The sequence below is a fragment of the Pseudorasbora parva genome, chromosome 4 (assembly GCF_024679245.1).
Source record: "Pseudorasbora parva isolate DD20220531a chromosome 4, ASM2467924v1, whole genome shotgun sequence".
Lineage (NCBI taxonomy): Eukaryota > Metazoa > Chordata > Actinopteri > Cypriniformes > Gobionidae > Pseudorasbora > Pseudorasbora parva.
In genome coordinates this window covers 34,350,810-34,494,988 of record NC_090175.1, presented here as the reverse complement: position 1 = coordinate 34,494,988, position 144,179 = coordinate 34,350,810, and the positions used below count along the sequence as shown (strand labels likewise).

The 144,179-nt window shown below is 38.6% G+C and overlaps 5 protein-coding genes across 5 annotated transcripts; 3 read left to right on the top strand and 2 right to left on the bottom strand.

The window, feature by feature from the left end:
* Positions 1-3,277: 3,277 nt before the first annotated feature.
* Positions 3,278-4,555, bottom strand: LOC137074035 (uncharacterized). The gene has a single exon (XM_067442733.1). The coding sequence runs from the start codon at positions 4,401-4,403 to the stop codon at positions 3,543-3,545; it is 861 nt and encodes a 286-aa protein (XP_067298834.1). The 5' UTR covers positions 4,404-4,555; the 3' UTR covers positions 3,278-3,542.
* Positions 4,556-34,069: 29,514 nt separating this feature from the next.
* LOC137074034 (uncharacterized) lies at positions 34,070-38,952 on the top strand. The gene is made up of 2 exons (XM_067442732.1): positions 34,070-35,596; positions 38,895-38,952. Exons 1-2 carry the CDS (start codon positions 34,481-34,483, stop codon positions 38,895-38,897), a joined length of 1,119 nt encoding a protein of 372 aa, XP_067298833.1. The 5' UTR covers positions 34,070-34,480; the 3' UTR covers positions 38,898-38,952.
* Positions 38,953-45,527: 6,575 nt separating this feature from the next.
* Positions 45,528-106,988, top strand: LOC137073277 (paraspeckle component 1). Its single transcript, XM_067441600.1, has 9 exons — positions 45,528-46,073; positions 63,303-63,604; positions 63,699-63,794; positions 63,912-64,108; positions 72,400-72,484; positions 86,129-86,234; positions 96,951-97,008; positions 100,721-100,860; positions 106,344-106,988. Exons 1-9 carry the CDS (start codon positions 45,720-45,722, stop codon positions 106,566-106,568), a joined length of 1,563 nt encoding a protein of 520 aa, XP_067297701.1. The 5' UTR covers positions 45,528-45,719; the 3' UTR covers positions 106,569-106,988.
* A 6,656-nt stretch (positions 106,989-113,644) lies between these two features.
* On the top strand, positions 113,645-119,179 carry LOC137074033 (endothelin receptor type B-like). The gene is given in 8 exon segments (XM_067442731.1): positions 113,645-114,077; positions 115,682-115,794; positions 115,884-116,088; positions 116,193-116,342; positions 116,567-116,700; positions 116,904-117,012; positions 118,598-118,693; positions 118,695-119,179. Coding segments are annotated over 8 exon segments (1,266 nt in total). The 5' UTR covers positions 113,645-113,666; the 3' UTR covers positions 118,743-119,179.
* An 8,363-nt stretch (positions 119,180-127,542) lies between these two features.
* LOC137073796 (BEN domain-containing protein 6-like) lies at positions 127,543-134,837 on the bottom strand. The gene is made up of 7 exons (XM_067442500.1): positions 134,616-134,837; positions 134,322-134,468; positions 133,990-134,085; positions 133,635-133,779; positions 133,064-133,206; positions 132,379-132,595; positions 127,543-127,595 (listed from the first exon to the last, which is right to left on the bottom strand). The coding sequence occupies exons 2-7, from the start codon at positions 134,340-134,342 to the stop codon at positions 127,543-127,545; spliced, it is 675 nt and encodes a 224-aa protein (XP_067298601.1). The 5' UTR covers positions 134,343-134,468; positions 134,616-134,837.
* Between the last annotated feature and the right edge of the window lie 9,342 nt (positions 134,838-144,179).

The window sequence follows — 144,179 nt, the reverse complement described above, 5'->3', positions numbered from 1 at the left end:
GAGTAATAGATCTGGTTCTGAGAGGGGTTACAAAATCAAATATAATAGGAAAGTGGTCCGAGATGGAAGTATGGCATATCCTACTGAGGGACACAGGCAGACCATGGGAGATAATGAGGTCCAGAGTGTGTCCTAAGTGATGTGTGGGACCATTAACTGATTGTATTAAATTAAAAGAGTCAAGAAGGCTTAGAAACTCCCTTGCCATTGGGTTAGATGGGCAGCATACATGAATGTTAAAATCACCACAAATCAATAGATCGTCATAATTCGGCATGAGCTCAGCTAGGAGCTCAGAAAATTCTTGAATAAAAGCCTTATTAAATTGTGGTGGACGATAGACAACTGCACATAGAACAGGAGACCCTATCTCAATAAGAAATAGTTGCAGCTCAAAACTACTGAAGTTATTTGATGGAATTATGCAACAGTTATATGTGTGCCTGAATACAGAGGCCAGACCACCACCGCGGCCAGATGCTCGCGGTGTGCTGAGGAAGAAATAGCCGGGAGGGAGGAGCTCAGTGAAAGCACTGTTGTCACCTGGTTTGAGCCAGGTCTCAGTCAGCAGAAGAAAATCCAGATCGTTTGTGGAGATGAAGTCGTTCAGAATAAAAGTCTTATTTGTGAGTGATCAGGCGTTTAGACATGATGGAGTATAATGTGTTAAGAGCTCGCTTAAGTACCGGGGAGCTAAACTATTTAGTGCTTTGTAAGTAATAAGCAAGATTTTAAAATGTATGCGATGTTTAATAGGGAGCCAGTGCAGTGTTGACAGAACTGGACTAATATGATCATACTTCCTGGTTCTAGTAAGAACTCTAGCTGCTGCATTTTGGACTAGCTGTAGTTTCTTTATTAAGCGAGCAGGGCAACCACCCAGTAGAGCATTACAATAATCTAGCCTTGAGCTCATGAACGCATGTACTAACTGTTCAGCATTTTGCATTGAAAGCATGTGCCGTAATTTAGATATATTTTTAAGATGATAGAATGCGGTTTTCCAGATGCTAGAAACGTGGCTTTCAAATGAAAGATTGGTATCAAAGAGCACACCCAGGTTCCTCACTGACGACGAGGGCTTGACAGAGCAGTCATCAAGTGTTAGACAGTATTCTCGGTTACTACTTGTGGAGCTTTTCTGTCCAATAATTAAAAAATCAGTTTTATCTGAATTAAGTTGCAGGAAATTCATCCAATTTTTTATATCAGCTATGCATTCCGTTAATCTTGTGAATTGGTAGGTTTCGTCAGGTCGTGAGGAAATATAGAGCTGAGTATCGTCAGCATAACAATGAAAACTAACGCCATGCTTCCTAATGATATCTCCCAGTGGTAGCATATACAGGGTGAAAAGCAACGGTCCTAACACTGAGCCTTGCGGTACCCCATACTGAACTTGTGATCGGTGTGACATCTCTTCATTTACTGCTACAAACTGATAACGGTCAGATAAGTACGATTTAAACCATGCCAAAGCAGTTCCACTAACGCCAACATAATTTTCGATTCTATTCAGAAGAACATTGTGATCGATAGTATCAAATGCAGCGCTAAGATCGAGTAACACTAATAGAGAGATACAACCACGATCAGATGATAAGAGTAAATCATTTGTAACTCTAATTAGAGCAGTCTCAGTACTATGATACGGTCTAAATCCTGACCGGATCTGGAAATCCTCACATATACCATTTCTTTCTAAAAAGGAATTGTGAAGACACAGCCTTTTCTAGTATTTTTGATAGAAACGGTAGATTTGAGATTGGCCTGTAATTGATTAATTCTTTAGGATCAAGTTGCGTTTTTTTAATAAGTGGCTTAATTATAGCCAACTTAAAAGTTTTCGGTACATATCCTAATGTCAAAGATGAATGAATGATATTAAGCAGGGGATCTATGACCTCTGGAAGTATCTCTTTTAATAGCCTAGTCGGTATAGGGTCAAGCATACATGTTGTTGATTTTGATGATTTTACAAGTTTAGCCAATTCTTCTCCTCCTATAGTAGTGAATGAGTGTAATTTTTCCTCAGTGACACTACAATGCTCTGTCTGAAGTGATACTGTAATAGACGGCTGCATGGTTATAATTTTATTCCTAATATTATCAATCTTACTAGTAAAGAAGTTCATAAAGTCATTACTGCTGTGTTGTTTACAAACATCAGAAGCTGAAGCTTTATTTTTTGATAATTTAGCCACTGTATCGAATAAATACTTAGGGTTGTGTTTGTTTTCTTCTAAAAGAGTTGAGAAATAAGCAGATCTAGCAGTTTTTATGGCCTTTCTATATGCCATCATGCTCTCTTTCCGCAAATTGCGAAAAACCTCCAGTTTTGTTTTCTTCCAGCTGCGCTCCATTTTTCTGGCTGCTGTTTTAAGGGCCCGAGTGTGCTTGTTGTACCACGGCGTTGGATTATTTGCTTTAATCTTCTTTAAGCGCCGGGGAGCAACTATGTCTAAAGTGCTAGTAAAGAGAGAGCCAATAGTTTCTGTTGCAGCATCATGTTCCTCTTGGCTATCTGTAATGCTGAGGAGATGGAACTGATGAGGAAGATTATGTACAAAGCAATCTTTAGTCACAGCGGTTATCGTCCTGCCATATTTGAAGCGAGGGGATGGCTTTGCAGCCTTAGGTAAATTAAGTATACATGATATTAGGTAATGATCTGAGATGTCATCGCTCTGCTGCAGAATTTTAACAGTATCAACATTTATTCCATGTGACATTATTTGATCTAAAGTATGATTAAGGCGATGAGTGGGTCCCGATACATGTTGTCTAACTCCAATAGAGTTTAGAATGTCTCTAAATGCCAATCCCAATGCGTCTTTTTCATTGTCTACGTGGATATTAAAATCCCCAACAATTAGTACTTTATCTACAGCTAATACTAACTCCGATACAAAACCAGCAAATTCTTTGATAAAGTCTGTATTGTGCCCTGGTGGCCTGTATACAGTAGCCAACACAAATGTCAGACGGGATTTATCATTTACACTACACAGCGTTACATAAAGCACCAAAACTTCAAAATAATTATTTGAAACTAGACTTCTGAGTAATACTGAAAATATTATTATAAATTACAGCAACACCTCCCCCTTTACCTTTCAGACGTGGCTCATGTTTGTAACAATAATCTCGGGGGTGCACTCATTTAAAGTAATGTAATCGTCAGGTTTTAGCCAGGTTTCTGTCAAACACAGCACATCTAAGTTATGATCTATAATCATATCATTGACAACAAGCGTTTTTGGTGAAAGGGATCGAATATTCAGCAACCCAAGCTTTATCAATTGTTCATCCGTATTATATCTGTTGTTTATTTGTTGGACATCAATTATATTTTTACTGTTGAATGGTTTTGATGGTTTTTTGTATTTACTAATTCGGGGAACAGACACAGTCTCTATATGATAATATCTAGGTGAAAGAGTCTCTATGTGCTGGGATTTAGCTGACTTTGGTGACGTGAGACAGCTAGCAGACGGTTGGTTTAGCCAGTTTGTCTGCTTCCTGACCTGGGCCCCAGTGAGTCAAGGTTTAGCTTTAAGACTATGTGCCAAATTACTAGAGAGAAGAGCAGCACCAGCCCAGGAGGGATGAATGCTGTCTATCTTCAACAGGTCAGGTCTGCCCCAAAAACTTTTCCAATTGTCTATGAAACCTATGTTATTTTGCAGACACCACTTAGACAACCTGCCATTGAGTGATGATAATCTGCTAACTATTTCATCACTCCTTTTCGCAGGGAGAGGACCAGAGAAAAATACGGCCTTTGACATCGTACTTGCGTGTTTACACACCTCTTTAATGTTAATTTTGGTGATCTCCAACTGGCGAAGTCGAACATCATTAGTGCCAACGTGAATAATAATCTTAGAGAATTTACGATTAGCTCTAGCCAGCATTTTTAAATTTGCTTTGATGTCAGGCGCTCTGGCTCCCGGTAAACATATGACTATGGTGGCTGGTGTCTCTATTTTCACGTTCCGTGTTATAGAATCGCCAATAACTAGGGCACTTTCAACAGGATCCTCAGTGGGTGCGTCACTGAGTGGGGAGAACCTGTTTGATGTTCTAATCGGAACGGAAGAGTGGTTTTTTGATCCGCGACTATGCTTTCTCATCGTCACCCAGCCCTGCTGCGCGGGCTCAGCCGGAACCAAACAATGAGTGTTCACTAAGCTAGTCGCATCCAAAGCAGTATCTAAAGCTGTTACATTCTCACTACTCTCACATAAAGCTTGGATGCGTGTCTCTAAATCTGAAATCTTCTCCGTCAGCCTGATTAATTCCTGACATTTATCACATGTGAAGCCCTGTTTGCCAACGGAGATAGATATGCTAAACATGTAGCATGCAGTGCAAGTGACAATGACAGGAGAAGAAGACATGGCTTACCGTATTTGTTGATGAATCCAAAACTTACCACAGTTGTCTGATGGAGTCTTTTTAATAATCCAACTCACCACAGTTGTCTAAAGAACTCAGAAAACAGGAGACCCGGATGCTGGGATGGAAAGCTACCAGGCTAGCGAAAAGCTAACGTGTGGTAGTGATTTAGATTAAAAGCTATTAATGTCCAGCAGTGTCACTGAGAAAAAAAAAATACATTCATTCACTGCTATAGTGAATGAATGTATTTTCTACAGTGCTTGTAATGTCCAGTAGTGTCACTGAGGAAAAAATACATTCATTCACTGGTATAGGAGAAGTATTGGCTTCTTGTTAAATCATTAAAATCAACAACATGTATGCTTGACCCTATACCAACTTGGCTAGAGATACTTCCAGAGGTCAAAGATCCTCTGCTTAATTTCATTAATTCATCATTGACACTAGTCAATGTACTAAGAACTTTTAAGTTGGCTATAATTAAACCACTTATTAAAAAAACTCAACTTGATCCTAAAGAATTAGTCAATTACATGGCAATCTCAAATCTACCGTTTCTATCAAAAATTACCAGTCAGGATTTAGACTGTATCATAGTACTGAGGATGCTCTCATCAGAGTTACAAATGATTTACTCTTATCATCTTATTGTGGTTGTATCTCTCTATTAGTGTTACTCAATATTATCAATCACAACATTCTTTTGAATTGATTTGAAAATTATGTTGGCATTAATGGAATTGCATTGGGATGGTTTAAAGGTCCCGTTCTCCGCGATTCCATCTTTCAAACATTAGTTAGTGTGAAATGTTGCTGTTAGAGTATAAATAATACTTGTAAAATTATAAATGCCAAGCGAGATATTTTATTTAACAGAAGTTCCCTGTCAAAGCCTACAGCGAACGGCCGGTTTGGACTATACCCCTGCACTTCCTTGCAGGAATGAAGTCACTAGAACCGTTTGTTGAAACCAAGAATGGAGGACGCCAGGTTCATATTTTTGTGCGTCTTTGGAAAATGTTATTTTAACACTATAACGATTTCAGTCATTTCCCGGTCCCAGAAATTCATAGAATCACTGGCAAACATAGCAGCACAACATGAAAGAATATTGTTTATAATCACATTCAAAATAAAGGCATAATGAAGACAATAAAGGCTGCTTAAAGACTAAAATGGCAATAGTTTTCAGCTACCTGATCCTATTGTATAGCTACTTTTACCACACTATCTAGATAGTCAGCTTGCTCACTATTCTGGAATGATGGTCAACTAGGGAATGATGGTCAAAATGCGAGTTTCGATGTGTTTAAAATACACAATATGCTTCAAATGATTATTAATTTATGTAAATATGTACTACTTTAACGACAAGACAATTAAATTGTTGTGAAAAAAAAGAATAAAACACCTGTCACAGCAGAAATTCATCTCCCATCTGCCATTTTTAACGGTTATGCCACGTCCATCTCGGGAACTTGGGTATCAAAATTATTTCCGAACTTCCCAGTGGTAAACACGACATCAGAGGGCGTTCATGTGCAATTTTTACCTCAAAAACTCGAGAAGAAGAAATATTCATATTCTTGTGTAATCGACACGCCATCCTCAATAAACCCATCTCTAGCATGATACCCAGACATTTCGAATATTATGATCTAATATGATTTCTGACCTGTAAGGTTGCCAGAATAATAATAATACACTGTTTGTTAATTGGCCAGAGGAGAACTGGCACCCCGACTGAGCCTGGTTTCTCCCAAGGTTTATTTTTCTCCACCAGGCCCTGGTGGAGTTTTGATTCCTTGCCACTGTCATCTTTGGCTTGGCTTGCTCAGTTGGGGACAAGTTATTCAACTAAATATCTAAATAAAATTAATTAATTAGGTCTTATTTAATTATATACACTATAATACTGATCTGCCAACATTGTCGCTATATGATAAATTAAAATAAGCTGATAACTTTTCTCCTGTAAAGCCAAATCAAATTTTATTGCATTATTTTATTTTAAATCAGCTTATTTGAATTTATTGAAATAACCAGTTTTCCCCGTTTACATGCAAACCAGTAAACGGACAACGCAAGTAAACCGCGTTTACATGACTATTTATAAACCGGGTTATTTCCTTGTAGTGCCGTCAAAAATAATAATGTCCGTATATCTGACTATGAGTTTTTCAAATGTTACGTCAGTGTGATGTTAAATAAAGCGTGCACCGTGTCAGCGGGAGATTTACAGCTCATATTATCCCTTATGCAGTTATGCAGCGTTCTGACTGAACCTCTTCTACTTCTGCTGCATGAGAAAAAATAACACCTCTTTACAATTGTCTGGGTCTTAAACGAGTCTGCGTTTGTGATATATGTCCTTATTTCATGCAAAATGCTAGCTCGCTCGGTCTGGATGTGTTTAAATCTGCTGTAAGTTTGCGTTTTTGTTACCTATCACACATGCGCACTTCAATAAGCCGACAGAAAGCAGGTTAATGCGTTTATATGCAGTGCGAAATCGAGGTAAGAGGCAAAAACCTATCTGTTCCGACCGGTTTATTCTTACGCTGTTTATGACATTACTCCGATAAAAGAAAACGGGTTACCGCGTTTACATGACCATGTTCATTGTCGGCTTATTGGGCATAATCAGCTTAAGAACGTGCATGTAAACGCACCCACTGATTTATTTATAGAAATTTTGTAGAACGAGGTATCATGTTACCATTTTCAAATCAAATTTTGAAATTAGACTGTTGTCATATTAAATTTTTAAATATTAGGCCAAGTCTAAATAATTAAACTAGTATATTTTCAGCTAAGTGGCATCCTCATTCTTACATGTATGCATCTCGAGAGATTGCAGGATCCAAGCGAAAATTATGTTTTATAAACAGTTAAAGGGCTACTTCATCAATTAGCATATGGCTTTGTATCAGTAGAAACCCTGTAGTATAATCAAATGATTACAACACGCGTTGTGAATGTATGCCGCGAATGTGGTCGCGATTTCCTCAGCTCTCATCACGAGAGCTCATTAGCTCATTTATGAAGTTAAATGTAATCGTTATATTAAATAAAAAATAAAAAAATGAGTTAATACAATGAAAAAAATGTGAGATTTGACAACCTTTATTAAAATATTATTAAAAGATTTTGTAAGCATATTAGGTTATTGTGTGTGTTTTATTTCTGATGACGCAGTGCAACATAACAAATAATTAATTAATAATAATTCATTACATTTATATAGCGCTTTTCTAGACACCCAAAGCGCTTAATAGTGCTATTTTCATGATTTATTAAAAAATTTAAAAATGTGGTTCAGATACAATAATATTTTGAGTTTCTATTTATTAAACAAATTACCTTTATTGTATCAACTAAAAATTTGAATTTCAATAAACTAAAAATTTTAAGGCAACCAGGTTCCTTACTTTTTTAAGATAAACCAACAAAAACCAACAATTTTTTTTACAGTGTAACAGTCACAAAGTGCAAGATGAGATGTGTAAGTTAGCTAAACTAAAATACAGCAAAAACAGTATTATTGAGTAATATTTTTACAATGTAATTTTTTTAATACATTTAAAAATATATACTTTATTCCATTGATCAAAGCTGAATTTATCCTCATTACTCCAGTCTCAAGAGACACATAATTCTCCAGAAATCATTCTAAAATGAGGATTTGATGATCAACAAACATTTATGATTATTTAATGAATAGAAAGTTCTGTCACTTGAACAATTTAATGCATCCATGCTGAATTAATTATGTATTATTTTTTTATATTATGTTAAGTTTATATTCATCAAATAATCCTAAAAAAAATGTTTTACACAACTGCTTTAAACAATAATAATAATCATTAATGCTTCTTGAGCAGTGAATCCTCATATGAGAATGATTAGTGAATGATCATGTGACACTGAAGACTGGAGTAATGATAATAAATTCAGCTTTGATCACAGGAATAAATTACACTTGACTTTACTATATATTTACATAGAGAAGTTATTTTACATTTGAATAATATTGCATAATATTACAGCTTTTTTTTTTTTTTTTTTTTTTTTGTATTTTAATAACATAAATGCAGCATTGGTGAGCAGAAGAGACTTCTTTAAAAACAGTTTAAAAAATCATACCGTACTCAAACTTTTGTTTGAGTAGTGTATATATAATTAAATGGCTGACAACAATTTTGGATCGCTATAGGTTGGCCTGTATGTTTGGGTACGATGGGGGCCAAGCTCTTTCATAGGGCCCAAAACTGCTAGCTACCCCCCTGGGCAGGTTGCACTCACAACAGAAGACAAAACACGAGGAGCAAGAATGTCCGAATCCCAACACAAATCTGAAACCCAACTAGATCGAAGTGCTGGGATCCGTATACCATGCCCCACACATTATATTCACAGAAAACTCACAAGGACAATGCTGTGCAATCACACAAGACAAACAATACTGGATTGTCAGGGCTGTGTCACATAACCCAAAAAAAAACTAGACCAAAGTGACAGAACCCTGACACCTTCAGACAGTGCAGCAAATATATTTATATTATTTTACTCTATTCGAACATTTGTGTAATTTTTTTATTTATTTACCGGTATTAAATATTAATTTTTGGCATTTTATCATTAATTAAAATCTATAAATCAAACATGAAGAAAAGGTTCAGCACGCAAGGCTACCTATCTCCTCAATTGTGTACAGTGTCTTTGGGCGGATTGCTGAGGCGGATTGGGGAAACATCAATTAGGATTGTTTTTGATTTTTTCTTAGTGACTTAAAGGAACTGTATAAAAGAAATGTATTTCAATTAATCATAAAATGCCCTGATATGTCACTAGATATTAATAATTCATGTTATTTTCAAATACTTATATCACTGGCAACAGTAGTCTGGCCAGGATATTGTCATTTAAAAGCTGTTGTTGCAGCCCTCAACTGATGTTGATGTTTTGGCCTGAAGCTCCACTTTCCACCTATTGCGAATTCAGTAGTGATTCGGCATCCGGGGAGGGGGGTACACCGCTCTGCAGTCATTTGAAAGTGATTGCAGTACCAGTTTTGGCCACAATCTTAAACTATTCCTGACATTTCACAGATTTAGGAGCTGACTTTAGCGCTACAATGCTTTGTGAAATACTCAAATAGCCAATAGCAGATAAAATTGTTGTTGTTGTTGTTGTTTTCTGGTATGGACCATTGATTTGCCTATATCTTGTGTGCACAAAGTCCAAACTTCTCAAAACTTTGTATAGCCTATACATTGAGAACAAGTCATGTTTGCCTAAAACATTCTTAGTTTTATGGATTTGATGCTCAGAGGTTAACAGCACATTCTTAACTCCATATTAAATTAAAGAGGAATGTTATAATATGTCCCCTAGAGGGAGCCACAGGATAAGGCAGGTTTGTATGAAAATAAATGCATGGATCTATAGTTCCTTTATACTGACAGTATAGTTGTACATAATTAGTGTGCATAGAAATCAAACAGTGTTGAAATGCAAGCAAAAAGTTAGAAGGCTACACATCTTAGAAATACATTATAAAAATGAAAAAGACATTGAGACAAATGCTTGAGATAGGTTCAGTAAAGCTGAGTTGCAAATTGCTTTCATTTGAAATTAAATATATTTTAAGTTATATTAGCCTATTCATTTGAAATTTTCTTGTGACATTATGACATGTGATTTATCTACATTTAAATTCAGATAATTTGTTCAGATAATTTACATGGGAAGAGCACATTCAGTTAACCTATAGGCTATTATAGATAGCCTATATTTAGCAGGCTTACCTCTGTTCCATTATAGTTTTCCAGCATCCCTCCACCACCCCATCTTCTCTCTTCTAACCATTATATCCCAACCTGGTATGGGGGAGTAGGCTACTCTGGGTTCGGGCCAAATTCCGAGCTTGAAACCCTCCCTTCAGACAGCACGCCAGATATACATAACCTTTACTCTATAATTGTATGCAAGTGTGAACTTGTAAAGTGTTGATTATGAGTCTACACATACACCACACATATTATGATTGCATTCCTTATGACAGTAAACATTTGTATTCAGATTTATTAAATTGAAATGGATTTCTCCATGGCAATGATTGCAGAACATCCCAGCAGATGGCAGTATGCACATAGTATGTGAACCACAATCAAATAAAAGATACAAGAACAAGATGCATGTGCGTTTCCGCACGTTTCTTTTACTGAGTGCTTCCCTATGGTGCTTCCCCATAGACTAGACCATAGACAGTAAAAGAAATGGACAGAGTGTTCCCATAGACGTCAACGGCAGAAAATGAGGTCAACTACAGGCACTCACTCCCTGATGGCTGAGCGCACTGCGTAGGCTCAGACTGAGCTTGACGACGTAGATGTGACGAAAGCAACCTGTCTGACAGTTGTAAGTCTTCTAGTAGTTGTGGAAAGTGAAATCTGAATCACGTTGTTTAAATATTTTCTCCTGTTGCTTTTGGCTCACTATGGGCTTCTCCCCATTCTTCTCCCTTGACTTTATCGGACTTTATGTCTTCACATCCCCCCGACTGTCTCATAGACAGTAAAAGATTGCTTCCTGTCTATACGGTGATTTCTCAACTGTGCGACAGAGTCGCGTTGGTTATGACGCAATCGTTAGCCTATTTTTACAAAAACAGCTTCTACGGGGCGATAGTGTAAGATACAAGGTAATGGAGCCTTTTATGCATTGTCGTATTCCTTTATAAATAAGCAATGGACAAATGGAGTCTTTAAATACCTCAGATGTAAAGTTATTCACTGTCAAAGTGACTCAAAAATGAATGGGAGTCAATGGGATGCAACAGCAGGTGATGGCTTGGTTAGCAATGGCCGCCCCTATGGGTGGAACGCTTTCTGAGTGCTAGATTACCCCCTTGGTTTGAAACTGTGTCTCATTTCGTGAAGTTTCGAAGGCTGAGTCCTCCGGAGGACACGTCCTGTGTAGGGTGCAGTATACGGAGTGTCCTCAATCAGAATTAAACGAGACGTCCTTCGTAGGACACACAGGCAGGAAGTTGCTATGCCAACACGTTCAGCCTCGTTGCACTCTCACGGCAGTTATATGAAAGTAAATTATTTATAACTTGAAAATGACCGCAATGTACTGTTCTAAATGTTTAAAATGCACTAAACAGTTTTAATCCTGTTTACCAAAACGATCTGTTTGAGGAAATAGAGCTTAAAAAAAAAAAAAAAGCTTGAACTACTTAATTTAAACACCACACCTACGCTTGCATGTATGGTGGTGGTGCCATTTTTTCATATAATATAAAAAAATATGACGGTTGTTAACGACAACGCAAAGAACAGTGGGTTTTCTCCACTGATAATAGCAGTTGTAGATTATGGCAGTATGGTGTATAGTTCTGCACCTAAAACACAACTGGTAAAGATCAAGGCAATTCAATCACAAGCTATGCGAATATGTTGTGGAGCAATAAGATCATCTCCGATAACAGCAGTACAAGTAGAGATGGGAGAAATGCCTCAGGAAATCAGATGGCTCAAATTAATGATGAGATATTGGATTAATATAAAGGGACACTTAGATAGTCATCCAGTTAAGAAAGTTTTGAAGGAATGCTGGGAATATGAGTATAAAAAGCTAGCAAGCTTTGGATGGACTGCAAATGAGGAAGCACAGAATATGGGAATTAGTGACATCAATATTGCTCCTTCTGTGGCAACTTCAGCAATTCCTCCTTGGTGTTTTCCTATGCCAATAGTTGACATGCAGCCATATAAAGAAAAACATAAAAAAAAGAAATATGGTAACTAATATAGCGGTGCAGCAATACATTGAACAATCATATTATAGCATATTATCAGGTCCCTCCGGACCAGGACCAGCAGACTAAAGAACAGTTTTTTTTCCAAAAGCTGTCTCTTTGCTGAACTCTAACCCTCGTTGACCCAACTCCCCTCATATATGGCTAACTCTCCTCTCCCCCCTCACATCTGCCTTTACTTCGTTTGCACTACTGGACTGCTCATTTGCACTACAGACTGTTTAATACAGCAACATCTGTTTACTTAAGCATCTTGCACTACTCCACCTTAACTTGAATATGCTCATTTGCACTTAATCATACATGGCTACACTGCTCATCTTAATCTAACTTATTGTACACATTGATTCTATGATCACATTCATAGTACATATTCACCTGTATAATCTGTTTATAGTAATAGTTATCTTTATATTATATTTATATAGAAAATATTAACCTGTATATTCTGTTTATAGCAATAATCATCTCTATTTATATCAGTACATAACCATGTCCTGCACTTATTCAACCACCGCCCTGGTCGGAGCAACTTGGGATGGATCCGGAACTCACAGAGAAGGCTGTTACATATGTACGCCAAAGTGAGCTGGTAAAAAAGCAGCAAGAGCTAAAATCTCATTTCAAATGTGACTTTTCAACAAATGTAGACAATGTTCATTCACAGAAAAAAACTTACAATACAGGCTAACAATCTCAGAAAAGTACATTCCATGCAAAAGGTGTGGTTAAATTCAATCTCACCGAAAATTCAGTGCCCAGCAAGACAAGCATACTGCGACCTTTATAAGAAAAAGGGTCATTATGCAAAAGTTTGCAGATCCAGAGGAGTAAGTGGAGTAAACATGACATGCATGAACAAGGGAGTGATATAGCATTCTTATGTACTATCAGTACAGAGCAGAATGATGCCCCCTGGCTGATAAAACTAAAAGTGAATGATTTTGAGGTGCTGTTTAAAGTAAATCCTTTTTTAAAAAAAATTCTCTCTCCACTCTCTTTTCCTGTCACTTTCTCCGTATTCTCTCGTCTTGTCTGTCCCCAGACGTGTGAGACGCGGAGACTTCCCTAGAATGAAAAACTGAATTAACCATTGCATAGTTGAATAACAAGAGTTCAGTACATGGACATCACATACAGTGAGTCTCAAATACCATTGTTTCTTCCTTCATATGTAAATCTTGTTTGTGAAAAGCACCATGGAAAAACCGGCGATTGCGATTCTCAACAAAACACCAACTGTGATGCAATCGCTGGGATCATTAATATGTACCCCAACATTTGCATATTCCAGCCAATGCTGTGCATTATATATGCAGTAAAATAATTTGTAAAAAATAAACAAAATTATTTGCGCGCATGACGCATGGAACTTCAAAAGGCGAATATCTGCACAGTGTAGCCGCTGACAAATGTATGCTGCATTTCTGCTGCTCTATAAAGTGATGAACGGCACTTTGACTCCGAATTTTGTTTTATACAATCGTGTGAAATGGGAACATTACAGGTTCTGCAGTGAATATAGCTGAAAATAACCGTGAGAATTTAAAAACATGACGAGGTAAAGTGGAAAACAGCAATACACACAACTACAAACATAACACTTTAGCACAACCACAATTAACTTGCAGCGACTAACAGTGAAGAAATAAGGTGTTTTGGAAGAAACTTATTTATTAAAAATTTTGTAATTATTACTTACATTAATATTGCGGAATATAAATCACTTTTATAGCTAGAGGCTGTTTTCGTATTTTCTACATGTATTTACAATATTTTTATTAGCCGACAAATTCATATATTTTAAAGGTCCTGTTCTTCGCGATTCCATCTTTCAAACTTTAGTTAGTGTGTAATGTTGCTGTTAGAGCATAAATAATACCTGTCAAATTTAACAGGGATGTAATGACGTCACTAGAACAGTTTGTTGACTAACCCTCTGCCCACAAGAACAGGCAAAATAGGGGGCGTGGTTTTGTTCCTCTCCCACGTGGAGAAGAGTGCATGGGACAGCGCTTGCATCTCCCCGTTATGATAAGAGGCAGGACCTTTCCGGGCAAAGTGCGCTAAGCTGCTATCCAATCACAACACGGGAAGCACTGGCCTAATCAGAACTCCTTACGTATTTCTGAAGGAGGGACTTTATAGAACAAGGAAATCATCAGGCCGTTTTAGGACGGAGGAAACAGCGGTGTACAGATAAGTAAATTGTGTGAAAAATACTGTTTTTTTACACGCAAAACATGAACTCATGTTATATTGCACACTATAACCATAATCAAAGCTTCGAAAACACGTGAAGAACGGGACCTTTAAAACCCATATACCCATGGTAATGAGGAGCATGGTTTTACCTGTGACCATGCTCTTACAGTTAAATGAAACTGGCCTTTAGTTAAAATGTCATTATATTTCAATACAACAGCTTTAAAGCATGGATCCCACAAATTAAAAAGACAAAGATTTTTTTCTCTTTAAATGTTGTATGAACTTTTTAATAGATCTAATGACATTTAACTAAATTTTATTTTAATGAGAACCTCATGAAAGATACATATCATTGTCTTACATAAATTAGGTATTTACTCTTGAAAAATATGATTGTTTTTAAAGGGGTAGTTCAACCCATAAATGTGACCATTTCCTCACCCTAATGTCATTTCAAACCTAAATGAATTTATTTCTGTGTAACATAAAAAATAAAAATAAAAGATTTAAGTCTGTTTTTTGTCCATACAATATTCAATGGTAGCCTAACTAAAATGGCTTGGTTGCCAAAATTCTTCAAAATATATTTTGTGTTTCAGGGAATAGAGAAAGACATACAGGTTTTGAAAAATTACTTAACTGCTTTTAAAATTACTTTTAAATTTACTTAACTGCATCCTAGCTGAAAATCAGTGCTTTACTGTCAAGTGCTTTTTTGTGTGACAAAAGTGCAATATTAAGTTTTTTTTCTGCATTTGCAGTAAATTTGATATTATTCATTATTATTTCTCCTTGTACTAGTTTTATTTATTTGGTTGAATTTAAGACCCTAACCCTCAAAACTTATGGGCTGGTTGCGCTGGGTTTGCCAGGGCCAAATCTTAGCCCCAGTCCAGCCCTGGCTCTGACAACCTTTCATATCTCAGTCCAACCACTAATCTGTTGCGAATCATTCCACTGTATAAATCTCCATAGCCACAATGCTCAGCTAGGCAATGCAGTGATGTGATAAAATTATCGGCAGACTCTCTGGTTTCTTGCTGTCTCATTAAACTTTGGATGTTCAAATATTCATTCAGGTGCTCCACAACAATGTGGTACTCACTGAGCTGGTCTGGAATGAGACGCAATGATGTGAGGATTTCCTCTTCATTGTATACACAAGTGCATTTACTTGGTTCTCTTCTGGCTGTAACTCAAGTCCAGATGCAAATCTAAATCTTTCAAATCTTTTACTCCACTTTGGCCATTCTTATTGTCTTGAGAAGTCAAACTTTTGCGGTGGCAGTACCGGAAACCGATCCATTTTCGCTCACACAGCTCTCTCTCCTGCACATGTCACGCAATCTCTTTTCTCTGATTATTCACATCAAATAGCTTGAATTATTTTCATCACTCTGGGCAAAAGGACTGTCTCTCCCCTCCTACACCCTGCTCGTGCACACTTCTGACACCATGTTGCGTTAAGATGGTCCATATCTATATTTTTATGCTGAAGCAAGACAGCTCAGACAGACGTCAACAAACACTTTTTATCCCCCCAGCTCCCCACCAGGGGGCGGTATTTTAAGGTCCCATGGCTGGATTTTTTTTAAATTATTATATTAATGTTTCCTGATGTGTACTTATATTGTTAGTATTGTTTTTAAATAAAAAAAAATGTCATCATTTAGAAATAAGAGGCATTTTTTCAATACTGTTATTAGCCCTATGTCTTCAATGCTCTGTTTCAAGGGATGTTTCTGGTGTGAACTTCAGTGAAAACACCCACTGTTGTGATTGGCTGAAATCTTTGCATTTGAAATGCAGCACTGCCAGTGAGTCCAGATAGAGAGAGACGGCGCTGTGGAAATATTGCAGAGAAAGTGTTATTGTACTGAGTTGTTGAGAGTGCTGTGCATGCGTGAATTTATTTAGTTTGAATCTGAGAGCTCTGAATAAACATGAGTGAACTTTGCAACGTTATTTCTCTCACAAAATGCTTTCACCACCACAACTAACAACAAACACAACATCGTCATGAATACAGTAAGAGCTTCTGTTGTGCAGCTTAACGTCAGTTTGGACAAATGTGCACTGCAGATATGTGTGCTTGACAAATCTGAACATTATAACGAGTTTTCTTTGATCGCTCTATGTTGTTTAATAATTTAAATAAAAGATCTGTTTCAAGCTACAAACAAAGTTGATTGTTTTAGTCACTGGCTTGATTCAATGATGCATCAAGACGGCCAGCAGCGGGACTGACAGTATTAAACGATTTAGAAAGAAAGTCTGTGAACTTGAATGATTAGCTACACATCAGAAATCACTGATCACAGATCAGGCATTAATGAACACTGTTACTCACTGTTTGTGGCGGTACTGTCGAATCCATTTGGTAAAGCCGGTGATGCTGACATCACAACTGATGAACTGAATCCATTTTCTACTAATTCTCTGGGCGATCAAAGCAGAGGTAGGGGCAGAAACCTTTTCTGGTATGACGTCATAACATGAGAATTCAAGATCGGCTGGTCTGGGCTCTCATTTTCTCAAAAGCAGAGAAAGACTAGACTAGACTTTATACTGATCAAAATTTCTAGCCACTTGGGGACAATATTCAGGCTAGGGGAACTCATATTAATGTTGAAAAAACTCATCAAATTAAAAATTCATGCCATGGGACCTTTAACTATATCACTACAGAATATGTTGGCATAGTGATGTGATACTTCCTGCCTGTGTGTCCTACAAAGGACTTCTAGTTAAATTCTGATTGAGGACACTCCGGATACTGCATCCTATACGGGATGTGTCCTCCCAGGACGCAGCCTTCGAAATTAAATTAAATGAGTCACAACTGATATATCCTCGTTCCCTTTAATGTCACTTCAAAGCATCATCAATTAATGAATGATGACTCTGCACCGCTGGATTTAGTCGGGATTCTTGAACATTAGAGATAACTATTTATATTGTAAGCTTCAACCTCCACAAAATACCATGTTTGTCCATATTTTGTTTAATATTACATTTTATTATTAACAATCAATTATTTCCAATTATGAACTGCTGTTTATTTGTTGTAAAGTATTAGTTTATTTGTTTCTTTCATTTTCTTGTACTTTAATATAATTCTGCAACTGTCAGTTGTTGTTATTTGACATGCATTTGTGTCTTGTACATGTAAACAATAATAATAATATAATAGGCTTGTTTGAGATGTGCCTCGCCTGAAATGAAGGCGAGACTAGGCGGCTGCAGTGAAGGGAGGAGTGAAAAAAGTGCAGGCAAGACAGACAGTTCTCTCTCACAGTGTATCACACACCGGCAAGATCAGTTGCGGATATCACGGGATTCACACTTGTGCACTGTGTTGCTGCCGGATGTAATTTATGTTGCTTTTATATGAAAATAAATATTATGAACAAGACACCCAAAGTTTTTTGTTATTTCCATTCGAAAGACGTGTTAATAAATAATGTTTTACTTTAATTACATACATGTCTCGTCATGTCAAGCCCTCATCATCTGTCGAGCCCACGTCATCAGTGAGGAACCTGGGTGTACTCTTTGATACCAATCTTTAATTTAAAAACCACATTTCTAGCATCTGTAAAACTGCATTTACCATCTTAAAATATATATCTAAACTACAGCACATGCTTTCGATGCAAAATGGTGAACAGTTAGTACATGCGTTCATGAGCTCAAGGCTAGATTATTGTAATGCTCTACTGGGTGGTTGTCCTGCTCGCTTAATAAACAAACGCCAAATAGTCCAAAACGCAGCAGCTCGAGTTCTTAGAACCAGAAAGTGTGATCATATTAGCCCAGTTCTGTCAACACTGCACTGGCTCCCTATTAAACGTTGCATACATTTTAAAATCTTGCTTATTACTTACAAAGCACTAAATGGTTTAGCTCCCCAGTACTTAAGCGAGCTCTTAACACATTATACTCCATCACGTCTATTGCAGTTTCAAAACTCTGGCCAGTTGATAATACCTAGAATATCTAAATCAACTGCAGGCGGTCGATCCTTTTCCTATTTAGCACCTAAACTCTGAAATTGTCTTCCTAGCATTGTTTGGGAAGCAGACACACTCTGTCAGTTTAAATCTAGACTAAAAACACATCTCTTTACCATGGCATACATGTAGAACTTTTTTAACTTTCATTATTCAAATCAATTGACTGATTGTTAGGCTGCATTAACTAGGTCAGCCAGAACCGGGAACACTTCCCATAACACGTGATGTACTCGATACATCATAAAAAGAGTGGCATCCACACTAATGTTAAGTGGTAACCGAGGTTTATCCTGAGGTTTACTGCAGCTTGCCGGATCCAGGCCGTGTCCGGATCAGATGGTGGACCTGCATCTGGACATAACCAGCGTATCCTGGCGTGTCTGCTGAGACCGTGTCATTGGTGTCTCCTCTGAATTTGCCTCACCGGCATGCCATCCTTAATAACCCGTCTCCGGAGCAATAATTCCGATCTTTCAAGTATTCATAATCTTGTGAAATCGACGCATCATCCTAAATAAACCTGTCTCTAGAGCGACACCATGAAATTTTAAATATTCCGATCTAATATGATTTCTGACCTGTAAGGTCGCCAGAATAATAATCATACACTGTTAGTTAATAGGCCAGAGGAGAACTGGCACCCCAACTGAGCCTGGTTTCTCCCAAGGTTTATTTTTCTCCATCATGCCCTGATGGAGTTTTGGTTCCTTGCCACTGTCACATTTGGCTTGACTTGCTCAGTTGGGGACAGTACAATTATGATCCAGGTTATTCAACTAAATATACAAATAAAATGAATTAATTAGGTCTTATTTAATTCTATAAACTATATTACTGATCTGCCAACATTGTTGATCTATGATAAATTAAAGTAAGCTGATAACACTTTTCTCCAGAACGACTACAGCCAAATCAAATTTTGTTGCAATATTGTATATTGAATATGGCGTACAGGGAAGTACACAGGGCTCGACTTACAGGTAGACGTGTGGATGAGTCCACAGGGCTTTTAGCTCTTTTGTGTTCAGGTGGCTGGAGAAGACGTACGGGCAAGGAGACAAGGCTCTTAGCTTTTCACGGTGGACATACAATGGGAGATTCAGCACTTTAACTATTTACATACGGCAAGGGGGCAGGTAAGAACACCGGGCTGTGGCTCTTCAGCTTACAAGCAAACATACAGACCAGGAGCTGGTAACAGCAAGAGGAGACACGGAGATATGCAGGCCAAGATGGTGGCTTTTAACTTTCTGCTTACTGGTGGAGGGAGGCAAGTACATCCAATCTCCATCTCCTCAAACAGCTGAGCGGGGTGTCAGAGCATGAATGGGCATCTGGAAACACTCAACAATAGAATGGTTATACATGAGGGTAACCAGAGAATTCCCCAGCAGCAGTAGGTAAATACAAACACTACCTTTCTTGACACCAGGCACAGTAATCAAAGCCAGCTCTTACTTCCACAGCCACAGCGCCACCACCAGACAATAAGGAAGGTAGAACAGTCCCCCAGTAATGGACATGTGTTGAAGGGCTGTCCAACACCAGCACTTGGCTCTTCTCCGGCAGGGCTCTTTCCTCGGCCTAGAACACGATCACTGACCAACACTAGCAAAAGTACTGCACTGCAATTTTCCTGGGCTTTTGGTAAGAGGTCAGTGCTAATATGGGTGGTAATATACAAACAAGGAAATGTCCGAAAGTGTCGGACTGCTCCTTTAACTATCCATGCTTCTCTTCCAAGTAACTTCTCTTTCTTTCTTTTTCTTTCTTTTTCTTTCTTTCTTTCTTTCTTTCTTTCTTTCTTTCTTTCTTTCTTTCTTTCTTTCTTTCTTTCTTTCTTTCTTTCTTTCTTTCCCAGCCAACTGTGTGAGCCTACTAATACAATTCAATCAGTACTGCCTTGATGAAGGTGTTCTCCGGATTCATAGGCAGTACAGGGAGGACATCACAGCATTAGGCCATGTAAGACAGCCAGGTGATGACAACCGGGAATTCAGATATGCTGCTTACAGGCATTTCATCTTCTGGCAGCATGGATCTCTAGGGCAGGGTAATATAAGAGTGATCCCTAGTTGCTGTGTGTGTAAGATAAGGGATAAGTTCCCTGACCCTTAGGGACAGTACACCGGTTTCAACCCTGGAATTTAAATCATTTACCTAAAATTTGTTATTGTAAATAGTTATTTATTGGTGTTCTTGTATTGAATTGTTTAAATTAAATTTATTTTTCCACCTTTCATATTGTAACCTGATAAAAAATAAACATTTATTTATAATTGATAAGACATTGTTTATGCTGTCTTTCTTATACATTACATAAATTCATAAACTTATGAAAAAAAATTGTGCTGTAGCAATTTTTCCATTATGAAAAAAAATTGAGAGTGCCATGGTCAATAATGTTATTTGAAATATCTTTATTATTTACAGTACTTATCATTAATGCTATTTACCAACAAACCATACTTTTTTCATGCTGATTTTGAAGTAACAAAATATGCAGCAATAGGGATCATTCAAAATTTGCAGCCTTCTGGAAAGCTGATCCTATGGAAGAAATGTCATTTGAAATGCACACTATTGTAATAATCAGAACACATTGTTAATCCACCTCCACTGAATTACAGACAAAGATAATAAGGTTCAAATTTATGGCATGCACATGTGCATCACATACCAAGACCTCCGCTGACTTGTGTCTGCATCAGCTCTGATATGGGTGGTGGAGGTACAGGGGGAACGACACCACATGTTCTTGGGTCATTGGGCCGAAGGCTCCTCCTTCGAGGCATCCTATCTCCACTGGTGAGTCTCTGGTTTAGAATTTTCGCCTGCAGTTCCAATATGTATATATATTTGTCTATATGCGTGTGTGTCTTACCTAAAACGCAGGTATTTGTGGACATCATTCTGCCAACGCTTGTTGAAAACGATGTCCACTAACGCTTTGTGTGACTTGAAACCTCTCTGTATCCACTGCTTCCCAAGCCCTTCACCCAGATCGCCGTGTTGGCAACTTCATTCCCATGTGTTCATTCCCAAAGCAAAAATTAACCTCTTAAACTTACAGCAGCATTTTTTTTAGCCAGCTTCTTGGCACCGTGCCACATGTCCAGACTGTGATGAATCCCAAGGTCCTTGTATCGGCCTTTGTCTGGGTCTGTGGAGTTGGAAATAATTACATTTCCAAACATCTCTTTTTGCACTATTTGTATTCATACATTTTATCAGAGTAGAACTTAATCATAAGGGCTCCAATCTGTATATGAGCATCTGTGCAGATCTCCACCAGCTTTAGCTTTCTGGAAAGCTTGTCCACAGTCTGGATAAATGCCTCCTTCTCCATGATGTTGGAGTTCCACGATGTCTGCCACTTATCTATTGTAGCTACATGAATTATCTCCTTAGTGTCCAGCTCCATCGTGGTGTAGCTGCGGAACTGGGCACAATGCCCTGGTGAATCATTTCTGCCATCCCCTGTAAAACACATGCATATTTTTTAATAAGTTATTATAATAAAATGTGTAATTGCTGCAAATAATTTGTACATGTGCCATGTACAATTTTACAATAAAAACCTAGCACCACGATGTCTTTCCCTTGAAGGCGACAGATGGACTCGGAATTCCTTTCTTCCCAGTATCCCTTTACTGCGTCAACACAGTACGTGTTCTGGATTGTGAAAAATGTGTTTTGGTTCACCATGCCCATGTTCATGAATTTAAAAAAGAGTGAAACCTTCCCATAGTTATTTCCAGACAACAAAATGTTGGTTGAAAGAAGGAAATCCCCAGCTTGCATCCCAAACTTCATTACAGGCTGGGAATTCCATTTCCACAGGCTATGTCCGTTTGAACAAATCTAAAATTAGAGAAGATTGATAAATGGATTTGAAATATGCAACACTGGTTGTAACAAGAAATTTGCATTGGTATTATGTTGTTACTTCAAAGACCTCTGGCAGCTTCATTATTGAGAGAAGCTGCCTCAAGCAGGTCTCATACAACACTGCTGCTCGGCCACTGATGATGTCATTTACACATTGGACCCTCAAAGGGTCTGGGGAATTGGGCAACTCAAGATTAGGCAAGGGCTCGTCAGTAGGGTCTTCATGGGCAGAAAGGTTATGCACAGTTTCATCAAGCCCAATGACAGGAAGATAGTCAATAGACTGTGCTGTCTTTAATGATCCACCCATTCTGTGGAGACAGAACACACAGCCGCAATATAAAAATGTATTCAAAAACACAACAAAAAATACATCAAAGTAACAACAGATACACACCGTATAGATATTGGTGGAAGATACTCTTCATCCGAGCTGCCATTCCTCTTGCCATCATCTCTTTGATGTAATGCCAATCTTTCATCTATCCAGTCAATTCTGTAAGAAATAAAATATTGAGTAAACAATAACTTCCACACAATACAAAATACTAAGATGTCTATAGGGTTATAATACTTACACACTGTTCATTGGGTCATTGAACTCTTTTTCGTCCACATCCTGGTCACCAATGCTCATATCATGTAGACTGTGTTTAAAATTATATTAATATTTATATCATAAAAACATACAATAGACACGTGTAAGGTTAAGTTATAGACATGAGCATTGATGAGTTACCTATGTTGAAGGCTTGCTATTTCAGGGGCTTCTGCAATTGTACAAAGATACTCATCCCTGAAATGAATAACCAGAGTGTTCCACAACACAATAGACATTTTTAGATAAAAGCATAAACACCATTTTATAAAATTATTTAAATATATATATACTGTATATATATATACATATATATATATATATATATATATATATATATATATATATATATATATATATATATACACACACACACACACACACACACACACATTTTAACTTATCAAACAATAATATCACATAGAATACACAGCATATTTTTCATACAGTTAGTTACCTGTCTGTCCCACTAGAAATGCTGGATACTGGAGCAGTTAGTACTTGAGAGGGTTTTCCCTTCATTGGAGTTTATGTGACTGCTCTCAGTTCTCTCTCATAGCTGGACAAACAAGAGCAGTACATTTTAGAATGGCAGACAAAACCACAAACAATAAACTGAATTCCTTTTTATGAAAATGAAGAACATATGTATTTTTGGAACATTTCTTCCTTCATCTCCTAAGCAGTATATAATTTACCTATAATTCAATGAAAACAGTTCTGTCTCTATTTTATTATTATAACTGATAATTTCTTATGATTATTCTCAATGTGCTGGTCTACCCTTACTCTATTCTTAGGTCTAATGACCTACCAGTGCCCAATTCATTGTCAGGGTTCTGCCCTGGCAGCTCTGTCTGTTTTGTCTTTGTTTAATGTTTCTATGTTTGTGTTGTGTCTTAGTACATGGATCTGTCTCACTTTGTGTCTGTCATGTGTTCCTCTTGTCCTGCCTCCTTGTTTGCTGTTACCACACCCCCTTGTTTAGTCTGGTCCAGTCCTTGTTTCTCTAATTGTGCTCACCTGTTCCTCATGTGCTCTGGTCCCTTTATATTGTGCTACCTTCCCTCATGTCTTTGCTGGTTCGTTGTGTATGTTTGTGAGCGTTTGCTTGTGCGTACATGTCTCTAGCTCCTTGTCTAGCCTATTCTAGCCTATTCTAGCCTATTCTAGCCTATTCTAGCCTATTCTAGTTTTTAGTGTCTCCTGTTTTTCTAGCTTTGAATTTATTTTCAGTTTTTTCTTTGTTCCTTCTTTGTTTTTCTTTGTTTTTTTAGTCTAGTGAAGTTTCTGTCTTTATTTTGCTCGTTTTCTCCAGGTTTTATGTTGGTATTTTTCTCTAGCCTTATTGTTTAGTTTTCTTGTTTTTGATATCTTACCTTTTTATTTTATGTTTCCTGTTTTCCACTTTTATTTACAGTTCAGTCTTTTTATAGAGTTTGGTTTTGTTTTATTTTTCCTTGTTTTCTAGCTCCAGTAATTAAGTTTGTTTCATTTAGTCTTAGTTCTTAGTTTGTCTGTTGTTTCTTGTTGTCTTATCGTGTGTTTGCCCTGTGTTGTTTTCTGTCTTAAGTTTTTCCCTGGCCGCTGTCTCCACTGCCTGTCAGCCAAGAAGGGAGCTGATTCTGTGAGACCATCAAGCCTCTGGTTCCTGCCTGGATTGGTCCACCTTCGCCCTGCCTGGTGTTGCCTCACAAGCTGTCGTCTAGTTCATTGGCTGCCTGGACTGGTCTCAGTGGTCATCCTCCCCTGCCTGTCGTCGTGGTGTCTGTCCACTGCCCTGGTGTTTGGACTGTCACTCATCCACTACCCTCTTGTGTCTTGTTGATCTGTCTTATTAATAAACTGCCCTTGTTGTTCACTCTGCATCTGGGTCCTCCACTTCCTGATCCCTGATGTGTCAATTGATGCCTCCTCTGAATTTGCCTCAGCGGCACATCATCCTCAATTAACCCGTCTCCGGCACAATAACTCCGATCTTTCAAGTATTAATATTCTTGTGTAATCGACGCACCATCCTAAATGAACCTGTCTCTTGCGTGATACCCAAAATTGAATCTAATATGATTTATGACCTGCAAGGTTGCCAGAGTAATAATTATACACTGTTTAATAATAGAAGTTTCACAAACTAATTTCGGGAGAAGCACGCACAAACAATTAAATCTAATTAAACACAGGTGGAGCAGGCTCAGATAATTAACCCAATTGGAACACAAGAGGAGCACATTAAACTAATCAGTTAATCAATGATAGGAGGTGTATATAGACAGCCGATTTACCTTCCTGTCATTGACAGTTTCTCAGCATTGTAGTTTTGACCGTCTGCTATGATGTCTGAACTCCAAGATTCTCCTATCAGTGATACCAGCTCTCCCTGGGACTCTCCACTGCAATCTGCCAGGCCCAGGCCCACTCCTCCGCCGCCGGACATTGCACCTGAATCCCAGGCTTCCCAGCATGGTCGCCGGCCTACTCGACTAACCCCACGCTCACCAAGACGTCGAGGCCAGCCCTCGCCTCCACCAGCGAGAAGGCCAACTTCCTCCCCGGCGTCTTCTTACAGCTCGGCTGTTCCGACAATCCCAGCCATCGGGAAGTGGACGGTGGCAGGCCTAAGGCAAGCGCTGGCAAGCTCCGAAGTGCAGTTTTCGCGGAAGCTAACGAAAGCTGAACTGTACAACCTCTATGTCAGCTTGCAGCCAGTCAGCCGCTCCAAAAAATCAACTCCCGCTCCCAAAACAGCCACCAGGCATAACCGAGCACGCAGGGCTCCGGAATCGCCTCCCTCGACACCTTCTCCTCGCCGCACAAGATCCAACTTGATTCAAACGACGAGCCACAACAACAGGCCATCAGCAAGCCTAGGACGTGCCCCAGACTTCACGGCAGCAAGGCCCCACCCCCTTCCAAACGAGGGCCTACCTCACACCGTGGCTTCTCCCGCTGCAGCGGCACTGGTTGCTGGGTCCACCGGCCCACCTCCAGCCTCTCATTTTGTTCCTCCTACAGCTACTAACCCTTTCTTGCAGTGGCCTCCAGCTCCCTATGCAGAAGCTAGCACGAGCTCGCTAGCAGCCCAAGCGCAAGGTTACCATCAGTCCAAACAACCTTTCGCTAACTCTTCTTCTTCCTTCCAGTGGCCTACAGCACCAGCAAACACAATACCGCCCCTACCGACAGCGCAAGCATATAATCCCCAAATGCATTCTTCTCTTCCTCATGCTCTCAATAACTTTTCTCTCCAAGCTCCAGAAACAGTCCAGGCTCTTCAGTCTTGTAACCCCCTTCTGCAGACTAAATCCTCATTCTCTCTCCTCACAGCAACTCAGATGCCTATCCCAGCAAACGCTGTTGCCTCGGAGCCGCCTCCAGTAGCTCAAAACATCCGGGCACAGATTCTGGCAGGTGCGGATGTTGACTTATCTTCCCTTCTCTCCATGTTTCCCGTGTCAAACACCAGCCGTCAATTGGATTGCGGGGATTTTTCAGTCACTCTAAAAAACCCCAACCCACACTCTTCCCGCTTACTTTCTTTCCCTGAATTTTCAATTGCTTTTTCCCGTTTCACAGACATTATTTGCTCAGTTTTCCCCCACAGGCGCCGCGAGCTGAATGATTATCTTGCAATAATAGCGGAGCTCGCGCTGTCCTTCGGGGGAAGTCATTTTTATACCTATCACAAACTTTTTTCAGCGAAGTGTGCCGTCCGGCTAGCACAGTGGAATCAGTGCACCTACTGGGGCGCTCTTGACACGGATCTCCATAGCAGGGTGTTCCTAGGCTGCAGGAATATCTCGTGCGCAGTTTGCAGGTCAGTGGCACATTCCACAACGTCATGCCCCCAGATTAACCCCCCCCCCCCCGCCCAGATACAACACAAACGAAATCAACCAGTTATGTGCCACGACCTGCAACCACCTCAGCGAATCAAGATTCCAAAAGAAATCCACCTCGTTTCGCAGATAATCAAAAATGCAACTATTTTAACATAGGGAAATGCCTCAGACACCATTGCAGATACCTGCACATCTGCAATTTCTGTGGTGGAGCACATGCTCGACATGTATGCCCAGTGTACAAATCCATCAATAAAAAATCAAAACAGTACTTATCGACTCCTGTGAAAATTTCTCGCCTCGCCGTTGAATTAGAGCACCACCCGGACGCCAATTTCAGAAATTATTTACTGACCGGGCTTGAACATGGCTTCATACCCGGCACCGAAAGCCCGCTTTCCCAGAACTTGATTCGTAAAAATCTACAATCTGCTCTCGCCGAAACCGAAGTCGTAGATGACTTGATTAAAAAAGAAGTCGACTCAGGATTCATGATTGGTCCTTTCGATGTCCCTCCTTTCGAAATTTTTCGTATTAGCCCCATTGGAGTGGCCACGAGAAAATTTTCGGGTAAAAAACGCCTCATAATCGATCTCTCAGCTCCGCATAATTCTCAGTTTCCTAGCATAAACAGCTTGATCTCTCTTGACGAATTTTCTCTCAAATACCACGACATAGAGCACGCGATCGAATCAATTAAAACCGCAGGACGAGGTGCTTGGCTCGCAAAAATCGACATCACTTCTGCTTTCAAAGTGATGCCCATTCATCCAGACTTCTGGCATCTATTTGGGGTTCGTTGGCATAAAAAATTGTATTTCGCGGTACGGCTAACATTTGGATGCAAAAGCAGCCCCAAGATTTTTGACATGCTATCAGAAGCCATCTGTTGGATCCTGTCGAACAATTATGGCATCCCTCACCTCATCCACCTGCTAGATGATTTTCTCATTATCTCACCACCCGACGCAATCCCAGACGCTCACATTCTCACCGTTCAAAAAGTTTTTTCCGAACTCGGAATCCCCATCGCGCAGGAAAAAACCATGGGTCCTGCCACTTGCATCGAGTTTCTTGGCATTAATTTAGATTCCGTAAATTTCCAAGCTTCACTACCAAAAGAACAAATCGATAGGATAATTCTCGTCTCGTCAAGTTTTTTAGAAAACTCCCACAGTTCCAAACGTGAATTCCTATCACTGCTAGGTCATCTAAACTTCGCAATGCGCATCATTCCGCAAGGCCGCCCTTTCATCTCGCATCTCCTCTCACTTGCATCTTCGGTTCACGCGCTGGAGGACCAAATTCAAATAAACACGGCTTGTCGCGACGAACTTGCTATGGATAACATTCCTAAACCAATGGAACGGCCTGTCTTTTTTCTATAACAATCTCGTTTCTTCCCCTGTTGACATCCAACTTTTCACAGATGCAGCCCCTTCAATCGGCTTTGGGGGATTTCATCAAGGACGCTGGTTTGCGTCTCCATGGCCACCGCAGCTGCAGGATATGCTGCAGTCCTCAGCACTGTACGAGCTCTACCCTCTCGTAGTCGCAGCTTTCCTGTGGGGGAAAGAATGGACGGCTCGTAGCATATTAGTGCATTGTGACAACGAAGCAACAGTCCAGTGCATTAATAAAGGCCGCTCTCATTCACCTGCTCTTATGCCTTTTCTAAGACGTCTCACCTGGATCTCAGCTTGCGATCAATTTATCATTACTGCAAAACATGTCCCAGGGACTGAAAACTTGATTGCTGACTCTCTGTCTCGTTTTTTGTTTCAGAAATTCAGGACATTGGCTCCAGAAGGGGATCTTTTCCCAACTCCAGTTCCTCATTATTCAGAACTGATATTTCCATAAACCACCCATTAAAACCCCTTCTCGATGCATCACTCAACAGTATCCTTCAAGCAGTTTCCCCCAGAACAATCCAACCCTATGTGACAGCTTGGAGATGTTTCAAGTCGTTCCACTCCTCATATACCCCACCCCACCATCTCAGACCAATTCAACCATTCCAAACTGTCCTCGCATACCTCCAAATGAGGAAGTTTCAGGCCAAATCTCTTTCTGAACCTCTTTTCATAGACGCCTCTAACAAACCCATTACACGCTTCTGGTTCCAAAAACAACTCAAATCTGTTCTCCAGCTATCAGGCACTTCAGCGCAAAACTTCTCAAGCCACTCCTTCCGCATAGGGGCAGCAAAAACAGCAGCGCAAAAAGGCCTCTCCCAGCAGCAGATCCAAGCTCTCAGCAGATGGTCTTCTCAAGCTTTCCAAAGCTACATCAGGACCGACCGGTATCACATCAAGAGAGCTCACCAAACCCTCATAAATTAACAACCCTCATTGCAAGAGAGAGAAAAAAAAAATTAAATAAATAAAAAAACCTTTATATTCTCTTTTTCCATCCAGCGAAGCTCACCCATCCAATACAGCGAGTTCAATCTCCTGTCGAATTTGCAAGAGCTCTCCGGGACCATATTTTTTTCCCCTCCTCCTTCGTCTGGTGAGGCTCACTCATCCGGCGCCCTAAGCTTGCTCTCCCGTCGGATGCTGTGAAACCCTCTAGGCCAGCACTCTTCCCTCTCTTTTTCTGACCGGTAAAGGATTCCCTTTCCGATGCCTTGAGAATTGTTCTCCCATCGGATGCCGCGAGGGCCCTCGAGGTTGCTGTCAATCCTTTTTTCATTTTCCATCCAGCGAGGCTCGCTCGTCCGATACAGTGAGTCTTGATCTCCCTTTGGACACCACAGAGCTCTCCAGACCTATACCTATCCCTTTTCTTTTCATCGTCCAGCGATGCTTACCCGATACCGTGAGTATTGATCTCCTTTCGGATGCTTGCAAAACCTCTCCTGGACGATCATTTAAGCTTTACCTTCCACCCTGCTGCCAGCGAAGCTTACCCATCAGATAAAGCGAGTATTGACCTCCCATCAGATGTTCGGCAAGAGCTTCCTGGCCGGGTGTTCCACCGTACCGTTGGCCGTTAGGACCCACTCACCCACTCCTCTCTTCCTGGCAGATGCTGGGTGGGCCCCCTCTGTCAGTCGTTTCTTTTAATTGCGTCGTCCCGTCTTTCGGTCGGTAGGACTCACCCACCTGACATCACGAGTATTGATCTCCTCTCAGATGAGGGCTGAGCCTTCCCGATCGGCCGTCCCAAACAGCGCGCCCCCTGTCCACCAGCCGGGACGCTCCCGGCTGAGCTGGACGGACTAAATCATGTGCTCCCCTTTCCGACCGGTAGGGGTTTTTTTCCATCTGATACAGTGAGCATTGGCCTCCCATCTGATGTTGAAGAAAAAAAAAAAAAAAAAAAAAAAAAAAAGCCTTATCAGTCGGTCACCCTAAATTCTGACCGCTCCATTTACCAGCCAGTAGGGCCCGTCCCGCCAGGCGCTGTGAACGTCCGCCAGAGGCAACACGGGTCCTCTCGGCCTCAGCTAATTCCAAATCACCCCCGCTTCTCGGTCATTGGCTGGTTGGGTTCTTCCATCCGATACAGTGAGCATTGGCCTCCCATTGGATGTTGAAAGAGCCCTTCCGGCCCGGCATACAAATCATCTTGCTTCCCAGTTACTGGCTGGTAGGGTTTTTCCATCTGATACAGTGAGCATTGGCCTCCCATCGGATGTTGAAAGAGCCCTCCCGGCCAGGCGTTTAAAAACCATCCTGCTTCTCAGCGATCGGCTGGTAGGGTTTTTCCATCTGATACAGTGAGCATTGGCCTCCCATCGGATGTTGAAAGAGCCTTCCCAGCCAGGCGTTCAAAACCATCTATCTTCCCAGTTACTGGCCGGTAGAGTTTTTCCATCGGATACAGTGAGCATTGGCCTCCCATCGGATGTTGAAAGAGCCCTCCCGGCCAGGTGTTCTAAACTAAGAATGCTTCCAAATTTTCAGCCAGTAGGCTGGTCCACCGATGCCATGAGCGGCTCCCATCAAAGCAACACGGGCCCTCCTAGCTAGGTAATCAGACAGCCCACCATTTCTATGCGTATTTGGGGGGTCTCGGTGGCTGTCCTTGTCTCTTTGCTTTTGGGGGGATACTCTGGGTTCGGGCAAATTCTCCGAGCCCGGAGCCCTCCCCGGACAGCACGCCAAATACGCATAATCTTTACTCTATTTAATTGATGTAAGTGTGAACTCGTGAATTGAAGTTTCACAAACTAATTTCGGGAGAAGCACGCGCAAACAATTAAATCTAATTAAACACAGGTGGAGCAGGCTCAGATAATTAACCCAATTGGAACACAAGAGGAGCACATTAAACTAATCAGTTAATCAATGATAGGCGGTGTATATAGACAGCCGATTTACCTTCCTGTCATTGACAGTTTCTCAGCATCCCACCACCACCCCTTCTCCGCACTTACTTAAATCAACTGCTATAAATATCAAATAAATCACAATTGGAATCTACTTCTAAACTATCCATGTCGGGAGGGGGGGATACTCTGGGTTCGGGCAAATTCTCCGAGCCCGGAGCCCTCCCCGGACAGCACGCCAAATACGCATAATCTTTACTCTATTTAATTGATGTAAGTGTGAACTCGTGAATAGGCCAGAAGAGAACTGGCACCCTGACTGAGTCTGGTTTCTCCCAAGGTTTATTTTTCTCCATTATGCCCTGATGGAGTTTTGGTTCCTTGCCACTGTCGCCTTTGGCTTGGCTTGCTCAGTTGGGGACACTAAAATTATGATCCAAGTTATTCAACTAAATATACAAATAAAATTTATTAATTTGGTCATATTTAATTCTATAAACTATTCAAATTAAACTAGCCAAATCAAATTTTGTTGCAATGTTGTCCTGTTTAACACTGTGAAGCTTCTTTGAAACAATCGTCATTTGAAAAGTGCTATATAAATAAAGTTGATTGATTGATTGATTGATATAGCCTACAAATTATAATGCAATTAAAATATTAATCTCATGTTATCCGTCATAGAACACGGATTTATGTTACAAGGTAAACAATACTTTTTCATCATTGACGCGAGGAAATCTATCCTAGACGTTGTTCTAGTGTTATGCACAGCACACCATGATATAATTAGCCAAGCAACAATAAAACTTCCAATATACACAAATAGGCTGGAGTAATATTACCTGTCGAGAAGAAAGCAGGCAACGTCGGCATCCTTTTTAAAATCATTGCTCCTCATGAGCTCTTTCCATCTTGGAAAGGCCACTCCAATATTTATTTTTGTCTTGTTGATTTGCCTGTTGCGTTGCCGTCTTAATTCTCTTTTCCGCTTCCTTGGTGACTCTGGCAAATATCCTCGAGAATAAGAGTGATCATCCATCATCATATAGCAGCCTTTTAGCTAAGAATAAACTAAAAAAGTTACACAGTGTAGCTTAAAGATCAAACTGACAATATGCTTTCACAAGACATTATTCAGCCATCTCATTCTCCTTGAGCAGCTCTTATTGTGCTGATGCCTAAAAAAGATGGAGGTCAGCGATTTTGTGTCTATTATCGACGATTAAATGCTGTGAGTGAAAGTGATGCATTCCCTCTCCCTACTGTGGGTGAAATCTTGGAGTCACTTGCTGGAGCCAGTGTGTTTAGTACTCTTGATCTTAACAGTGGGTACTGGCAAGTGGCAATGGACCCAGACAGTATTGCTATGAATTCAAGGTTTTACCTTTTGGTTTAAAGAATGCCCCAGCCACATTTCAAAAGCTCATGAATAGGGTGTTGGCTGAATGTTTAGGACAGTGTTGTTTGGTTTATCTAGATGACATAGTCATTTATTCATCAAATTTCAGTCAGCATATACAAGATCTCCAAAAGGTTTGAGGTGTTTGCAAAAGGCACGATTAACTCTGAAATGTAATTTCTGTTAAGCCACTTGGTGACCAGCGAAAAGGTTAAAGCAGATCCTGCTGAAACAGAGGCAATCCAGAACGTCCCTGTATCAAGAAATCTAAAAGAACTTCAGCGGTTCTTGAGTATAAGTGGATCATATGTTGCTAATTTTTCAGCTATTGCCGAACCCTTAAATGCCTTGAAACAAAAAGGAGTCTGTTTCCAGTGGTAAACTGATGGTCAGGCTGCTTTTGAGAATTTGAAAATACACCTTTCTTCTTCACCAACACTGGGACACCTTAACCATGCTTGCACATCTATAGTTTATACAGATACTAGTTCAACAGGTTTGGGTGCCATTCTTGGTCAATGACCGTCTACGTTTGGTACGACTGAATAAGTACTAGCAAATGCAAGCCGTACACTTACTAGTGCAGGAAGGAATTATTCTACCACAGAGAGAGAGTTGCGTTGTGACTGATCATGCATCTTTCCTTTGGGTGTTTAATACTACCAAGGCAAACTCTAGTCTGATTCGTTGGGCTTTGAAATGACAAGAGTTTAAATTTACTCTTTAATACCACAAAGGAAAGCTTAACAGTTCTCCTGATGGTTTGTCCCGTACTAGTAGCCCTGACTCTACCCCAATAATCGCGGCTTATACCAAGCAAACCCCAGATAGTCTGGTCCTGCAGTCTCCTCTCTCTGATGAGGATATCTGGACAGCACAGCAGCAAGATGTAGAGGTCCGAAGAGTATATCAGAGTGTAATTGATAACATGCAGAGTCCTGATGATTCTGGTTCTGGATTTGTTATTCTAGAGGACAAGGTTTACTGGAAGGTGATTCATCCTTCCAAGGCAACCTAATTCCAAGTGTATGTCCCACAGATCCTTCGCCAGACTATGCTGGAAGCATATCATTCCAACCCATTAAGTGAGCATTTTGGCCGTTATAAGACACAAAAAAGGTTAATGCATGTTGCCTTTTGGCCAAATATGTGGAAAGATGTTTCAGAGTTTGTTAAAAATTGTGTCAGTTGTCAACAGTATAAGCCTGAGTGTCGTAAACCAGCGGGCCTGTTACAGCAGACTGAAGCACATGAACCATGGGAATTGCTCGGCATGGATCTTATGGGTCATTGCCTCGTAGTACACAAGGTAACACCCAGTTAATGGTGGTAGTAGATTATTATCGCCATTGGGTGCAGTTGTTTCCGCTTTGAAAAGCTACTGCTGTGACAATTGCACAGATGCTGAGGAAGGAAATATTGACGCAGTGAGGTGTTCCAAATTTTTTGTTGTCGGACAGAGGTCCTCAATTTACTTCTGAAATTTAGCAGGAGCTGTGTAGCAGGTGGGGAGTGGTAGCCTGACAAGCCAGACCCACATCAAGATGTTTGGTCTGGAAACTCACCATAGACAGGGCTCAATCCGAGGGGCGGGTGTGGCAAGGGGGGCGTGGTTCAGCGAGGTCTGCAGCGGGAGAGAGGGCCGCGGGACGAGCGGTAAGTGAGTGGGTTGGACGCAGATTAATAACACCTGTCTCTTGTTCCAGTAATGAGCGCGGAGATGGGATAAAACACCAGCGGAACCAGAGACCAGGGAGAGAGCGAGTCAGGACGGTTGATGCCCAACACAAACAGAGACTGAGTTACCGGAAGCCGGAAGTGCCGACCCGGAAGTGATCGCTATTGTTTGAGTCTGAGAGAAGCCACACTGTGGAGTGTGTTTGACGTTATTGAGTTACAAAATAAAAGTGCATCAACCGTCTAGCCGACCCCCCGTGTCCTCTTCCTTCCTCCTATTAACGAACTTTGCTACACTGGTGCCGAAACCCGGGAGGAAGTAGGACAGCGCCGCCGCCATGCAGACGCCCTCCGCCACGCCATTTGCGGACATTATCACATCCCTCGCGGGCCTCCATCAGGACCAACATCAAACCATGCTGGACCTTCGGGCAGACCAGGAGCGCCGCTTCGAGGCCATTGTCCGAGGCCAGCAAGAGGACCGCGAGAAGTTCCGGAGCTGGATCGACCGGGAGGTTCGCACCGAAGCCGCCGGGCTCGCCAGCGCACCGGTCCACGTGCCCCTGCACAAAATGGGGCCACAGGATGACCCGGAGGCATTTATTGACCTCTTCCAAAAGGCCGCGGAAGCCTGCGGGTGGCCCCGGGCACAGTGGCCGGTGCGCCTGATACCACTACTGACAGGAGAGGCCCAGGCGGCTGCACAACAGCTACCGGTGGCGAACCTCCTGGAGTACGAGGACCTAAAGAAGGCAATCCTCCAGCGGGTCGGCCGCTCCCCGGAGCAACACCGACAGAGATTCCGCTCCCTGGAGTGGGGGGAGGCCGGCCGACCCTTCGCGATGGCCCAACAGCTCCGGGACTCATGCCGCAGATGGCTCCTGGCCGGCAGAAGCGACGTGGACCACATCGTCGATCTGGTGGTACTGGAGCAGTTCATCGCTCGGCTCCCAAGGAAAACTGCCGAGTGGGTCCAGTGCCACCGGCCCACGTCGCTGGAGACGGCCATCCACCTGGCGGAGGACCACCTGGTGGCGTGCCCGGGGGTCGGCGCACCCCTTTTAACCTCTCGCTCTCTCTCTCCCCCCTCTGTGTCTCCCTCTCCTCCTATCCCTCTCCCTAGGTCCCGTCCTCCGGGCCCTCCTCGGATTCCCCCCAGAGGCCGGGGTGGGATGGGCCCTGGACCGCTCGGGAGTTCGCGGGCTCCGCCCAGGGGGGCGGGGCTGCTGGGGATGGGGGGTGCTAATGGCTCTGGTTCCGCGCCCTCCCCGCGCTCATTTTCCAACCCACTCCCCGCCGCAGGGGTGGCGGGTAAGCCTGGGCTGGCCTGCTGGCGGTGCGGTGATCCGGATCATTTTGTGGACCGATGTCCGAGGATGGACATCGGGACAATGATCCGGATCCCGGACGTCCAGCGGACCACCCCCGATCAAGCAGGAGAGTACCAAATTCCTGTAAGTATCAAGGGGGGTACATATCAGGCCTTGGTGGATTCAGGATGTAACCAAACCTCGATCCATCAAAGCCTGATGCAGCCTGGGGCATTGGATACAAGCCGCATGGTTAAGGTGCGGTGTGTGCACGGGGATGTGGTGGAATATCCGGTTGTCCCAGTCACGATACAGTTTAGGGGGGAAAAGCATAGTGTTGAGGTGGCGGTTAGTCCCCACCTCCGGCATCCGCTAATTCTGGGGACGAATTGGCCCGCCTTTTCGGCATTATTGGGGTCGTTATGCGCGGATGCCGCTTGGGAAAACAAGGCTAGGAACGGGGCGGTGCGAGTGCAGGTTGGCGAGACTGATACGGGACCCTTGGGAACAGCTTCAGAGGAACCGAGCGGGGTCGAGAGACTGATTCTCTCGGACCGCGATGACTTCCCTCTGGAGCAGTCTCAAGATGAGACACTAAAACATGCATTTCAGCAGGTCCGCTCTATCGACGGTCAGTCTCTCCAACCCGCATTGCCCGTCACGCATCCTTATTTTGCCATAATTAAGGATCGGTTGTATCGAGTGACCCAAGACACTCAGACAAAAGTGGATACAACCCAGTTATTAGTACCAAAGAGCCGCCGGGAAATGCTTTTCCAGGCGGCTCACTCGAACCCGATGGCGGGCCACCTGGGGCAGGCGGCCACGCTGAATCGCTTAATGACCCGATTTTTTTGGCCAGGCATTCATGACAATGTGCGCAGGTGGTGCGCGTCTTGCCCTGAATGTCAGTGGGTGAATCCACTGGCCGCCCCAAAAGCGCCATTGCGCCCCCTTCCATTAATGCAGGTCCCCTTCGAGAGAATTGCGATGGACCTCATCGGGCCATTAGAGCGATCCGCACGCGGACATCGTTTTGCGTTAGTCATCGTGGACTACGCAACACGATATCCGGAGGCAGTGGCTCTCCGCAACATCTCCGCGAAGAGTGTTGCGGACGCACTGTTTCGTCTGATCTCCCGAGTGGGGATTCCGAAAGAAATCCTCACTGATCAAGGCACGGCGTTTATGTCACGCACGATGAGCGAACTCTACGGATTATTGGGCATTAAATCCATTCGAACAAGCGTCTATCACCCACAAACGGACGGCTTGGTCGAACGATTTAATCGCACTCTTAAATCCATGATCCGTAAGTTCGTACAGGAAGACGCCAAAAATTGGGATCGGTGGTTAGAACCCCTCTTATTTGCCGTGCGGGAGGTTCCACAAGCCTCCACGGGGTTTTCCCCCTTCGAGCTTCTCTACGGACGACAGCCACGGGGGGTGTTGGACGTCCTACGAGAAACTTGGGAGGAGGGACCTTCTTTGGCCAAAAACGAAATTCAGTACGTCATGGACTTGCGAACAAAACTCCACACCTTGGGGCGGCTATCTAGGGAGAATTTGTTGCAAGCCCAGGACCGCCAGAGCCGGTCATATAACAGGGGTACAAAACTGCGCAAATTCACACCGGGAGAGAAAGTGCTCGTTCTACTCCCTACGTCGAGCTCAAAATTAATGTCAAAGTGGCAGGGGCCGTTTGAGGTCGCACGACAGATAGGAGAGCTCGATTATGAAGTGATACGATCCGATAGGAACGGGGCACGTCAAATATACCACCTCAACCTGCTAAAAAAATGGAATGAGGTGGAATCAGTGTTGTTGGCAACGGTGATCGGGGGAGAGGATGATCTCGGGCCAGAGGCGAGCATTAAAGCGCAATCAGTCGCGCTGGCCCCTGGGGGAGATCACCTCTCACCGTTACAACTCACTGATTTATCAAAATTGCAGGCGGAGTTCGCTGACGTGTTCTCGCCCCTACCGGGACGTACCGACTTGATTCAGCACCATATCGAGACCATATTCGCAGCCGGCCGTATCGCTTGCCTGAACACAAGAAAAAAGTAGTTCAGGAAGAATTAGGCGCAATGCTCGACATGGGAGTAATCGAGGAGTCCAACAGTGACTGGGCGAGCCCGATAGTTTTGGTCCCCAAAACAGACGGCTCGGTCAGGTTCTGTGTGGACTACCGCAAGGTGAACGCTGTGTCGAAATTCGACGCGTATCCAATGCCGCGGGTTGACGAGTTGCTTGATCGGTTAGGCACGGCTCGATTTTATTCGACACTGGACTTAACAAAGGGCTATTGGCAGATCCCCTTGTCTCCATTGTCCAAAGAAAAAACAGCTTTCACCACGCCGTTTGGATTACACCAATTTGTCACGCTTCCTTTCGGCTTGTTCGGGGCGCCCGCAACCTTCCAGCGACTCATGGATAGGATTTTGCGCCCCCATGCTGCATATGCTGCTGCGTACCTGGATGACATAGTGATTTATAGTCACGATTGGCAGCGGCATATGCAGCATGTGAGGGCGGTCCTGAGGTCGCTGAGGGGAGCGGGGCTCATGGCCAACCCAAAGAAGTGTGCGATTGGGCGGGTGGAAGTAAGGTATCTGGGCTTCCACTTGGGTCATGGGCAGGTGCGTCCCCAAATTGATAAGACTGCCGCAATTGCAACCTGTCCGAGGCCCAAGACCAAAAAGGAGGTAAGACAGTTTTTGGGGCTGGCGGGATATTATAGACGGTTTATACCAAATTATTCGGACCTCACCAGCCCTTTGACTGATCTTACTAGAAAGGGGCTACCAGATACGGTCCAGTGGACGGAGCCGTGTCAACAGGCTTTTACCCAAGTGAAGGCTGCTCTATGTGGCGGGCCGCTTTTACACTCCCCTGACTTTTCTCTCCCTTTCTTGTTGCAGACTGACGCGTCGGACAGGGGGCTGGGCGCAGTCCTGGCCCAGGAGGTGGAGGGGGGAGAGCGGCCGGTGCTGTACATTAGCCGTAAGCTCTCTAAGAGGGAAGCTAAGTACAGCACCATAGAGAAGGAGTGTTTGGCCATCAGATGGGCCGTTCTCACCCTCCGCTATTACCTCCTGGGGCGGGAGTTCACTCTCTGTTCGGACCACGCTCCTCTCCAATGGCTCCACCGCATGAAGGATACCAACGCGCGGATCACCCGTTGGTATCTAGCTCTGCAGCCGTTTAAGTTCAAGGTGGTCCACAGGCCGGGTGCTCAGATGGCTGTGGCCGATTTCCTCTCCAGAAATGGGGGGGGGGGGGCTGCAGGCCGGACGGCTCCCCGGCCTGAGTCGGGCGGTGGGGGTATGTGGCAAGGGGGGCGTGGTTCAGCGAGGTCTGCAGCGGGAGAGAGGGCCGCGGGACGAGCGGTAAGTGAGTGGGTTGGACGCAGATTAATAACACCTGTCTCTTGTTCCAGTAATGAGCGCGGAGATGGGATAAAACACCAGCGGAACCAGAGACCAGGGAGAGAGCGAGTCAGGACGGTTGATGCCCAACACAAACAGAGACTGAGTTACCGGAAGCCGGAAGTGCAGACCCGGAAGTGATCGCTATTGTTTGAGTCTGAGAGAAGCCACACTGTGGAGTGTGTTTGACGTTATTGAGTTACAAAATAAAAGTGCATCAACCGTCTAGCCGACCCCCCGTGTCCTCTTCCTTCCTCCTATTAACGAACTTTGCTACAGCGGGATAAACGGTTGTCTTTCAAACTCCCTCTGGACGCGTTAGGATAGCGCTACACCAAGCAGAGCAATGAAGGTGAAACAGAGCTTGTTGATAGATTAAACATTCACCGTATCCGGTCAGCTAAACTCCGAACAAATCTTCCCTTTTTAAGAATGACTTCAGTGCCGTTCTTTGTTCTTTTCTCAGAGAAAAGCTTCCAAGTCTTCCAGAGTCGCGGTCAAAGCTGATTCGAAAGACCGCCGCCATTCGCCAGTTTCTGTGTTTACTAGAAGCACGCAAACGCAACTCGGCCGTCGTCATTATGGCCCCGCCCACCGACTCTATACACGACGTGATTGGCCCGTCCAGATTGTGAGGAATACAGCTCAGAAGGGTATTGAGAGTTCCTAGATGACACTTGTGGGCAGATTAAATTTGCTGCCGCTAGGGTGCGTCTAGATTTCTAGGCTAGGGGAGTGGTGCAAAAATTGACAACAGCATACCATCCCCAAACCAACTTCACAGAACGGGTAAATCTGACCGTTAAGGGGATGATAGCATCTTACATGTTTGGTGAACATAATCATTGGGATCATTATTTGAGTTGAGGTATGCAGTATTAATTCTGCTGTTCAGGAGAGTACTGGATACTCCCCAGCAGAATTAGTCTTGCAAATAAGGTTGAAAGGACCTTTTGAACGTGTTCTAGAACCACACCAGACCAGTCTCAGGGTTCTTAAAGATTAGCAGGAGATGGTAAAAAAGCAACTTGTCTCGAGCTAAGGAGAAACAGAAATGTTTATATGATGCCGGTCGTAGGAATGTGACTTACTCCAGGAAGGATAGGGTTTGGATGAAAGCACATCCCCTTTCCAAGGCCTCTCAACAATTTACTGCCAAATTTGCAGCAAAATGTATTGGGCCTTATCGAATTGTAGAAAAATTAAGTCCAGTAAATTATCGGGTTGTGGGTGAGGATAATGGAGAGGACTTGCGAACAGTTCATGTATGCAATTTGAAATTTGCCTTTCCCGCTGCTGCAGTTTGATCGTAAGGAACGGGAGAAAGTTTCAATTTTTTTTACTGAGGAGTCAGATGATGAGGATTTTCTAGGGTTTTAATATTGATGAAATGATGTCCTGGATTGATTAGTACTCCGTATTGTAAGGCTAAATGATTTATAAATTACTGAAATCTAAATGTTGAATGTAGGAACTAGTGTTTTATGCTGTTGTTGCTGCAGGGTGTCATGGATTGATATTTCCCTGTTGATGAGCATATATTCATAATGTTGCAGTATATTAGGGGATCTTTCTCCACGGGGGATGTGTGTGACAGTCGTCAATGATTGGTATTTTCCTATTTTGTGCTGTGGGTGGTGCTGTTTAGCATATATACCGGAAACCAGGTAGGAAGTTATTTAAGGAAGTGTGATGCGTCTCTCGCTGTCTCTCTCTCGCGCTCTCTAGCCGTTGTTGTCAGATGCGGGTTATATTATATTGTTGTGAGTATTGTTGTTGTAGGCCGCGTTGCATTGAAGTGTTGATGTTACATATAGTGCTGCAGTTGTTTTCCTGTTCTAATGCTTACAATTCATATTTTGAGCAATTGTACGTTTCCCTCAATGAATTTCGTAAAGCGTTGGCGAGTCTGTTTGGAGAGTGTTTTGAGTGTAAATGGAGCGTTGAGAGAGAGAGAGCTTTTTCTAATCCGGTTGTATAGATGCTAATTCAGGGTATTATATGTAACTTTAGTATGTTTTTTTAGCTAGGGTGGGGGGTTTTCATTTGGTGTTTATTTTGGTGCTCGAGTTCCCAAATTTATTTTATAAATATTGTGTTATATAATGGTTTCAGGCCCAGTAGCAATGGGTCACATGATAAAAATGATTTTTTTTTTTTTTTTTTTTTTTTTGAACTTTGGATCCAGATGATTTCTGATTTTTTTTCATGCCCATTTTCTTCTTATGTGACTGTATTTTGATTAATTTCTTTGTTACTGCATACAATTTATTGTATTGCATGTAATTATCTGATTTATTTGATTTATTGTTAGGTAACTAAAAGGTAAATGTTCTTGGGTTTGAATAGTTTATTTATAATTTTTTTTCTTTCTTTTGAGTTGAATATGATGTACTGAAAATATGACTGAAATTGAAATTTGAATAGAAAACTTTTTTGAATCCACTTTCTTGAGGTTTCTGGTTTTATTTGATTCGTATAGTATAATTCATAAGGTTATATTTGGTGTTTCTAATGATGTAGTTAATGAAATAATTGTGGTGGTTTTTACCCCTGGCGCCCGAATCCAACCTTTTAAAGCCCAATTCAGTCACAGAGTTTTAAAATCAAACATGTAAAAAAAGAACCATACATCAAGGTTGTTAAAATCAATAAGTATAAGCTGTGTTGTCAGTAAGTCGTTTCCTATCGTGCTTTTGGTCAGCACAGTCGTTAGAGAGCAACTGCTGCATTATCCTCCGTAAATTCACCTTGCCATCGTGAAAGATTTTTGACACACGTCAGCATGACATCAGAGCAAATCAACCATACTTGGACACATTTCTAACCAGCATGCATCTTGTAGTGATCGCGGTTATCGGTTCTGTGCAGATTTTGCTCACCTAAAACAAGCCTAATGAATAAACTGTGGCACGATGTGAAGGGGGAGAAGAATTAATGCGTGCATGACGTTTACTCAATAAAACACTTCCGCAAAGGATACACACTGGCCCTGTGTCCCAATTTGCATACTATTCATACTAAATAGTACTCGAAAATAGAATTAGCATGTCTCAAATCGTAGTTTGTTGAAAAAAGTATTCCAAAAATACCCGGATGGTTTACTATTTCTGGTCAGAATTCGAAGTGCGGATCGATGCACACTCTAACGGCTGATGTTAGCCACAAGCCATTGCGAGTTGGACGAGGATTCGACTAGAACTACAAATGTGGATAAAAAGCGTTCAAAAACTACAAACATGATGGATGTGCAAGTCCGACGGTTAAGCAGAGAGGTTTAGATAAAGGGGTTTGAGTGATCAACTATCAGTATTCAACCTGACAAAAATATATTTATTCAGTGTTGTTCACATTATATTTCACCTGCAGCAGCATTATGAACTTTTGTAATGACACGTTTGGCCATTAACTTTTAAATGCATCATTATATTTAAACTGCAAACACCAGGAGAGTCTCTGCATTAAAGACCCACAAAGGGCACATCAACAAGCATTCATTCTCCTTCCCCTTCACATCGTGCCACAGTTTATTCATTATTATTATTATGTTTACATGTACAAGACACAAATGTTTGTCAAATAACAACAACTGACAGTTGCAGAATTATATCAAAGCACAAGAAAATGAAAAAAACTAATAGAAACTAATACTATACAACGGATAAAAAGCAGTTAATAACTGGAATTCATTGTTAATAATAACTGGTAATATTCATTAAAATATGGACAAATGTGGTATTTTGTGGAGGTTGAAGCTTACAATATAAATAGTTATCTCTGATGTTCAAGAATCCTGACTAAATCCAGCGGTGCATTAATTGACGACGCTTTGAAGTGACGTTAAAGGGAGCGAGGATATATCATTTCACTTGATTCAATTCCTCCGTCCTCACATCTTTTCCTCACGTCCTTCCCTCGCATCCTGAAGGGGTGGGGCTAAAGTGTGAGGAAAGGAAGCTAGGAAAGGAAACGAGGATGCACAAATAAGAATTGGGAAGCAGTAAGTGTATCCTCACTTACAACTCAGGAAGCCTCCTCATTCCTCGAGCCTCCTCGCAGTGCAATTAGAGAATTGAGCGGTCCTACAAGATGGCCGAGCTCCATCGGTTTCTGGGTCATAGGATGGAGGTCGGAGGAAACGAGGAGGGATATTGAGAAGCACAGTGCATTGAGAAGCACAGTGCAAATAAATTCTTATTTGTGCATCCTCATTTCCACTTCCTTTCCTTGCGCCTAGCTCCACCCCTTCAGGATGCGAGCGAAGAACTCAAGGAAAAGACACGAGGACGGAGGAATTGAATCAAGTGAAATTATATATCCTCACTCCCTAAAACGTCACATCAAAGTGGCGTCAATTAATGATGATTCTGCACTGCTGGATTTAGTCTGGATTCTTGAACATTAGAGATTTATATTGTAAGCCTCAGCCTCCACAAATTACCACATTTGTCCATATTTTAATTAATATTACCCGTTATTATTAACACTGAATTCAAGGTAATAACTGCTTTTTATTGGTTGCATAGTATTAGTTTCTATTTGTTTCTCTATTTGTTCCTTTCATTTTCTTGTGCTTTGATATAATTCTGAAACTGTTAGGTGTTGTTATTTTGACAACCATTTGTGTCTTTTACATGTAAACATAATAATCCATCCATCCATCCATCTTCTTCCGCTTATCCGGGCCGCAGGGGCAACAGTCTAAGCAGAGATGCCCAGACTTCCCTCTCCCTAGCCACTTCCTCCAGGGGAACCCCGAGGCATTCCCAGGCCAGCCGGGAGACACAATCCCTCCCCGGGGCCTCCTCCCGGAGGGACGTTCCCAGAACACCTCCCTGGGAAGGCGTCCAGGAGGCATCCGAAATAGATGCCCGAGACACTTTAGATGGCTCCTCTTGATGTTGAGCCCCTGTACTTTGAGTCCCTCCCAATTGACCGAGCTTCTTACCCTATCTCTAAGGGAGTGCTCATTCAGGCTGAGCCCGACCCACGGGGAAAGGCCCGACCACCAGGCACTCGCATACGAGCCCCAACCCCGGGCCTGACTCCAGGGTGGCGCACCGGCTGTGCCATGCCGTGTGACGTTTCGGTACGACGTTTCATATAGACCCATGAGTGCGAATTTTAGCAGGCAACCTTGCCAAAATAACACATTTTACCCCCCAAACACCCTTTTTTCCCCGGAGAACCCCCCGGGAAGCTATTGTTTAGTGCTAGTAGTTGGCAGGTTTTGTTGTAAAAACTTGGCAACCCTGTCTGCACGTGCGCTGGAATACACAATCTTTACTGGTGTTTTAAAAAAAAATAATAATCTAATAATACACAGAGTACTTACCCAACATGATCATCATTTTTGAGAGAAATTGTGAAGATGAATGCATATACAAACAAGCTCTCCGTTTAGGATTCAAACAAATATAATCCAAGCCCCTTTGATGACGTGCATGATTACGTTACTGTTTATCATCTGTCCATCATCGTCTAAAGCCCGTCCTGGTGATTTCAATGGTCCGAACAGTTCCTGTTCGGAGATAATTACTCCTCTATGGATCAAGGCCAGACCGAACTGCCCGACCTAAACATTTTGTGGGCGGGGCTAAGTTCAGCTGGCAACCAGGCCTACCAGGGGCATATAGCCCTGGACAACATAGCTCCTAGGATCATTCAGTTACTCAAACCCTCCACCACGATAAGGTGACATTTCTAGGAGGAGTAAACATAATAATAACAATAATAACAAATAAACTGTTGCACGATGTGAAGGGGGAGGATAATGAATGCTTGTGTCACGTTTAGTATATAAAACACTTCTGCAAAGTATACACCTGTGTATCCTCGCTCATGACTTCTTAGGAAGCCTCCTTTGATCCTCGCCTCCTCGTGGTGAAATTAGAGAATAGAGATGTCATACAATATTGCTGAGCTCCATCGGTTTCCGGTCATAGGATGGGGGACGGAGGAGCAAGGAAACGAGGAGGGATATTGAGAAGCACCCCCACTGTCTATGGTACGTCCCTATCATGGAGGTCCATTCACATACTTATGCACTACTCTATGACGTAGTGTGTTCACACTGAAAATTCCAACAACAACAACAACAAAAAAAGCACAAGTGCACTTTAAATACCAGGATGAGGCACTAAATGAACAGAAAAAAAAAGTGTGGAAAACAATTCAAGATGTTTTATATTTAGTCCAAGAGCTTTCTGTCTCTCCATTGAAAATATACTGTATATTGTCCCATGTCCAGAAAGATCAGAAAGGTAATAAAAACATTATCAAAGTAGTCCATATGATATGTGACATTTTCAATAGAGAGACAGAAAGCTCTTGGACTAATTTAAAAAAAGAGTAAAGTTCATACACTACACGGTTGAGTAGACTAAATAGTTCATCAGTGCATCATTTGGGACACAGCTGATGTGTTTGAAATCCGTGACAATTTCAAATACAAACTATAGCTAAATTAAAAATGCAGTTTATACTAGGAGATATAAAAAAAAAATTTTTTGGAAATGAATGTTATACTTTTATTTTTTCAGTATCTTAAAGCAACTACTTTGTGGGAGGTTATATGAAAAAAGGAGGAAAGTCATTTCGATCCACACTCCATGCCAGTCGGGGGCGATACTACACCGTTTCGTTGTTTGTCAACCGCCAATAAAATCAAAAGAAGAAGATGCGGCGTTGGAATCGTGTTCTTTTAAGTTCAGTTGAGTGGATGTTATCCTAATAGTAATAAATAGACCGTAATCCAAAGTGTATATTTCGAATATAAAGAAAGAAACTAAAAAGCGAGTCAGTGTTGTATTAGTCATAGTTAAGGCTGCAGCGCAATGGCAAACCGTAACCTAAAACAGGTGAATATTCAAAACAATGCTACATCCCCGCACCCGCAGAATGTGAAGCGCAGCGCGGAATCTCCACCAGATCCCAGCGAAAAGATGGAGGCAGCTGCTCCATCACCGCGGGACTCTAGTCCTGCAAACACTGCGCCCCAGGAGATGGCTCTAGACCTCAAGAACTTCAGGAGACCTGGGGAGAAAACATTTACTCAGCGGTGCAGACTCTTTGTTGGTAATCTCCCATCAGATATGACGGAGGACGATTTCAAGAAGCTTTTCTCCAAATATGGCGAGGCAAATGAGGTTTTCATCAACAGAGATCGAGGATTCGGCTTCATACGACTGGTGAGACTCTGCTCTACAAATCATAACGTTATGGGTGAAAAAGCTTTTTTTCTGGGCCCGTATTTATCAAGCTTCCCAAAGTGCCAAGCTGATAATTCATGACATACTCCTACTTTTAAACTGAAGTATAAAAGCAAGTTATAAAATGTCTTAAATCTAATAATCTCTTTTACTTACCCAGTTATTTAAGACAGCCCAATGGGTTTCTCAAGTGGTTAGGAGGAGTTGCCAGCAGGGGCTTGTGATGGCACTGAAGGGACAGGCGTGCGCGAAAATCTTTCAGAAGAGGGAAAATGTTTTTAAAATGTTTGTCGACGAGCAGTTATCAAACGTTTATCGTTTGGACAGATCAGGCATCGTCTTTGTCAGCGCTTCTTCTTCAAGCCAGTTCGGTTTTCTTTTAGAATCCATGGTGGCTGATTATATCATAAAATCTTGGCAGGTCAGTTAACAGCACACATGTTGTAATTAAGACATGGTGGAAAACGTTTTTATCTATTTACAATGTGTTTGTCAAATGTGTGTTGAATGTAAACTCCTCTTAGGAATTTTACAATTCAGTGTGAATCTTATCTAAGAATGTTCTTAAATCAGGAAATCTGTTCAGTGATTGGTCCACGCCATCATCCAAAATTCTGTTTGTGGCACATCTCTAAGACTGACACTTAGGGTGCATCCGAAACCTGGAAAATGCTGACTTTGGAGGACACATTTGAGGCATTAAGCCCTCTAATGTTTGCACCACTTCCTGTCTCCTGAGATACCTTCATCTGATTCATTTTTGAAAGCAGCATACATGTATCCTTCGCTGCCTTTAAGGTCACAATCCTGTGCTTTCCATTCAGTGACAATTGAACTGGGAAAATAAGATGGTGTCCAAAAGTTGCATTTGCTGGTCAGTTTGTGTTAAATGTATGTTTTTTTTTTAACCAATATTTTCCAATTCTAATGTCATTTCTAGAGATACAAATTTAATATAATGTAACTAATGTAGTAATTCAATTAAGGGTGCTCCGATCAGGATTTTTGGAGCCGATCACAGGAAGCATATCTGCAGATCCGATCCCCGATACAATCTATTTTAATCCTTCTTTTTATCATATAGAATTATTTATAGGAAATTTTACAGACATTCATTCAGGGAATTGATTATTTCTGAAAATGGGGAAAATTCTCCCTTATAGGTGATTGTTATATAAATGTATATACTTTAATACATTAAATAAAGAATCAAATGAAATGTAAATTAATAGGCTATTGGTCTTCCCTGAATAAATTAGAGTAATCCTTACAAAAGTTGCAAAAGCTAGTCATTACAACAACAAAAAAGTTAGTCCTTACAAAGTTGCAAAAGTTAGCCAGTCAAGAGCATTAAGGTTAATCAACCTTAACCGTCTACTTAAGACAATTAGATAACTGCCATATCGTGCTGACCAATCGTAGCACGTTCTCACTCAAACCAATCACGTTTTGGCCTGTGCCACTGAAAAACAGTTACGACCACTGATCTATATAAATCTATGTATCTATTTATGGGGTTCAGTCACGTGACTTTTTTGCTGCGGCCGCCATCTTTAGGACCTTTGGGTAGCGTAGCCGGTTACGCCCCTGTCTCGCAGACCGCAGACAGACCCATCTGATTGAGATGTACTTAATAATTACATTATTACATTATTATGTAGGCTATATCTATGATCGGAAAGATTTCAAAATAAATTTGTCTGCCCCATGGACAATTTCCAAAATAGCACATCTCACCACTGACGAAACGTCAATAGCAACGGTATTTAGATACTTAAAGAAAATAGATACTTGTCTTTAGGATTAGATCCTTATTTACTGCCAAACGAACTGCTGACACCCAGTGGTGGAGCCCTGGGTGCCACCCCAAAATTTAGATCGCTATTTCCATTTCACTCACATCCTATTGAAAGCAGCATGTAGGCCTATTGACGTGCGGTAGCACGGCACATTTTTCATGCAGCCTACTATAACCTTTGAATATTAGCCTTAGAGAATAACATTAACAAACATGATTAATCAACAAAATTTGTGTTAAAACGTTGTTAATGACTTCACCGTAGGTTGGAGTAAAGTCTGTGTTTATGGAAGGTTTAGTAGCCTAGTTTTTGCTTTTTTGTTGTTGCAGATTTACAGCAACACATCGATGCCACTTCTTTCATTCTTGAAGAAAAAACGTTTTGCCTATGGTGATTAGATTTACTGTTTACTGCGCGGCATATGGCGCTTCATCAATAGCGGAAACACAGGAAACCTGGCTTGCACTTGAATGAGTAAAATAATCATAAAGGTATGCCAAAAATATAATAGTAAACACAGTCGTATAACGACTACCGAATGTAAGCTGTGGCATGTCTATTGTATGTTAATCACAGAACAAAAGTGAAACTTAATTCTGTTCTCACTTGGCTGATCTGTTCATTTGTATTTGATTTGGCAAAATAGAAGTTGTATGTAATTTTGACATGATACATAATAAAACGAATAATAAATTACATTTTGATTTTTGAAAATCTCTAGGTTAACATTAATGCAAATTATTACTAATTGCAATGTACATAAAACATAGTTGTCGGTTTTTAAATATTGCACCTGTCAGTAGCCTACATAACGAAATATTCTTTGCCGTGAATATTGCCGATGATGTCTTTGTGGTCTCATTTTAGTACTTTATTATTATAAATGATTGTTAAAAGTTAGCAGAAAAAGAGCAAAGTATTTCTGACAACGCTCAGGTTTATTTTGGTTATTGTAAAACGTTAATCCATGTTTTATTTTATTTGCTGTTGTCACAGCCCACAGCACAGCAGATAGACGCATGTTGCAATTCAGTCCTACAAATGGCGGCCGCGCCACTGTGTGACGTCACATGAAATCTAAGAATATAAATCTATATAACTATATAGATCAGTGGTTAGGACACTTCATACACTTCCATAGGAACCGAGGAATGCAAAGCATGTGTCACGGAGCGACCAATAATTCCAGCATTAAACACCATTCATTTCAGTGTAGGCTTTCTCAAGTGCACTCACTGGAAAATTGATTAAATTAATGCATATTTTGAGATTTTATGGCATTATTGGCCTCTCAGAAATATTGACAGAAAATGTATTTTATGAAGCACATTAGAGTTGATGTATATATTGTTATATAATAGATCGCCAGACTCTAACTGCAGTTAGATGACATGAGCACTATAATAAAACTATTATATCCAAATGCTATCTGTCATTTTAACAGTTTTTAGATTCTCTTAGATCTTTCTGTCAAATGCGTTTATTTAAGGAATAACGTATCTAGCGCCTGAATGTAAAGAGTTGAATAAATTGGTTGTCGTTTTTTTTAACCACCATTTAAAACTCCTTTCTTGGGTAAATTATATATATTCTAGCATCATTCCTTTATATTCACCTGTTGTTTATGCTTCGAGTATCAAAATAACATTAGGACGACAACATTGAAAATAAAAATAAAACACTATGCCAGTAGATGGCGGAAGAGGAACACTTATTGGCTCATTGGCCTTTTTTTCTATTTTGAATGAATTTTTATATTGAATCAAATTTATACCACTAAAATAAAAAAATTAAATGTTACTTTTTTTGTACTGGAATTAGGGCTGCACGATTTGGTGAAAATATATAATTGCGATTATTCTGGGTAAAATTGCGATTGCGATTTAAAATGCGATTATTGTTGTTATTTTTTTTTTACAAATGAAAAGTGTGTGTATATAACATTTTGTGTTTATATATTAATGTGACTAATAATAATTATTATGATTATTATTACTGCTAAAAATATTTATTATAAAATATTACAAAAATATAATTTTTGCTGATTGATATAGACTTCATCACTGTATAGAGTACTATAAAATAACGCATCGTGTGCCTCACTCGAGCCCCTTTCACACTGTGATTCCGGCAAATACACGGATAATGCGACCCGGCATTTGTTCCCGGGTCGCTAGATTTGGTCCATTCACACTGCCAGGTGGTGTGGAGTAGCTATGTGAGCGGAGTGGAGTGGAAGCGGAGCGGCGAGATTTTGAATGGAGATGGAGTGAGGATCTTATTTTTTAAAAGTCGGAGCGTTGTGGTTTTTACTCGCTCCGAGAGCGCTCCACTACTGCTCCATCACGAATACAATTCAGGCCGGCACATAGGGCCTAATAACTACATTTCAAAAAAATCAAGCCCGACCCTGCAGACCCCGAGAGACCGGCCCTGCCCGGCACATTAACTGTGAACGAGCCTGTAATGACTAATGAGCGGAGCGCCAGTGTGATCAGCTCAATAATCTGCAGGTACGCGACTACGCGCTCATGAACCCGCCGGTAAAATTGTTTGTTTAAATCCAGCTCAGACATGACATAAATCTGTAGCTTACTATACTTGTTGTAGCCATTATACAATGTTTTTTTTCTTTCATATTTATGTTTAAATATTATAATATTATTTTTTGAATTTCATCTGATTTTGATATAAGTGCAAAGATGCGAGTGGGTCAGAAATGATTTTGGTGGTTATACAGGGAGTGCAGAATTATTAGGCAAATGAGTATTTTGACCACATCATCCTCGTTATGCATGTTGTCTTACTCCAAGCTGTATAGGCTGGAAAGCCTACTACCAATTAAGCATATTAGGTGATGTGCATCTCTGTAATGAGAAGGGGTGTGGTCTAATGACATCAACACCCTATATCAGGTGTGCATAATTATTAGGCAACTTCCTTTCCTTTGGCAAAATGGCTCAAAAGAAGGACTTGACAGGCTCAGAAAAGTCAAAAATAATGAGATATATTGCAGAGGGATGCAGCAGTCTTAAAATAGCCAAGCTTCTGAAGCGTGATCATCGAACAATCAAGCGTTTCATTCAAAATAGTCAACAGGGTCGCAAGAAGCGTGTGGAAAAACCAAGGCGCAAAATAACTGCCCGTGAACTGAGAAAAGTCAAGCGTGCAGCTGCCAAGATGCCACTTGCCACCAGTTTGGCCATATTTCAGAGCTGCAACATCACTGGAGTGCCCAAAAGCACAAGGTGTGCAATACTCAGAGACATGGCCAAGGTAAGAAAGGCAGAAAGTCGACCACCACTGAACAAGACACACAAGCTGAAACGTCAAGACTGGGCCAAGAAATATCTCAAGACTGATTTTTCTAAGGTTTTATGGACTGATGAAATGAGTGAGTCTTGATGGGCCAGATGGATGGGCCCGTGGCTGGATTGGTACAGCAGAGAGCGCCAGTCCGACTCAGACGCCAGCAAGGTTGAGGTGGAGTACTGGTTTGGGCTGGTATTATCAAAGATGAGCTTGTGGGGCCTTTTCGGGTTGAAGATGGAGTCAAGCTCAACTCTCAGTCCTAATGCCAGTTTCTGGAAGACACCTTCTTTAAGCAGTGGTACAGGAAGAAGTCTGCATCCTTCAAGAAAAACATGATTTTCATGCAGGACAATGCTCCATCACACGCGTCCAAGTACTCCACAGCGTGGCTGGCAAGAAATATTTAAAGGGCAAGAAAAATAAATAATTGAAATGGGTATAAATTTGTTTTTTGTTAAGTTGCCTAATAATTATGCACAGTAATAGTCACCTGCACACACAGCTAGCCCCCTAAAATAGCTAAAACTAAAACTTCCAAAAATATTCATCTTTGATATTAATGAGTTTTTTGTGTTCATTGAGAACATGGTTGTTGTTCAATAATAAAATTAATCCTCAAAAATACAACTTGCCTAATAATTCTGAACTCCCTGTATTTATTTTAATATTAAGTTTTGTTTTGTAAAAAGCCTTTCTTTCGTTTTGTACAAATTTTCTCTTAATTTTAATAAAGGTTTCTTTGGCCAATTGCATGTATTTAATTAATAAAAAGCAAATAAGTAGACGGTCGCGGAAGCGATCGCTTTCATCATGAATTGAAGCGTGTCTCAAATAAACTGAAACTCAGCAGGCTTGTCCACAGACATGAGAAATATTTAGCCTAATATGTGTAGAAACGAAAAGATTTAAATAAGCATAGTGCAGTGTTCAGAACTCACACGGTAAACAACAAGCAAAGGCTTTGTAATGATACAGATGATCACGCCATGGGCATGAGCGGGATGTTAAAGTTTAAGGGATTTTTTTTTAACCTTCTAAATACTGAATATGATCGCCTGAAAGCACATTTGAAACAGGTAGCACTTATTCACACACGTAATCGTTCTCTCTAATGCATTCAAAAACATCTTGTAGTGTTTGCTTACAGTTATCAGTACTGTAGTTACAATATAGTTATTTTATTATATGATTTTGAATGAGCAGACATCTGTATTGATCCGTAGATAAAATTTATAGAACATGAAGGGGAAATTGTCGCCGTTCCAATCCACTCACATACTCTCGCAAGACTCGCACCGGGGCGGGGCTTGGCATCACGATAGTGTTTCTCCTTCGTGATGTATGTCAGCCATCACGATGGACGATGATATCGTCCATCGGCACAACCCTTGTGTGTCTGCGTGCGTGCGTGCGTGCGTGTACTTTGTTTTCAAGGTTTTATTGAATGCATTGCTCCTGTATATTCTTTTACTTTGAAATTTTGTTAGAGCAATAAACATATTGCAATGTTAAGGAATTAGTATTTCCTTCAGAAAATTAAATCAACATGTATAAATTGCTATTAGGCAATTATTGGGGAGAGAATCGATAATCGAATCGTACAGGAAAAAATAATAGTTCGATTAATCGATGCATCGAAAAAATAATCGCTAGATTAATCGTTTAAAAAATAATCGTTTATCCCAGCCCTTGTATGTACACTATGCTGTCCATGTCAAGAAAGGTCATTAAAGGGGGGGTGAAAGGCTCAGTTTCAGTCAATCTCATGTCAATCTTGAGTACCTATAGAGTAGTATTGCATCCTTCATATCTCCGAAAAGTCTTTAGTTTTATTATATTTATAAAAGAAATACGGGCTGTACCGAGTCTTTCCGGAAAAAAACGAGCACCTGGAGGCGTATTGTGTGGGCGGAGCTAAAGAATGACGAGCGCGCAAAGCAATGAAAGGAGAAGCCCATCGCTATCGAGCTCAGCTAATAGATATATGATGCATAATCATTCGAAGGCTGAAATAAATTGAACAGGAGAAACAGCAGCAGCAGGACGTCCGTCTCTGTGGTATGTACTGTATTTAGTGGCCTGTCAACATTTGTGTGTGTTTACTCGCAGTTTATGATGACATGATTCGGTTTATGGACTATTGTATGTGACTAAACCTTAGCAGTAGCAAGCAAAACGGTTTTTCACGTCAGACTACTGTAACGTTATACAAACAATGGAGTCCGTTAGCGCATTTGAATGACGAAGCACGCGATCGTGTCGTTTACTGATGTTTACTCACGCGACAACAGCATAGACATTTGAAGCAGTTTTACTCACCGGCTGCTTCCAAAGCAGGACCAAACCTTTATCGCTGGGACTGCTCCGTCAAAAACACACTTCTTTGGTATGATTTAGTGAAGTCATGACAGCAGTGACTTGCTGTGCTGAAACGTTGAAGTCGCTTGATGTCACAGATAGGAATAAAGTGGAGCGCGGCGGGAGTGTATGGGCGTGCAGTTCCTCTATTTGACATCAGTTGGTTAATTAGAATTTCTTGAAGCATCACATTTTGGTCCAAAAATAACAAAAACTACGACTGTATTCAGCATTATCTGCTCTTCCTTGTTTGTTTTCAATCCTCAAATAAAGATTGTAAACGGTTATGAAGCAGCAAATTGATTCATGATTCGGATCACCAATGTGATGTAATTTCAGCAGTTTGACACACAATCCGAATCAGGATCAGGAAGAGAAGACAATGCTAAATAAACTTTTTGTGATTTTTGGACCAAAATGTATTTTCGATGCTTCAAGAGATTCTAATTAACTAACCGATGTCACATATGGACTACTTTGATGTTTTTAATACCTTTCTGGACATGGACAGTATAGTGTGCATTCACTTTCATAAAGGAACAGAAAAGCTCTCGGACTAAATGTTCCGAAGATGAACGGAGGTCTTACGGCTGTGAAACGTTATTAGAGTGAGTCATTATTGACATAATTTTCATTTTTGGGTGAACTAACCCTTTAATGTCATTCAAATGAAGAAAAGGAAAAAAAACTACTCTTGACTAAATAAATAACTTTTGAAACTTTAATAAGGCTGTTTAATTTATGCAGTGAAGATTATCCAGTGTTGTTTTACATTGACTACTTATCCAATGTCTCTACCTGAAAACTTTTAATTGTTTTAAATTTAGATAGTTAGGCTTGTAGTTTTAGCTGTGGATTTGAAATGGGAATTTTCACTGGTAATTAAAATTTTGGGGCCAGATTTACCAAACAGGGCAAAATAGCGTTAGAAAACAATTCCAAAAAAGTGCAGATGAAAGTGGAATGTTCACCGCATGATGATCTGACGATGCGCAAATTAAAGAACAGATGCAGCTGTATAATTTCCATAATGACCAACGCAATCTACCAGGAGCAGCGCAAATTAACGTCTGTTTTATTTTAAAGGACAACTCCGGCAAATTTTTAAGTTTATCTTGATCGTTATATCTTTGTAAGTACAGTCTATAGAAGAAAAAAAACGAACCGGATTGGTGCTTGCAACACGGATTTATTACAGTTAATGCCCAGAGCCCCCACTCAGCTAAAACGGCAGCTTTGGGGGCATAAACTTTAAGGGTGTCTTTGTGCCTCTTAACAGACACAAAATGCATTTAAAATGTCAGTTCAACATGAACAGGTCCCTTACATGACAACGAGATGCGTTTAGCCACTTAGGCATTGTTTAAATTCACCTGTTTTAGGGGGCTAGCTGTGTCTCGTGCTGAAGTCCCGTGGGAACTCCGTTGTAGCCAGTAAAATAGTCCAGTTGGGAAAAGCATTGTGTGTATAAAGAGGCTCTGCTCATCGGCTTGTCGGTTCTCAGTATTGAACGTGTCCGAGAGAAACGGTTTTCGATTATGTACTGCTGATCCAAGGACTGCTGCTCGTTCAGTTACTCGCGCAAGCTCTGTATCAGCTGCTCGTGAGTTCCTCAGATTTCTCAGCAAAATATGACTCAGTTCAGTAAACGGTTGGAGTTACAACATACTTCAAGACTAGGGCTGCACGATTTGGGGAAAATATATAATTGCGATTATTCTGGGTAAAATTGCGATTGCGATTTAAAATGCGATTATTGTTATTAATATTTTTTACAAATGAAAAGTGTGTGTATATAACATTTTGTGTTTTTATATTGATGTGACTAATAATAATTATGATTATTACTACTGCTAAAAATATTTAAAAAAAATAAGAAATATTACCATTACAATAACATTTTCATAATTACAAATAAAAAATAGTATGTCCGAATAAATATAACAATATAATAATAATACTAATTATTAGTATTATTTGTGTAATATTTTACAGAAAACTTATTTTACAAAAAAAAACTGCTGGGTTACCTAATATGCAGACAGCCTATGACTAAAATACATTAGAAAGGTCTAAGCCTAAGGAGAAATAAAAATAAGATGTATATATAAAAATGCCCAAACTGAATGAAATTGTAATCGTTTTGAGATGGATGGGATGGGATAAACCTTTTCATGAATCGATCAAATGAAACATTTTACCATGTAAACGACCTGACTGAATTACTTTTGAGTGTGCGTCATTATATGACGTACACAGCGCGCACTCTTCCGTGCTCACATGCACCAAGCAAGTTGACAAGAGAGGAAAGTACCTTTTTCTGAGGGATAAACTTTTTCTTTTGTAAGAAGTTATGAAGATAATGTTGGCATAATGACACTGTCCCTAAACCTACGCATATAAGCACACATTCAACTACTTCAACTGCGCCTGACATTAGAATTAATTTTTTCTGAGATGATTATTACACTTTAAAACAAATAAATAGCTTTATAAAACCGTATAAGTCCTGTTGGCCGTTGAGAGTTGCTATGGCATCCGTAAACACATACCAGCTGCTGGAGAGGACGTCGTCGACATCTGATGCGGTAACGTTAGACAAACTGAAAGCTGTGACGATTGCATAGTGCCACTTCATATCGATTAAGTTGATAACCTGCTGTTTCAAACATTAAGTTAACCATTTTTTTTCCCCATACAGGCTGTGGCCTGAGTTCTGTTTATGACTGTCAGACTGTTAATGCATTTGTGATTGAATCTCTGTTACGGCGGTGTTGTTTTTTTGTTTTTTTCATAGATATTCGAATATATTGCTTGATATTTGATATCCGTTCAAATTTTTTAGAAAAATCACAGCCCTGATGGTAATATAAGAATATCCTCTAAGTTTCAGAGCTAAAAACTTCCTGGTTAATCAAAGAAAAGCTTTTATAGGCACCAGGCTCAGCAAACTGTCCTGTGCTTCATACTTACGTCACTGCGTGACGAAACACACCTCTACAGAATGTCTAATCCAGTAGCCCCGCCCACCGACTTATTGAGCTGTTCAGTCAATCACAAGCCAGCAGCAATAAACATGTGAAAGAAGATAGCAAGCAAGACATTGTGGAAGAACACAGACGCTGCATAAGCTTCCTTCGGATCATAATATTAGGAATGTATGATGCTTGCGTGGGGAAGACCGTAGTATTCACTTCATTTCACTGTGGAATCATTTGTAAACACATCTCCGGTCGATGCTGGATTTGGATCACACTTATGGAAGTAAAATGTGTTTTTATATGTAATAGTATTGCATTGTTATAGATCGTTTTGCTTATGTGTACAGTCCCTGACAAAAGTCTTGTCGCTTATCTATTTTCTAGAAATACCTGATATTAACCGGACTTTTAATTAATTAATTGGTGTTAGAAATAGCTCATATGAAAAGCTAAAACCCTCCCAAATGATGTTTAATGCACTGAAATAAATAATGTTCACAGAAAAAAATATTTATCATTTAATCAAGACGGAAAGGTCAAATTTTGGCAAGACAAAAGTTTTGTCGCCTATACAGAAATTGAACAAATTTAGAGCAAATACAAAAATATGTCAGCAAATTAAGTTGTGGTGCTGTGAGATCCAAATGTAATATCTTGTATGACTTCCATGAGCTTGAAGGACTGCATCCATGCGGTTTGGCAAGGATTCATACAATTTATTGATGAAGTCATCAGGAATAGCTAAGAAAGCAGTCTTGCATGCCTCCCAGAGTTCATCAATATTCTTTGGTTTCGTCTTCCATGCGTCCTCTTTCATCCTACCCCACATATGCTCAATGATGTTCATGTCTGGTGACTGGGCTGGCCAATTCTGGAGCATCTTGATCTTCTTCGCCTTGAGGAACTTTGATGTGGAGATGGAAGTATGCGATGGAGCACCGCCCTGCTGCAGAATTTGGCCTCTTTTATGGTTGGGAATATAAGAGGTAGCTAAGATTTCTTGATATTTTAGACTATTGATGTTGCCTTCCACCCTGCAGATCTCTCGCACACCCCCATACTGGATGTAACCCCAGACCATGATTTTTCCGCCACCAAACTTCACTGTTTTCTGGGTGAATCTCGGATCCATTCTGGCTCCAGTAGGTCTCCTGCAATATTTGCAGCGACTGTGGTGTAATTCAACAGAAGATAACTGAAAAATCCACCTTCTGCTACTTTTCCAGCGTCCATCCTTTTAGCAGGCTGTGGGCCGTGGCAAATGCCACACGGTTTTTCAATTGGCTTTTGTTTAGTCCTGGCTTCTGGGCACTGATTCGACCATGGAGGCCATTTCGAGACAGAATCCGACAAACTGTTCTGGTTGACACAGGGACTTCAGGTGACCAGGTCTCGTGGAGCTCTGCTGCAGTGGAAAATGGGCTGGCCTTGGATTTTCGAGCCAACAAACGGTCCTCTCGAGCAGTTGTCTTGCGGGGTCTGCCTGACCTGGGCTTGTCAAAAACGTCTCCAGTCTCTTCAAATCTTTTTTTTATCCTCTGTACTTGACGCTGAGACACATTGAAGGTGTCTACCACATCAGCAGTGGATCTGGTCTTCAGCCTCTTGATAATCAAAACTTTAGTCTCTGGGTGAATCTTAGGCATGTTTGCAGAGGTCTAGTTGCAGTTGATGTGCAGGTCTAGCGTACAGGGGTTCTTTTTATACACACTTAAGACCTAATTAAGCCATTATTAGTCACAGGTGAAGCTCATATGACAAGGTGACACAAGGTGGCTTTCAAAAAGTATTCTAATATTCACAGCTTGGTAAAGTTTAGTTTTTCACTGAAACATTATCACAAAAGCTGGTGGGATTAAAATGAGCCATTTCTTGTAAAAAAAATCTTGATTAGAAATATATTTCAGCGGCACTTTAGGTCAATTTGTACACAAGCGACAAGACTTTTGTCAGGGACTGTACATGTCTAACAGAGCATACATTTAGCACGCTGGACTCGTATGGGCCAGGGCTCTCAAAGCTTGGCAGGCTGAAGAATCTCATTATATTCCGTTCTTGTTTTGCTATTCTCTCTCGAGTTGACATCAATAGGACGGCGCACATGCCGACCGTGTGTGTGTGCACGCGGTTTGCGCTTATATCGTCCGATCTTGCGGGTTATGTGTAATATAAAAATAATAGTCTAATCAATCAGACTATTCGACCAATCGGGTCGATGAGAAATAAATCATTGTGTTTGTTTGATAAAGAAGTTTACAAGCCCTTTGATCGAGAGAATCATTCTGCTTGCCACTTCTCTCTCAATCTCTCCTCTCTCATGTGAACTGAACTGACAGGGGAGCTTAAGCTCATTAAATATGCAAATCTTATCCAATCCTAGGCGTGGGCGTTTACTTCCAAGTCTCCAGTGCGTCACGCCCATCAAAACCCAGCGTTTTGGAGAAAGAGCCTCAAAACCAGTGTAGAAAATAGTCTATTACTTATTAGTTATGATGTTTTTGAATATAAAAAACACACGAACATCTTTAGTTGACCTCAGATAACAGTATAAAAAAATTAAAAAAGCCAGTTCATGACAGCTTTAATATTCACACAAATATAGTTCAGGCAAGGCGTACAATTGTCTTCACTGCATATATTTATAACATAAAACAAATATAAAACACAACCCTGCCTCTTTTGGTTTAGCTACATAAAAATAAAACATTATATGTGGTGTACGCAATATGCATTTATGATTATCTTCACTTTAATAAAATTAAATATGACAAACCACAACCCAGTCTCTTTTTGCTAAATGTCCATTTTGATGATCAAATGAAAACAATTAAACTTCACTCAGGACCAATCTTTGGTCCAATGGGAAATCTTTGGTCCCATGACCAAAGATTGCCCATTAGATACACAAGACGAATGATATCTTAAATTATATAGGAAAGGCTACTCTCGGTGTGGTTAACGAGCGCTGAGTGCCCGCTGTCACACAGATTTCACAACTCCGAAAACGGCAGATCAAAAGTTAAAATAGGCGCTCGCTTTATAAATAAACCAAAGATTTGAGCTTTAAACAAGTACATTCTCGCCTGAAAAAGTCTTAACTACATTTCGTGACACAAAAATAGTAATATTTGTACATTAGGTTTTCTCATCCACTATTAGCGCTTGTTTGTTGGTGCGAGAAGCATTCTGGGATTCTGCAAGCCCTCCTCTCGATGCATCCTTAAAAAATGGGACAGATCAAGGACACATCCAGGCATTTGAACTACTTGACTAGATGTGAACTTTGAATTGGAACAGTACTTGGGCAGTACTGATGGCGATTCACAAGTCCATGCGAACACAAGTACAGACAAGAATGTGTATTAACGGGGTGGTTGCATGCGATTTCACTTTTTTAACTTTAGTTAGTGTGTAATGTTGCTGCTTGAGCATAAACAACACTGCCACGTGAACACGCAACAAAGTGGGTAAGGCTATGTTGCAGTCATTACGGAAGAGAGAGAGCTGTTGCAGTAGGCTAGAGCGTTGCAGACATACCATGGAAACAGTTATTTTCATCCCAAGTCCACGACTCGGACTTGTTCGGCCTTCCTCGGGACGCTGGACTTCAGGAACAATGGTTAAAATTTGTGTTTAATTCAGTTCCTGCTGATTACAATGTAAATTTAGCCAGCTGTGTACATTTCATGGAAGATAGCTTCAATAATCTTCACGAGTTCAATATTGGATTTGCTCAAAAGCTCATACTAAAAGATGAAGCAGTTCCCACTTTAAAGGCAAAAGCTGTTGTTTATGGGCCTAAACCTGTACGTATTTTAAATGTGTAACATTAGTTTCTGTGTGTGTTTTGGTTGCATCAAGACCACACGGTTTGGCTACGCTAGGCAGTTAACTAAATTGTTTCATATTTCTCCAACAAACGGCTACAAACACCAACGAACTTATATGTAATCACAACCGCGAACATTGTTTATTTATTTATTTACTTTTGACTTTTCTGTTTTAGTGTACAAAGTTTGTTGTGTTTGACCACATGCTAGTTTAGCTACAGTCATGCAAAACAAGTTTGTGTTTCATTTAGCCAGTGCAGTAAACTAGTGGAGGCATAGTTAGGTTTTGTAACCGGCTCATAATTTTTTATTTTCTGCTAAACATATTTGGTTATATTCATTCTACAATAACAAAAATTGGTATGGCAATATTGATGCCATTATTTACACTGCAGATGTGACATCCGTGGTGTTTTTTGGGCAGTACTGATGGCATTTTCAGACAACCTGTGCTTGGCACTTCAGCCAATAAAAATACATGAAACTACATTTGGCCATTTAATCAATCTAAGACCAATGTGTTTTTCAGAGGGATTGGCTTCATAGAAGCAGGAAGCAAACAAGCCTTTCAAAGGACAGTGGAGACAGCGGTAAAATTATTTTCGAATAAAATCTGAGAAAAATACGCCGTAAAAAGAAAGAAAAAAAGAAGTATTAAGACATGTTATACTGCGTCCCATAAAAACAACCAAGCCTTAAAAAACACCACGGAACCACCCTTTTAAGAAATGGCTATTCTTTTTTGGGTGGTAAATAATGCCGCAAATATCAGTAAATTGACAAGTACAAACCTTGGTAAATCACATTGCATGATTTTTTAAAAATACTCTCCTACCATAAATTTTGCATCTGACCGAGAAACTCCTACAAATGCATATGCAATAAGGTCAGTTGCACAAATAGCCCACGCCTTTTCAGCACTTCATGAGTAGCTTTCTATGTTTGTGTTTGTGCAGAATTATGTTTTCTCCTATTTTCACTGTGTGTCTTTAATAAATCCTGACTGTTGATTTTGAATGCAAAAGGAGTGTTTGGGCTGGCGTCATCTTTTAGTAAATATGGCCCTAACGCCCGTTTCACACATTCTCCGTCTGCAGTGCGTGTGCGTTGCGTATTTTTTTCAGTACCCATGTTAACGGATGACAGCTTTCACACTGCACGCGGATGCTGTCCGTCAGTCCGTTCCAGGAGCATTGCGTCTGCAGCAGTGCACGGATCGTTTTCGTACCGAGTCTATTTTTTGCTGCGCTGCGTTGCTGCATTAAAGTGACAGAACATTGTTCGCATTAAAATAAGCATGCACTGACGCGAAAATCTAGTAATTTCACCACAGGTGCAAATCATTTAAAATATACTCTTGTTTCAAAGTCAACACATGGCTTTTTTTCTCAAGTAAAGCAACAAAACGACACCTTACCTGGCATTTAGGTAAAAAATAATGTGCCATAACGGATAGCACTCATACTTTCTTGGAGGTGAAAAGCAAAGTTCTTTTTGACCTGCAGGATTTCTTTTCAAAGGGTGTAAAAACGAAAGAAAAGACGAGAGTCGGCTGTTTTTGAATAGGCTATTGTAAGTTTCTAATTTAAAATGTTTGTGATTTAGGCTATAACCTGTGTTTAAATGTTTTGCCACTTGTGTGAGCTAAATCTAAACTATATAAATATGAATAAATTAATTTAATAAAATGTTGTTTAAATGTAGTAGGCTACGTAACCTGACTTCTATTTAAGAGTAAACAAAGAGAATTGGAATTCTGACGAGGCATGTTCAGTAAAAGCTTTTGGATTTTAAATAAAAAATTATGAATCAATGCTGTGTTTGTGGTGTGCAACAGCGGATCAGTTGCGGACTGCAAACGCAGCATATGTGAAAGGACTACAGGGTGTGGGGCTCCTGCAATGCACACGCAACGCAACACGCGCCGCACACGCACTGCAGACGGAGTATGTGTGAAACGGGCGTAAGACCGCGTGCCCACCAAATCACTTTTATCCCCCTGAAAACACTAGGAGCTTTGCTGAAAACTATTGGCTGCGAGTGATTGGGAGTGTTTTGGCAGCATGTTTTTTTTTTCTTCCGGTTGGGATTCATTGCTTGCTATGATGCGGAATATCTGCAATAGTGTTTACCAGTATCTCATTTCACAGATAGTTTGTTTCTTTATATTGATTCTTTATAAAAGGGTTGATACAGTGTAAAGATTTCGCTCTGGCTCTTGTTTTAAATTTTAAAAAATCCTGCCATTGGGCTTGTTTTCATCTGTTGACTTTGTACAAGTAGAATGGGGCGCCTGGTCAGTGTTGTATTTGTCCCACCCCTCCTCAACTGTGATTGGATGGCTGGGTAAAAAGTGACCGTGATGAGTGCTGCGTTTTACTCAAAGTTGAACATTCTTCAACTCTTGGTGACTGGTGACCAAAAACTCTTAGCACTTGAGCATGAAATAGATGCTCAGCACCTCGTTATGCTCATGTTGTTAAAAAAACATGGCGCTTCCATTGAAAACAATTGGATACGCCAGCCAGCCGTGTGAAAGAATAAAAAACACTTTAGTGGATACACGGCCTAAGTTTCATAACTGGCTGTTTTTGCAGCCCCCCTCATAAGGAATCCTGAACCCCCATAATTATTTGATAATGTAGAATGGATATATCAGTATTAAATACAACCCATAGGTATAATTAAACTTGTTTTTTTATGTTTTTGTTTTTTATCAATACATTTATAATATCTAAAAAATGTATATTGTTTTGAGAATACTATCTCTCAACCAAAGCACAATAAATGGGGTTGCTATTTATAAATATCTAAATAAAAAGTAAGCAAAGAGAGATTTATGTTTGTGTTTGCTCACAGTGTATGTAAACAGTTTTCTTGTAACATTCGTTGACCATATTTTCAATTGTCACTTTTTTGATTATTCAGGAGACAAGAACACTTGCAGAGATTGCTAAGGCTGAGCTGGACGGCACTGTGCTGGGAAACAGGCCCATCCGGATTCGTTTTGCCACACATGGGGCTGCACTCACAGTACGAAACCTCTCACCAGTGGTGTCCAATGAGCTTCTGGAACAGGCTTTCTCACAGTTCGGCCCAGTTGAGCGGGCAGTAGTGGTGGTTGATGACCGAGGCCGACCCACAGGCAAAGGGATTGTGGAGTTTGCCAATAAACCTGCTGCCCGAAAAGCCTTGGACCGCTGTGCAGATGGAGCCCTTTTGCTTACAATGTAATACATTTTCATTTTCACAGTATGATCCGTATTTATCAGTGATAAGAGATAAAAGAGTTTTGACATGGATCTTTTCTTTTTTGTCTTTTAGGTCCCCTCGTCCAGTCATTCTTGAGCCAACAGAACAGTTTGATGATGAAGATGGTCTACCAGAAAAACTGTTGCAAAAATCAGCACAATATCACAAGTATGTCCTCATAAATTGAGATTAATTGTATTCCATTTGCATGTAAGTATATCTAAAGAAAAAATAATAATTTGCCTCATTGTAGTTTTAAATTAACTACAAGAATCTTCAATACAGGGAACGGGAGCATCAGCCACGCTTTGCACAGCCAGGCACCTTTGAGTTTGAGTACTCATCTCGCTGGAAGGCTCTGGATGAGATGGAAAAACAGCAGAGGGAACAAGTGGAACGGAACATACAAGAGGCAAAAGAGAAATTGGAGGCTGAAATGGAAGCTGCCAAGCATGAGCATCAACTCATGATGATGAGACAAGGTAGTATGCTGTTCTACAACACACTAGTTTTTGAAGGAGCCAATTATTTTGCCCACCACAATGCTGTGAGGGAAATGCTTAAATATTTGGATATAATAACATTTTGTGCTTGAAAAGGCACTTTTGTTACTGTAATGAAGACAGCAGACATGATCTCCCACAGCCAGTGTGTCGTTTCATTTCTGTCCTTCAGAGAACAGTACTTATGTTCTTAAAGTCCCATTGAACCGGAAGTAGCAACTGAGTTTTCTTCAGTGCTGTGACGTATTACCAAGCAAAACGGAATATTAAATAGAGGGCAGGGTTTGACTTCAGTGCGTCTCCACTCCATCGATCGCTCATAGCAGACTTGCGGTTGGAGGGGAGTGGTTAAGCATTTTCAAACTGACATCATCTGAGAAGGAACGCCGTTTCCAGACCGAAAGTAACTTCTCAAGTTTTGGTTAAAGATTACCGTGACAAACTATTTTTTCTGTGTATTAAAGGTACATACCTCTCTCGCCTCACTGCATGAACTTAATCGCTCTGATGCTCAGTGACATTTTGATAGCATTTAGCTTAGCCCACTAAGCCCAGTTCATTCACTATGGTACCAAACAGATCAAGTTAGAAGCATCCAAACACCTCCACAGTTTCCCTATTTAAATAGTTACACAAATAGTTGAACAACCAAGTATGGTGACATAAAATAAAACATGGCACTTTTCTAAGCGGGTTAAAAAGGAAAACTATAATGTATGGTGGAATAGCACTTTTGAGAGTACTTCGACTCGGCGCAGTAAACAGTCACGGCTGCAAAATCCTATTGATGGAAATAGAGAGGCGAGAGAGGTATGTATCAACTCATTTTAGTTAAGGAAATAACTAAACTCTATTCAGAGAACATAGGTTACGTAAGTAACCCGAGACGTTCTCTTTCATAGGTTCAGTCGACGCTGCATAGTAAATGGTAAATAGACCTGAACAGCTGGATTAAGCTAACAGAACATGCAAACCCAGAGCAATGTCAAGATCTAGACTATAAAATTTTACAAAGGTGTGCGGTGAGGACCAACCTGCCGCGACAAAAGTGTCCTCCAAGAGAGCCCCCTTGGAGAGCGCCTAAGAAGAGGCCAAACCTCTAGTAGAGTGTGCTCTAATGCCCAGAGGTGAAGGAACTCCGTACCTTGTAAGTTAAAGAGATAGCCTCTGTCACCCAGTGTGAAATTCTCTGTTTCGACGTGGCAAGCCCACGGCGGCCGGCTCTGAAACACACCAGCAATTGGTTAGACTTCCTCCAGCCACCTGACCGGTCAACATACCGGTGGAAAGAATGGAGGATGGTGACCTGCGAGCGGAAAGATGTGGACAAAACCTTGGGGACATAACCAGGCCTGGGTTTCAGCGAAACCTTAACCAAGCCGGGAGCAAAGTTCAAGCAAGCTTCGCTTACAGAGAGGGTCTTGTAAGTCTCCCACTCGCTTCAAGGAAGTTAGAGCCAATAAAAGAGCAACCTTAAGAGACAGAACCTGCTCCGGGGCTTAATAATGGTTCAAAAGGAGCACCCGTCAATCCCTCCAGGTCGATGGACAAGTCCCAAGAGGGTACACCAGGGGAGTGAACTGGCCTCAGGCGCCTGACCCCTCTCATAAAAGATGAGACTAATGAGTATTTCCCCAAAAGGGCTTCATCCAACTCCCTGTGAGCGGCGGTAGCCGCTACATACACTCTGAGCATAGTAGCTGCCACCCCAGCTGCAAACTTCTCCTGTAGAAATTCCAGAACTGAACCAATAGGGCAGTCGACTGGACTTCTATTTTGGGCTGAGCGTCATGCCTGAAAGACCTTCCACTTGCCAGTAAAGCTTCCTCGTAGAGGGGGCTCTGGCATTAGCGATGGTCTCCTGCACGTCTCCCTTAAAGCTACACTGTGTGATATTTTCCCCCATCTAGTGGTGAAAAGGTATATGACCATCCAGTGAATAATAGTTTCTGTTCCTCTCAATTTCGATTTCGTTTCAACTCCTACGGTGGCCGATTTAGTCATGGCTTCCAGTTCGACCTCTTCGGTGAGTGTTGCTTCAAGTGATGAGGTTACTTTTGAAAACTATTATAATTTGCAGTTATTTAATTTGCCAAATGATCTATGATCAAATTAATCTATGTGAAATGAATAATAGTTTTACGTTTTCGTTATTTTTTTTACCATTTCATTGCTAACATCAGCTATCAGGTTCCCAGACGAATGCAAGCTATTATTAGTAAAGTAACTTTTATCAGTGCTATCGTTATTCTGTATATTGTACTACATCACTAGCGTAAGGCAAAGTTTACATTGTAGGCTATATCAGATTACAGGACAGATGTGAAAGTCTCGCTTAGAAACAGCTAATTTACACTAGCATTATCAGATTAGACCACATTGTGTACAGTAAAATAAATGAAAAATAACTAAAATTTAAAGTGCCTACATATATAGCCTACAAATTATAATACAATAAAAATATTAATCTCATGTTATCCGTCATAGAACACGGATTTATGTTAAGGTAAACAATACTTTTTTATCATTGACGCCAGGAAAACTTGCCTAGATGTCGTTCTAATCTAGTGTTATGCACAGCACACCATCATATAATTAGCCAAGCAACAATAAAACTTCCAATATACACATAGGCTGAATTAATATTACCTATCGAGAAGAAAGCAGGCAACGTCGGCGTCCTTTTTAAAATCGTTGCTCCTCATGAGTTCTTTCAATCTTGGAAATGCCACTCCAATATTTACTTTTGTCTTGTTGATTTGCCCGTTGCGTTGCCGTCTTAATTCTCTTTTCCGCTTCCTTGGCGACTCTGGCAAATATCCTCGAGAATAAGAGTGATCCTCCATCATCATATAGCAGAGCTCAAGCAATCCCCCTCTTCACATTCGACACAGTGCCATCATCGAGTGTTAAAACGCGAAAGGCGAAGCTTGAATTTACGGGTATGTCCCTCTTTGGCAAATGTACTTTCAAGATGGAGGGGCAACATAGCGACCGCCATCCGAACCCTCACCTGTATGTATTTTCAATGGTATATTATAAACTTACGAGAATACTTTATTTCTTGAAAGAAGTAAATATACATTAATGAGAACATATATTTTTAAAAGAACTAAGTGATTTTAGCTTAGAATTAACTAAAAAAGTTACACAGTGTAGCTTTAAGACTGACGGCCTCTTAAAGGCCACACCCACAGCTTCCAGATCTCGGGAAGGGGATGCTAGATCCTGCCCTGGAGCTGTGAAAGCAGATCTTCTCTGACTGGAATCTTCCAAGGAGGGGAAGTCCAGAAGACTGCCACCAGCAGATGACTGGCCCCACTCTCTCTCACTCTGTGCAGAACTGCCGGAATCCGCTTGATGGGCGGGAACGCATAGAGCCTCAGCCTCTGCCAGGGGTGAGCGAACGCATCCACTCCCAGCGGCGCAGGAGGGCTTAGAGAGAACGAAAGTGGGCATTGGGACAACTCCTTCGTAGTGAAGAGGTCCACCTCCGCTCTGCCGAACCACTCCCAAATTTAGGGCTACTATGAGAGGATTCAGCATCCATTCCCCTGACCTGAGTTTCTGCCTCAAAAGGAAGTCTGCCGTGAGGTTCAGAACTCCGGGGACATGGACTCCCTGAGCCCACAGAAGGAAACGGCGCGCATGCCTGCCCGGGGTGTGCGACCGTGAGCCCCCTTGGCGATTCACATGAGATACCAACGCCATGGGTTCTGTCCTGACATTGACATGGTTCCCTGTTAGGAAAGGGAGGAAATACCGAAGGCTCAGGAAGACCTCTCTCAGCTCTAGGCAGTTCATGTGCCAGGCCCGAGTCTCCCCCGTCCAGATGCCGCATGCTGGAGCACGGCCTTCGAACATCGCACCCCAACCGGTGAGAGAGGCGTCCGTGGTAACCATCTGGCAACGGAAAAAAAAACCATGACGACACCTGGAGAAAATGTGGGTCTTGCCACACTGATAGGGCTTGAAAGCAACCTTGTGATGCCCTCAGTAGGCTGTAGGGAGATCCTGTAGACCAGATCCCTACACGTTTCATCCACCAATGCAAGGGTCTCGTGAAGCAGCCTCAGAGGAAGGATCTGGGAGGCTGCAGCCATGAGGCCTAAAAGCCTGCGTTATTTCCCTACAGAAACATGATGGTTGAGCTTGAAGCGGGCCAGACATGTCCTGATACTGGAAATCTGGTCAGGAGCCAGATGGGCCTGCATTGACACAGAATACACCCTAAGAAGGTGGTCTGTTGGGATGGTAAGAACACACTCTTGACGGTGTTCACTCTTAGGCCAAGGGAACGGACGTGACGAAGCACAGAGTCTCTGTGAGCATTCGCCATCTCTCTGGACCTGGCCAGTAAGAGCCAGTCGTCCAGGTAGTTGAGTATGTGGATGCCCTGAAGCCTCAGCAGGGCCAGTGCAGCATCCACACACTTCGTGAACGTACTGGGCGCCGGAGCAAGGCAGTAGGGGAGCACCCTGTACTGGAAAACCTTCCCTCCGCAGGCATACCTGAGGAGCTTCCTATGTCGCTGAATGACCTGAATATGGAATTATCCATCTTTCAGGTCTATCAACACAAACCAATCCCCTGCACGAACCTGGGCAATGATAGACTTCAGCGTCAACATCTTGAACCTCCCTCAATATGGGCCGCAGACCGCCATCCTTCTTCGGAACCAAGAAGATGCCGCAAAAGAAGACGTCCATAGGCGGGACTATCGCTCCTTTGAGAAGGAGGGATGACAGCTCCTCCTGTAGAACAGAAGCCTCTGAGGTGCTGTTTACTACAGTATGGAGGACCCCACTGAAGCAGGGGGGTTGCGGCAAAACTGAAGTGTGTAGCCCAGCTGAATCGTGCGTAGGGGGGGGGCAAAAGGTTGAGCCGACCCGCCTCTCAAAACGCACTGGGCGGCGAGTGTGAAGGGGTTGGAATTGGAGAGCGGCCATGGGGCAGTCAGAAACGCTTGCGCCGGCACGACTCTCTTTCTCCTGACTGGAGAGGCCAAGCCAGCCTGACCAGCCGCGACCTAGGACTTGTCGATTAGAGCGGAAGAGGTCCTACACGGCTTAGAAGGGAGAAGAGGGCGAGATTTCCAAGTGTAGGCAGAATAAGGTGAAAAATGAGAGGCCAGTGTGTCTTCAACTGCCGGAATGGCGGAATAACCACACTGCTGCATTAGTAAGGCGGGCGGAAAAAAGGTTGTTTCCAGGATCTGGAGACCTCGTTGTGCAGATCGCTGAAAAACGGCAGTTTCCTTCTCACCGTATGAATTGCACCAGCACCACTTAGAAATCTCTCATCGAGCTTAGAAGATTGCGATTCGTGGGGCTCATCAAGGCCGAAAGAAACGGTCTTGCATGCTTCCGGGCTGGGCGACAAATAATCGTGCGCGTATACATGTGGCAAAGCTTCACTGCACGCACACACGCTCGGGAGAGGGAGCGAGAGAAGGAAAATAAGTCCGCTCGCACTCGATGTCCTCGAACTCAACATCCGAACCCCAGGTCGCGGATCTGAGAAAGGCCTGATCCGCCTTGGGCGCGCGGCGGGGAAAAACGGAAGATTCATTCTCAAAAAGAGAGAGCCTCGAACGGAGGGTTTTAAGAAGGAGATTATCGCAATATTTTCATTTCAAGTTCCCTGAACCACCTCGTGTGCATGGGGGTCATCGCTCAATATACAGGTCCTTCTCAAAAAATGTGCATATTGTGATAAAAGTTCATTATTTTCCATAATTGGCATACAGCTCATGAAAACCCAAAATTCCTCAAAATCTCAAAAAATTTGCATATTTCATCCAACCAATAAAAGAAAAGTGTTTTTAATACAAAAAAAGTCAACCTTTAAATAATTATGTTCAGTTATGCACTCAATATTTGGTCGGGAAAACCTTTTGCAGAAATGACTGCTTCAATGCAGCGTGGCATGGAGGCAATCAGCCTGTGGCACTGCTGAGGTGTTATGGAGGCCCAGGATGCTTCAATAGCGGCCTTAAGCTCATCCAGAGTGTTGGGTCTTGCGTCTCTCAACTTTCTCTTCACAATATCCCACAGATTCTCTATGGGGTTCAGGTCAGGAGAGTTGGCAGTCCAATTGAGCACAGTAATACCATCATCAGTAAACCATTTACCAGTGGTTTTGGCACAGTGAGCAGGTGCCAGGTCTTGCTGAAAAACGAAATCTTTATCTCCATAATGCTTTTCAGCAGATGGAAGCATGAAGTGCTCCAAAATCTCCTGATAGCTAGCTGCATTGACCCTGCCCTTGATAAAACACAGTGGACCAACACCAGCAGCTGACATGGCACCCCAGACCATAACTGACTGTGGGTACTTGACACTGGACTTCAGGCATTTTGGCATTTCCTTCCCCCTCAGTCTTCCTCCAGACTCTGGCACCTTGATTTCCGAATGAAATTTGAGCAACAGTCCAGTGCTGCTTCTCTGTAGCCCAGGTCAGGCGCTTCTGCCGCTGTTTCTGGTTCAAAACTGGCTTGACCTGGGGAAAGCGGCACCTGTAGCCCATTTCCTGCACACGCGAGTGCACGGTGGCTCTCGATGTTTCTACTCCAGACTCAGTCCACTGCTTCCGCAGGTCCCCCAAGGTCTGGAATCGGTCCTTCTCCACAATCTTCCTCAGGGTCCGGTCACCTCTTCTCGTTGTGCAGTGTTTTTTGCCACACTTTTTCCTTCCCACAGACTTCCGACTGAGGTGCCTTGATACAGCACTCTGGGAACAGCCTATATGTTCAGAAATTTCTTTCTGTGTCTTACCCTCTCACTTGAGGGTTTCTATGATGGCCTTCTGGACAGCAGTCAGTTCGGCAGTCTTACCCATGATTGCGGTTTTGAGTAATGAACCAGGCTGGGAGTTTTTAAAAGCCTCAGGAATCTTTTGCAGGTGTTTAGAGTTAATTAGTTGATTCAGATGATTAGGTTAATAGCTCGTTTAGAGAACCTTTTCATGATATGCTAATTTTTTTGAGATAGGAATTTTGGGTTTTCATGAGCTGTATGCCAAAATCATCAGTATTAAAACTATAAAAGACCTGAAATATTTCAGTTGGTGTGCAATGAATCTAAAATATATGAAAGTTTAATTTTTATCATTACATTATGGAAAATGATGAACTTTATCACAATATGCAATTTTTTTGAGTAGGACCTGTAGAGCGAGTGTATGGTGGGGGGCAGCGACGAAACTCCATGATACTTCACCAGTTAGGAGAACAAAGTTCCGCTATCCGTGGTCGCTGAAGTAGTGAAGGAGTATGATGCTTAAAGGTCCACTGAAATCCAATTTTAAGTTTTTTAGCTTTTAGTATGACTGTGTTAGCCTTAAAGTTATGAATAAGCTGGTATGTTCCAAAACTATGACAAATACGGTATAAGCATTCAAAATGTACAGTCTCCCCCTTCCGTTAAAACGAATCTCAGATTTTGGTGACATCATCACAGACTTCACTTTCTTGTCAAATCTTCTGTCCAATAAAAATGCTCTGTAGAATCTAAAGCCCGCCCCCTACGCTGCTGAAGCTGTGGCTGAAATCGGTCAGTTGTTAACACACATTTACTCATTTCTACATGGTCAAAGGCACATAGCGCACTATATATGTGATGGGAAAATGGCTCTGGTCTAAATTTAGACTACAGACACGAGAGCACAGCGCGGATCATATGCGCGAGTCGGCACCGACAACAAACATATCGACCCATTTGAATTCTGCATTTCAAAGTGATATGGAGGAAATTATGATGACATCTTTACCAAACAGGTTTACCAAACAGAAAGGTCCGCTCTTGCGCTCTAGTCAAACTGTATATTAACGAAACTTCTATTGGCTGTTTCAAAAAAGGGGAGGAGCTGCTAACAGCTGGAGCCGTTTCAGCGGAAATTACGTCAACACATTGAATAACGCGGGGCGTTTCATAGCACTTCAGTTGGCCTTTAAATCCAGTTTCAGGGTCAGATAAATCGCACGAAGGGAGCAATGCTACCGCTTCGTGAAGGCAGAGAAATCTGGGGAGAAGATGGGGCGCGCGCCAGTATAGCTCAAAGGCGATGAGCTAGAGGGACGGCGCTGCGCCATCAGCGTCGAGTGAACAGTTTAATATTAAAAAGCGGTGGAGTATATCCCATTAACTTTCACAGATTTATTGTTCACCCGAAGACTTTTAATATGTGCTAACAAAGTAAATAGTGTCCATTTTGATTTCATGAGGACTTTAACTTTATCATTGTAAATGTTTGTGGTCTTATACTAACAGATCTCATGAGACGTCAGGAGGAACTGCGACGCTTAGAGGAGCTCAGGAATCAGGAGCTGCAGAAACGCAAGCAGGTTGAGATGAGGTATGCTTTTATCTGAGAGGAGGCTCAGTGCCAATTGCTCTACCAATAACATTAGAGCAACTATCAGTGAATATTCAAAATAGGCATTATATTTAAAAAGATGATTTTTTTTTCACACAAAATCCCTATCACCAGTGGGGGTTTTTTAAATTAGGGGTGTCAATTTGCACTTTCAAATAATCGATTGTCATTTAAATCAGTGGTTCTCAACCAGGGGGCCTCGTTGATCCTCCACGGTGGTCGCGAGATAACTTTAAAATTATTTTAAATATATGAATATAATTTGATCATGTTTATGCCCTCAAAATGCAATTAATTTGGGAGAATAATAATAATAGACTGAGCAATTCCAATAGGGTCCTTACCAACGCCTCGCTAGAGTGGCCAGCCTTGGGAAGTGCCTTTTATTTTCTTACCACCAGTCAGGAGCTTGTACTACTGTTGTGTTTTATTACCGCGTAGCATAATTGCAAGTAACTTCATCGCCCTTTCTGTTGTAATGGTCCCACATGTATGTAGGCCTACTTCTTTTCCATTGTTTCATTGTGCCAAATATGTTTGTGTAGACACGTGTGGTTGCATGTGTCAAATCGCCCCGTGAGTTAACAAATACTGCATTTTTACTTCTTTTTTTTTCTTTTCTTTTTTTTTACCATGCAGAAAAATAAAAATAAAACTCTTTAAAAAAAAAAGTCCTCCATCAACTACCACCTCATCCATCAACCACCACCAATGTGCAGCATCCACCTGGATGATGCGACGGCAATCATAGTGTGCCAGAACGCCTACCACACAACAGCTTATTGGTGGAGTCATATACAATCAGTATATGTGGGTGATTAAGCGACCATGATGAACAGAGGCCAGAAAAACAAAATATTGCAATGTATGTTTTTTCCAATTTAGTGCAGCCCTAATTTTAATTGATTAATTGATTAAAATGTATTAATACTTAATACTGCTAGATATAGATGTTAACACCCTTTGGTAATGATCAATAAAAAATTAGACACATCACTAAAGATCAGCTTTCTGCAGAACACAAATCCTTTGTTGTACTGAAGTTAATGAAAAGTTTAGAATATATTTTAAAGTCGTACCGGCTAAGTTGAAGTGCGTGTTTAGAGCTGTTTGCAAATGTCATGATAGCGATAGAGCTCCTAAACTCAGATTCAGGGAGCTCTGTAGCTTGTTTGGGGTAATAGTTTAAAGAAAGATTGAAAAAAGGGACTGGAAAACATCCTTTTATTGAAACTGGTGCTCTCCTATGTTTTGAATTATTTCACTTGGTACTTTTGCTTTTTGCGTACTATAAATGTCATATTTATGTCCAAATGATAATCCACGCAGCTTTCAGTTGGTGGACTGTTTGAAATTATGAATAAATAAATATGGATGAATGAGAAAGGAAAGAGCAGGGTGTGATATTAAAAAGAACTGACAGAACTGAATCTGCCTCTGACATGACTTTCTGTACAAAATAAAAGCCCTCCAAAAACTCCTACATTTTATCTGTAAATTCATATACAGATGGCACTGAACCAGAATGCATTTTGGTGCTGCTATAACCATAAATTAATGAATTAAATAGATTAAAGTTATGGAGTGTATTTATCACAGCTAATTTTCACGAGTAGCAGTTAAACAGCCAGTGGAGATTACAAGAAAAATACTATTAATACGATTTTTTTAAATCATATTCACATAACCAAATTTAGTAATCAAAAGCCTATGTAAGCAGATGACAACCATGACAATGGCCTGAAAAATCAACTGCTAAATTATCGTGCTAGAAGTCACTCACAAAATTTAAGAGAGCCATAACAGCACCAGATAAAAAGCATCACATTTCAAAATAGATCTGTGTTTTGATTTAAAAGTCTTTAAACATTTTAACCCATCCTTCGGGTGAGACGTTAATCTGAGGTCCTGACTCTCTGTAGTAATTAAAAATCACAGGATGTCCTACATAAAAAAGAGTAAGGGAGCAACCCTAGCATCCTGGCCAAATTTGCCCTTTGTCCTCTGTCATCATCATGGCATCCTAATCCAGCGTTTCCCAAACGAGGTGCCGTCTGACGTGAGCGGGGGTGCCGTGTAAAAGGTTCCGGTACGCATTTGCACCGCGGTTCATCTCGCATCCGATGATGCATCTTTAATATGGGTTGTAACTTGAAAATAATTCTTATGTATGTTTCTGTCGATAGATACATGTGCTGGCTCCTCAGTGATACATTACAACAGCGATAATAAAAGAAAAGCGGGCAAAACGTTCTCTCTTTGTAAACTGTGTTCATGCGAGTACTGCCGTATGACCAGTCATTTTCGCCGTCATCACCCAGGTATATTCGCCAGAATACGCGAATGAGGACGCGCTGTGAGAAGATACGTCTCAGTGCAAATATTGAGTTATCTTTCAAGTCTTGTGCTTGAACGGACAAACTTACACAAAAAGTATGTCAACATGTCCATCTTGATGAGTAGCCAAGCAGACATAGTCTGTATATGCCTTAAGTGAACTTTATACAGTCGAGAAAGATGACACATATCCCTGCATTAGGTCTTAAAGGGACAGTAGCCTTTACTGCTGTCTGTTTAAAGGACAACTCCGGCAAATTTTTAAGTTTATCTTGATATATATCAATCTGTGTGAGTACAGTCTATAGAAGAAAAAAAACGAACCGGATTGGTGCTTGCAACACAGAGTTATTACAGTTAATGCCCAGAGCCCCCACTCAGCTAAAACGGCAGCTTTGGGAGCATAAACGTAAAGGGTGTCTTTGTGCCTCTTAACAAACAGAAAATGCAATTAAAATGTTTGTTTAACATGAACAGGTCCCTTACATGACAACGTGATGCGTTTAGCCACTTAACCATTGTTCAAATTCACCTGTTTTAGGCGGCTAGCTGTCTCGCTCTGAAATCCCGTGGGAACTCCGTTGTAGCCTGGAAAAATAGTCCAGTTGGGAAGAGCATCGTTTGTATGAAGAAGCTCTGCTCATCGGTTCTCAGTATTGAATGTGTCCAAGAGAAACGGTTTTCGATTCTGAGCGGCTGATCTGAGGGCCGCTGCTCGTTCAGTTACTCGCGCAAGCTCAGTATCAGCGGCTTGTGAGTTCATCGGTTCTCTCAGCAAAACATGTCTCAGTTCAGTGAACGGTTCAGTGAACGGAGTTACAACATAATTCAAGACATTAGTTTATTTCTATTTGGAGAGACTGTCACTCATGTCAGAAAGCGAGGAACTAAAGTAACTTATGGGATCACTGCTGATTTGAGACGCGAACCGTTTAGAACGATTCAGTCCGATTTGGTGAACTGGTTCGCCCGGTTCACTAAAAAGAACCGGTTAAAAAGAACAATTTGTTCATGAACTGGGCATCACTAGAGTGATGATCCGATCGGGCTCACAAGTGAAAAAGAAATGGTTCGCGTTTCTGCCTTTCCGAATTGTGGCAACAGAATGTGAAAATTTGCAGCGAACTGACTTAAACAGACACAACACAGTGGGGCCGGTTGAAGAAAAATGCCATTCCATGGTTGAACATGGGTGCAACCACTGTGGAGGTAATGTAAACTTTATTTATCCTTCCATTTGGGCAAACACGGCTTGAGGAAAGATGTGCAGTGATAAAATAATCGTGCTTTACACACACAACGCTCTTCCCAACTGGAGTTCCCACGGGACTTCAGCGCGAGAAACAGCTAGCCGTCTAACACACTGTTTAGATTAATTTAAACAATGGCTAAGTGACTAAACGCATCTCGTTGTCATGTAAGGGACCTGTTCGTGTTGGACAGACATTTTAATTGCATTTTGTGTCTATTAAAAGGCACAAAGACACCCTTTACGTTTATGCTCCCAAAGCTGCCGTTTTAGCTGAGTGGGAGCTCTGGGCATTAACTGTAATAACTCTGTGTTGCAAGCACCAATCTTCAAATGGTACTTGCACCAAAATCTTTTTTTTTTCTATAGGCTGTACTCACAAAGATACAACGATCAAGATAAACTTAAAAATGTTGTCCTTTAATGTCAAACAAATGATAAAGACATAACTCACTGCTCATTAGATTTTGCAAGTTTAATAAGGATTAATCTTTAATTTAAACAGTTAAATATGCTGTTATTTTACATTTGAATATTTATTTAATTTCTCTGCCTAAATTAAATTACTGTTAGACCTTGCTGAAAAACCTGAAAAGCATTGTTCATTTTATCAGTATCTTTGCTCAATAGTATTTATTTGTGCTGCTGCTTGTATTTAAGTTATTTGTTCTTATTTTCTTTATTTTTATAAGTCTTTTATTCCCTGAACATAGCAAATACCGAATCGTACTGAAACCGTCAACCTAAAACCGTGATACAAACCGACCTATGAGCAATCTGTACCATTACACCCCTAGTGTAACGTATGCGAGGGGGTGCCACAAAATTTTGAAAATTTTTAAAGGATGCTTTAATTAAAAAAAAGGTTGGGAAACACTGTCCTAATCATCCCCATATATTTATATAATGATTGGATTTATAACTCCTCTCCACTAATAAGCTGGTGTGTGGTGGGCTTTCTGGCACAATAGGCCATGCACACTGGTGGTGGTTGAGGGGATTCCTCCCTTCATGTAAAGTGATTTGAGTGCAGAGAATAGTGCTATATAAATGTAATATATTATTATTATTATCATCGCCAGAGCCCTGATGTGATGACCCTATTGTAATTGTTCAGCCTATTATTATTATTCACCCAAATGAATCACTTTTTTGAAGGCCTAAATATGCTCAAAACTTGTTTCAGAAGTGGTGAAAATGTACATCTGATGTGAGTTTCAGAATTAGGCGTGGAAAAAAGGCTCAATGAAGCCAACTACAAAATTTCAATTAAGCGCCGTACGAGCTACATTTCATGTATGAGTATGAAATTTGGTACAGCCCAATACCTACAAAAAAGACCCTGCGAGCAAAATCTAAAAACCAGGAAGTGTGATATTTTGAATTTTCTCTGCAAATTATTTGCAGTTTTTGCCATTTCCAGACATCATACTTTAACAAAATCCTCCTAGAGATTTAATCAGATCAACATCTTGTCCAGAAGAAATACAGCCGTCAAGGAGTCACTTTTTAGCCCCTTGAGGTCCCTCAGTTCTCGTTATTGTTGGAAAGTCACGCCGATATTTACTCGCGTTTGATTTCTTTGTTTATCCAAAGACTTTTTATGCATTGCCTTTTCTTGTACTGTCTTCCTTTTTTGCATTGTTTGCCTTCGCTGACTGCAAAACCCGGTGTAATGACAAATCGTGTCCGCCTGTGAAACAAATGCTTTTGCTCTTCCTAGGTTTCGTGCTGCGCATATGGTAGCGAGAGAGAGAGTGACAGTCGCCCAAGCCAATCACTTGTTTGGTCTCGAACGAAAATAATAAGTCACTCGATTTTTATACTCTCTTTTTCAGAGTACTTACATTTTAATTATGTATTGACATATAAAGAATATAAATATAAAAAAAAAAAAGTTTTGATGTGAACACAAAGATAAAGTGCTGTTTTGTATATGTAAATACATACATTGTGTGTGTGTGTGTGTGTGTGTGTGTGTGTGTGTGTGTGTGTGTGTGTGTATATATATATATATATATATATATATATATATATATATATATATATATATATATATATATACATGCATGCATACATACATACATATACATACATATACATACATATACATACATATACATACATACATATACATAATGTATGTATTTATATATATATATACATATATATAAAACACAGCACTATATATATATATATATATATATATATATATATATATATATATATATATATAATACATAATACACCACTCTTTGAGTGTGGTATATGCTTTGGTGGACACATGATAACTGAATATTTATTGCTAGTCATATGGCCAATTAGTCTCTTTAGCATTTATGCAAAATACTGAAGCCAAACCTGAGAAAGAAGTCCAGAAGAGTCTCCAACATTCCTGGTCATTTGCAGTTGTAACACATGGGCAGAGATTATGCTAATTATGAATGACTGTGCACGGACGTCCAATTTACGCATGTTTGGAATTCATTAATATACACACTTAACTACAGAATCTGTGATATACAAAGCATTTGTGAATCTGGAGGAGAGGTGGATCTAACTTCGTAAAGGTCCATTTTACATGCAAATTTCTCTGAATTTGCTCATATACAGGTGCTGGTCAAATAATTAGAGTATGATCAGAAAGTTGATTTATTTCAATAATTCCATTCAAAAAGTGAAACTTGTATATTATTTTCTTTCATTACACACAGACTGATATATTTTAAATGTTTATTTCTTTTAATTTTGATGATTATAACTGACAACTAAGGAAAATCCCAAGTTCAGTATCACAGAAAATTTGAATATTACTTAAAGGGGTGAAATGCTGTTTCATGCATACTGAGCTTTTTACACTGTTAAAGACTGGGATTCCTATCCTAAACGTAGACAAAGTTTCAAAAACTAAGTTAGACTATTTCAAAAACTATTTCTGTGTCAAAAATACTCCTTCCGGTTTCTCACATGTTTCGGAGAGTTTTTTTCGAGTATGTTTCCGCTTGACGTCGACAGAGCGGAATGTCCTTGTATGGGCCGTACGGCTCTTCTCCCGGAAGGGTGCGCGTGCGTGACTAGAGCGAGAGAGCAAATGCACGCCCATAAACACTGCTCTCAAGGTGCAGATCCACTCGTCCGTGCAACATGTCGGACGCACCGCGCTCCACTTTATTCCTATGGGTGACATCAAGCGACTTCAGCGCTTCAGCACAGCATTCCGGGAAGGCAGTGCTGCATTTGAACCCGATTTGAAAGCAGAAATGACACAAAAGTGGATCACCACGGTCACTGCTGTCACAGGACTTAACGAAATCAACAGTTACCAAAGAAGTGTGTTTTTGTCGGGGCGGTCCCAGTGATAAAGGTTCACGGTCATGCTTTTGAAACAGGCGGTGAGAAAAACTGCTTCAAATATATGGAAGTAAAACTGTGCCACTGGATTTTGAATTCTAATTTTTAGCACTGAATTTTGTTACATCGAATTTTTAACACTGAATTTTATTTTGCATCTAAATCAGACTTTGAATTTTAAAAGCCATCGAATTTCTAGCTCTGTTTTTTTTTGACTATGACATTTTTTCAATGTTTTAAAAAAATTCAGTGTAAAAAGAAATTCAACGTCTCAAAAAATTCAGTGTAAAAAAATTCAACGTCTCAAAAGATTCAGTGTAAAATAATTCAACGTCTCAAAAAATTCAGTGTAAAAATATTCAGAGTCAACATCCGGGTAACCAAGGAGAAGCAATCGATCCCTGTATCAAATCATCCAACATCCAGCCAATCATTTACGCTCCATTGGTCATGAGTAAACTCACTGAAGCGCCATCGTGTGTGTTCTGAGCCATGCTGCTGAGCTCTGGAGCTCACCTGAAGTGAACTTCCCCGCCAGTGCCGTTTCTAGTCATAGGCAAACTAGGCGGTCGCCTAGGGCGCCAACAGCTGGGGGGCGTCAATGAGCCCCCGCCCCAACAAGATTTTTTAGTTATTTCATTTATATTTTATTATTAATATTTCGTACTTTTTCTATTTCAAGGCATTATGATTAGTTGCGATTATTGGAGTGAAGTCGCCATGGTGATAGTGGAGCTGCTGTAATGAAATGAGATCATGTAGAGGGCGGCAGGGAACGTCGTCATCCGTGGCGTTGTAACGCTTGTGTCCGAGTGAAAAATGCGGATAGCTCACTTAATGTAACTGGAGTGGATGCAAACACGGAGGCGATTAACATCAAACAGATCGCACTTTATTCCCCGCTGAACTCTCATCACAAACTCCCTTTCCATCCACAGCATTACTTAATAAAACAAAATAACTGTTAGCAACAGAAAACAGAAAATAATCCCCACACATGGGAGCTCAAGACTCAGTGCGCACATTCACAAAATGCAGACTTCGTTTGCAGAGAGCGCGCGCAACTCTTAAAGGGGCCACACTATATTTCTACTCGTTACACCGTGCTTTAGTTTCATCATCATGAAAAGGTCAAAGCCATCAGGGGCTCAGTATCGTAAAAAGAAAGCGAAATATACAGGTATAGCCTACTTATTGGTTACTTGTTCTCTACTAAGCTGGTCCCTCTATCATAATGTTGAGCAAAACATTACACTGAATATTAGTACTGGACGGACCACACGCCATGCTCATTTCAGGTGCAGAACATTATAGCAGTTAATTTGAATACATTTTTTTTTACATCAGAAATAGCTGTTTAGTGTAAATTGATCAAGTAGGCTAATACTGTCATAACCATGGGCGTCACTAGGCCCTTTTTTATGAACTTATGCATCAGCCCCCCCTAAAAAAATATGTGATTAACCTTTAAAACATGAAACTGGCGCAAGGCTTCGGCTACTGCTTCGTCCCGTCTTTTAGTCTTTGTGTCACTGTGTTCTTCAATCCGCAGCGGCGCCGAGTGACATGGTTTTCAAGCTATTGTTATCTAATTTTTTGGCCTTCAGAACATCTTAAAATACACATATGTAGATCATAGAAATCAAATTTTTCTCGGGGGAGCATGCCCCCGAACCCCCCAACATCTGTGATCTCAGAGATAATAAACCTAGCTACATTATTCGATTAATGCATGTACAATATGCCCATGAAATAAGGAAGTCATATTTACTTAATAAGTTGAAGTTAAAAAAAAAAGGGGGGGGGGGGGGGGTAGGGGGGGGGTGCAACATATGAATCTCGCCTAGGGTGCCAGAAAGGCTAGAAACGGCCCTGTTCCCCGCCTTCCTGTTTCAGCATCACATGACCAATGGAGCGTAAATGATTGGCTGGATGTTGGATGATTTGATACAGGGATCGATTGCTTCTCCTTGGTTACCCGGATGTTGACTCTGAATATTTTTACACTGAATTTTTTGAGACGTTGAATTATTTTACACTGAATCTTTTGAGACATTAATTTTTTTTTACACTGAATATTTTGAGACGTTGAATTTTTTGACACTGAATCTTTTGAGACTTTGAATTTCTTTTTACACTGAATTTTTTTAAAACATTGAAAAAATGTCATAGGCAAAAAAAACAGTGCTAGAAATTCGATGGCTTTTAAAATTCAAAGTCTGATTTAGATGCAAAATAAAATTCAGTGTTAAAAATTCGATGTAAAAAAATTCAGTGCTAAAAATTAGAATTCAAAATCCAGTGGCACAGTTTTACTTCCATACAAATATCTATGTTGTTGGCTATCATGTAAGTAAACATCAGTAAACAACACGATCGTGTATAACGTTAGTTAATTTATCATTGGAGCATACAATCTCTGGTGTGTGTTTAATTACAATTTAGCTGACCAATATAGGTGTCTGTTTGTTTATTGTATAACCACCCAAACATAAACCTAGTGTTCTCACAAAGCGTGCTTCTTCTTTCAAATGCGCTAACGGTTACTCCATTGTTGTTCTATGTATAATATTACACTAGTCTGACGTGCAAAAACGTTTTGCTTGCTACTGCTAAGGTTTAGTCGCATACAATAGTCCATAAACCGAATCATGTCCTCATAAACTGCGAGTAAACACACACAAATGTTGACAGGTCACTAAATACAGTACATACCACAGAGACGGACATCCTGATGTTGTTGCTTCTCCTGTTCAATTTATTTTAGCCTTTATCTGATTCTGGATAATATATGTAATAGTTGAATCTGATTGATAGCCATAGTTTATTTACGGTAGCTTTTTCTTCTCCGCTTGAGGACGTCACCGCTTTGTGCACGCTCGTCATTCTTTAGCTCCGTCCACGCGATACGCCTCCAGGTGCTCGTTTTTTTTCCGGAAAGACTCGGTACAGCCTATATTTCTTTTATAAATTTAATACAACTAAAGACTTTTCGGAGATATAAAGGATGTGATACTACTCTATAGGTACTCAAGATTCAATCAATCAATCAATCAATCAATCAACTTTATTTATATAGAGCTTTTACAATCACGATTGTGTCAAAGCAGCTTCAAAGTGTCAAACAGGATAATATTGCAAAAAAAAATTAGATTTAGCTGTACAGTCCTGGAGAAAACAGAAACAGTGATGTTATCAGCTTATTTTAATTTTTTATATAGCGACAATGTTGGCAGACCAGTATTATAGTTTATAGAATTCCTTAAAACCTAATTCATAAATTTTATCTGTATAACTATTTCAATAACTTTGATCATAATTTTAGTGTCCCCAACTGAGCAAGCCAAGCCAAAGGCGACAGTGGCAAGGAACCAAAACTCCATCAGGGCATGATGGAGAAAAATAAACCTTTGGAGAAACCAGACTCAGTCGGGGTGCCAGTTCTCCTCTGGCCTATTAACACACCTTGTATGATTATTATTCTGGCAACCTTACAGGTCAGAAATCATATTAGATCAGATTATTCAAAATTTCAGACTATCACGGAAGAGACAGGTCTATTTAGGATGATGCGTCGATTACACAAGAGTATGAATACATGAAAGATCGGAATTATTGCGCCGGAGACAGGTTTTTTGAGCATGACATGCCGGTGAGGCAAATTCAGAGGAGACACCAATTGACACGGTCTCAGTAGACATCCAGGATGCTTTGGTCATGTCCAGGCGCAGGTCCACCATCCGATCTGGACACGGCCCGGATCCGGGATAAACCTCAGGATAAACAGAGAGACTAACATTAGCGTAGATGCTGCTCTTTTTATGATGTAACGAGTACATCAGGTGTTATGGGAAGTGTTCCCGGTTCCGGCTGACCTAGTTAATGCAGCCTAACAATCAGTCAATTGATTTGAATAATGAAAGTTAAAAATGTTCTATGTGTATGCCATAGTAAAGAGATGTGTTTTTAGTCTAGATTTAAACTGACAGAGTGTGTCTGCTTCCCGAACAATGCTAGGAAGACTGTTCCAGAGTTTAGGTGCGAAATAGGAAAAGGATTGACCACCTGCGGTTGATTTAGATATTCTAGGTATTATCAACTGGCCAGAGTTTTGAGACCGCAATAGACGTGATGGAGTATATAATGTGTTAAGAGCTCGCTTAAGTACTGGGGAGCTAAACCATTTAGTGCTTTGTAAGTAATAAGCAAGATTTTAAAATGTATGTGATGTTTAATACGGAGCCAGTGCAGTGTTGACAGAACTGGACTAATATGATCATACTTCCTGGTTCTAGTAAGTAACTCGAGCTGCTGCATTTTGGACTAACTAGAGTTTGTTTATTAAGCGAGCAGATTGACATGAGATTGACTGAAACTGACAGTTTCCCCTGACAGTCAAAAATACTCCTTCTGGTTTCTCAAGTTTCGGGATTTTTTTTTTTTAAATATCGGTCTGTGTGACGTCCAATGGGGTGGAATTCCTGTGCGCATGACCAGAGCAAGAGAGCACTATATGTGTCTGTTTGTTTATTGTACAACCACCCCAGACATATTAAACCTTGTTCACACAAAGCACACTTCTTCATTCAAATGCACTACTATTCCATTGCAAAACCATTCCGCTTACTAACCGTACTGCTAACGTTTAGTTGCATACAATAGAATATCATATCATATATAAACCATGAGTAAACACACACAAATTTTGACAAGACGCTAAGCAAATACAGTTACAATTCCACATAGAGACGTCCTGCTGTTGCTGCTGCTCCTGTTCAATTTCAGCCTCCGAATCAGATTCTGCATCATATATGTATAGTTGAATCTGATTGATAGCCATGGTTTATTTAGGCTAACGGTTTCTTTTCCAGGTTTGAGGATGCCACAGCTTTCAGACGCTCGTAACTCAATAGTTGTGAGCACTTGTGATTCTTTAGCTCCACCCACACGATACGCCTCCAGCCACTCTCTATTATTCGGAAAGACTCTGTACAGCATATATTTCTTTATAAATATAATAAAACTAAAGATTTTTAGAGATATGATGGATGCAATACTACTCTATAGGTACTCAAGATTAACATGAGATTGACTGAAACTGAGTGTTTCACCCCTCCTTTAAGAACAGGGATAGCATGGTCCTTAAACCAGGTAATGGTTGCTTTGGCACTATGTGCAGGTGCCAAGTCCTGTTGGAAAATGAAATCTGCATCTCCATAAAGTTAGTCAGCTGCAGGAAGCATGAAGTGCTCTAAAACTTCATGTACATAGCTGCGTTAACCTTGGACCTCAGAAAACACAGTGGACAACCACCAGCAGGTGACATGGCACTCCAAACCATCACTGACTGGAAACTTCACATTGGACCTCAAGCAATGTGGGTTGCCTCTCTTCTCTTCCTCCAGACTCTGGGACCCTGATTTCCAAAGGAAATCAAAATTAACTTTCTTCACAGAACATAACTTTGGATCACTCAGCAGTTCTTTTTGTCTTTAGCACAGACAAGATGCTTCTGATGCTGTCTGTTCTTCAAGAGTGGCTTGACACAAGGAATGCGACAGCTGAAACCCATGTCTTGCATACGTCTGTGCGTAGTGGTTCTTAAGAAGCACTGACTCCAGCTGCAGTTCACTCTTTGTGAATCTCTCCTGCATATTTGAATGGGTATTGTTTCACAGTCCTCTCCAGGGTGCGGTTATCCTTATTGTTTGAAAACTTTTTTTTCTACCACATCTTTTCCTTCCCTTCGCCTCTATTAATGTTCTTGGACACAAAGCTCTGTGAACAGCCAGTCTCTTTTGCAATAACCTTGTGTGTCTTGCCCTCCTTGTGCAAGGTGTCAATTGTCGTCTTTTGGACAACTGTCAAGTCAGCAGTCTTCTCTATGATTGTGTAGCCTAAAGAACTAGACTGAGAGACCGTTTAAATGCCTTTGCAGGTGTTTTGAGTTATTTTGCTGTTTAGAGTGTGGCACCAGCTGTCTTCAATATTGAACCTTTTCACAATATTCAAATTTTCTGAGATACTGAATTTGAGATTTTACCTTATTTGTCAGTTATAATCATCAAAATTAAAATAAATAATATCAGTCTTTGTGTAATGAATGAATATAATTAAAAGTTTTGCTTTTTGAATTGAATCAGTAAAATCAATTAACATATATAATTATGAATATATTATTATATGACCAGGGCCTGTATTTATGAAGATCCATGAATTAGGTCTAAAATATGTTAAAAAGGTATATGTCCTACAATGTTTTTTTCTTTACAGTAAAGGATGCAAATATAGTAATTAAAATTAAACTAAAGGAAATGTTTAAACTCCCCTGTGAAAATAGGTGTGACGTGAGCAAAGATTTGAGAAGGAAACAAGATTCCATGTCCAGTGTTATATCAATATAATATAATAACTCATGTAATATATTGTTAAATTCTTGGAAAATCAAGTGAGATTGCAAAACAATACAAAGCCGACATGGCTTGAATATATGAGCTGGTAATCTTTTCTCATTTGGCACAAATCCAAATGTTTCTATGGTTCCGATGTAACATTTAATAGCTAACCTATTTATTTTTTTAAGCAAAGCTTTGTTCTTCACTCGTGTTGAAATATTTATGTTTTGGCAATATTAGTTGGTCGATCTGAATGTGAAGTTTAACTGAATTTGAGTTATATGTGCTTAGGCATGAGGAAGAGAGACGCAGACGTGAGGAAGATATGATGCGTCATAGAGAGCACCTTGACATGAGACGCCAACCAGATGGATTCAAGCCCAGTTTCATGGAGAGTGTGAGTACAGGCAAATGCTTCACTTTCATTCTGTTGTTAAATTTCTTATAGCAGGGTCCAGAATGTGACTAAAATTGTCACAAACAGTGTTCCCTCTTTTTTTCTTACTTTTCTCACATTTACATTAAATAATGCGATATGCTATATGATATTGCTATTAGTACTTAAAATCTATTTAAAGGATATTTAAAAAAAAAATATTTAAAAACTGAGAATAATACAATTTATGTGTTTCACATTATTTCTGGGAAAAGAAAGCATCGCTACAAAATCTGAAAGTGACCAGCAGTGTTTTAGCAAAAATGTGTCACATCTTACAATATGGACTGCATTTATATAGCGCTTTTATCCAAAGCGCTTTACATTTTTGCCTCACATTCACCCATTCACACACCGACGGCGATGTCAGCCATGTAAGGCGCCATCCAGCTCGTCGGGAGCAGCTGGGGTTAGGTGTCTTGCTCATGGACACTTCGACACTTGGTCAGGTGGAACCGGGGATTGAACCACCAACCTTCTGGTTTGTAGACAACCAACATGAACCACTGAGCCACTGCCGCTACAATATGATTTCAACATCATTGTAAACAAACAAAAAATGTAATGCAAATATTTAAATACCAAAAACTCTTTGCTTGACTTGGTAATATAGTTATATCAACCTAAAACTTAACATCAAGAACATCCAGGTCAACAAAGACTCTGTTATTAAAAATAAGAACTAAAAACAGTATTCTTCACATTAATTAAATATATATGAATACATAATAAAGCTACAAAAGTTAGTCAGCATAGAGCACAGTGATTTTCTCTTTTTCTTTTGTTTTTTGACAGCGGCCGGTTTACTGTATTAGCAAGTTTACTGTATTAGCAGGCTGTCACTTTAAGACCTAATGCAAGGATCCTATTGACACGAATTCGGTTTCTGTCCCCAACTGATATCGTTCACTTAAAGCATAACTGACTGGGTTTACATGAATACTCATCAAGACAGTCATGTGTATCTGACACGAAACAGAACTGAAGGGATCACATGCTTTCAGAGCGGTCGTGTTTTTGCAAGTTATTGTGCTTATTAACTCTTTTTAACATCAAGCAAGTCACATCAGTAACAGTGTGCCCAGTCTATTCTCTGCTATATGCGTTGACCTAAAAGTACACTTTTCACATGTTGATGTAGCCTATTTAAATCATTCAGATATTGCATGCTGTTACGATATGCATACTACGATTATGTACATTTGAATTATTTAGATAATTTCGATATATTGCACAGCCCTAGCAGCCACAGACACACAGCTTAGGGGGAACATTGGTTTGTGTACGCACAACTGAATTAAAATAAACGGAAAAAGGAGAGCAAAGATAATGATTGCGGAGCCTTAATCCAGAGAAAACACAGAATGTTTAAGATGAAAATTCTGGGAGTAATACAACCCACAAACATATGGAACTATGGAATGTTTAATATGAGAAACCAAAAACCTGGTGAAACCATAGAAGCATTTGCGAGTGATTTAAAGAACAAAGCAAAGACGTGCAGATTTGGTGATCTAACAGACTAACTCATAAGAGACAGACTTGTGTGCAGCATGACCATTGATGACATGAGAGAAATTCTACTGAGAGACAGTGAATTAACACTAGCCAAAGCAATAGAATTGTGTCAAATCCAGACTCTTGCAGCACCTAAAAGCAACACTAACGTGGACAGTGTGTACCACAGGACAAAGACTAAAATGAGTGGTTGATGTTTTATCATGTTTTAATGATTTGATGTTTAATGATGTTTTAGAGGCAAGCATGAAGCAAAAAAGGAAAATGCTTAACTTATGGTCAGCAGTGCCAAAAATTAAAAAAATGGAATAATTTCAAAATGTGCTGCAAAACTACACCAAAGCACATGTCAAATAGACAGAGAAAAGCAATTGACCAGCTCAAACCAAAAGAAACTTCCACAGATAGATCGATTGAATCCTACTATGTGGATGGATTTTCAATTAAAAAGGCTGCTGTACAAACAGTGAAAAAAGGAAAACTCTACAAAAAACTGAGCTAATTTGCACTGTGAACATCAATGGATATTCAGTTGATCTTAAAGTAGACACAGGGGCTAAATGTAATGTAATTTCTGAAGCTCTGTTGACAAAAATAAAAAATGGATAGGAACATCGAAGAACACCAAACTCAGCCTATGGAGGTGAGGAGATACCCACAGCAGGCTTTTCTACTTTCACCTGCCGCTCATCAGAAAGGGGCATACAACATCTCATTCTACATGGTAAAAAGAAAATGTACAACCATTGATAAGTTTACCATGTGACAGCAGATGACGTTTTAAGCTTTACAAGTCAAATTCATTCTTGAATGTTCAGTCCTTTTTAAGATCATCTTGAAATCCACTGAATGGACATCATCAATGGTGGCAACCTACAAGAGATAATAATATGTATCGACCCAAGAGACCTTAATAAAGCTCTCCTACGTCCGCACCACCCAATGCTTACTGTAGAATTTGTCGCATCTCAATTGCCGAATTCTTCTGCCTTTTCTGTTTGGGAAAAATGTATTCTGGCAAATTGCTCTTGGTGAAAAATCATCAATGTTGAAAACGATTTCTACGCATGTCATTTCCCCCCAGCACCGCTAAAATCAGCACAGCGAGTGAGGTGTTCCAAAGAGCTATGAAACAAATATTCACATGCTATCCATTGCTAATATCCAAGCTATTATATTATTGGACGACATCCTAGTGGGAGAACAGGACATGAAAGAACATGACGAGAACCTTAAAAAAGTGCTGGATCATGCATGAAAAGTCAGCCTTAGATTCAACCCTCTCAAATGTACGTTTTGGCTGTCAGAAGTATGACGTGTTCACAAGTGTAGGACGAATATCGTCCATTCTGTCAACTTTTCCAGTGTTCTCTTCCTACATTTGTCATTCTCGTGCTTTGATTTATTATGGGAAGCAAATGAAATGCGATTTGTGTTCCCCTCTGTCCCAAAAAGAGATACCCCTCGCTGCAGACTGTAGCGCGCTGACGTCACGAATATACGTCACGTATATTACGTATCGCATATCTTTAAAACGCATGCGCCATAACGTGGTGACTGCGCATGCGTGTACTATTTGCGTTATGCGGTGATGTCACGTGTTTTGATGTCTTGTTTGACGTCCCACGTCTTTAAAATGCATGAGAAAACTTGACATAATAGGTTGATAAAATGTTAAAAACGCTAAAGTAATAAAAAAAAACAGCAAAACGGAGTACACATATCCTTGGTTTTGACCATGCCACCTGAGGTAAAACAATATAATAAGGAATTACAGAGTATACTTTGTAATGGCTGTGTATTTTATTTAAACTAAGTGTAGTTTAGATTACAACTCTTTATTGTCCACGCAGGTGGAAATTCATCTTCAGCCTCACAAAAATTATTAATTTGAATTCCCAATTCAATACAGCAAACACACTAAGAAACTTGAAAGAATTACATGCCCCATGCATTACAAACGTATAAACTAATTACGCTAAGACCATAAATAAGTAATATCACTAAATAAATAAATAACCACCCTTAGTAACATAATGTACATAGATCGTTAATTGTATAAAATAATGGCAGATGGTATAAATGTGTTATTTTCACATTATGTTGTAGCCTACATTGTTCTTCTTTATTTTTGTGTATTATATTTTTTTGGACAGTTTCTGTTGCATTGACAATACGACATGTAAAACATTTATGCCAATAAAGTAGTTTGATGTTAAACTGACTACATACAGTACATTTTCAGTGTCTATATCCCATATTATACAGTCTTGTTCAAAATAATAGCAGTACAATGTGACTAACCAGAATAATCAAGGTTTTTCGTATATTTTTTTATTGCTACGTGGCAAACAAGTTACCAGTAGGTTCAGTAGATTCTCAGAAAACAAATGAGACCCAGCATTCATGATATGCACGCTCTTAAGGCTGTGCAATTGGGCAATTAGTTGAATTAGTTGAAAGGGGTGTGTTCAAAAAAATAGCAGTGTGGCATTCAATCACTAAGGTCATCAATTTTGTGAAGAAACAGGTGTGAATCAGGTGGCCCCTATTTAAGGATGAAGCCAACACTTGTTGAACATGCATTTGAAAGCTGAGGAAAATGGGTCGTTCAAGACATTGTTCAGAAGAACAGCGTACTTTGATTAAAAAGTTGATTAGAGAGGGGAAAACCTATAAAGAGGTGCAAAAAATGATAGGCTGTTCAGCTAAAATGATCTCCAATGCCTTAAAATGGAGAGCAAAACCAGAGAGACGTGGAAGAAAACGGAAGACAACCATCAAAAATATGGAACTATGGAATGTTTAATATGAGAAACCAAAAACCTGGTGAAACCATAGAAGCATTTGCGAGTGATTTAAAGAACAAAGCAAAGACGTGCAGATTTGGTGATCTAACAGACTAACTCATAAGAGACAGACTTGTGTGCAGCATGACCATTGATGACATGAGAGAAATTCTACTGAGAGACAGTGAATTAACACTAGCCAAAGCAATAGAATTGTGTCAAATCCAGACTCTTGCAGCACCTAAAAGCAACACTAACGTGGACAGTGTGTACCACAGGACAAAGACTAAAATGAGTGGTTGATGTTTTATCATGTTTTAATGATTTGATGTTTAATGATGTTTTAGAGGCAAGCATGAAGCAAAAAAGGAAAATGCTTAACTTATGGTCAGCAGTGCCAAAAATTAAAAAAATGGAATAATTTCAAAATGTGCTGCAAAACTACACCAAAGCACATGTCAAATAGACAGAGAAAAGCAATTGACCAGCTCAAACCAAAAGAAACTTCCACAGATAGATCGATTGAATCCTACTATGTGGATGGATTTTCAATTAAAAAGGCTGCTGTACAAACAGTGAAAAAAGGAAAACTCTACAAAAAACTGAGCTAATTTGCACTGTGAACATCAATGGATATTCAGTTGATCTTAAAGTAGACACAGGGGCTAAATGTAATGTAATTTCTGAAGCTCTGTTGACAAAAATAAAAAATGGATAGGAACATCGAAGAACACCAAACTCAGCCTATGGAGGTGAGGAGATACCCACAGCAGGCTTTTCTACTTTCACCTGCCGCTCATCAGAAAGGGGCATACAACATCTCATTCTACATGGTAAAAAGAAAATGTACAACCATTGATAAGTTTACCATGTGACAGCAGATGACGTTTTAAGCTTTACAAGTCAAATTCATTCTTGAATGTTCAGTCCTTTTTAAGATCATCTTGAAATCCACTGAATGGACATCATCAATGGTGGCAACCTACAAGAGATAATAATATGTATCGACCCAAGAGACCTTAATAAAGCTCTCCTACGTCCGCACCACCCAATGCTTACTGTAGAATTTGTCGCATCTCAATTGCCGAATTCTTCTGCCTTTTCTGTTTGGGAAAAATGTATTCTGGCAAATTGCTCTTGGTGAAAAATCATCAATGTTGAAAACGATTTCTACGCATGTCATTTCCCCCCAGCACCGCTAAAATCAGCACAGCGAGTGAGGTGTTCCAAAGAGCTATGAAACAAATATTCACATGCTATCCATTGCTAATATCCAAGCTATTATATTATTGGACGACATCCTAGTGGGAGAACAGGACATGAAAGAACATGACGAGAACCTTAAAAAAGTGCTGGATCATGCATGAAAAGTCAGCCTTAGATTCAACCCTCTCAAATGTACGTTTTGGCTGTCAGAAGTATGACGTGTTCACAAGTGTAGGACGAATATCGTCCATTCTGTCAACTTTTCCAGTGTTCTCTTCCTACATTTGTCATTCTCGTGCTTTGATTTATTATGGGAAGCAAATGAAATGCGATTTGTGTTCCCCTCTGTCCCAAAAAGAGATACCCCTCGCTGCAGACTGTAGCGCGCTGACGTCACGAATATACGTCACGTATATTACGTATCGCATATCTTTAAAACGCATGCGCCATAACGTGGTGACTGCGCATGCGTGTACTATTTGCGTTATGCGGTGATGTCACGTGTTTTGATGTCTTGTTTGACGTCCCACGTCTTTAAAATGCATGAGAAAACTTGACATAATAGGTTGATAAAATGTTAAAAACGCTAAAGTAATAAAAAAAAACAGCAAAACGGAGTACACATATCCTTGGTTTTGACCATGCCACCTGAGGTAAAACAATATAATAAGGAATTACAGAGTATACTTTGTAATGGCTGTGTATTTTATTTAAACTAAGTGTAGTTTAGATTACAACTCTTTATTGTCCACGCAGGTGGAAATTCATCTTCAGCCTCACAAAAATTATTAATTTGAATTCCCAATTCAATACAGCAAACACACTAAGAAACTTGAAAGAATTACATGCCCCATGCATTACAAACGTATAAACTAATTACGCTAAGACCATAAATAAGTAATATCACTAAATAAATAAATAACCACCCTTAGTAACATAATGTACATAGATCGTTAATTGTATAAAATAATGGCAGATGGTATAAATGTGTTATTTTCACATTATGTTGTAGCCTACATTGTTCTTCTTTATTTTTGTGTATTATATTTTTTTGGACAGTTTCTGTTGCATTGACAATACGACATGTAAAACATTTATGCCAATAAAGTAGTTTGATGTTAAACTGACTACATACAGTACATTTTCAGTGTCTATATCCCATATTATACAGTCTTGTTCAAAATAATAGCAGTACAATGTGACTAACCAGAATAATCAAGGTTTTTCGTATATTTTTTTATTGCTACGTGGCAAACAAGTTACCAGTAGGTTCAGTAGATTCTCAGAAAACAAATGAGACCCAGCATTCATGATATGCACGCTCTTAAGGCTGTGCAATTGGGCAATTAGTTGAATTAGTTGAAAGGGGTGTGTTCAAAAAAATAGCAGTGTGGCATTCAATCACTAAGGTCATCAATTTTGTGAAGAAACAGGTGTGAATCAGGTGGCCCCTATTTAAGGATGAAGCCAACACTTGTTGAACATGCATTTGAAAGCTGAGGAAAATGGGTCGTTCAAGACATTGTTCAGAAGAACAGCGTACTTTGATTAAAAAGTTGATTAGAGAGGGGAAAACCTATAAAGAGGTGCAAAAAATGATAGGCTGTTCAGCTAAAATGATCTCCAATGCCTTAAAATGGAGAGCAAAACCAGAGAGACGTGGAAGAAAACGGAAGACAACCATCAAAATGGATAGAAGAATAACCAGAATGGCAAAGGCTCAGCCAATGATCACCTCCAGGATGATCAAAGACAGTCTGGAGTTACCTGTAAGTACTGTGACAGTTAGAAGACGTCTGTGTGATGCTAATCTATTTTCAAGAATCCCCCGCAAAGTCCCTCTTTTTAAAAAAAGGCATGTGCAGAAGAGGTTACAATTTGCCAAAGAACACATCAACTGGCCTAAAGAGAAATGGAGGAACATTTTGTGGACTGATGAGAGTAAAATTGTTCTTTTTGGGTCCAAGGGCCACAGGCAGTTTGTGAGACGACCCCCAAACTCTGAATTCAAGCCACAGTACACAGTGAAGACAGTGAAGCATGGAGGTGCAAGCATCATGATATGGAAATGTTTCTCCTACTATGGTGTTGGGCCTATTTATCGCATACCAGGGATCATGGATCAGTTTGCATATTATGTTAAAATACTTGAAGAGGTCATGTTGCCCTATGCTGAAGAGGACATGTCCTTGAAACGGTTGTTTCAACAAGACAATGACCCAAAACACACCAGTAAACGGGCAAAGTCTTGGTTCCAAACCAACAAAATTAATGTTATGGAGTGGCCAGCCCAATCTCCAGACCTTAATCCAATTGAGAACTTGTGGGGTGATATCAAAAATGCTGTTTCTGAAGCAAAACCAAGAAATGTGAATGAATTGTGGAATGTTGTTAAAGAATCATGGAGTGGAATAACAGCTGAGAGGTGCCACAAGTTGGTTGACTCCATGCCACACAGATGTCAAGCAGTTTTAAAAAACTGTGGTCATACAACTAAATATTAGTTTAGTGATTCACAGGATTGCTAAATCCCAGGAAAAAAAAATGTTTGTACAAAATAGTTTTGAGTTTGTACAGTCAAAGGTAGACACTGCTATTTTTTTGAACACACCCCTTTCAACTAATTGCCCAATTGCACAGCCTTAAGAGCGTGCATATCATGAATGCTGGGTCTTGTTTGTTTTCTGACAATCTACTGAACCTACTGGTAACTTGTTTGCCACGTAGCAATAAAAAATATACTAAAAACCTTGATTATTCTGGTTAGTCACATTGTACTGCTATTATTTTGAACAAGACTGTATATATATATATTAACTTGTCATGTATAACATAACTTGTTGTATTCATAAACTCATTAGGCTATTCAAACACAAAATAACCAGTTAAGTCTCAAGCACCAAAAGCAATCCTAAGTTTTCTTTCATTGAAAAATATGCATTTTCATTTATTCATACATGGTTGCAACAACATTTAGTTCAACATTTTAAGTGCCACTGTTTTATAAAATGTTTTATTGGCTGAAATTTCAAAGTCCAGTAATTATACATTCAAATTGTATGCCATCTATGAATCTTCCTTAGCGGGGGAAAACTTCTACATTTTATAATTTTGAATAGAGGTTGATGATATTTAATATCCCTTGGTGTAGAAAATAAATATTCAATAATTTGAGGCATGGGGGCACATTGGCCCTCATTCATCAAAGGTGCGTACACCAAATTTTCAGCGTATGTCTGGCATACGCCCAAACCCATGGTGACTTTGAGATTTATCAATATGGACGTTGGAGTACGGCACGCTCAAATCCCACGCCAGCTCAGGAGGTGGTGCATGTACATTTTGAGTTAGTGCAAAAATGCGCAGAAAAACAATTCCTAACACCACAAAACGCACGGACAAAGATATGCTATATTATGACCCACTGTAAAAAAAAAACAACGATTATAAACTTCAGTGTTTATTTTTGTGCAACATGGACTTCAATGTTTAATTTGTGTGACTTTACCAAGGCATTTGATTTGTATTCCTCCAGTTGCGAGCCTGTGCGCTTTACCTGACGGTTCATGGTTAGGCCTGGCAGCTCCGCACGGACTGGGACTGAAAATAATTCAGACTGACAAAATAATAAAAATCACATTCTTCTTCTTAATAATAATTAATAATAATAATAATAATAATAACAACAACAACATTCTTCTTCTAAATAACAATAAGCGTCATTAATAATAATCATAATAATAAGAAGAATCATCTTACAAATTGTCATGCAGTTATTAATGTGAATGAATGGTACTCCACATCACATCATCATCACTATTGTACACCCCAATTCATGTGCCGTGATACGAAATTAAATGCTAATTGTTTCAAAACGTGCTGTAAAATAATGCATTTTGATAGGTAATTTATCATCCAAACAGCTATTTAAACTGCTGGAGTGCGCTTCTCAACCCTCACACTATTAACAGTACTCGTAATTTGGGTCCATATTTTGTTTTTGTGGGCACCTGTAATCCCGCTCTTTAAACTCCCAAATAAAACCATTTCGTTTTTTCCACCTGATGATGGTCTCGATCTCCACGTCGGAGAACTTTAGCTTCTTTGCCATCTTCCGTGTGTCCATGGCGTAAAATGAGGGCGTGGGGGAGGCAGAGACTTGAATATATAGTGCCGTATTATTCTAATGACCATCGTTTTCAGCCGCGTCATTTATCAAGGGCGGGTATTGCGTACACCTGGGTTGTAGAGGTGCGCACAGCTTCATAAATCGGGAGGTGAGAGGAGCTTGAGCATAATCTTATGCTAACATTATATGCCCGTGTCTACGCAAGATGGATAAATGAGGGCCAATATGTCTATGGGACTGAACCATATAGGGCCTTTAAAATTAAGGTTATAAAATAAAATGTTATTAAGAATGAGAATATAGAAGTATATTGAGATATATTTAATACTTTTAGAGTTACAGGCACAGTGTGCGAAAAAATAGTATTGATGGCACTCAGACAGCAATGTTCAATTGTGTATCTAAAAGAAAAGTATCTTAAAAAAATAGATACATTTCTAGTTTATTTGCTGTTTAGAAAATATAAGCCTATTGAAAATGGTTACCTATTAATTCATGGAGCAACATCCCTACTGATATCCCTACATCTCCCTATATCTCTGGAAATTAATGGGCCTTAAAATTAAGAAACCAAAAGTCAAAAGTGTTTTAAGAATTAAAATCTGAAAGGATATTAAGGTATCTTCAAAATGAATTACAGGGGTGCAAACTTTGAATTAAAAAAAAATAATTATATATACATATATTTTTTTTTTTCACGAATTGCTTTTTAAGTAAAATGTTATAGTGTCTGTAGACCTCTCGTGACTGTTTTAAAGACGGTTCATTATTTCCATTCACTCCACCTTCTTCCTTCTGGGCTCTTACCGATACTGGTAAAGTTTAAAATATATTTTTGCTTGATTCAGTAACAAGCTAGAGCTAAGCATATTGAGTATTTGTCATCTCTATCAGTGATACATGCTTCATGAAGACATAAACCAAAAAAATGTATAATCAAAATGAAAGATTACCTATAACTGGCTACATTATTTATGATCTTAGTTATGTGTGGACTAGAGGCTTGTAATTTAAAAATGTCTCCTTCACTTTCAGAGAGAACAGGATATGAGAATGAATGAAATGGGTACCCGTGGAGCCATTAGTATGGGAGGTATGATCATAATGAGACTTGAAATGCAATTGGAAACTGCTCTGTGAGGTGTATATTATATTATATTATATTATATTATATTATATTATATTATATTATATTATATTATATTATATTATATTATATTATATTTAAATGTTGGAGGGTTGTTTTGCCTCTTTTCAAGATAAGTGTCTTGTCTGCTTTCTTAACCTGGAAAAATCTTATTCTGTTTTAACAGGATTTTTTTTTTTTTTTACTCTACATTCTCTAATCTCAGTTTTTCCTCAATGCTTTTTCACACCAAACAATAATATTTAACTCAAAGAAGTTAGAGTTTGAATGGAAAAAAATATGATTCCTATAAAATGTATCCCCTTCAATATTCTTTTTACCTTGTTCTGTGCATATTTGCACTTTACATGACTCAGTTTGCGCCAACAATTTTTTCAAAGTTTTATATTAACATCTAATTCTATTTTAGTAAACATCGGCATAAAAGGCAAGTCTATTCTTTCCTATTGAGACATATATCAGAGTGAAAAAGTTTCTAGGACCAGAACAAATAAAGGGTGGGGATTGATTTTTATGCCTGATCGATGTATGTGTGTGTGTATATAGGGCTTTTCAATTTGGGTAGGCCAAATCCAGACGGAAATGGCACCAGAGTAATTTAGTGTAAATACATTACTTAGTCTAAAACAAATGCCAAAGTGATGCATATCTCCATAAAGTAGAGAATTTATGTTGTTAAATGGTACCACATGACATCATAGCTCCTCCACAGACATTTAAAATTGAAAGTATGACAATGTCAGGGTCCACAGAGTTTAAGACACATGCAGATTTTTTTTTTTTTTTTTTTTTTTTTTTGCCAACCTGTAATAATTATGTTAAATAATACAGATGCACTTTATGCGTTTAATCTCATTTTATGCATGCAAATTCTCACTTTAGAGAAATTCTCACATATTAGCTTCAAATAGGTTGTGCATGCTTTGTACAAAAAATTTAACAAATTAGTGTTTCCTACAGGCTGCTGCTCATAGTCTTCACTTTTTTGCATTGTTTGGTGTGAAAAGGCCTTCAGGATGTTATTGTTTTATGTTATTATTTTATTTTATTTTAAGTATTGTGTAATACTTTTTGATGATCGGTTACAAAGAACATCAACACTTCCTGAATGAGGTCCACATTTGCCACACCAGCTTTTGTTATATTTTGCATTTAAAAATGTATTCATCATCTTTTTTGTTTGTTTGCGAATTGCAGCAAAGTAATATACAGTCCCAAATATTCCTTTTTTTATTTAAATGTAAGCAGGGTTCCCACTCTTCTTGAAAGTACTTGAGTTTCAGACACATGGATTCAAAGCCTGGAAAGTACTTGAAAACAAATAGATATTATGTGCTTGAATTAAATTTGAAATAAATTTAGTTTAGAATGGTGTTATTCCAAATATTGTCCTACAATAGGGATATATACACTATCAAAGACAGAACGAAACATTGCTTATGTTCAGGGGGTGAAGGGGTGGTGAAAAAAAAAATTTGAACTGATGTACAGAGGTACCAACACTTCCTGAAAAGTTGTGATTTACAGTGTTTCTGAGTAACACTCTACAAACTTTAACACGTTACTGTAATTCCACTACTTTTAGCAGTAATGTTTTTTTTTTGATAAAGTAAAGCAAAGCAATTACAATTACTGAAATTTAAATGAGTTTGTTGCTCATGTTACTCTCTTCTGTGAAAAATTAATGTTAAGTGAATGAGACAAGAAGCTTAAATCTAGGCCCTTTAAAGGAACACTCCACTTTTTTTTTTCATTTTCTAAGTCCCTCAGAGTTAAACAGTTGAGTTTTAATATTTTTGAATCCATTCAGATAATTTCTCCTATTAAAAACTTGACTATTCTGTAGTTACATTGTGTAGTAAGACCAACAGAAAATTAAAAGATTTGTATAGCAATTCCTGCATAGTAATCATGGAACTTTGTGGATGTACCATGGGTTCAGTGGAGCGATGATACTACGCAGCACCTGAAAGTAGTCCTCAGATGGGTAACTTCCAATGCGACCGACACTAAGTTTGTGTAGTTGTAGAGTTGCAGCCGTCAAATTATGTAGTGGTTTTACTGTAGGATACTACGTTAATAAAATACTGCGTTAGTGATGTTACGTTCTGTGCCGAGGCTTCGGAGTGTGTCTCCCGAATTGAAAATTATTTGGCGGCCGCCAAAAAAAAAGTTGTCCCGTCAAAGCCTTATTTGATCAGTTATTGTGATTTATGAGTGATGTAACATGTTAACTGAGTGACATAGAGAAAGAGCGGAGCTCGCTCACTCTCTCTGTCTTCATAATAAGCATTAATGTCTTAGCATATTTCATTTACATATTACGTTAGTCAAAAAGTTGGAAGACTCACCAGTTTGAATCTGCTCTCCTCTCCTCGTCCCTTCTGCCCCAGTCTGTTCAGCCACACTTTCTCTTTCACATTTCAAAAGCTCATCTTCAGTGTATTCCGGTTCAAATAGATAAGGTTCAGGATCTGCACCAAAGTAAATATGGACCCACTTTATATAAGATGGCCTTAACTGCTAGCTACTAACATTTTAATTAATACAATGCACTTTTTGTGTACATACATGTTTTTACATTGTACTTACATTTTAAAAATACCTGCATGTAATTACGTCTGTAATTAATTTCTGTAGTTACATTTTTAATTACACAGTTGGCACTTCCCTTACACCTAACCCTACCCTTAAACTTACCCACACCACCACACCTATCCCTAACTTTACCCTTATCCCACCTCAATATCAGTAAAGGTGTTTTGCAATACAATTTGAACACAGTAAGTACATTGTACTTATTTTAAGGCCACCTGATATATATAAAGTGGGGCCGTAAATATCTTCTGAATCGTCTCTCACAACCGTCTCCATGGTTGCAAGGCAGCTCTGCTCTGTGCAAGCAGACTGTCACGTTAGTTATGTTGACGAAAGTTTGCTTAATTTCAGACGCTGTGTAATATCATTGCGCCGCTGTACCCATGATGGCCTCAAAGTCATGTGATTCTTACGCATAAATGAGAAAATAGTTCCTAGGTATATCAGTCTAAAAAATCACAACTTTTCATTTTTTGTTGGTCTTAGTACACGATGTAAATAAAAAAGTGTCAAGTTTTAAATAGGAAAAGTACTGAAAGTCTTTGGTAATTTTTTTGAGCGCAATGCTTATGGTCTAATTTGATTTAATGATGTATGCTAAAAGTGCTACCGCCAGATACAGAGATCGGCTGAATGGATTGAAAAACTGTAAAATACAACTGTTTAACTTTACGGGACATGGAAAATTAGCCTATTTTCAAAAAAAGTTGAGTTGAGAATGGTATGTATGGACTTATCTAACTCTGGGGAATATGTGAATAATCTAAACTCCCAAAAAGTCGCCGTCTTCCTTTAAGTAGCCTACTTTAAGAGGTATTTTGTGATGCTACAAATGCTGGGTTATTAATCTGATAGGTGCTTGATATAAAATAAATTGTACTTGAAAAGTACTTGAAAGTCCTTGAATCTGGTGTTCAGGAAAGAGTGGGAACCCTGTGTAAGGTGTCACAGATTCATACATTGTCATATTGTAATTTACTGTAGATTTCATTAAAACTTTCATCCCTCTCATAATGTCAACTGTACATTGTTAATGTCAACTGTACATTGTCTTACGTAGATTCATTTAACCCTGTTGCTGTGGTTAGCGGTAACCAAGGCCCCTCACAAATGATGGGCATAGTAGGCCGAGTTGGATCCATGGGAACTGAGGGATCATCAAATATGGGGACACACCTGATTCCAGATAATGGAGTGATGGTAATGTATTGTTGTTTGGTATTCATAACTCTACAGTTTGAGCTACTTGAGTATCTTTTGGTTTTGTTTGTGATTATTGATGTCACAGTTTGTGACCTTTATAAAATATGTAGGGCAATTTTTATGGTTTGAAGAAAACTAATTGTATATTTGAAGAAAATAATTGTACACATTTTATTATTGTTATTTTAGTAGTTTTGCATCATTTGTGCAGGATTACAAAATTATATGAGTGAATGTAGGCATTTATTAGTATATCACTACCATTTCACACTTTATTTGGTAGGTGTGTATTGTTAGCAATGTTATTACTGGGGATGTAAAATGATGGTTCAGTTTATGCACCTCAGTAGGGTAAAAGGTTCACCAATGTAGGGCAAAATGCATTAGTAATGATACGATTACTTTATCAATTACTGATTTTAACTCGCTCTATGCATGGCCAATACTCTTATGTATATGAACTTAAAAACACATGCACAATATTCTTTGATATGTGGATAAATGTGTACAATAAATTCTCATGGATAATCATTTTCTTCTTTGATTACATTTTTACACCACAGGATCTAATGCATTAAGGCAAACGAGATAGAATTTAGGCAAGAATAGAATTTATAGTGGTATAATTTCCAATTGAAAGAAGAAGAAAAAATACGTTTTTTAATTTACTTTTTTTATTTAATGCCATCCAGCCCTTAATGTCAGTAAGGCAGTTCAAAGCAGGCTCATGACAGATCCATTGTCCTTTTGGAATGGCAGAATAATCTTTGTATGATTTGCAGAGCAATGGAATGGGTCACCATGTTACCTAAATTTATTTCCCAGAGAGAGCATATACAATGAAAAAAAAAGGGAAGTGAGAATAGACCCTTGAGGGACTCCACTTTAGTGGAACATTGGGCATTGACATACATTTACCCAATTTAAAGCTTAGCAAAGCTTTTATCTTAAACTATTTAAGGGCCACTGCGTTCAGTGTATTAAATTAATCCCTCAGGTTTCCGCTGTTCTTTTCGATAAGATCAGAAAAAATTTACCACTCACAGTTTTAACTAATTTCTAGTAATCTCCTAACAGTCTCTTAAAAATCTCAAATGACACTTGAAGATAATCTCTCTTCCATTTAGGTCTCCACCTGTCTGCATAATCGACCCATGGCATGGGTGGAATCATTTAGCCAGGGTTCAGATTTCAAATTTACCTTGAACAAAAGACCATTCTCAAAATAGTCAATAATTTTATCTCTTCTTATTTGCTACATAAATCTTTAAAAAAAAAAAAAAAAAAAAAAAAACGAATCAAATTAGCAAAAAAAAATACTTTGCATTGCTGTCCACGATAACGTCAAGGATCAGCCAAATTTCCACAAGCATAGTCAGATTTTTAGATGTTCGTCATTTATTTTAGAATAAGGTTAGAATAATGTGCTCCCTACCTAGTGCTCTAAATGAGTGCGCATCACAGTGGTTGAAGTGTCCCTTCAACCGAGGGAGACCAAATTCATCACCACCATATCAATATAAACAATATTGTCTCATCCTAGGAGGGAAACTTGGGAGTTTGAAATGACATTCCACAAAGAATAGTTTTGCACTTGTAGTATAGTAAAGCAAAACTATATTTGTTTGGTTCTAGTGATTTGTGGATCATGGTTATATCAGTGGACACTGCAGATAATCCACAGGCTGGGCAGACTAAGTAATAAAAAATGACATTCCAATTCACTGCATGTTAAAACATTACATTCTTACTTGTTTTAGACAAACTGAGTATCATTTGAAATATTTAAGACCACTTAATATTTGATATTTAATAAAACTAGGTTGCAGTAACATTCATTTAGAGTGCAAAATAATTGCTCTGTAATTTTCAATATTGTGAATAGAATAAATCAGTTAATTCATATTTGCTAAAATCTGCTCATTTGTTTGTGTTCACATAATGCACTAGATGGGCTCTTAGTCCATATTTGGAGAAATATTTATTTACTTTCACAATTGCAAAATATTTTGTCATACAAAATACAATTTCTATTCATTTCACACGGAATTATGCAACTTGAAGAGCTGAAAGCATTCAGAATGTGCGGAAAAACTGAAAGAGCTTTCAGTGTGTGCTCTGTCTTTCCTGTTCTGGGTTTTGTGTGAGTCATTGTGTAAACTCCTCGAGCACTCATTTAATCTGGAGCTGTCAATCATTTTTTGCCATAATTCCTGCCTCAAATGACACTGATGACACTGTCCTGCAAACTTTTTCATTCTGAGCTCCATGGCAAACAAACCCAAAGAAACATTTCTACATATGAAACTAGAAGCTAATAAGCACACAGTTACGATGGTGTATAGTTTGTGTGTGATTTTCATGCACTTTGGTGTACTTTCATATCAATAATGGATGTTTACATTATAAATGCTAATCTGGTGTCCATTCTTCGTACACCGCTAACTCTGGTAGCTGGATTTTATTGTTGACGATCTGACATGATCTCGGATTGTTTGGTTCTTCGCTCCTCATCCTGGACTTGCTGTCATAGCAACAGGTCCCTAAACTTAAACCTGCTCGCGAGTAAATCTTTTTAAGCGTCATTGATACTTAAAATTTGGCCTAAAATTGTTACAAAAGACCTGTTCTATTGACCTGTTCCTTACGTCACCCAGGTCAATAATAATTTTTATTTTTATTTTATTTTTTAATTTTTTAATTTTTTTAATTATATGATGACAATACATTGATGTCTTGTCACCAGCCAATGGCTGCATTGCTGATTGTGGTTTAGAGTACTGATACATCTGCCCTTTTCAGGGAACACAAGAACACACAGTAATCTCAGACAACCTAATCCAGATTTTTAAATCAAATCCCCAAATTCGCTTGAACAACCAAATAGAGATAAAAGAATAGTTAAGATTAGGTGACATTCATGGCAGAGGTGTGAAAGGTTCATCGAATGAGAATAGAAACATGAATGGGACAGTTCTCCTCACCAGACAATAAACTGCAAATAGGTGTTTACAGGGCAAAAAAAAAAAAAAAAATTTAATAGCATCTCATCAGCCTATAAAACTCTAAAATGTCACATGACATGAACTTATAAAAGATGTAATAAAATTCATAGTTTTAAATAACATCCTCAGTTTTGAAATTAACCATAAAACTTGAACAAAATGAAGCTGAAGCCACATCATATTTGTATACATTTTAAAAATATATGTTCTTATTTATTTATTTTATTCTAGAGCTTATATATTAATAATAGTTTGAGTAATTCTGAGTCTTGAACTGTAAACTATCAAGTGTTGCCTTTTTTATTATATATTGTCATATATTTATTATATATGTGATTGTGTGAAACCTCAAATTTTCAAATATTCCAATCCAATATGATTTCTGACCTGAAGGGTTGCCAGAATAATAATCATACACTGTTAGTTAATAGGCCAGAGGAGAACTGGCACCCCGACTGAGTCTGGTTTATCCCAAGGTTTTTTTTTCTCCATCATGCCCTGATGGAGTTTTGGTTCCTTGCCACTGTCACCTTTATCTTAGCTTGCTCTGTTGGGGACACTAAAATTTCAAAGATCTACGTTTTCAACTAAACATCTAAATAAAATGAATTACTAAATTAACGATAGTACTGATCTGTCTACATTGTTGCTATATGATTCATTAAAATAAGCTGATAACATCACTGTTTTCTCCAGAAAGACTGTACAGCCGAATCAAATTTTGTTGCAATATTGTCCTGTTTAACACTGAAGCTGCTTTGAAACAACTGTCATTGTAAAAGCGCTATATAAATAAAGTTGACTTGACTGGACTATGTGTCTATTTAGAATGACTTATGAGCAGCAACCTTTTTATTTTGGGTATGTAATTTATGCCCTACTTGCCAAAAATGGAGGGTTTGGGGTAAGGGGTTAATATGTTGACATGGAACACTTATTTCATGGTAAAACGCAACAAATGTGTCACTCTACTGTTGCTTTCAACAACAACCACATATCTCTCTCCAGGGAAAACTAATCAATGAAAACACGTGCACCTACTAGTGGACATTTATATAAAACACAAAAGGAAAGATATTAAGCAGCAACGGAGGAAGATTCTGTGTTTAGTTTATGGAAATGTATTTTTCCAAAGAACAATTTAAATACTTTTTAAAAGCAGCCTATTTCATTGTAATATGTTATTACACTTGACACTAAGAATTAGAATAATTGTAATGTGACGATAATGGTCTCGGCCAATATCTAAATCAGAGAAAATCATAGGCTCTGGTGGGTGGCAGGTGGATGATTTATTTTTAAAAGCGGATTCAGGAGATGTTTGAACTGATCCGCGCATATCTTTTCAGTACATGTGTACAGAACCCAAAGAACAAAAAAAAATTCAGTACGTATGTGTACTGTTACACCCCCGACGTTAGTATCAGTGCTAAGCCAACATTTAGAAAAAATAACATTAAAAAAAAGGTGGTTCATTTATTTACTGTGCTTGTGTATTGGTATTCGTTTTAGTAAAACTTTCCAGTACTAAAGTTCAACACCATGTGAGATATGTAACGCCAAATTAAAATTTAGCAAAGTCACTTAGTCAAGTCAACTTTATTTATAGCGTTTTTCAATGATGATTGTTTCAAAGCAGCTACACAGTGTTTTACAGGAAAATATTGTAACAAAACTTAGGCCATCTGCACAAGGGTTGCACAGAAGCTGCATTCTAGTGTACATTATATTCTTTTCAGATATAAGGTTACGTTAGAGAGCAGTAAGCGATTTCTGAGAAACATTGTTGATATAAACATTGTCGATATCAACATTGTTGATATAAATGTATATGCCCCCTATTGCTGATTAGCTACAAGAGTGTTATGGTGATTGGTCTGATCCACTTAGTTTTTCTCCTATTTACACAGCCAGGAATTTAGTTTTCAACACACATAACAGACATCTAGCAAATATTTACAAAATTATTTGTTTGGGTGCTGGTTTCAAATTGCAATGCCAATTTTCAGAAATTACTTGCTGCACCTTTAAACCAATATATTGTTAAACTTAAGATTTTAAGAAGAACGTTTTTGTTAGTTGTAAATGCTGTGAACCGTTGATTAAAATAATAAACACTATTGTTCTTGAAAATTGCAGTGTTACTAAAAATCTCTCAGTATAGGATGTTCCCAAGATATAATTTATGAACATGAATTTATAAAACATGTCTTTTGATCTACACTTTAACATGCAGCTATTTTTCTTAGAATTAATATATCTCTCGCTGTGCTTATTTTTTAATATTATTCTTGTTCTTGTAGAAATTCTGCAGGCATTACTTTTGCTAATGTGCTAATTGAATTATTTATTTGTTTAATTATTTTTTTCTTCTTCTTCTTTTCTGGGTATTCCTGGGCTCCACGGCTTATCCTATTCATCCATTGAATTTTCTGGGGGGGAATTAAATTTTTGCTCATTTTTGGAATTATATAGCATAATGAGCGGTTTTCTGAAGGAGGAGGTCTTCCAATGGGTTCTCCCGTGGGTGGGCGGACTGGTGTTGACTCCCCTCAGCAACAGCAACAGCAGCAGCAGCACTCGCCAATGGTGGTTGGGGCAGGTCCTATTCCTGGTGTGGTTGGCCAAAGTGGCTTTGGGAGAGGAAGTCCAGTTGGGGGCAACTTTGATGGGCCGAACAACAAACGGCATAGATACTAATATTTATTTTCTCTTGAAATTATGCTTACACATGTACAGACTGGAGCACCTTGTCTCATGATTTCTGATAAATAACCATATGACCAAATGACTATTTATGTCTAAAATGGACAGAAATAGCATGAGCCAGGCCCTGCGTTAATGTGAAACACTGTTATGAATTATTAAATACCATTGAACTTGTACATGTCAAAACATCCTAAACCAATAATAGGTTGCTTACTATTAATGTAGTTAAGTATTTCTTTTTTCTTTTCTTTTTATCCAATATTGTCAATAAGTGTTTATGTGGAACTTGCATTTGTTTTCATTTGTTGTGTCTGTGAATGTTTTTTGTTGTTGTTGTTTTTTAGAATATTCAGAATTCTTCTGCTTTCTGGTTTAGAATGTCAGTGCTTTGAATAAATGTTTTAAAAGAACTATGCATTGTGTATTATTAGTGGTTAAATCACTGGAGCCATGTCCTTATTGTTACGATTGAGTAGCATCATTCAAGTTGCAGATTCTGAGTAAATGGCGCATACAGTCTTGTTCAAAATAATAGCAGTACAATGTGACTAACCAGAATAATCAAGGTTTTTAGTATATTTTTTATTGCTATGTGGCAAAGAAGTTACCAGTAGGTTCAGTAGATTTTTTTCTTCTGGGATTTAGCAATCCTGTGAATCACTAAACTAATATTTAGTTGTATGACCACAGTTTTTTAAAACTGCTTGACATCTGTGTGGCATGGAGTCAACCAACTTGTGGCACCTCTCAGCTGTTATTCCACTCCATGATTCTTTAACAACATTCCATCGTCTCACAAACTGCCTGTGGCCCTTGGACCCAAAAAGAACAATTTTACTCTCATCAGTCCACAAAATGTTCCTCCATTTTTCTTTAGGCCAGTTGATGTGTTCTTTGGCAAATTGTAACCTCTTCTGCACATGCCTTTTTTTTAACAGAGGGACTTTGCGGGGGATTCTTGAAAATAGATTAGCTTCACACAGACGTCTTCTAACTGTCACAGTACTTACAGGTAACTCCAGACTGTCTTTGATCATCCTGGAGGTGATCATTGGCTGAGCCTTTGCCATTCTGGTTATTCTTCTATCCATTTTGATGGTTGTCTTCCGTTTTCTTCCACGTCTCTGGTTTTGCTCTCCATTTTAAGGCATTGGAGATCATTTTAGCTGAACAGCCTATCATTTTGTGCACCTCTTTATAGGGTTTCCCCTCTCTAATCAACTTTTTAATCAAAGTACGCTGTTCTTCTGAACAATGTCTTGAACGACCCATTTTCCTCAGCTTTCAAATGCATGTTCAACAAGTGTTGGCTTCATCCTTAAATAGGGGCCACCTGATTCACACCTGTTTCTTCACAAAATTGATGACCTTAGTGATTGAATGCCACACTGCTATTTTTTTGAACACACCCCTTTCAACTAATTCAACTAATTGCCCAATTGCACAGCCTTAAGAGCGTGCATATCATGAATGCTGGGTCTCATTTGTTTTCTGAGAATCTACTGAACCTACTGGTAACTTGTTTGCCACGTAGCAATAAAAAAATATACGAAAAACCTTGATTATTCTGGTTAGTCACATTGTACTGCTATTATTTTGAACAAGACTGTACATGTGTTTGTGTATGTTGTTTTTTTTCTAAATATTTTAATGTCATCTGATGATTATTTTACAGTTTATGGCTATTCACACTGTTTAACCCCAAGTTGTTGTTGTTCTAAAGTCTGAACATGTCAGATGACCATCTTTACCTCAGGGCGACAAGGAATTTCACCTTAACAGTAAAATAACAGTTATGGGTAATTGAATTTTCAGGACTTTTATGTACAAAAATAACAACTACTAAATGAGTCCCATGAATAGATAAGGAAGTGAAGTCCATAAGACTGATGAATGCAGGTGATTAAGATGTTACTATGGCAGAGTTATCTCATGCAAAGAAACTATTGTTCCTCTGAAATGAATAAGGTCAATCACTTTATTCTGAGTTCAACCAATTGAGTGATTGTTTAACTGACATCTAATGCAAAATCTTATAATGACATCACGCACTAATGCCAAAGACTCTGGAATGCGGTTTGGTAATTGGATGTTTAATTGGTTAAGTGGGGATTCCAATGGTGGCTGACAGCTTCCACTGGTTGTTCTGAGCCACGTTGCACTAGAAGAAATTACTTTTTAAGTTTTTTCAGAGAGTTCTGAACTTCTTGATTTCCAGAGAGAACCTTTTTATAATTTTTGCTTTTTTTAAGCAGGAGGTATTTGCAAATTGGCACCTTCCAATTTCAATGATTTGATTGGCTATTGGGATCAGTATGGTTCATGCAGTCTAAGTCTAAAAATTCTAAAAAAGAGTCTTTATGATTTTATCAATGCATCATTCACTTTCCAGTCAACTTCTAAATTAAGTTAGTGTTCATTGTGCTGAACACTACTCCAAACATTCTGAAATGTTGAACTTTCACCTGTGAATTCATGTATTCCTAAAGTTGCAATCAGAAATATTCAACCCCCTCACCTCAAAACACATTATAGTGTTGTCGATGAACGATAATGACAATAAATGAAATATATATATATATATATATATATATATATATATATATATATATATATATATATATATATATATATATATATATTGATACATTTGAGTTATGTTGACAACAGATGTTCAAATGAAAAATGTTATTATTTTAACACCTGTGCAGTGTTTTTCAACCCCCAGCTTCAGTACTGGATGCTTTGTGTATCATCCTTCAGTTTTTATAACTTCTAACAAGTGTTTTTGGTAAGTGCTGACAAGATTCGTACATCTCTCGATTGGAATCTTTGCCCATTCTTCACATGCAAAGCCTCTAGCTCAGTGATGTTAGATGGCTTCTATGCTGCAACTGCTTAAATCCAATCAAAGATTTTCAGTTTAAATCTGGGCCCATATTCATAAAAAAATCTTAATACAAAGATTAGCTCCTAGTTACAAAATTCTTAGAAAGGGGTCGTTTCCTCTTAAATTTAAAGAACTATTCCTAGTAAAGAAAAAAGTAATTCAGAAAGCATCTTAACCCTTAAAATAGGTCTTAATGTCCAAAAGTGTTAGGAGTACAGACGAGGACTTTAGTTCTACCAGAAAGACTGTTACTGCAAAAAAAGGGAGAATTAATGCTGTAGCAATAAACATTTATTTAGGAGCTCAGGCAATCAAGTTATTTGGTGTAGGCCCCATTTGTAATCCGTATTCCGAGGGTACGGAATCTGCATATCCTGCCTGAAGACGAAGGCAGGGGCGCAGCCCACCCCTGTGAAGTAAGGAAGTGGGCCATCTGGTGGTGGTGGGGAGGATGGTGGTGCTGAAGCAAAAGTATCTGCAAACTCAGACATGAGTAAGTACTACTTTTTATGCTACGGTAAAGGATATTATTGGATAGATAAGCATGGTGTTACTTCATTAGGAAGCATGGCGTTAGTTTTCATTGTTATGCTGGCGATACTCAGCTCTATATATTTTTTCACGCCCTGACGAAACTTACCAATTCACAAGATTAACAGAATGCATAGCTGATATAAAAAAATTGGATGAATAGAAATTTCCTGCAACTTAATTAAGATAATCTGAATTTTTAATGATTGGACAGAAAAGCTCTACAAGTAGTAACCTAGAATACTGGCTATATTGGCTAACATTGGCTCCCTATATTAAACATCCCATACATTTTAAAATCTTGCTTTTTACTTACAAAGCACTAAATGGTTTAGCTCCCCAGTACTTAAGCGAGCTCTTAACACATTATACTCCATCACGTCTATTGCGGTCTCAAAACTCTGGCCAGTTGATAATACCTAGAATATCTAAATGCAGGCGGTCGACCCTTGTACTATTTAGCACCTAAACTCTGGAATAGTCTTCCTAGCATTGTTCGGGAAGCAGACACACTCTGTCAGTTTAAATCTAGACTAAAATTGCATCTCTTTACTATGGCATACACATAGAACATTTTTAACTTTCATTATTCAAATCAATTTACTGATTGTTAGGCTGCATTAACTAGGTCAGCTGGAACCAGGAACATTTCCAATAACACCTGATGTACTCGTTACATCATAAAAAGAGTGGCATCCACACTAATGTTAGTCTCTCTGTTTATCCAGAGGTTTACTGCAGTCGGCCGGATCCGGGCTGTGTCCGGATCGGATGGTGGACCTGCGTCTGGACATGACCAACACATCCTGGAGTGTCTGCTGAGCCATGTCAATTGGTGTCTCCTTTTGAATTTGCCTCACCGGCACGTCATCCTCAATAATCCCGTCTCCGCCGCAATAACTCTGTCTACTAAAATTGGATAACTATAATTTCCTAGAACTTAATTCTGGAAAAAAATATATATATATATTATTGGACAAAAATCGCTGGATAACACTTGATTTAACACTTAATGACTGCTCTGTCAAGTCCTTGTCGTCAGTTAGAAATCTGGGAGTCCTCTTTTATACCAGTCTTTAATTTGAAAGCAACATTTCTAACATCTGTAAAACTGCATTCTTCAGTTAGTACATGTATTCATGACCTCAAGGCTAGATTATTGTAATGCTCTACTGGGTGGTTCCCCTGCTTGCTTAATTAATAAACTGCATCTGGTCCAAAACACAGCAGCTTGAGTTCTTACTAGAACCAGGAAGTATGACTAGGTTCTGTCAACAATGCATTGGCTCCCTATTAAAACCTATACAAATTAGCATATTGTGATAAAGTTAATTTTCCATAATGTAATGATAAAAATGTAACTTTCATATATTTTAGATTCATTGCACACCAACTGAAATATTTCAGGTCTTTTATTGTTTTAATACTGATGATTTTGGCATACAGCTCATGAAAACCCAAAATTCCTATCTCAAAGAAATTGCATATTTCATCCGACTAATAAAAGGAAAGTGTTTTTTTAATACAAAAAAAGTCAACCTTCAAATAATTTCAGTTATGCCCTCAATACTTGGTCAGGAATCCTTTTGCAGAAATGACTGCTTCAATGCGGCGTGGCATGGAGGCCATCAGCCTGTGGCACTGCTGAGGTGTTATGGAGGCCCAGGATGCTTCGATAGCAGCCTTAAGCTCATCTAGAGTGTTGGGTCTTGCATCTCTCAACTTCCTCTTCACAATATCCCACAGATTCTCTATGGGGTTCAGGTCAGGAGAGTTGGCAGGTCAATTGAGCACAGTAATACCATGGTCAGTAAACCATTTACATTATGGTTTTGGCACTGTTAGCAGGTGCCAGGTCGTGCTGAAACACAAAATCTTCATCTCCATAAAGCTTTTCAGCAGATGGAAGCATGAAGTGCTCCAAAATCCTGATAGCTAGCTGCATTGACCCTGCCCTTGATAAAACACAGTGGACCAACACCAGCAGCTGACATGGCACCCCAAACCATCTCTGACTGTGGGTACTTGACACTGGACTTCAGGCATTTTTGGCATTTCCTTCTCCCCAGTCTTCCTCCACACTCTGCCACCTTGATTTCCGAATGACATGCAAAATATGCTTTCATTCGAAAAAAGTACTTTGGACCACTGAGCAACAGTCCAGTGCTGCTTCTCTGTAGCCCAAAAGTGGCTTGACCTGGGGAAAGCGGCTACCTGTAGCCCATTCATTTTTTAAGAAGGGTCCTGTACCATGATGGTAGTTTAACAAACTCAGGGTTACAGGATTAGTTTTGTGTTGACAAATCCAAACCAATATATTCAGACATTGTTGATACTGTGATGCTGATTATCAGCTTTCTCTGTCAACTCAGGCTTTGAGTTCAGGGGTTCAGGCATGTATATGCCTATGTATAAGCATTCACGAGTAATACCGGACTGGTTCAACAGCTCTGATGATGTGTTCTGTAACATCCCTAACAGCCCTGATGTTGTGTTGGTGGATATAGATAGAAAGGAGGTGCTAGTCCTTGAAGTAGGTTGTGTTTATGATTTGTATATGGACATAGCCTTTTTGGAAAAAATGACTAAATACCAACCCCTCCTTGATAAGATCAGTGACCTAGGCTATGCATGAAAGTTTGTGGTATTGATATCTGGCAGCCTGGGACATGTGCATAAACTGACTGTTAGTGGACTAAGGCTGGCAGGGCTATCAAAAGGACAGTCTAAACAGCTGACCAAATTCTCCTCTATATCAGCTGTGATAGGTAGCCTTGCTGTGTGGCGTAAACAAAGTTTTATGTTAAGTTACCATTAATGTCAAAGCTGTGCTACCTCTGAGAGTATTTTAATCCTATCTGTAAGAAATTTGATTTGTGGGTTCAAATAAAGAAATTAAAGTGTGTGTGTGTGTGTGTGTGTGTGTGTGTGTGTGTGTGTGTGTGTGTGTGTGTGTGTGTGTGTGTGTGTGTGTAATAGGCTGAATAGGCCTACTGAGATTATACCGTGCATGGCCATTTAGTCCAAAAATACAGAGATATGATTTTCACTGGCTACTAAGAGAAAACTGTCCGTCTTGACTGCACTTATTTCACCCCTCCCTTACTCCAGCCGCATTTTCTAGTCTAGATTTTAGGCAAGGCGCATCTCAGTCGAGCCTATAATGTCAAAGGACGAATAACTAGCGACGTAGTCAGAACGTAGGCTACAATGTTTTCTGGGTAATCGCATGCACGCGATAGCCATCACTCTCGTTATACTCTCCGTGGTCCTTTCTGATTGTCAAGATACTGGGAGGGCCAGTGGGGAGAGTAGTCATCTCCTGAGGAACGCTGGCTGCACAGATACAACACGGATAAAACACTTAAAAGTAACGTTGTGGTCATGTGAAAGAGAGTTGCGCTTTGAAGGAAGTGTGCGCTAAATTAAGGCATCTGGAATTTTAATGGATTAACTTTGGCTAGACGTCAAGGACTTTCTCTCGATTTTCTGTGAACAGCTAGCGAAGGCTACGCGTTTTTGCAGTCGTTTTAATCTGAAAACAATATTATCGTGAAGAGACAATTGCTAGGTTTTTAAAGCCTTAGTAATTGTAGCACCAGACCTTTGACTGCCTGTCAATGTAGCTAATGATTAAATTGATAAACTGTTTTACCATAGTGGTTACTATGCACACGAGATGCGTTGTTTGTTTGCTCATTCTCTTGTCTGGACACTTAGTCTTGATAAGTGCTCAAGGGCAGGGTTTTAATCAGAGGCAATTTTACACGGGACCCGTGTCTCCAACTCTCAAATCTGAACTTGGAAAAGACAATGTAGTAAATGAGTCCATGCCTCGACGACCAAAAGTCTTACCGCCTATGTGCACAGGTACCACGGAAATCAGGGATACTTTCAAGTATATTAACACAGTGGTTTCATGCCTTGTGTTTGTAGTTGGGATAATCGGAAACTCTACGCTGCTCAGAATCATTTATAAAAACAAATGCATGCGTAACGGTCCTAATATCCTCATTGCAAGTCTTGCGCTCGGGGATCTGTTGCATATCGCGATAGACATACCCATCAACGTGTATAAGGTAAGCACTTTCATTTATTTAGTATTTCATTTAAAATACCATTCGTGTTCTCTTATAATACCTTTTTTCCTTTTTATGACCTTAAAAAATAAACGATCTGTTGCATGGTATGTTGCAAGGTAAGAAGGTATGTGAGCATGTACGTCAGAAAGTTGACGTAACTTAAAAATAATTAATTTAATAGTTGATCGAATTAATTGTCCCATTCAAATTGCTGTTTCTAACAACAGACTATATCATTTAAAAAAATAATTGTCACTGCAACTAAATGTTGTTTTACATTTAGCAATGAACTGCCCATCTTTATGTAGGTGTTCAAAGCCTAGCCCACATGAAATGAGCTTTGCAATATTCGCCTTTTAAAGAAGGACAATCTGAGAGTTGAAATGAGATCCATACATCTCAACACAAACATCTAACATACTGTTGATGAACAAATGTGATGCAACAATATCCATAATTCATTCATAACTTATTTCCTATACTTGGTGCAATACAGATGAATTGTAAATTATTTTCTTTCTTTTTTTCTAATTAACATGTCGCTGTTTTGTTGTGTATTCTGATACTGATTGTTGTATTATTGTGTCTGTCTTTATCTTATTGTGTTATATATAGTTTTTCCTTTTTTATTTATTTTTTATTTTTTATGTATAACATCTACCTGCCAGGGGGTCTGCAGATGGTAATTAGCCTAAGGCTATAAACTGGCATATTAGCATTTGTTTTAATGTTCATTTATATGCACTGTTCCCCCTTTCTTTAAAATTTTTATATTGAACAATTTAAAAGAAACTAACATTTTACTAAGCCTTTATGCATGATGCATTATAAAGGTATCCATTATGTATTTTATAATGCATTATATATTTTCAGAAATAATTGTAACCAAAATTAAAATGCATTATATTTGCACATTCTTTGTTAGATCTGAAATTGTTTGTCTGCCATGTGTTTTAATGCATTATACTTTCTAAAAGTGTGTTTAATGAATAGATAAGTATTATATTGTATTATAACTGTGGTTACAATTATTTTAGACCATAAAATATATCATTACAATGAATAATTAATGCATCAAAATTATTTTTTAACCGGTCCTACTCAATAGCATAGAAGTTGTGCACCCTAAGAACGCAGTCTCTTGCGTTGGTTGATAGTGTGCCACTTGAGGCCATTTACATGCACAGCTCTTACTAGATTTCTTTCACTACACTTTTATTGTATATAAAGGCTTTAAGTTTAAGTTATTATGTTATAAAGGCTTTAAGTATAGTGTTACCAAAAATAAGTTCACAATATTTTATTTCATGGATTGTAGCCTGGCTTTTAAGCCCTTCAAAAAGTGTGTAAAGCAGTCTGAGAACATGGGTCAGGTCCAACTCATCAAAACGTCCATGATCTAATTCCATGAAACTGCAGACCTATTTTTTGACAAGCTATGAAGTCTCACGTCCTCTTTCTGGCCTTTTATAATTGGCTCACTAAAAACTAGGTAAAATTGTGTAGTGGTAACTCTTCAGAATTTATTTTTTCAAGATTTTTTGTCTCCACTGTGTAATTTTCTGTTGCCACTCATTAACAAAAAAGTAACTGTCTTTCAGCTTCTGGCGGAAGATTGGCCATTTGGCGTTGGACTTTGCAAACTGGTTCCTTTTATACAAAAGGCATCAGTTGGCATCACGGTGCTGAGTTTGTGTGCACTGAGCATAGACAGGTATCTGTATTTTGTTGTATTTGTTTGCTTTTATATAATATCTTGTAACACCAATTAATCTTGCATCTGCCACTGACTATTATCTTAAGGTTTCGAGCAGTGGCATCGTGGAACCGCATCAAAGGCATTGGCGTCCCCAAATGGACAGCTATTGAAATAATTCTGATATGGATGCTGTCCATTGTACTTGCAGTGCCAGAGGCCATCGCCTTTGATATGATCACAATGGACTACAAAGGAGAGCTGCTTAGGATTTGTTTGCTCCACCCTATGCAGAAAAACAAGTTCATGCAGGTCAGTTTGCATATGTGCTGTAAAGTTGTACATTTTGGACATACCTGAATACTGATAACAATTACTTGTCAGTGGTAATTTGGTATATATGTGTTAAATTCCAGTTTTATAAGTCAGCCAAAGATTGGTGGCTTTTTAGTTTCTACTTCTGCATGCCGCTGACATGTACTGCCATCTTCTACACTCTTATGACCTGTGAAATGCTTCGGAAGAAGAATGGAGTCCAAATTGCACTTAATGATCACCTAAAACAGGTCAGAGCACTCTGTCCTTTATTGACTGTTGAAAATGCACTGTATATTCTTTTGAGAGAGACCATAGACTCCCTATATAAAGACTGGCTATATGATGTAAAAAGCTTATTCTTTTAATAAATTGTCCCAAAGTTTGATATTCTGGGGATAGTTTACTTGTCATTATGTCTGTGATTGTCACTAAATCAAAATAAATAGGCAAAAGACATGATTGTGCCCTACAGAGGCGTGAGGTGGCTAAAACCGTGTTCTGTCTGGTGCTAGTCTTTGCACTGTGCTGGCTTCCACTGCACCTCAGCCGTATTCTTAAGCTTACCATTTATGATGAAAGAGACCCTAACCGCTGTGAGCTTTTGAGGTAAGATCACATTAACTCACCAAAGGCTTCTCTTGTTAAAACACAGCAATGTTTTTCTAAACAGTTCAATTTGGCTTTTGGAGGGCAACAGTTCTGCCATGTAATCTAAAAATTAAATGTGATTATTAAATATACATTAAATATGTGATGAATCAGTCTGAATAATAATGAAACTTTTTGTTTGTTTGTTTGTTTACCTGTAGTTTCTTCCTGGTTCTTGATTATATCGGGATTAACATGGCATCAGTGAACTCATGCATAAACCCAATCGCTTTGTACATGGTTAGCAAACGCTTCAAGAGCTGCTTCAGAGTAAGAACTGACTGACAGATAATGATGTACTTTCTGCTATAATGTAAAAATATTTAAAAAAATAAATATAGTAAAGATATTGGCAAATTAAAGCCCGGAAAACACTGCACGATTTGTGCAATCCTGTAAGATAATGATAAGGGTGTAGTCTAATGTCAAACCTGTAAGACCTTCGTTCATCTTCAGAACACAAATTAAAGATAGGGATATAGAGGGATCAGAGATCAACATCAAACAAGGCTCAGAAAGGTAGTAAAGACATAATTAAAATAGTCCATGTGATAGTCCAAAGTGGTTCAACCTTAAAGGAGCTGTATGTAAGAAATATATTTCAATTTATCATAAAATGGCCCTGATATGTCACTAGACATTAAGAAATCATGTTCATTTCAAATACTTATATCACTGACAACAGTAGTCTGGCCAAGATATTGTCATTTAAAAGTTGTTGTTGCAGCCCTCAAGTGATGTTGACGTTTTGGCCTGAAGCTCCACCCTCCACCTATCTACCAATCACGAAGTCAGTAGTGTTTCGGCATCGGGGGGAGGGGGGTACACCACTCTACAGACATTTGAAAGTTATTGCAGTACCAGTTTTGGCAACAATCTTACATACAATTCCTTTAATTTTATTAAGCAATCTTTTCTGTGCACAAAATCAAACTAAAATAATGACTTTATTCAACAATCTCTTCTCTTTCCTGTCACTCTCTTACGCTCTTCCCTTTGTTGGACTATTCACAAACACTTCCAGGTTCTATGACAAAACAGCAGCTCACTATTGTCCGAGCATGACAGTGCATGAGAATGCATTGTCGTGCTTATGTGTATTGGCTGGTCAGTAGATGCAGGTCATAACAGCAAACAAACAGCACCGATCACGTTGAATTTCTGACACTGTCAGAAAATTGTCGCAGGCTATCTTTGGTCTCAAGATTGTGAATACGGCCATCTTGGGAACCTCTCTTATTTTGACATTGGACCACCGATTAGGAACCACGATCACAGAAATCTCCATGATTGTTTCTCGATGGCAAACTTTCGTCTGGGACAGCCGTAAATCGTGCAGTGTGTCCCGGGCTTTAGGGAAAATAAAAACTCCTATGACAATTTACTAAATAATATTTTTGTTTTATCACTGAAATGAAAGTCTCTGCATATGATAGTAATATGATATTATCTGCATATGATAATTAATGTTTGATACATAGGACCACTTCCCACAGAACACATTTTTGCATTCTTCTGCACTGCATTTCGGGGGGGTTTTTTGTATAATATGTCTAATGACGGGTGTCTTGCTACTTTTCAACATGGTTTTTATGATGCCATGTCATTTTTAAAATGCCATAACATGTTAAAAAAAATTGAGATTGTGGATTCATTATATTCTATTTTTAAATGCAAGGATGTGTTTGTTCTGTGTAAACAAAGTGGTTTTTGGTTTTCAAATATATCAATATTTTGTTTGTTGACCTGTATATTTTAAGGTATTATTCAGTTATTTTCTTGCAAGTTTGAGCTACAGGCATCCTGCAGTAGCATATATGTTAAATAATAATTTTCTTCCTCTGTTCCCTTTCAGTCATGTCTGTGTTGCTGGTGCCTGCCTCCTGAAATGTTAGCTATGGATGACAAGCAGTCCTGCATGAAGCTGAAGGTGACAGAGCGAGGATCTGAACAAAGCAACAGCCGTGCTTCCAACAAATACACTTCAACTTAGGCACTGATCTGCATACAGGTATTGGTGGCCTACCAATTGTATTTAGCATTCAGCTATGAAACCTAACTCTAAGTCAGCTAGAGGGATACCAGTTAAATTCAACTGATGGATTTAACACTGATTCAAAAAACTCTGCATTGTCACTGTCTGTCACACTATCTGAACAATACTGCTTTTTTTTGACTAACCCTCATATATTCATGCTTCACATATTCTCTGTAGTTCCCTGTACATTTAAATATTTTCCAAATGCCATTAAGTAATTGATTGTAAGAGCAATGGTTGGTTTGTTTTTGGTACATAATATTTGGAATTACCCTGCAGCCTTATTTTATGCCAGAATATCCATTAACCCTGATGCAGAAGATTATTATTTATGCTATTATTATTATTACTATTATTATTAGCTCTGAAATTTGGACATTTTTGAAATTTTGATTATCTGTTTTTGTTTTGTTTTTAGATTTTTTGTTTTTTTTGGTGGCTACGGTGATTCATCCATATTAAGTGGTTTCACAATGTATTATGTATCATTAAATATAGTGTATTTGTCAGTGTTTTTCAATGTTGTACATGCTTGCAAATTTAGACTGTGATTTATCTTTTGCCTTACATGGAAATGCAAGATTTGTGCAGGTTATATGATTAATCTTCAACATGACCCAAGGCCTCAAACATTTTACTAATCACTTAATCATATTATAATTCCTGCTGTCTCTGTTCACTTCCTGTTTTCATACTTTTTTCTTTCTAATGTTTATGTATCTCGTTTTATTTTCCATCTTTTATGCAAGACTTTATTTTTTCTCAAATGTGTTGCAATGCAAAGCTTAAGACAATAAAGACAGAAAACTATATGTTTTCACAATTTGCAGTTGATTGTGGTATCAAATAAGCAATAAAGTCTGAGTTGTTAAAATTAGCTACAGTAGTTTACTCATTTTTACCAATGAAAGTGTTACCTTAATTATTTTGCTTGGGCAGATAAACTCAGGGCTTTAAAAGCACATCATGTTAGTGGAGCATAATCTTGCTCCTGAAGGTATTTGTAGTTTGGAAAGTAACACGCGGATCACTTTTTAGTGATAGCTTGCACTATTAGAACATTGAAATTATTAACAACATAGAGAGATGACATAAGACTTACAGTCAAAATGATCAAAATCCTATGCATTTGGACATGTCCTTATCTGCCATGTATATTTTCCTATAGGAAAATATAGGGGTACTTTCTAGATTTCTACATTTACATTTAATCATTTAGCAGACGCTTTTATCCAAAGCAACTTACAAATGTGCAGAGTAATAGAATTAATCAAACCAACAAGGGCAAAAATATGCAAGTGCTGTGACTAGTCCCAGTTCGTATGTTTGTTTGTTTTAAATTGATAGAATAGTAATTAATGGGTAAAGTGCTGAAAAAGATCAACTTCAGCTGTTTCTTGAAAATGGCTAAAGACTCAGCAGCTTGGTTTGAGTTACGCAGGTCTGCACCAGCAGGGAACTGTCCAGGTAAAGGTCCATGAAAGTGATTTTGTGCCTCTTTGCCTCTTTTTCACTTGGCACAAATCTGAAGTAATGAGTTTAGGTATGGGGTGCAGAGCCAGGGCGTTCTTCTGTAAGTATCTTACTCTTAAAGGGTTCACCCCAATAATTTAAATTATGTCATTAATTTACCCTCATGTCATTCCAAACCCGTAAGACCTTCGTTCGTCCTCTGAAAACAAATTTTGAGAGCTCACTGGTCCCTCCATAAACAGTAACGGAATTGCAAATTTCAAGGCCCAGAAAGGTAGTAAAGACATAATTAAAACAGTGGTTGAACCTTAGTTATGAAGCAACGAAAATACTTTTTTTGTGCACAGAAACAAACAAAAATATCTTTATTCAACAATGTATTCTCTTCCCTAACACTCTCTTACACTCTTAACTTTGTTGGGCTATTCAAAAACTATAGACAGAATGACGGCTCACTATTGGTTGAGCATGATCACATGAATGCATTGTGTTGTTTATATGAATCACATAGGAGACTGGCATGGAAGAGAAGAAATTGTTGAATAAAGTTGTTGTTTTTGTTTGTTTTTACGCACAAAAGTATTCTTGTCACTTCATAACATTACGGTTGAACCACTATTCAGACTATTGCACTTTTTTCTGAGAGTGTACACTAAAGGTGAGAAGGCAAGGGTCACTGATTATTATAATGAAATATAGTGTGATTCTGCTCTAGAATCTTTCATGTGAATGAAAGAAAATCAACACCTGAACAATTCCTAGACGGGAATCAGCTGTGAATCTTTTTTAAAAGAGCAAAACTTGAATTGTGACGCAATATAATTTCGAAATGCTAAATTTAATCTAAAATGATTTTTTTATATATATATATTTGCATTTAACATTTATTTTTTATTATAACACATAGAGAGACTACTTTAAAATATATATATATATTTTTAAATTGAAATTAATTGTGAGGGGAAAATAAATATGTAAGGGGAAAAAACTCATTCTACATATAACATAGAAATGTGCATTTGTATAAATCTGAACAAACTGATAAAAGGACACTATTTGTACACATTGTGTGTCAATTACCCATTACAATTATTGTTGGTGGTGGTTTTGTGGGTATTATTAGCTTTTATATTGAGTAAAATATTGTAGATAAAGCATATTTGTCTTGTCCATTTTTAGTTGCCTGTATTATATTTACTAGCTGCATTCTGGTCATGTGTGGTATTTAAGTAAATAGTATTTCATGTTTCAGATACAATTAAACCTAAAGATTTCTTGGTGAGTAATTTGCAAAACTTTTTCTTCTGTACGGCTATACCCTTTATCAATTTAAAACCAAACATGAAAATATCTAAAATGTTGGAATAAACCTAAATAACAATAGTAGCTTTGTGTATAACCTCCTCTAAAACCAGATCACATGGTCCATAAGAGCATGACTAAAGGACATCATGTGAGATGTTTTGAGGGATCTCTCATGACCAGCTCCCCCTTCTTTAAATGATCATAATGCGTGGCAAATTATGGCATGAAAGAGTCACTTTGTTTCATTTCCAACAGGATCCCTCCTCCTTCAGTCACTGTGAAATCTACAACAACAGCACCTCTAAGAATCATCACATAAGGGGCTTCCCATCTTGTCTTCACAATAAATCTATTTCCATATAAGTTGTCCTTATTGTATAAGGATGCCCCCTGGCCCCAGAAAATGGTCAACATGGTCACTTTATGAAGGGTTCCATCTTTGGATGACATTCATGTTGCAGCAAAACCAGGATGGTTTGTTCAGGGGCATTTTATTTTATTGTATTTTTCTGCCTTTTCGTCTTGGACCCCACCAAACCAACGCGTGTCTTATCAGTAATAATGCATAATGACTATTTAAAAAATTATACTGGCAAACTTGTACATGAACAACAGTGATGATGGTAATTAAGTTGCACTATATCATTGAGTATCCATTAGTTTTGGCAATGCATATTTCATTCTATAATTCCCCCCCCCCCCCCCCCCCCAAAAAAAATGCATTTAGTAACATTAAAACAATACTGTTTTATTTGTATTTTCTAAACAAACTGTCACACAGAGCTACAATAAAGATGAGAAAAAAAATTGAAAATTGAGAAAAATGAGAAGCTTTTTCCTCCTAAATAAAACTGTTTTAAAATTCAAATATAATTTGAATACTAGCAAATTTGCTAGTATTCAAATTATATTTGAATTTTAAAACAGTTTTATTAGGAAAAAGCTTTTGACTTTTTTTCGGAGGCCACAAGAGGGCACAATAAGCTAAATATTAATGGACTGTATTCAGTTGTTTATTCAGAGCAATGAAAAGAAATATGACTGACTATACAAAATATGAAACCAATGGAAAGAGCACAATGTTGAGACCAAGGTAGAGCTAATGGAAAGAGGAGCCAAGATGAAGCCAGTAGGTCGACAAGCCGAGGTAGAGTGATCGTCTTGGCGGCTGGAGGCAACCTTATGAAGCTGCAGATTCGGAGCCTGCAGCCTCAGTCCCGCACACAGAGTCCTGCATTCTTGACCCGTTGTTTTTTTTTTTTTTTTCGAAACAGCGCCTATTGCTGTTCTGAAGATCGTATAGCACCCTTATCGAAATGCCATTTAATGTGCCCTAGAATGAGTTGAAACAATATGTTAAATTGTTCTCTGATATCTACATAGCGTGTATGTGGCTTATTTAAGTAAAAAAAAAAGTTCAGGTTACAGGTCCATTTACAACCTAGAAATTGATGTAATGCTCTGTTTTTGCCTTAAATAAGTCGTGAATATTAATGTTGAGCTCTGCTCTGATTGGTTTATTTCAGCAGCTCACACAAATAAATTTGTTCACCAAAGTGGCTCCTGAGTCCTGACAGAACATACACCACATTTTAGAGTCACACTTGTCCTCCTCCCGGTCAAAAGTGACCGAAGCCTTAAAATGTAACTTTTTTCCCTCCCAGGAAAACCAATTAAATGTATTTTAGTTCAATAATATTTTTTGATTATTATTTAGAATTTTAAGGGGTATTTTGTGATAATATGCGATATTTATACAAGTTCTATTATCTATTTTTCCCTATTGATTTTTTTTTAAAACAGTATTCCATGTTAAAATAGAGACATGTAGCCTAACAAGCCAGACCCACATCAAGGTCTGGAAACTTACCATTGACAGGGATCAATCCGAGGGGCGGCATAAACGGTTGTCTTTTTAAACTCCTTCTGCACACAATTGGATAGCGCTACAACCAACCAGAGCAACGTGAAGCGGAGCTCGTTGATAGATTAAACATTCGCTGTATCCGGTCGGCAAAACTCAGAACACATCTTCCCTTTTTAAGGAATGACTTCATTGCCATTCTTTGTTCTTTTCTCAGAGTAAAGCTTAACTCCAAGTCTTCCAGAGTCGCGGTCAATGCCGTTCCCCAGCTTCTGCGTTAGTAGTAACACGCAAGTGCAACTCGCTAACTCTCTAAGAAACTTTCAATTTAATCAGAAATTGTTTAAACAGTAATAAAAAAAATAAGTGGATAAATCACTACTTACTGCTTGCAGGAATATAGTTGGAATTGCCCCTTTCTTCAGTTTTAGACGCTGATCGAAGCTTGCTTGATATTGTCCCAGGTTAGAAAAACTGTCCGCGGTGAAATGGGCCAAGCAAACGAATGATTTTGAATTAAATTGTTGCGCTATCCTATTATAATAAACATCAACCATGACTGTTGACATTTTTTATCTGTGGGAAGATTATTAAAAGTCCTTGCGTCCCCTGCACAGCCTGGAACATGACATTTAGGTCCATGGTCTGCCAAGCCGTGACACTTGTTTACCTGCAGAACTCCCTATGATTCGGCTGCAGTTCTGCATGACATTGAACATGAGCTAGCATATGCAAATGTTGGGGGCGTACATATTAATGATCCCAGCGATTGCATCACAGTTGCTGGTATGTTTTTTGTTTTTAGTGTGGGTAATTGAAAGAAAATTACTGATGGAAGAGATAGAATGACAAAATAAACTGTCTTTTGGAAAATATTGTGTGATATTACAATTTATATTTTATTGTCAATATTTTTTTAATTATTCCAATTCCATTATTTCTTTCAGTTCAACCTATGCTAATGGTCTAATTAACATATGCCTACCTTGCTAACATTACAAAGCTGTTTATAGATTCCTCAATAAACCTGTCTCTTGTGTGATACCCCAAACTTTCGAATATTCCAATCTAACAGGATTTCTGACCTGTAAGGTTGCCAGAATAATAATCATACACTGTTTGTCAATAGGCCAGAGGAGAACAGGCACCCTGACTAAACCTGGTTTCTCCCAAGGTTTATTTTTCTCCATCATGGCCTGATACTTGCCACTTTGGCTTTTTGACAGCCTTTGGCTCTGCTTGCTCAGTTGAGGACACTAAAATTATGATCCAAATTGACTCAACTAAATATACAAATACAATTAATTAATTAGGTCTTATTTAATTCTATAAACTATAATACTGATCTGCCAACATTGTCGCTCTATGATAAATTAAAATAAGCTGATAACATCACCGTTTTCTCCAGAACGACTGTACAGCCAAATCAAATTTTGTTGCAATATTGTCCTGTTTAACACTGAAGCTGCTTTGAAACAATCATCATTGTAAAAGCACTATAGATAGATTGATATACATTTATTGTCTCTTAACTGGAAATTTGTTTTCACAGACTGTCATTCAGTACACACGACTGGCAAAAACATATGTACAGACAAAAAAACAAAAAAAGGTGAAAGTTCAGCTTTGTTGCCTGTTAAGATTTGAAATGGCTGATGGTACAAAGCTCTTTTTGAAGCAAGCTCTTCTCTATGTCAGGGTCCTGTACCTGTGGCCGGAAGGAAGGAAGGAGGGTGAAGTGAGAGTCAATGGGGTGCTCTGGGTCTGTTATTATGCTTTGGGCAAGGCTCTATCATTGAGTTCTGAGATGTTGGGTGTAGGGGAATGTATTATTTTTTAAACTGTGTGTGTTATTTTATTCAGTTTATTTTTGTTTGTGACTGACAGCATGGTGTAAAAGCTAGTGGAGCAATATAACAAAATGGGCTGGATAATGCTTGAGTACAGTATTAACAAAAGATGAGGGGCAATGTATAGAGAACTAAGTATTGGTAGAACATGCAGACGTTGTTGTGAGCGTTTATGGATATCTGTTATCTGAGGGTCAAAAGTGAGCTTGTTGTCAAAGGTAAGTCCCAGATATTTGAATTTCTCAACCTGTTTTATCATGTTACCATGAATGGTGATTTGACTGAGTGCATTAAAGACCAGTTCTTTTGTTTTCTCAACATTAGGATGGAAAACTGTGCACCATTGTGTGAAATGTGATATTGTGTCATGATAAGCAGCAAGGGTAGTGTGATCGTGGAGGATAGAAAAAATTGCAGTGTCATCAGAATATTTATAGTATGTTTTACTGGGTGAAGGACTAATACAGTCATTAGTGTAGAGTGTATAGAGAAAGGGAGAGAGAACACAACCTTGAGGAGCTCCAGTGTCCACAGTTTTTGTGGTGTCCGATGTGACAGACCCTATCTCACAGCCTGTGGTCTGTTGCACAAGAAACTGTGAATCAGATGGATGTATTGAGGTGAAACATTGAGTTGGTGTTTTTTAATCATCTGATGACATTGGATTGTATTAAAAGCTGAGCTAAGGTCTACAAAAAGAACAACAGCAAAGTTACCAGATACTTCCAGATGTTGAAGGAGGAAATGAAGGAGACATATGACAGCATCCTCCGTCCCTCGCCTGGCATTATAAGCAAACTGATGTTTGTCCAACTGTGAATTGACAGTTGACAGGATGTCGTATAAATAAAGGAACTGTATGTAAGAAATGTATTTCAATTAATCATAAAATAGCCCTGATATGTCACTAGACATTAAGAAATCTGGTTCATTTCAAATACTTCTATCCCTGAAAACAGTAGTCCAGGATATTGTCATTTAAAAGTTGTTGTTACAGCCCTCAACTGATGACATGTTGTGTTTTGGCCTGAAGCTCCGCCCTCCACCTATCTACCAATCACAATAGTAGTAGTGTTCGGCATCCAGGTTGCCAGCTCTGCTCTAGTTACCACAGCTGTAGCTACAGACGTTCCTGCTGGATCATGCAGCCTATCTGGCAACCTTGAGTCAGTGGGGAGGGGAAGAGGGGATGGTGATTGCAGTACAAGTTTTGGCCACAATCTTACATACACTTCCTTTAAAGCTACACTGTGTAACTTTTAGTTTATTCTTAGCTAAAAACACTTAGTTCTTTCAAAAATATATGTGCTCATTAATGTATATTTACTACTTTATTGATAGTTTATTAATAGTTTATCAGAATCCCTCCACCACCCCTTCTCCACACTTTTAGTTCTATCCCTTGCACTTACATACACGGGGGTAGTCTGGGTTCAGACCTAATTCCGAGCATGAAGCCCTCCCCCCGGACAGCACGCCAAATACACATTTAAATTTACTCTCCTCTCTCCATAAATTATATGTAACTGGGAAATTGTGAAAATTATGACACCATAAAACTTGAATACACTCAATCTATAGCCTGGATGCCAGCCGAACTCAGCCCCGCTCACAACAACCATAGAAGAGTAATTATGCCCGAACAGAAACTGTTCAGACCAATCAAATTGTCAATGGACAGATAATAAACAGTAATGTAATTATCCACGTCATCAAAGGCGCTTGGCTTGAATTTGTTCTAATCCTAAATGGAGAACATGCTCATATATGCATTCACCTGCATTCATGTTGGTAAGTACTCTAGTGTATCCTTAAAATATATATATATTTTTTTTACAAAACCGGCAAAGATGGTTTATCCCAGCATGTGTGCAGACAGGGTTGTGTGAGGTGGGGAGTGGGGGGTGGGGGGTGGGGTTGGGTTGGGTTGTCCAGAGGAAAAAAAAGGCGTTTGGGGGAGTAAAATGTGTTATTTTGACAAGGTTGCCTGCTAAAATTATTATTCCTGGGTCTATATATCACATAATTGAAGTCGCTTCAACCCACGGACATGGAAAACAACCCTTGGGAAACCTGCAGACTTGGCAAAAGAGTGCAGTTAAGTTCTGTTGACATTTGACAACTACAGTGTCGCTCCGTTGCTCTGATTGGCTGTAGGTCTATCCAATTGAGGTCTTTCCTGGTTTGGTTGAAATATGCCTCATAATTACAGCCCAATGGAGCAGTATCAGACTCATATTCTGACTAGAATTGAGTATGATGATGTCAGGCTACTCAATCTCTGGAATTGGAATGTGAAGCTCTGAGGACTGAATATATGTTGCTAAAAGAGACAACAAATTGAACTGCACTGAATGAGAGAACCTTACAGAACAATGATAAAAAGGTCAATATCCTCACATTTATAAACATATTCTTTATTGATGACATTGTTTTATGTTGTAGAACCCTATCTCAAGCCTAAGCCTATTTCAGTAGTGCTTTAACTTTAATGAAGCTTAAAATGAATTTATCTTTTGAGTTTTTATTACGTTGGTGTTGATCCGACCACTTTTTCAAGGATTTTCAAACGTTGTATTGTATTATATAGTAGTATAGTTTAGTTGTATGGCCTGACAGTGAATTGTTAAGAAAATCTCTTCCATATGCATGTAGGAACAGTGCTTTTGAAAAGACAGTATACATTATTGATTGTTTTGAAATATTTATAGAAAAACCTAGAAACTTATTTGTCAGTTATTCAGCATACAAGTCACACCATATGAAATATGGTGAAATGAAATATTTAATTGCCATTTGTCCACAAGGCTCCATTTCCAATGGATTGGGAGTTCACACAAGTGATCACAAGTTCATCACAGAGCAAAGTACTTTTTAAACCCAGACAGAGGTTTGGCAGACAGTCATTTTGAAGAGATACTGATGTTTTTTGGGGTTGTATTTATTTATTGGTGTTTTATTGTTTTATTTATATGAAGAGATACTGATGTTTTATATGCTGCTGACTAGAGAGACAACCCATTACCTCAGGAAAGGAAAGAATATAGAGGGATACAAAACAGCTGCCACTCCTTTACTCCTTTTCAAATCCTCTCACCACTAATTTGTCACTTCTTTTTTGTGAATTGATATTTTTTCTCCAGCTGGGACATACCCACCATTTAGGAAATCTTTTAATGTGAAGTTTTGTGAAACTTTTTAACTAAGACCTAATGCACAGAACAACATGTCCTCTAACTAAATAACTTTTAGATAGTATTAATCTCTAACAGCAATATATTAGCATAATGTTTAATCACAAAAGCCTGTGGCTTGTGAGATTATTGTTTGTTATACAAAAGTAGAAATCACTGTTTGAATTTGAGATTATCATACAAGCCCAACTGCTAAAATGCCTTCTATGCACGTTCCTCAACTGCTAGACTTACTTGTTGCCATATCTTCACTTATTTTGTACACCTGGATAATACCTGGTAGCCTCTGTGATGAAGCTATGAGACTTTGGGTAGCATATTTATCTTATCAGGGACACTTAGGGCTTTCTGACATCTTTTTTTGTGGCTGCTCTGGAGGTTGATGCTGTTATCCTACCACTCCTTTGGTCAAACCAGATCCTAGACTTAGACTGTGAGTCATGAGTCTCCTGCTCTACAATATCTCTCTGAAAATATGATGATTGAAACTGTTAGATAATTACATTTTTAGGAACATCACTTTAATAATGATTTACCTGGTCTGTGGTCACCCTTTAATCTTCAAATAATAGTGCTTCTGCCCTGTTTTGTAACTCTTTTAGGCTAACATCTATTGCCTGCTTGTCATAAAGAGTTGTGAGGGGTTCAGGTAAACCTAGCATAACAGTCTTTATATTATAAATCGTTATTGTCCACACATGTGGAAATTCATCTTCAGCCTCACAAAAACATATACATTTTACTTCACAATACAATATGTAAACACACAAACATGCCTAAGAATGAATTACCTGCCCCATGCATTACAAACACACAACATAAAATAAATGTATAAACTAATTACACTAAAACCATAAATAAAATAACTAAGTAATATTACTAAAGAAATAAACACCCTTAGTTACATAATGTACATGGACTTAATACATAGACTTAGTACATAGATCATTTATTTAATAAACTAATAGCAGATGGTATAAAAGATTTCTTAAAAAGATGTTTTGTTGCTGTGGGTACCCATATGATCTGCCTGAAGGAAGTTTCTCAAAATCAAATTCACGTTGGAGAGGCCGAGTAGAGTCCTGTATTATCTGTAAAGCTTTCTTCCTCGTCTTATTTATATACAGTTCCTCCAGATGCCTCTGGGGATCCAAGGTAATCGATGGCTGTATAAATAATCTTAGCGAGTTTGCTTACTTCTAGCCCCCCATTTCCTCTACCAGCAAGTGAAATAATATTTTCCAGCAAACTGGTATAGGCCATCCCCAGGATTTTCTTGTTCGCATTTAATTTCCTTAAAAGAAACAATATTTGGAGTGCCTTTTTATAGAAGTAATCTGTATGCTCAATAAAACTAAGACTACAATCTAGGATAACCCTTACGGAAAAAAAAGTATACTTCAAGTGAATTTTATGAAGTATACTTAAGTAATGTTCAAGTATATTTATAAGTAAACTTTATGTAGTAAGTATACTTATGTCAATATTTACTAGTAGTAAACTTGTAAGTGTACTATTTTAATACCGCTTGGGACTAAATTGGCCCACTTGAAGTATATAAAAGTATATGTTTAAGTGTACTATAAGTATAACAGTAGTAAACGTTAAGTGCACAACTAGTTCATAATTTTGTTTCTCATTTGTACTGCAAGTGAACTTATGAGTATACTAGTAATTTACTAATGTAATACTTGTAGCAATGTTTTAGTTTATGAAAGTTCACTTTGACATATACTCTCAGTAAACTACTAGTTTAGTTTATGCTAGTTTATGCTGCAAGTTTACTTTAAGTGAACTCAACGTCCTACTTGTAGTTTACTAATGATATATTATTTTTGCTCTTTTAGTGTACTCTCAGTAAACTACTAGTTCAGTAGTTTTATACTGCAAGTTTACTTTAAGTGACCTCAACGTCATACTTGTAGTTTACTAATGATATATTATTTTTGCTCTTTTACTGTACTCTCAGTAAACTACTAGTTCAGTAGTTTTATACTGCAAGTTTACTTTAAGTGAACTCAACGTCATACTTGTAGTTTACTAATGATATATTATTTTTGCTCTTTTAGTGTACTCTCAGTAAACTACTAGTTCAGTAGTTTTATGCTGCAAGTTTACTTTAAGTGAACTCAACGTCATACTTGTAGTTTACTAATGATATATTATTTTTGCTCTTTTAGTGTACTCTCAGTAAACTACTAGTTCAGTAGTTTTATACTGCAAGTTTACTTTAAGTGAACTCCACCTCATACTTGTAGTTTACTAATGATATATTATTTTTGCTCTTTTAGTGTACTCTCAGTAAACTACTAGTTCAGTAGTTTTATGCTGCAAGTTTACTTTAAGTGAACTCAACGTCATACTTGTAGTTTACTAATGATATATTATTTTTGCTCTTTTAGTGTACTCTCAGTAAACTACTAGTTCAGTAGTTTTATACTGCAAGTTTACTTTAAGTGAACTCAACGTCATACTTGTAGTTTACTAATTATATATTATTTTTGCTCTTTTAGTGTACTCTCAGTAAACTACTAGTTCAGTAGTTTTATGCTGCAAGTTTACTTTAAGTGAACTCAACGTCATACTTGTAGTTTACTAATGATATATTATTTTTGCTCTTTTAGTGTACTCTCAGTAAACTACTAGTTCAGTAGTTTTATACTGCAAGTTTACTTTAAGTGAACTCAACGTCATACTTGTAGTTTACTAATTATATATTATTTTTGCTCATTTAGTGTACTCTCAGTAAACTACTAGTTCAGTAGTTTTATACTGCAAGTTTACTTTAAGTGAACTCAACGTCATACTTGTAGTTTACTAATTATATATTATTTTTGCTCATTTAGTGTACTCTCAGTAAACTACTAGTTCAGTAGTTTTATACTGCAAGTTTACTTTAAGTGAACTCAACGTCATACTTGTAGTTTACTAATTATATATTATTTTTGCTCTTTTAGTGTACTCTCAGTAAACTACTAGTTTATTAGTTTTATACTATAATTATTCTTTAAGTGGATTTAACATCAGTTTACTAATTATTTATTAGTTTTGCACTTTAAGTACACTATTATGTTCCTATTAAGGTATTAAATATTATACTTTTAATATAACTTTAATTGCACTTTAAATTATAAGTAAATTCTTATGTACATTATCAGAGGACTACACAAAAATTCACATACTCAGAATTATGAACATGTTATCTTTATAAAATCAATAATTTCAAACAAATCTATTGTATAGGATTCCACATAAACTTAAAATAACAACGACACTCACATTTATTCTCCAGTTCAAAACAAAACAGTAAACACAATGTTTAAGGTAGGGTCATACAAGAGAGACCAGTTCCTAAAGAAACCACAAATCCAAACAATAATTGTTCAAATATATAACAACAAAATGCTCCATTCAGATGGCCTTCTTTGCAGTAGCTTGCTTGATGTAGCTTTCGTTGTTGCATTTTTTTCTTATGATGCGTCTCACATCTTGCATGGTGATGTCAGCGAACTTTGACAGAGCATGGTCTGTGAGTTAAAACACACACACACACACACACACACACACACAAAGAACTTTTTTTGTCACCCAAAATTCATCATCCAGAATTAACACAATAAAACAGTCAAAGTAGCATGTAGTGATATGCAATTCAATTTCCTGAAAACTAATGCAATATTTTCTATATTTACCAACAGACAGCTGAAATTTCCCTTTAAATGTCTAACTTTACACATATAAAAAAAATTCACAAAACGTTTTGAATGTTCCATGTTGGAGGTGACAGTAATTTAACACAATCAATGTCACCTCCAACGTCGAACATCATTTTGAAAAGTAGAAATGTATGAAAAATGTATAGGAATTTATTTTCTTTTAAAATGAAATTTCCCTTAAATTAAATACACTCACCAAATATAGCATCAAGTTTTGTGCTATCAAGCTGTGGCTTTGATTCCACATCTTTGTGTGCCCCTGACTGTCTTCCTGTCAAGCTGGAATGAGACAGGGTTTCCCTTCCGTAGACAAGTACGGCAAGGTCCCCGATGTATACTGACGGATTTGCCATCCGCAGAGAGTTAATCTTTCGCTTGGGGACCTTGACATTACATCCTGGCATGAGAAACACCTGAAAAATAATTGTCAGTTTGCAAGTGGTTATACATTGTTGTTAGACACTAATCTAATGAGATGATAATGAAACACATTCCCTGGGATATATATCTATTCATAATCTGTGCATTAATGCAAAAAACAAAGTTATTATTCCCCAACCAAATAGGAAATATGAGAGACATTTCCCAATAAAATGAACTGGGTGCGGAATGCTCCTGTGCAATGTAAGATCCTGTCTAAATCCTGTCCACACTCCTTTTCCACAGCATTGAACATTTCATTGGGAAATATGGGAATGCTTCCTCTATTTCCTGTGGTCAGGCAATATTCATAATAATCACTTATCACGCACATTCACCATGCAACTGAATATGCAGATTTTTCAGGTAATGTTTATATACTGACAAGTTGATTTACTGGGACATTGTATAATCACTTTCCCACATGGACCGTAACACTTATATGCATGTACGGTAGTTACCATATCATCAGACAACACTTGAGGAGAAACAGATGCAGAGTCTACTGATGTTGAAGCTGTTGCAGAGGTGGATGCATGAGGTGCGGTCTGAACTGTTATTTGTCCAATCACTTCTTTCAACTGCGTCACTACCGTGGGAAGCTCTGTTAAAAGAATGGGTATATAAATGATTATAAGGAAAAGGCCTTATAACTGCATGTTGACACAAATCCCAAAAATAAATCACTACTCACAACAAAATGTTTTTTTTTTTAAACCAATTAAATATTATTCCAAATAAATACTCATTGACTGATTAAATTGTTGCCATTCAACACACTTTTTTGTGCTTTGTATAATATTAAAATGGTTTAATTAGAGTTAAACCCTATACACAACTACTTTTTAATTATTTAGAAAATGAAAATTTGCATTTTCATTAAGTTTAGTAAAGTAAGCTCACACTTTCTGTAGTTTTGCTCTGTTAGCCATTACTGTAGAGCACAAAATGTAAACACACATTTGCAAAATCAAGTTGTGTGTTTGTGTTCAAAGGGCAGATTATTATTATTTTTTGAATTCATATAATTACCTCTCATGGCATCAAGTATCTGTTTAAAGTTGTCTTCTTTTAGCCTCTTGTTTTCTCTTTTAAGTTCCTTCATTTGCTGTTGTACCTTACTCCAGTTCCTGGCAAGTATGTCCTCATCTGATGATGACTCATTTTCAATAGTTGACTGGAACACAAAGAGCAAAAAGAAAAGAAAAGAAAAGAAAAAGAAAAAATGACTGTAAAACAAGATGTAATGCAGCAAGTCACATAAAAGTTAAAAATTACAATTATTTTTATTACATTAAAAATTACTTAGACTCAAAATGACTTATTTAACTTCAACGTTTAACTCTTAAGGGTTTCCCTAAAATGTCCAAATCTTAAAATAATTTACCTGTAAAGAAGTTTGCTTTGCCATAAGGTCCTTTTTCAGGTTTTCAATCATTTGGTCAGCTGCCTCTTTTGGGGTACATGTCTTTTTACACTTTTGCTATCAAAATGACAATTTGAAGTCGTTCAATATGGGATTAAATTCAAATTGATTTGTATTGTGCTTTTCACAATATAATTCCAAAGCAGCTTTACAGAAATGCATGTTTGTGTTACAATAAAGCAATGTAATATTGCTTCATTGTAGCAATGGACATTTGTATTTGTCCTAGATTCACATACAGATGCTGCAGAATCTCCACATTATCTCCATACTGGTTTTATCCATGTAAATACCTGTTTTTTTTGGCTGTTCATTCTCCTCTTCTTCTACATCCTCCATCAACCAACTGTTTGGCTTTGTCTTCCTCCTGAGTGTTTGTTTCCAGATGTCTTCACCCTTTATGAATTGCTCCCTTTTCTGGCAGAGATCCCTGTAGTTGTCTGTCAAAATAAAGTTGGGTGTACATTGTGAAAAACTGGGTTCTCAGCTGTTCATGGCAGTCCGTGATATGTTTTGCTTGTTTACTTATGTCTAATCCATCAAGATTAGTGATGCAACACTTAATTAAAAGATTAAATTAAATTTACCACCAAACATTAAAACCTTTGCAGGAAAAAGGGCTGGACAATTTTTTCTTTTTTCTGCCTTTTTCCCACTTCACACTCATCCATCCATCTTCCTCCTCGAGTGTGGGACATTGTGTTATAATTTTTGAACAATTTTTCTGGTCTTCAATACTCATCCAGTCAATTTTACCAACTTCCACGCTCTTATCCTTGAAATAATAAATTGCAAATGCCATTGTTTAACTGCTGTGAGGGAAAGACGTTTTATCTTTATTTTCTTTTTGCTTTGAGGTGTTTGTTGCTGACAACTGCTTGGTGTTAATTAGGCAAGAGCTAAGATTCAGGTGCGCGCGAACGGATCACGTGACTAAATATCCGTAGACGCTTCCAAAATTATTTTAAAAAAAAATCGGAGATGCATTTTTGTTGATGCAGGTGCTTGCAACATAAATAATGGCTAAGCGTTCTGGACCTTACAAAAGATACTTGGAAGATGACTCGGAAAGAATTCCAAGGAGAACCAGGTTCAGATGGATTGAAAATGACATTATGGTAAGTCATTTTTATTTTTAACATCGACATGAAATCCGAAGTTAATATAAAGGCTACCGACAAATAAATAAATAAATAAATAAATAAATAAATAAATAAATAAATAAATAGTTTGCCCTGGAGATGGAGAAGAGGATCATTCCATGTTCACAAACATTGTTCGCTAGGCCTAAATGTCTTGAGAACAAATGGCTGGCTATTGAATTGTATTTTTGAAATTCAATTTAAAATATACGAATAAAATAAACAAAGTTCAGCTGTTTGCTCGTTACCTTTTTTGTAACACAATCTTTCCCACCCAAATTACACCCTGAAAACATCGAACCTATTAGGTCTTAAAATTTTCGGATAAACCTCAAGGGTGAGCAATATGGATCTTGTAATCTATTATTTGGGTGTAAATAGCAGGATCATTGGGCCTCATTCACACCAGCAGAAATAATTTGTGTGTAAATCGTTCGTAAAGCCGCTCTGACGAAAATTTTCGGATTCATGAAAATATTGCGGAGCCCGGGACGTCACCTATAGAAGAAAAAAAAAATATTTTTTTTCAATCCGTTCTCTCAGTTTATAAACCGTGATCACAAATTCTCAAACTGTTCCATCGGTTTAGCAAACCGTACCCACGAATTTATAATCCGTGCGCTCAGATTTGCAAACCGTAGCCTACCCATAGCCTACCCTCGTTTTTAAATCCGTTCCCACAAATTCACAATCCCTACACACGGGTTTGTAAAAACTGTTGGCTACTTACTGATTCATTTAAGAACAGTAAAATCCCAGGTGTTAACGAATCTTATTGTTTTATTGTGTATTATTCATCAAATTATATTACCTGCAGTGGTTCTCTGGAATTCAACGATTTAATAAGAATTTTGTGCGTCAAAATCTTGTTTAATTGTAATAATCTTCGCACTTAATTGCCTATAATAAACCTGGTTGACATTGTGTAGAATGTTTAAATAAATAACAACTATTATTATTTAGCCTATTGTTATTTTTTAAATGTATTTATTTATCAATTAGGCTTATTTTTAAATTTATGATTATAAATGGGTGCACATAAAACAAATTATCTTAAAATAATTAATAATTAATACAAAATTTACAGTTTTAGAAATGTTTATTTACTATTAATTTATAAATTTAATTCATTCAATAAATAAAGATTATTTATTTACAATAGCCTGCATCGCACCAGGTGGCCTGGTTGAATCTGCCGCAAAGATTGGAGGCGGGGTACAAATCCGTGAGTAGCCTATTGTTTTCACAAACCCATGCTTAGGCCTAAGGATTGTGAAAGCGTGTGCAGACTGCGCACGGATTGTGAATTTGTGGGAACGGATTTAAAAACCGAGGGTATGGATACGGTTAGCAAAATCTGAGCGCACGGACTGAAAATTCCTGGGTAGGCCTACGGTTTGTTAAACCGAGGGAACAGTTTAAGAATTCGTGATCACGGTTATAAACTGAGAAAACGGATTGCAAAACCGTTGGCACGGATTGTTTTTTTTTTTCTTTCTCCTAGGTGATGTCCCGGGCTCCTTAATACGGAGCCCGGGACGTCACCTATAGGAGAAAAACAAAAACAAAAAACAATCCGTGCCAACGGTTTTGCAATCCGATCCCGAATATTAAACTGTTCCCTCGGTTTAACAAACCGTAGCCTACCCACGGATTAATAAACCGTTCCCACAAATTCACAATCCGGTAATACTCAAGGATTCATTTAAGAAGAAGAACAGCAAACTCCCAGGTGTTAACGAACCGTATTGTTTTGTTGTGTATTATTCATCAAATTATATTGACTGCAGTGATTCTCTGGAATAGCCTACAATGATTTAATAAGAATTTTGTAAGTCAAAATCTTGTTTAATTGTAATAATCTGAGCACTTTATTATTATTGCCTAATAAACCTGAATGGCATTGTGTATTATGACTGACTTTTCATTTCTTTGTTCCTCTTTTCTTCTTCTAAATGCATGTAGCCTAAATGCAATATGCAAATAATTATAATAACAACACTAATTATTATTAGGCTGTTTATTGTATTTTTTTAAATGTATTCACTTATCTATTATTTTTATTTTATGATTATAAAGGGGTGCACTCTAGACAGGATTTTTATCATAAAATAATTCATGAATGTTTTATAAAAATAACATTAAAAGTTTTTTACAGTTTTAGAAATGCTTGTAGGCTACTAGCCTATTCCTTCTTAACATGAAGACTTGTTTCGGTGATTTTATTATACTATGCTTTTTGCCCAAAATGGACTTTAAAAGATAAAAATAATGACTAAACAAATTCTCTCTCTAAAAAAAAAATAAAAAAATAGCCTATGCATTGCACCGTAATAGGTGGCCTGGTTGAATCTGCCAAAATTGGAGGCGGGGTCACAAATCCGTGAGTACAGTTTTTAAAAACCTATGCGCACGGATTGTGAATTTGTGGGAACGCATTTAAAAACCGATGGTATCCAAAATTCGTGGGTACGGTTTATCAATCCGTGGGTACGGTTTGTGAAAACCGAGGTAACAGTTTGAGGTAAGAATTCCTGATCACGGTTTATAAACTGAGGGAACAGATTGCAAAACCGTTGGCATGGATTGTTTTTTTGTTTTTTCTCCTATAGGTGACGTGCGGGGCTCCGTATTACATGGAGCCCCCAACATGTCATGCAGTAAAAAACTAGTAGGCTAAATCATGCGCACGATTTATAAAACGAGGGAACGAAAAATGATTGCATTTTGGGGGGAAAAGCCTACTCAAAGAAGAATGGTTTCTTTCTTACTTAATTCATAATTTTTATTGAATTTCAAAAATACTAATAAATTGAGTATGTTCTCATCAAATTATGTTTCCACATAAGGATGCAATAACTTGAAATGGAAGGGCAACACAAACATAAAATAAAATGAATTTGCCTGCATCTAGGCTATGATATCTAATGAAATTCAGCACCATCAAATCTATTTAAACAAAAAATAGATTGTCTGTTACAATCAATATCCCTGTAGGAGGTGACTGTTTCAAAGGAATCTCCATGTGATGTGCAACAACACTGATTCTAATAATTATTTGGCAACAATTATAATGTAGAATTCATTTAATTTCAGAAACGTTATCTATCCTCTTTGGTCTTGTATTTGGCTGAATTCATGGCCCTTTTTACTTTTTAATTTATTTTAGGCTACTTTATAAATTGCTAAAACTATCAAAATATTATTAAAAGTATAAGGAATTTCCTTGACATGTCATCCTTCCCATTTTTTTAAAGGATGAGGATGATCAAGACAATGGGGATGACCAAACAAACACTAAAGACATCCTGAGTAATGCGTCCAGCAGTGGCCCTGACAAAGTGGACAAAGACAGATCCTTCAGGACCAGTTTATTTTGTGCTGACATTCAAGAGGTAAATACACAATTATACACATATCACACATATCTTTCCTTTGGTTAAATACCTTTTTCATTCACTGATAATATTTCCTTTCATCTCATTTTTTTCATTTACAACCTGTAGAATGAGGAAGACCTGTCAGATTCTGAAGGAAACATGCTTGATTCTGAAGATGAAAATTATGTGGAAAGAGAAGACTTGATGGAGGGTACTAGTGGAGAAAACGCATCTGAATTAACAGTGGTATGTAGTACGTTGTGACACAGTGTTTTCGTTAGTGTAACAGTTCACGTAGACCTGTTTGGCCAAATACGGAAGTGAATTGACAGACACAAATAGAGTATTCTGCATTACCAACCCATGAAAGCACAAATATAAACTAATGACAATATTGAGACCATAAAAACAAATCATTCCTGGGCAATTCAAGAATGTACCAAACCCTGTTATTTTTATTTTTTATACCCTGTTATTTTTGGTTTGCAGCTAGGATATGATAAAGTGATTTAAAATGAAAAGAGTGAAGCTATTTTGTGATTATGGAGGGTAAATATTTCTAGGAAATATACCCAAGAAAGGTAAAGAAAATAAGATGGACTGATATTCCTGATCATTCTGCTGCTGCTCACATTTTTAAATATTTTGTCTCTCTGTAGGGAATTGAAGATATAGCCATTACTGGTGACAAGCCCTTGTATCCTGGTGCACCTCTTTCAAAAGGAGAAAGTGCATTAATGCTGATGTCTTATATGTTACGACACAATTTAACAGGCAAAGCACTTACTCACTTACTGGAAATGTTTAACATCATGTTTCCAGGTCTGATCCCATCTTCACATTACCTTTTCCACAAAGATTTTGGAAGTTCCTCTAAATTTCAAGTACACTTCTATTGTGAAAGTTGTTTAAAATACCTAGGCGTCAGAGGAGACTGTCCCTCTCAATGTGACACTTGCAATTCAGAATTTGATGCCAATTCAAACCTTAAGAATGGATTCTATTTTCTTGTTTTGCCCCTGTATGCACAGATTCAGCAGCTTTTGCAAGAATATGGTGTAAATCTTAATGAAAAAACTAGAACAAGTGGGGTTCTCTCTGACATACAATCTGGTGAAGAGTATCAAATGTTATGTGACAGTGGAGTTCTTGGAAAAGATGATTTGACACTAATTTGGAATTGTGATGGCGCACCAGTATTCAAAAGTTCTAAATGCAGCATTTGGCCAGTTCAGTGTCAGGTAATTGAACTGGAACCAGAATTGAGAAAAAGTCACATTTTGATGTCAGCGTTATGGTTTGGGCCAAGTAAACCATCCATGCTAACATTACTAACACCATTTGTTAAAGAAGCCTTATTATTAGAGACTGAAGGTATTGACTGGAAAGACGCACAGGGAAACCAGCATGTTTCTAAAGTGTTTGTGGTGGTGTGTAGCTCTGATTCAATGGCTCGTCCAATGCTTCGTAACACAAAGCAGTTTAATGGTTTTTATGGTTGCGACTTCTGTTATCACAAAGGTGGTAAATCCTATCCATACGATCAACCTGAACCCAAACTTCGAAATGAAAGAGATCATTTCAGTCATGCAATGTCAGCTTCAGATAATGAGCCAGTATTTGGAGTAAAAGGGCCATCTCCTTTAATGAAGCTTAGTCATTTCCAAATGATAAATGGTTTCATTCCTTAATATCAACACAACGTGTGCCTTGGAGTCACTCGGCAACTGTCCACATTGTGGTTTGATACAGCAAACAGTGAATCCCCCTGGTACATTGGCAAACAGACAGAAGAGGTTGATATGCGACTTTTAAAAATAAAACCTCCTGTTGAGATAACTAGGACACCAAGATCAGTGAATGAAAGGAAGTTCTGGAAAGCTTCAGAATGGCGAGCATTTCTCCTATTCTATGCCCTCCCTGTACTGAAAGGCATACTCCCTGCCAGATTTTGGAATCATTTGTTTCTATTGGTGTTTGGCATATATACATTACTCCAGGATAAGATCAAGGCTAGAAGTGTATTGTTGTCAGAACTGGCTCTTAAAAAATTTGTAATAGAATTTCAAAGAATATATGGGAAAGACCACATGACGTTTAACATACACTTGCTCACACATATCGCACAAAGTGTGAAACAGTGGGGACCATTATGGGCTACGTCAGCCTTTCCATTTGAATCCAATATGGGTACTCTATTAAAGTATTTTAATGGAACACAGAATGTCCCTTCACAAAAAGTTAGAAAATTTAGTGGAGTTCTACTCCATTTAATGGAGTTCTGTATCACACTCAAAAATATGATCGTCTGAAGAAAAGATATAACAGTGCTGCATACTTGAAAGATGGTACATTCTGTTTAATTAATGACTTAGTCATATTTAAACAAATGTGTGCCCATCAAAGCCCTGCATATTGTGCATGTACCAAACATTGCTGTGCTTTAGTTGAGGTACTTATTAAATCTAGCAGGCCTTTATGTAAGGATTCACAAATAAATGTAGAGAGTACTTTTGTACATGAGGTTAGGAAGAATGTAAAGATCAGTGCCATCTTGCCTGAAATGATAAAAATGAAATGTGTTGTTGTTGAAACAGTTGACAATTTATACATTGCACCTTTGCCAAATCTATTTGAAAGAGACTAAAAAAGCAGTCATTCGTCATATTATTCATAGTATTTTAGTGTTGTATTGGCAATAATTTGTTTCATAAAAAGGCTTGCTTATTTTTCTATTTGGCTTGATGATTTGTAATGAGATTTAAAAATGTATCTCCCTGTATAACTATCTATAAGTTCATTATTTTCCATAATGTAATGATAAAAATTTAACTTTCATATATTTTAGATTCATTGCACACCAAATGAAATATTTCAGGTTTCTAATAAAAAAAAATAGCATATTTCATCCGACCAATAAAAGAAAAGTGTTTTTAATACAAAAAAGGCAACCTTCAAATAATTCTGTTGTTATGCACTCAATACTTGGTCGGGAATCCTTTTCCAGGATGTTTCTACTCCAGACTCAGTCCACTGCTTCCGCAGGTCCCCCAAGGTCTGGAATCGGTCCTTCTCCACAATCTTCCTCAGGGACCGGTCACCTCTTTTCGTGACACTCGCCACACTTTTTCCTTCCCACAGACTTCCCACTGAGGTGCCTTGATACAGCACTCTGGGAACAGCCTATTCGTTCAGAAATGTCTTTCTGTGTCTTACCCTCTCGCTTGAGGGTGTCAATGATGGCCTTCTGGACAGCAGTCGAGTCAGCAGTCTTACCCATGATTGCGGTTTTGAGTAATGAACCAGGCTGGGAGTTTTTAAAAGCCTCAGGAATCTTTTGCAGGTGTTTAGAGTTCATTAGTTGATTCAGATGATTAGGTTAATAACTCGTTTAGAGAACCTTTTCATGATATGCTAATTTTTTGAGATAGGAATTTTGGGTATCATCAGTATTAAAGCAATAAAAGACCTGAAATATTTCAGTTGGAGTGCAATGAATCTAAAATATATGAAAGTTTAATTTTTATCATTATATTATGGAAAATAATGAACTGAATATGCTAATTTTTTGAGAAGGACCTGTAGAAGCTAGTATGAGTAAATTATGTTACAATACTCTTACACCTTGGAAGAATTGCCAATAAAATCATTAAAAAAATATGTTTCTGTGTCTGTTAGTTTCACTGTGTCAATTTCATGTTAAGTTACATGTTTATTTTATTTACTCTATGCTATTCCACCTGAAAGCTTGTTACTATATAAACTTGAACATGTTAGTCTATAAGACATTGTGTAATATTATGTTAAAAAGTATTAAGAAATAAAGTAATAAGTATAAAAGTAATAAACTACTCAATCAAAATAGTAAACACAAGTACAAGCCAATAACACTTAGAATACTTACTTATACTTTTAAGTAAATCTCATATAGCAAGCATAGGCCAAATATACTTAGACTTGTCTGTCAGTATAAGTCAAGTATACTTAAGTGCAATTTGAAGTATATTTCTGAGAAGTACATCTGAGTAGTACATATAAAGTAGACTGGAAGTAAACTTTCTTATTTTTAGTTTAAAAGAAGTATACTAATAGCACACTTGAATAAACTTCTTTTTCGTAAGGGAACATCGTGTGCACTTTTAACATGATCCCTTTCCCATCACTGGGGAATTTCAAATGAATATTACAATGAAAACTTACTATGCTGGCGTCCATATTAATGATTTGAACGTCACCGTGCTTGAAAAATCAGACAAAATGTCCCATATTTAAACACGACACATGATTTCATTCATAAATACGTGACGATCGACTACTTTACAGGATGTATGGAACCCCTACCTGTAAGTGTCTCGAAGTCATCTAAAATCCATATTTTTATAGGAATAAACAAACCACTTCGAATAGCTGCAAGAGTTTAACAAAAGAGCAAGTAGATAGAAAAGCACAATGAATTGAGGCGAGAGTTTCTTAAAGTGACATATCTCCAGCTGCCGGTAGGGGCACTATTATAGGAAACGCTTGTATTGGTCGTATTTAAAGGTATGGATACACGACTTATATGGTCGTATGGGTTGGAGGACTTGTTGTCTACTGATGAAACAACTGAAAGTCATAAGTCTGTATAGAAGATTCAAGTTCAAAGACTATTTGGCCACAAATAAATTCAAAAGTTCATCCTTAAAGCACTAATGAAGCATAAGAAGGAATCTATTTATATGTATAGAAAGTTCAAGTTCATGGAATATAGGGGCTGCAAAATTTTTTTTCAAAAAGTCATATTTGAACTTCTGATAAAAAATCAGAAATCCTATACATGTAAATTTAAATTTAAATTTTAAAGACTCTTTGTCCAAAAATATATTCAAAAAGTAATACTTGAACTAAAGATGAAACAGAAGAAGGAATCTATATGTATGCATACAAAGTTCAAGTTCCTGGGATCCGGAGTCAGAAATTATTTTTTTTTTATCAAAAAATGTCATCCTTGCTCTACTGATGAAACAACTGAAAGTCATAAGTCTGTATAGAAGATTCAAGTTCAAAGACTATTTGGCCACAAATAAGTTCAAAAGGTCATCCTTAAAGAACTAATAAAACATCCGAAGTAATCTATTTAAATGTATAGAAAGTTCAAGTTCATGGAATCCGTGGGCAGATTTTTTTTTTTTCAAAAGTCATATATTAACTTCTGATAAAACATCCGAAAGCCTATACATGTGAATTTGAATGTAAAGTTCAAAGACTCTTTGTCCAAAAATATATTCAAAAAGTCATACTTGAACTAAAGATGAAACAGAAGAAGGAATCTATATGTATGCATAGAAAGTTCAAGTTCCTGGGATCCGGAGTCAGAAATTATTATTTTTTGTCAAAAAATGTCATCCTTGCTCTACTGATGAAATAACTGAAAGTCATAAGTCTGTATAGAAGATTTAAGTTCAAAGACTATTTGGCCAAAAATAAGTTTAATAGGTCATCCTTAAAGCACTGATGAAGCCTCAGTAAGAATATATTTATGTGTATAGAAAGTTCAAGTTCATGGGATCCGGAGTCGGAATTTTTTTTTTTTTTTTTTGTAAAAAAATGTCATCCTTGCTCCACTGATGAAACAACTGAAAGTCAAATG

Coding starts and splice junctions, on each gene's coding strand:
- LOC137074035 (XM_067442733.1), bottom strand. CDS start 4,403: ATGTCTTCTTCTCCTGTCATTGTCACTTGCACTGCATGCTACATGTTT.
- LOC137074034 (XM_067442732.1), top strand. CDS start 34,481: ATGCAGACGCCCTCCGCCACGCCATTTGCGGACATTATCACATCCCTC.
- LOC137073277 (XM_067441600.1), top strand. CDS start 45,720: ATGGCAAACCGTAACCTAAAACAGGTGAATATTCAAAACAATGCTACA. Junction 46,074..63,302: donor GATTCGGCTTCATACGACTG/GTGAGACTCTGC, acceptor TTGATTATTCAG/GAGACAAGAACACTTGCAGA. Junction 72,485..86,128: donor CGCAAGCAGGTTGAGATGAG/GTATGCTTTTAT, acceptor ATATGTGCTTAG/GCATGAGGAAGAGAGACGCA.
- LOC137073796 (XM_067442500.1), bottom strand. CDS start 134,342: ATGAACAGCCAAAAAAAACAG. Junction 133,207..133,634: donor GATACTTGATGCCATGAGAG/GTAATTATATGA, acceptor TTCTTTTAACAG/AGCTTCCCACGGTAGTGACG. Junction 132,596..133,063: donor AAGTGTTGTCTGATGATATG/GTAACTACCGTA, acceptor ATTATTTTTCAG/GTGTTTCTCATGCCAGGATG.